Source organism: Entelurus aequoreus, linkage group LG07 (assembly GCF_033978785.1).
Source record: "Entelurus aequoreus isolate RoL-2023_Sb linkage group LG07, RoL_Eaeq_v1.1, whole genome shotgun sequence".
Lineage (NCBI taxonomy): Eukaryota > Metazoa > Chordata > Actinopteri > Syngnathiformes > Syngnathidae > Entelurus > Entelurus aequoreus.
Genome location: NC_084737.1, coordinates 49,123,373 through 49,267,551, shown reverse-complemented (window position 1 = coordinate 49,267,551; position 144,179 = coordinate 49,123,373). Strand labels below are relative to the sequence as shown.

At 40.4% G+C, this 144,179-nt stretch overlaps 8 protein-coding genes across 18 annotated transcripts in view; all 8 read left to right on the top strand.

Moving 5' to 3' along the window:
- The window catches only part of uba1 (ubiquitin-like modifier activating enzyme 1), a 24,391-nt gene extending 23,616 nt beyond the window's left edge, over positions 1–775 (top strand). For all 3 annotated transcript variants that reach the window (XM_062053815.1, XM_062053814.1, XM_062053813.1), the window contains exon 26: positions 1–775. This exon is cut by the window's left edge and continues 253 nt beyond it. The gene's annotated coding sequence lies outside the window, so the exon portion shown is untranslated.
- Positions 776–1,055: 280 nt separating this feature from the next.
- arhgef3l (Rho guanine nucleotide exchange factor (GEF) 3, like) lies at positions 1,056–14,064 on the top strand. Of its 7 annotated transcripts, XM_062053825.1 has the most exons (15): positions 1,056–1,307; positions 1,488–1,536; positions 1,603–1,653; positions 1,981–2,103; positions 4,741–4,848; positions 4,919–5,077; positions 5,309–5,371; positions 9,276–9,372; positions 10,631–10,707; positions 10,805–10,846; positions 10,919–11,062; positions 11,255–11,425; positions 11,653–11,845; positions 13,211–13,881; positions 13,972–14,064. In XM_062053825.1, exons 1-14 carry the CDS (start codon positions 1,270–1,272, stop codon positions 13,459–13,461), a joined length of 1,566 nt encoding a protein of 521 aa, XP_061909809.1. In that variant the 5' UTR covers positions 1,056–1,269; the 3' UTR covers positions 13,462–13,881; positions 13,972–14,064. The 7 variants fall into 7 exon arrangements, with proteins under 7 accessions (XP_061909809.1, XP_061909808.1, XP_061909805.1 ...); XM_062053824.1 differs by having other exon boundaries at positions 1,606–1,653; positions 1,981–2,046; positions 10,805–11,062; XM_062053821.1 differs by having other exon boundaries at positions 1,606–1,653; positions 10,805–11,062.
- A 540-nt stretch (positions 14,065–14,604) lies between these two features.
- On the top strand, positions 14,605–25,126 carry usp21 (ubiquitin specific peptidase 21). Its single transcript, XM_062053826.1, has 10 exons — positions 14,605–14,663; positions 14,732–14,849; positions 14,944–15,047; positions 16,071–16,190; positions 16,293–16,357; positions 16,427–16,614; positions 18,862–18,940; positions 19,010–19,117; positions 21,951–22,065; positions 22,238–25,126. The coding sequence occupies exons 2-10, from the start codon at positions 14,811–14,813 to the stop codon at positions 22,329–22,331; spliced, it is 912 nt and encodes a 303-aa protein (XP_061909810.1). The 5' UTR covers positions 14,605–14,663; positions 14,732–14,810; the 3' UTR covers positions 22,332–25,126.
- A 7,303-nt stretch (positions 25,127–32,429) lies between these two features.
- LOC133653951 (rho-related GTP-binding protein RhoA-C-like) lies at positions 32,430–44,879 on the top strand. Its single transcript, XM_062053812.1, has 5 exons — positions 32,430–32,536; positions 34,597–34,752; positions 42,959–43,079; positions 43,170–43,300; positions 43,379–44,879. Exons 2-5 carry the CDS (start codon positions 34,597–34,599, stop codon positions 43,550–43,552), a joined length of 582 nt encoding a protein of 193 aa, XP_061909796.1. The 5' UTR covers positions 32,430–32,536; the 3' UTR covers positions 43,553–44,879.
- Positions 44,880–44,976: 97 nt separating this feature from the next.
- On the top strand, positions 44,977–63,806 carry rbm10 (RNA binding motif protein 10). 2 transcript variants are annotated; one of them, XM_062053810.1, is made up of 24 exons: positions 44,977–45,284; positions 45,692–45,749; positions 45,820–45,998; positions 46,077–46,183; positions 46,262–46,426; positions 46,520–46,589; positions 47,818–47,891; positions 48,537–48,623; positions 48,696–48,756; positions 48,828–48,992; positions 51,687–51,847; positions 51,932–52,029; positions 52,153–52,240; positions 54,955–55,132; positions 59,234–59,334; positions 59,418–59,499; positions 59,590–59,681; positions 59,775–59,969; positions 60,131–60,277; positions 62,296–62,349; positions 62,470–62,649; positions 62,769–62,813; positions 62,935–62,996; positions 63,120–63,806. In XM_062053810.1, exons 2-24 carry the CDS (start codon positions 45,733–45,735, stop codon positions 63,208–63,210), a joined length of 2,499 nt encoding a protein of 832 aa, XP_061909794.1. In that variant the 5' UTR covers positions 44,977–45,284; positions 45,692–45,732; the 3' UTR covers positions 63,211–63,806. The 2 variants fall into 2 exon arrangements, with proteins under 2 accessions (XP_061909794.1, XP_061909793.1); XM_062053809.1 differs by having other exon boundaries at positions 62,455–62,649; positions 63,120–63,800.
- A 224-nt stretch (positions 63,807–64,030) lies between these two features.
- lrrc23 (leucine rich repeat containing 23) lies at positions 64,031–73,752 on the top strand. Its single transcript, XM_062053811.1, has 8 exons — positions 64,031–64,256; positions 66,697–66,800; positions 66,876–66,996; positions 67,055–67,196; positions 70,904–71,034; positions 71,121–71,257; positions 71,339–71,543; positions 71,641–73,752. Exons 1-8 carry the CDS (start codon positions 64,182–64,184, stop codon positions 71,659–71,661), a joined length of 936 nt encoding a protein of 311 aa, XP_061909795.1. The 5' UTR covers positions 64,031–64,181; the 3' UTR covers positions 71,662–73,752.
- A 1,373-nt stretch (positions 73,753–75,125) lies between these two features.
- Positions 75,126–92,781, top strand: tktb (transketolase b). Of its 2 annotated transcripts, XM_062053808.1 has the most exons (14): positions 75,126–75,364; positions 82,317–82,434; positions 82,531–82,644; positions 82,723–82,820; positions 83,879–84,070; positions 84,247–84,374; positions 84,502–84,698; positions 84,831–84,995; positions 85,232–85,388; positions 85,461–85,591; positions 88,883–88,966; positions 91,843–91,939; positions 92,059–92,178; positions 92,257–92,781. In XM_062053808.1, the coding sequence occupies exons 1-14, from the start codon at positions 75,258–75,260 to the stop codon at positions 92,427–92,429; spliced, it is 1,881 nt and encodes a 626-aa protein (XP_061909792.1). In that variant the 5' UTR covers positions 75,126–75,257; the 3' UTR covers positions 92,430–92,781. The 2 variants fall into 2 exon arrangements, with proteins under 2 accessions (XP_061909792.1, XP_061909791.1); XM_062053807.1 differs by having other exon boundaries at positions 82,531–82,820.
- A 3,106-nt stretch (positions 92,782–95,887) lies between these two features.
- Positions 95,888–123,601, top strand: si:dkey-32e6.6 (extracellular matrix protein 2). The gene is made up of 10 exons (XM_062052103.1): positions 95,888–95,919; positions 97,426–97,565; positions 97,790–98,002; positions 98,080–98,308; positions 106,544–106,659; positions 107,496–107,628; positions 107,709–107,866; positions 109,132–109,271; positions 122,481–122,807; positions 123,255–123,601. The coding sequence occupies exons 1-10, from the start codon at positions 95,889–95,891 to the stop codon at positions 123,466–123,468; spliced, it is 1,701 nt and encodes a 566-aa protein (XP_061908087.1). The 5' UTR covers position 95,888; the 3' UTR covers positions 123,469–123,601.
- The last annotated feature ends 20,578 nt before the right edge of the window (positions 123,602–144,179 follow it).

Below are 144,179 nucleotides of genomic sequence, written 5' to 3'. Positions count from 1 at the left end.
TCAAGCTTATTGTTTGTTGTTTTGTTTTTCAAGGCCTGTGGTTTGTGTTAACCTGTGCCTCTGTACATAGCCTCCATTGAGCTGACTTGCTGATAGCTGTCCGTGAGGAATCCAGTTGTGCTCTTTTCGTCAAACAGAGCTCTTGCAGGAGGCGGGAACCTGAACGTGTACTGGACCTTCTGATATTTTGAAAAACCTCCATGTTCAATTTTAATTCTAAGTCTTAGTGGTGTGTTACTGAACAGCCTATTCAATGTTCATTTTAGGTATCCTCACAAACTTGGGCACACACACTTGTGCTCCAATCCTCGCCTGACACCTCACGTGACTGTTTCCTTTTTACATGCAACATAGAAAATGTTTGAAAATAATAAAGCAACATGTAAGTACACATTTTATCCTGTGACTGTTCAAATTCCCTACTTCTACAAACACCACCAGTTTGAAATGGTTTTGCTGGATGACCAATTGCACCTCAACTGCCCCCCCAGCACTAAAGATAACTTCTGTCTGGTTGAATTGGTTACTGTGATTTTCAGGCTCCTTTACTCAGTTGGCACTCTTGGCTTAATGGAGAAGGCTCTTGCACATGACATCTGTTTTCATGCATTTATGTCTTGTTTTTTGTATTTTATTTTTGAGGCCTCATTCGATGTTCGGCTCTCAACGTGTCTTTACCTTGTAAACTCAATGACACCAGAGTGTAAGAGCAAGGTCATATGTATCTTGATATGGGAGCACTTAGCTTGATAGTTAATAAATGCTAAATCGTGAATGAATTTGTTGTGTTTTTACATTTAAGGAAATAATGCGAATCTGAACAGCAATGTAATGCTTCTGTCTTAATTCTGCTCCTTGCACACTCAAGAACGAGTACCGTACTAACCTTAACATTGGAATCGTGAGATACATTTTCATAATGTGTTGAAGCTGATTTCTGAGTTAAATTCCAACTTAATTCATTCAATAAGGCAAAAATCAAGTTTGCTTTTACAAATCTACTCTCACTTCCTCTTGCGTTCACCAAGTTGTGTTCAGTCATCCGCTCGCTGACTTGTGAGTGAGCTGACCAAGTTTTGCACCCTGTCTGAGAAGAGCACTTACATTTTGAAGTGTGACCTGAAAGGATGTGGTTGAGTGTGAGATAAGGAAGAACCAGATGAGGAAGAAGTTACACGGAGCTCTTCAAAACAGGCACTTTACGAAACGAAAGACGTTAGGTCTAAAAAGTGTGGGGGGATTTGTGATGATGCTTTGACGACAAAGAAGATGGAAGTGGAAGAGACCTGTGAGACAAGGACTTCCTGGTACGATTATTCTTAATATTTGGGGCCGATATTGTAAATGCCTAAAACATGAAAGTTGCTACTATTTAATGTTTAATTTGACAGGCGAATAATGACAATGCTGTACTTACAGGACATTGAAGTCATTTGTCAAAACCAATTTTGAATGTAGCTGTATAAAATTAATAATACGACTTGTAGGTCACAAATAGGAGGAACAAAGTCAACCGACTGCTGTGACCATACTGGAGTAAGTCTGCATCATCTCCTTTAACATCCGATCAAAAACCAAAAAGTCACTATTGTCTCATTTTAGAAGAAGAGAAAACAAGACTCAACACCAGAAGCTGTGATCAGAATCCCTGAGGTGAGTGCATGTCAAACTCCCATCTTGATGTGTTCCTAACTAATGGATGTTTTAGGCAGCTTTTCATTGGTGACCACAAAACTGCGTTTAATGGTCTGCCGAATGCTCAATTCCTATTATAATCTCGTATTTTCTTTGTTATTCCTATGTATTGCTGCTGCTGCCACTTCTGTGTCACAAAGTAAAAGCAGCCATCTTGTGTATTACTACAACACGCATGCTTTCAACACACTTCCTCTTTGAAAGAGTCACAGGAAATGAGAGGTTCAACCTCTCCTTCCACTTTCCTCCGCTCTCATGTCGCCACTGCGTTGTCTTCTCTTTTAGCAGGATGAAGAGGAGGCGGAACATGAAGAAGAGAGTGAAATGCCACCTGAGCACAATGACTTACAGGTGAAGTGTCCATGTCACCCTAACACGATGCATGGATTCAGTGCTTCTCAAACTGTGGTACGTGTACCACTCTGCCGCTAGTGATACGCCAAAGAGTCGTGTAATTAAATATTCAAACACAGTGTTACTAATCAAACTGTGTAATGTTACAGTGACCAAAACTATTAAAATATAAAGTCAATTCCGGGCTAAGGAGCACACCGGTATTTAAGCCACACCCACCAAATTTTGGAATAAATGAATATTTTTACATATTAGCTGGACCGGATCATAAGCCACAGATAAATACCAGTATGAAATATTTTGTAAATGTTCATTTACATACCATATTTGTTTCCAAAGGTGCCTGTCACACGGCAGTAAAACAGATGATCAAACAAAACAGAAGTCACATCTATGTTCACTGCTCGCTGATCCTACCAAGTCAGACCTACACTGTTTCAATGTCCATTTCTCTGATATTATTGTTGATGACTGAAGTGCTGAAATCAACCAAACCTACCCCCCGCCCCAACACCCTCCACATCCCACCCCCCGTATTGTAAATAATGTAAATAATTCAATGTATATATACATTGAATTATCTGATTATTAACTTGTGTGATGACTGTATTATGCTGATAGTATATATTTATACCATGAATTCATTAACGTGGACCCCGACTTAAACAAGTTAAAACGTATTCAGGTGTTACCATTTAGTGATCAATTGTACGGAATATGTACTGTGCAATCTACTAATAAAAGTCTCAATCAATCAATCAATCGCCATAAATCGGAAGCGGAAGCTAGCTCTCTGATCATCCCAACAGAGTCAAAAACTCGAAGCTGACGTTAATCTGGTGAATTTACGACACTGAAGCAATACAAAAAGAATGCCATAGCAAGTTGATAATACTTAATACGTACACACCTGTAAATGTCTTAGCATATTCGCTAATGCTAATGACGCTAGCTTAATTACTTTACGATAGCATGTACAAATATGCATGAAAACAGCCGCACATTGTGAAGCTTTCAAACGGTGCTCGGAGCAATGAATGCAGATCCTTTCGAGCACAAAACAGGAAGTAGTACATTATCAACCCGCAGTGAGCGAATTGCGCCGACAGGGACATGAACACTATTATTAAATACAAAACATTATGGCCGTTAGCGAAGAAAAAATCATTAATTAACCACACCGTTTCATAAACCCCAGAGTTCAAAGCATTGGAACAAATTAGCGGTTTATAGGCCAGAAAATATCCATCAATTTTCTACCGCTTGTCCCTTTCGGGATGGCGGGGGGTGCTGGAGCCTATCTTAGCTGCATTCGGGCAGAAGGCTGGGTACACCCTGGACAAGTCACCACCTCATCGCAGGTCCCAACACAGATAGACAGACAACATTCACACTCACATTCACACACTAGAGACCATTTATTCGTGTAATTAAATATTCAAACACAGAGTTACTAGTGGCCAAAACTATTAAATATATCGTAAATTCCGGGCTAAAGAGCGCACCGGTATTCAAGCCACAACCACCAAATTTTAGAATAAATTAATATTTTTACATATATTAGCTGTACTATAAATGTTTATTACCTTATTTGTTTCCAAAGGTGCCTGTCACACGGCAGTAAAACGGATGATCAAACAAAACAAGTCACATCGCCATAAACCCCCTAGCTGCGGAAGCTAGCTCTTCGATCATCCCAACAGAGTCAATAACTCGACGCTGACGTTAATTTTGTGAATTTACAAAACTGAAACAATACAAAAAGAATGCCATAGTAAGTTACTTACGTACACACTAGGGCTGCAACAACTAATCGATTAAATTGATTAAAATCGATTATTAAAATAGTTGCCGATTAATTTAGTCATCGATTCGTTGGATCTATGCTATGCGCATGCGCAGTTTTTAAAAAAAAAAAATTTTAATTTTTATTTTTAAAATTTTTTTTTTTTTAATAAACCTTTATTTATAAACTGCAACATTTACAAACAGCTGAGAAACAATAATCAAAATAAGTATGGTGTCAGTATGCTGTTTTTTTTTCAATAAAATACTGGATAGGATTGAAATGTAGTTTGTCTCTTATCCGATTATTAATCGATTATCAAATTAATCGTTAGTTGCAGCCCTAGTACACACCTATAAACGTCTTAGCATATTCGCTAATGCTAATGACGCTGGCTTAATTACATTACGATAGCATGTACAAATATGCACGAAATTAGCCGCACAATGTGAAACTTTCAAACGTTGCTCGGAGCGATGAATGCAGATCCTTTCGAGTAGAAACTCTGAATAAATATACTTCCGGCACAAAAAAGGGAGTACATTGTCAACCTGCAATGAGTGAACTGCGCCGACAGAGACATGAAAACTATTATTGAATACAAAACATTATGGCCGTTAGCGAAGAAAATTTCATAAATTAACCACACCGTTTCATAAACCCCAGGGTTCAAAGCATTGGAACAAAGTAGCGGATTATAGGGCAGAAAATATGGTACTTCTTAAATAAAACCTCTGCCTTGTTTTTAATGAATACTTAGACCTACTACGCTGCTGTTTTAATGTTGGTCATTATGGTGGTACTTGGCGAGTCAAGTGTTTTCTGAGGTGGTACTTGATGAAAAAAGTTTGAGAACCACTGCATGGATGTGTCAAAGCTTGACTTTTTATCATTTTCCATTAAAGGAGCCCTGTAACAAACGGGTCAAGCCTGTGGTTAAGTCCAACAGCCTAACAGGGGTCATCACTCCGGTAAAGACGCCTGCCCTCAAACGTATTGGACAGTCAATTTCGGTAACGTTGCACAGACTCAAATCCCACTTCTGTTGACCGCATGCACTCATTTATCGATGTGTCCTTCTAGCGATCTATAAGTTTCCGCACAGATGTGCGACCTTTGCCCACGCCGCCTGTACGTTCTCGCACAAAGGGCTCATCGTTTCCAAGGAGGTGCAACAGCCAGTGCTGGAGTGACACGGTGGAGAGCCACCACCTCACAGCCAAGGAGATCAAACGTCAGGAGGTGAGGAGGGAGGAAGATAAATAAAACTACCGTGAAAGCCAAACACTTTATTGTCCTGGTGTCATTGGGGGAGGATGACCACTATGTACTGCACAGGGATTGAGAAAGAGGATGTGAGCTGGGACTGTTGCTTCAACTTCCTTTATTGAAGAGTCAGCTGCAAGTGCTCACGTTGGCCCATCTGTGCATCACACACGATGCAAGTGTGTCAACATGTGTGTTCTTCTGCAGGTGATCTATGAGCTGACTGAGGGAGAGCGACAACTCATCGAAGACCTCAGTCTGGTGAAGAAGGTAGACAAGCATTAAAACACTGTGCATTCTCCTTTTTGAGCATTTTTCCATTACACTTCCTCACAAAAGTGAGTCGACCTCTCACATTTCAGCAACCATCTTGCCAAATAAATCGATTTCCAAAAGCAATTTGTACTTGAACATGGTTCCTAAATAGAAAAGTTTGTATATTAAAGCAAATTTTCCCAAAAGAAACCATGTAAACATGAATAATGGGTTGCAGCTTCGACAAAAGTTCATATTTTAGTAAGAGTTTGTACACTTTGAATTAGGGCTGCAACAATTAACTAATTTGATTAGAAAAAAGCATGATTTGTATTCTGTTACTTCAATTAATAGTCTAATAAGTTTTAACTAATAACAATTCATAAATAAGCGACATAGTGGGTGCCTTGATTTATGTGACAACAGTTTTTTTATATATTTTTTTATTTTATCCGATTACTCAATTAACCGAACAAACTAATCAATAGATTACTCGATTACTAAAATAATCAATAGCTACAGCCCTACTTTGAATACTATATAAAGCGCTATACCTGGGTTATTCAACTGGCAACAAATCTGGCCCTGGAATGACACCATACCGGTTCGGTAGAAAACTTGTGAAACATTTTTGCTTTACATTCCTAAAAAACACTATAATGTATAGTGCAGAGGTGTCAAACTTGTTTTCATTGAGGGCCACATTGCAGTTATGGCTGCCCACAATGGATACAGAATAATATTTGAATATAAATGTATAAGTCGTCTTATTATCTTAAGTGCTTACACGTTGTATTATTACAAAAAAAAAATTGTACACTGTTGTAAACAATCTGTAGAATTTATGGTAAAAAGATCTGGCACCTCTGTTGCCAGAATTTTACAGTAATATGTGCAATATTGTTTTTTTACAGCATATCTGTATTATACACTAAAATACTGGCAACGAAGCTGCCAGTATTTCAGTTTTTTACCATACAATCTATTGTCATTATCACAGTGTACAATATGATGGATAATATAAGTCAAGTACATATTTAAGTATTTATTTAAATTCAAATACATTTTGTGGACCTTATGATAATATGTGCTGCATTATTACATAATATTAAAGTTAAAAATATTGGCAACTGCATGCAGTACATGTATTATTTTCTGTCAAAATGAAGAGAATGAATACAATTTAGTAAGAAAAGATCAAATACTTAATTGACGCACATTATTTCCAGGCTTTTTTGGGCCACATAAAATGATGTGGAGGGCCAGATGTGGTCCAGGGGCCTTAAATTTGACACTTGTGGTATGGAGGAACTTGGACCATTGTAAACACAGTGGCAGATAGTTGCGTTAATATTTACCCTTGACAGCAAATATAAAATAATGGGATCCAAACCTATGATTTACAAAGCCCGTTTCCATATGAGTTGGGAAATTGTGTTAGATGTAAATATAAACGGAATACAATGATTTGCAAATTCTTTTTAACCCATATTCAATTGAATGCACTACAAAGACAAGATATTTGATGTTCAAACTCATAAACTTTATTTTTTTTTTGCAAATAATAATTAACTTAGAATTTCATGGCTGCAACACGTGCCAAAGTAGTTGGGAAAGGGCATGTTCACCACTGTGTTACATGGCCTTTCCTTTTAACAACACTCAGTAAACGTTTGGGAACTGAGGAGACACATTTTTTAAGCTTCTCAAGTGGAATTCTTTCCCATTCTTGCTTGATGTACAGCTTAAGTTGTTCAAGAGTCCGGGGGTCTCCGTTGTGGTATTTTAGGCTTCATAATGCGCCACACATTTTCAATGGGAGACAGGTCTGGACTACAGGCAGGCCAGTCTAGTACCCGCACTCTTTTACTATGAAGCCACGTTGATGTAACACGTGGCTTGGCATTGTCTTGCTGAAATAAGTAGGGGCGTCCATGGTAACGTTGTTTGGATGGCAACATATGTTGCTCCAAAACCTGTATGTACCTTTCAGCATTAATTGCGCCTACACAGATGTGTGAGTTACCCATGTCTTTGGCACTAATACACCCGCTTACCATCACAGATGCTGGCTTTTCAACTTTGCGCCTATATGGTTTTTTTCCTCTTTGGTCCGGAGGACACGACGTCCACAGTTTCCAAAAACAATTTGAAATGTGGACTCGTCAGACCACAGAACACTTTTCCACTTTGTATCAGTCCATCTTAGATGAGCTCAGGCCCAGCGAAGCCGACGGCGTCTCTGGGTGTTGTTGATAATCTGTTTTCGCCTTGCATAGGAGAGTTTTAACTTGCACTTACAGATGTAGCGACCAACTGTAGTTGCTGACAGTGGGTTTCTGAAGTGTTCCTGAGCCCATGTGGTGATATCCTTACACACTGATGTAGCTTGTTGATGCAGTGCAGCCTGAGGGATCGAAGGTCACGGGCTTAGCTGCTTACGTGCAGTGATTTCTCCAGATTCTCTGAACCCTTTGATGATATTATGGACCGTAGATGGTGAAATCCCTACATTCCTTGCAATAGCTGGTTGAGAAAGGTTTTTCTTAAACTGTTCAACAATTTGCTCACGCATTTGTTGACAAAGTGGTGACCCTCGCCCCCATCCTTGTTTGTGAATGACTGAGCATTTCTTGGAATCTACTTTTATACCCAATCATGGCACCCACCTGTTCCCAATTTGCCTGTTCACCTGTGGGATGTTCCAAATAAGTGTTTGATGAGCATTCCTCAACTTTATCAGTATTTATTGCCACCTTTCCCAACTTCTTTGTCACGTGTTGCTGGCATCAAATTCCAAAGTTAATGATTATTTGCAAAAAAAAAAAATGTTTATCAGTTTGAACATCAAATATGTTGTCTTTGTAGCATATTCAACTGAATATGGGTTGAAAATGATTTGCAAATCATTGTATTCCGTTTATATTTACATCTAACACAATTTCCCAACTCATATGGAAACGGGGTTTGTACATAACTGAAGAGTTCCTCAAGGCAGTTGAATATCCCTGCGCCATGCAGTACTGTACATTAAACAAACATAACATGGGGTCATGAATCAACTTTCTAATGAATAACAAAGCCAAAACAACTAGCTAAACTGACCTAATTTGCAGCTACTCTGTTGACACTGTCACTAGCCTTGTGGTGCACTCACAGTTTGAACATCACAAAACTCCTTAACTTTACCAGCCAGGTTGCGACAATAATTAGGAATAAAAATCCACTTTACCTTGTTGATTTATCTTGCAGCGGAAGGAAGGGGGAGGTGGGGAGAAGGCAGTGTTGACAACGTTGTAGATACTTCCTCAATGTTTCAAACCACACATCACTTGTCCAATGCTTTCTTTGGACTCATATTGAGCTAGCAAAACTAGAAAAAGACTAAAAAAAAACCCAACATTTAAAAAGCAAACAAAGTCTCTAACGACAGCATTGCTCTGCTGACTGAATGAGTACCGGAGAGTATCAATTAGCCCCCAATGATTATGCTGCCGGGCACAAAATGGCCCCAATGACTATGGTGCTAGGCACAAAATAGGTGGAGGAAACGTGTGTACACAGAAACAAAGTTCATACAACAAACCATAGTTTTTTTTGGGTCGCCCTCAATGTACCACAGATCCCCAGTGCCCACGGCACTTTTGCAGGCTGAGAATATAACACCACCACTATGCTTGACTGTAAGCAATCTATACTGCTATACAAGCTGAACACTGACTACTCTGAAGTATGTTAACGTCTCATTACTGTAGTATTGTCTGTTGAGAAGATGTATTGTGACAAAAATGGTTGCTATGTTCATGCAGTCTTTCACATTTGTGAAAGACTGCATCGAAATGGTCTCTGTCTCTCACTCACACATGCACACTAATGCACACACACCGATTTGACCCTTGACCTCTGTGGATGTCACTAGGTGTACTATGAGCCCATGTTGAAGCTGGATATCATGACCGAGACTGAGCTCATGCAGATTTTTGGCACTCTGGACTCTCTGATTCCTCTCCATGAAGGTGATCAATCACTCTTGCTTGCATGCATGTATTATGTACAATAGTCGGCTGCAACTTCTCAACATACTGAAAAGATATAATACATTCATCCATCCATCCATTTTCTACCGCATACAACAAGTATAATAAATATTTCTGACTTTTTAAAGATAGCAATGTATAGTGCATGTGCAGGACCGCCTTAATGCACAGGCTCACGTGGACTCACATCGTAGGGCCCCCACTCGATCAGAAGCCCCCGATTTTGACGGCGGAATGCAATGATTGGTGTTTATAGCTGTCAATCACAGACAGCTCAGCTTCATGTAGCAATTGTGTACTCTCTCTCTCATCTGTGTTTTTTTTACCTACTGCGCCAAGCATGCGCAAACCCAGGTCACCGGTGTGAGAGGCGAGCGTGCTGACTAGTCAGCTAAAAGCACAGGCAATATCCCGGAACACCAGCACTATTCTTGAAGTGAACTGGCTTCTATAACACACATACATGTGCCCGTCACAAAGGAGATGTATTCATGAACACATTTTTTTTCTAAATATATTATATTTTTGCATTTTTACTGTTCTGTTGAGTAAAATCATGATTTTTTTTTCAAACTGTGGGGTTGTTGAGATTTGCGGTGGGCCCCAAAAATTCCTGTGCGGCCCTGTGCATGTGCATCTATTCATGTTAAAATATGCTTATCATTTGTCATGTACTATATGGTGCTGTAAAACTGCACTTAGTCATGTTAAAGTAAAAGTGGGGTTTCTAATAGTTTGTCTACCTTATTTAGCCACATGCGGGAAAAGGACAAAATAGCGCTCAGATTGGCGCAGTGCAATTTGATACTGCAAAATACAAATGTACTGTATTGTTAAATTAATGCTTCTGTGTCTGTGTCAATCTAAACTGCAAACTATTATCTCTGTAAAACTGCCTACATTAGATCATGCAATGTACCTAACATTGTGGCCATGCAACTTCCTGCATCACATTTTGTCTACATGGTTTTGACTTTGTTTTTTCTTCACCACAATATTAGAACCCACGCTGCTTAGTATGATGCAGTGCAAACTCCAACTCAATAATACACCTAGTTAAAAAGAATACTTCTGAAAGTGTGTGTCACACCAAATGAGCATCAATATCTTGGTAAAGGTGCCATTTGGGATAGTGCTTACTTCAAAGTGGGCAGGTGTTCCTGATATTGTGTCTAGCTAGTAAATATTTAATTTTGACTCGTCAATGAGAATTCAGACTGTCTTTGTTCTGTAATAGATTTGCTGAGTCGTCTTGAGCGTCTGAGGGGGTCGGAAAAAACTGTCGGTGCGGTGGCTCCCACTCTAATGAATTGGGTCAGTATCTTGCAGCATCTATCTCTCCAATCCTGCAAATGTATCTTATCTATCTAAGCCTTTTACTTATTTGCATCTAATCTCCTCATCTGAGCAGTTCCCTGGCCTGGAAGCCTACGTCACATACTGCTGCAACCAGGTGGGTGCCAAAGCCTTGCTGGACCAGAAAAAACAGGAAAAGAGAGTGGAGCAGTTCTTGCGCCTGTGCCAGGAGTCCTCGTTTAGCAGGAAATTGGACCTCTGGAACTTCCTGGATCTGCCTCGAAGCCGTTTGGTTAAATATCCGCTTTTGCTGAAAGAGATCCAGAAGTGCACACCTGCAGAGCACCCTGATGAGTTCACATTACCTGATGCAGTGAGTCAATATGTACAGTATATCAACGCATTATGCAACAACATAATGTATGCATGGAAATTGTTGCCATGGATACAATTAATAAGTTTATCATTTGTGGACTTCAACTGATATAACAAATACATTCAGGCTTGTAAAAGTCCATGCATCCATATTTTACCCCTTTTCCCTATTTATTTTATTTACACTTAGTTGGAACTCATCCAAAGCATTGTGGCAGAGGTTAACAAGAAGACAGGGGAGGCTGAGTGTCAGTTCTATAGGCGGGGGCTCAACTACCTTGAAGACTGCCAGAGATTACCAGAGATCCAACAGTCTCGTTTCCTCTACTGTCACGGAGAGCTCAAAAACAATAAGGGTCAGGTAACAACTACACTTTTTGGACTAGTTGCTTTCACTCACATTTCACTGACTGACTCAAGCATTTACGAGGTAAAGTAAACACTGTTTTTGTCTATTCCTGCTAACAAACACACTGTGTGTGTGTGTGTGTGTGTGTGTGTGTGTGTGTGTGTGTGTGTGTGTGTGTGTGTGTGTGTGTGTGTGTGTGTGTGTGTGTGTGTGTGTGTGTGTGTGTGCCTGCGCACCAGCGGTTGCATGTATTCCTGTTTGAGCTTGCTATGGTTTTGACGAGACTGGGAGAGGACCGGGACGGTGGTCACGTGTTCCACATCTACAGGCAACCTCTGCCAAACGCTTCCTTAAACCTGGAGGTGATTCCAGATGGAGAAGCAGGTGGAGGGGGCTCCTTCAGAGGAGCCTTCACGGGGGGAAATGATAAAGGTAAGGCGTGTGCATGTACTTTTCAGCATCCATTTTTTTGACAATATATCTTCTTAAGATACGATACTATAGAAATGAAGCTCTTAGGCATACTTTAGAGTAGTCTGTGTTCAGCTTATACAGCAGCATAGATTGGGGTGGGAATCAATACCAGTACTTAACAATACCAATTTTCGCTACTTTTTTGTGTGTTCAAATATGTTAGTAAATGTTAACTATTTAAAGAAATATATATAAAAAATATTTACCACTGTGAGCAGTGTTGTCCAGTTATCTTGTTTTCTTACACTTCCGTGTCTCATTTGCTAGTAGGCTACTGTCTTACTGCCATAACCACAAAGTAATATTTGCCATCAAGTTGAATGTGCCAGTCTTTTCTTTTTTTGCGCCCTACAGAATATTTAATCTGTAAGTATTGTATTCATTACACACCAGCTGTGTGATTGTATCGTGCATCTTAGTTGTAGTTTTGAGGTTTGGAGGTGTAGAAATCGTCGAACTAGCGCATTTTGAAAAGTGGGTCCTACTGTACTTTTGAGCGCCTTCTTCTTGCTTTGTTGGCATGGAAAAGTTGTCAAATGAAAAGGCAGTTTGGCTGAGTCCGCTCTGAGTGCTTATTTCCAGCCAAGTGCTTGAGCTGGTGCCATTCTGCAACTGAACAAGACATCACGTGCAACAAAGGTATCTAAATATGGCACAGTTTGATTTTAAGTAAATCGGTATCTGGCAGTACTGTACTGACGGACTTTGGTTGGTACCTATAAAAGTATCGAATTTAGTACCTATCACTAGTTGGCGGCATCATAGAAGAGTTTTTTTATTCTGCATAACAGCCACTTCAATCAGCATTTGCAGCTGCGCTCTTAAGTATTCTGTGTGCTAAGTGGTCCGCCAACACGCACCGACTGCACCCAGAGCAGCTTTGATGTGGGGAACCAATTCCATGCAATAATCGTATTTTTTAGTGCATGCCAACATACCAAGTGTGTGTGTGTATTTTGCGCAATGTTGGGTTTAGGGTGGGATGGGGCCCAGAATATGGCGCTACGCCTCTGTGCACAGACACGCAACACAGCAGTTTAGCATGGTGGTGGTAGCGTCATATTCTGCATGAGTGCTGTGGTGTATTGAGGGTAACATCTGTTCAAATGCACTGTGCGTCTGTGGCATTGTGAAACCAAGCATTAAGGAAACTATGTTGCCAGCAACGTGTATTAATTATCATTTAATACAATAACTACCCGTTGCTGACATGAGTCAGAGGTGTAAACAACCCTTGGTGACATTTTGGCACAATATCGTCACGTTTCAAGCCTGATGATGAAACACAACCTGACCCCTCTCTCTCTCCCATGCATTTTCCAGTGAAGAACTGTTTTCGTGTGAGCAGCAGGGGGCGCTCCAAGGCTCACTCATACAGCCTACAAGCCAATGACTCCTTTAGCAAGCAGCAGTGGGTCACCTGTCTTCGCCAGGCCATGGTCCAGTCTCGCGACAGGAGGGCTCAGAGCAGGCAGTCGGTGGCTCCTCCGCACTCCGACCCCGCTGTGTGTCACATAGCCGACCTCAGCCTCAATTCTGATGCTGAGATGGCAGACGTCACCAGCCGCTATTGATGGAGTGTCTGGTATTGACACAAATGGTTGACTTGTTGGGTGCATCCTGAACAATGCTATTGAATGTAAATTTAACATGAGCAAATGTGTTTTTTAAAATAAACTGACACTTTAAAGTTTGTTTTAGTACTCTTAAAAACTACAAAAAGCTGCTCGAATTATGTAGCCAACACAAATGGGAGTAAGGAAAGATTAGGGATGATTATCTTCTCTCTCTCTCTCCTTCCCTCGCTCTTTCTTTCTGGCTCTTTCTTGGACACCAGTGACAGGGCAGGACACAGAGGTAGACTTTCATTTCCAGCCTGCACACACACAGTGAAACAGTAGACATCCCCTCTATGCATTTTTAACAGCTCAGCAGGTGATGGGAACCGTTAGGTCAGGACACTTTGTTCACAGATAAGCTTGGCAAGTGATCAGGTAAGTGTTGTTTTAAGCTCATTTTATAGTTCATACTGTAATAGCATGCTGTTGTGTTTTATTCAGAACATATTTGATTGTCGTCCGTAGCATGTGATGCTTTAAAAGAAACCATTCATTCAAAAGGGGAGCTTATGATCCACGACCACGCTCCCATCACCTTTACCCAGCATGTGACAGAAGGAGCCTGAGAGCTTCATTGGTGGACACGCCAGGATGCCTGGAGCTGGCGGGGTCAACGAGGAGGGTTCCTGCAAGGCCTTGTGTCGAAACCTGGTGTCCCAGAAGGATCTGCAGAGAGAGCCAGCTGACATTTCACAGTCTGTCCTCTACACCTCCCTGATGGGACTGCTGCTGGTGGCTGACAATGAGGTGCACACCACCACACAGCAACACTTGCAGTTGTTAATGCACACTGGCTTGTGTTACTTTCTCACGCTTTTTCATCTAAAGGAGCATGTGTACTGCAACATGTCAACCTGTTCAAGCACTTGTCAGCACTCCTCTGTCTAATAGGATGAATACTTTCAACTGACCTCCTTTTTAGACTTTCTTGTTTTGCTAATGAGATAAGAAGGCTAAATCTGTCCTAGCGCGCACACAAATAGACCGAATGACATGTCGGTGTTAAGGCAAACACATGGGTCAATAATACAACACAATGTGACGCACAGGTGAGACAAACAAGCATGATTGGTTGTTTTGTGTTTGTTTGTTTTTTTAAGAAAGAGCAGCTGGCTTTAGGGAGTGGAAGGACTGGTCTTAGGAATATTGGTAACACAGTAAGTGAAGATATGTTCCTCCAATAAAGTTAGTTATTGTTTGTAAGCATGTGCACTCCCCCTTCTAGTGTTTCCTGAATGCAATAGTCCAGTGTTTGTCCCATACTGGAAGCCTGCGGGACTACTGTCTCCTTAAGTCTTTCAGACATGAAAAGTTTTCCAAAGAGGAGGCAAGGCTTACAGAAGGTAAGTGCCTTTGTCTTCCCAGGACCCATTTTTCCCTCGTTCTTTTTCTTCTTGTTTGCTTATTACTTGTCTCTCAATATCAGCCTTCTCTCAGGTATTGTCTAGCCTTTGGGACGCAAAAGAAGTGGACACGGTTGTAAATCCAAGACAGTTTTACAATATTTTCAAAGATGCCGTGCCTTGCTTCAGTGGCTATAGGTGAGACAATAAAGTAGATCTCCATGTTTTGTTCTACCAAATTCAAACTTCTGTCTTATTTTAAAATGTTGACAGACATTTACCTCAGGCTATTGCTTTTGTTTATACAATTTGCTCAAAATATCAGTCCAATAGGGAGTAAAGATACTTGTTTTGATTTCAATAACGTTCAAATTTAGCATTGTTTTAGCACTTTGTTAGCATTGCAATTTTTTTTAAATAGATCTGAAATTTTTCAGTCGTACCTCAACGTTTGAGTTTAATTGGTTCTGTGACGGAGCTCTGAACTCAAAACACTTGTATCTCAAATCAGTGTCTCCTCTTGAAATGAACTGAAATCCATTTATTTGGTAAAAAAAAAAAACGCACCATTTTAACATGTACAGTTTTATGAAGTAATAATAATGTATTGCCTTTACCTTGGAGAGCAGACTTTTGTGGTATCTCCTTTGTGCTGCTTCTTTGTCAAACACACCTTCATCAGCTTCTCCATATGTTCATGGAAACATTTTGATATTATATTAATGTTCTTGGCTGGCTTTAGACTCATTCTGCATCAGTATGGTGCAGTCTAGCGGTGATTCTCTCAAATTGCTACAAATTGTTTTTTGGTCATGTTTTGGATTTAAAAAAAAAATCAAATTCAATGAATATCATCCACCTCTTCTCAGCACTGTTTTTAACACTCACTGTCTTACTTCCCATAGTTGGAAAAAAAATGTAAGTCGATTTATAGTTATGAACTAATACTAACGACTAAAACCAGATGTTTTGGTCAGAAATTACAGGATTCACTGTGACATTTGCTACGCCAAATAATATGCTTGTAACTCAAATTGTTGCATGTAACTTAAAGCATAACCATTACCTGAGAGACGGCTCTTATCTCAGAACACTTGTATATTGGGGCATTCTTAAGTTGAGGTATCACTATATCTTGGGGATCAAAAACTAAGATTAATTGTATATTTTAAAGGTTTCAAGACCTCTGTTTTGTGTTATTAACATCTCTGTGCTTTGCAGTCAACAGGATGCTCAGGAGTTTCTCAGGTTCCTTTTGGACAAGCTGCATACTGAAATCAACCGCAAGCCCAACATTAGACGAACCCCGAAGGACCCTGATCAAAAATATGCCAGATTTAGGTGTGTGTTTTTGTTTAAAATATATACAACTCAAGGCCTTCTTGTTATACTGTATAATAATAACACATTATTTGCGATTTACCTGCTTACAATTCTCTTAAGGATTTCTGAAGAAGCAGCTGCTACGTGGAAGAAACACTTAGAGAGAGAAGACAGCAGGATAGTCGGTAAGGAGCACATGGTGTATTTCTCCTCTTGACGTAAACACAATCAAACCGCCTTTGCCCTCCTGACAGATCTGTTCTCGGGTCAGTTGCGGAGCTCTCTGCACTGCTCCGTCTGCTCCCACTACTCCAACACGTTTGATGTCTTTTGCGACCTGTCGCTGCCCATCCCCAAGCCGCGCTCTGCTGGAAAGGTGACACTGAAGGAGTGTCTGGACCTCTTTTCTCAAGAGGAGCGACTGGACAAGGAGAATTCACCTGTAAGTTCTTAAATAATTCAAAAGCAATGAATATCAATATTAAATGATTCAATGGTACTGTAATGTGTCATTTACATGAAAATACATTCCTTTGACCTCATGTGGCAATATATCATTAATTACTTTAGTTTTTTAGAAACTTATTATGATTGAAGAGTTTCAACATTGATTCATTTGACACACTGGAAGTGAATGTCTTTGCACGTGCTATGGCTTCATAGGAAGTGGGTTACATAGAATGGCAGAACTTGTACGATCAGTAATATATTATATTTCCTCACTGAAAATAGGAGTGCTTAAACCTTTTGCCTTCAAGGGCCAAAGTGAAAATGTGTCAATGGGCCACAGGCCAAAAACAGCAGTTTTAAGGGTGAAAAATAAATAGCCTAAATGTAAATAGCGTTTATTTAATTAGTGCAAATAACAATTATATATGGCAAGTAGTTAGTCTTGTAGACATGCCATCAATGACTACGTGAGCTCGAGAGGTGTCCCAATACATTCTTTTCCCCTTCCGATACAATACCAATATTCGAGCCTTGAGTATTGGTCGATACCCATATTAAGCCGATTTGATATTAGCAGGAATCATAGTACATACTTGTATTATTTTGTAGTATGAAATGTTAGAAAAGGTTTAAAAGTTCAAGATTAAACTATTTAATATTAAAATCTGGAATGGATTTATGCTGTCTTTCAGTTGAACTGGAGTGGAAATAGTTTTAAAAAATATATATCGTATATATATTTATATATGGACAAGCGGTAGAAGATCAATTGGATATATGAATATATTCATAATTATTAAATAATGAATAATTCATTAAAGGGTCTGTTTGCAACTTGCTTAAAGTTACTGTACAGTTTTCTAAGAAAAAATAAAAACAAATGTACACTACCAGTTAACTTAAGTTACCTTTAGTGGTTTAACAAAACATACTTGTTTTATAATTGTCTGTATTTTTCACAATTACTAAATTTATGTAATAAAACATTTTACCAGGCCAAATAGAATGATTGGTATTTACACACTGTCTCATCAACACACATACAAAAACAGTCCAAAAGAAGCAACAAACAGTCTGCAGTCATGTTGTTTTTATGATAGAATAAACATTCACTGACAGCTAACGCTAGCTATCCAAATCGGTATCATTAGCTAAGAACACTCAACGTTAAATGTTTGTGTTACGTACCTACGTAGTTATGTCATTACATCCTAGGAGCCATAAGAGGGCGGGATATAATCTGTAAAATACATTGGAAAATGAGCGCCCTCTAGGTAGCTATGTGTTGCAAACTGCCCCTTTTAAGTTAAGATCATGACACAGTAAATTGATTGATCTCGAACTGTTTGTTCCTGGATACTTTCTTTTTTTACATTTGACACTTGTTTATTTTGACAAATGTAGTGTTTTAGACTTAAATGTTGTTCAATCAACAACACTTATTATGTATGTCTAGCTTATGTGCTATTTTGCGCTTAGCTGTTGTGTAGCTTCTTGCTACTTGCAGCCGATAGCCTACCATGTTTACTTTTGCTTTGTGTTTATTGGAGGACTTTTAAATGTTAACTGGCTGTCCTGCGTTGAACAATTAAACACGCTGCAGGACTGCTTGTATCAGAGTTTATATCAGAAATTTTACATGCAAGCCGATATAAAACCATTCTTGTTTTTTTTCTGATATCGGACAGATATCCAATATTAATATCGGATCGGGACACCCCTAGTGAGCTTGAAAGAGGTCAGTATGAATATGTATTAAATCTGGGAAGCCACCCTTTGGCAGGCCAAACCAAACGACTCTGTATTTACTTTAAAGTAGTCAGTGTACAGATTGTATAGCAGTACAGAATTGGGGCGCCGGAAGTTGGCTGACTCGTCAGCGGTCCTGCTCTGTCTGCCTGTAATGTATGTCTGCTCTTGAGATTGTGCTGAAAATCTGAATTTCCCCTCAGGGATTAATAAAATATTTCTGATTCTGATTCTGATAGATAGTGAGTCAAATGACTGGACAAGTGAATTCCAAGAAAACTGAGTCTTGTCCACAGTCAAACATGATGATTGTAGTGATATAGTCTGAAGCTCCATGAGTGCTACTGGCTTGGGGGAGCTGTGGTTCATTGGGGAAACCAGAATTCCAACAACCTATCGTTGTTATGAACCACAGTTATTGTAAGCCAGTAGTAAAGTGTGCTTCTTTGCGACTCACATTTGTACATTTGCATCCATTCATGTGTTTTAGATGTGCGAGAGGTGTAACAGGCACACAGAGAGCACTAAGCGTCTGTCCATCCAGAGGTTTCCCCATGTTATTGTGATCCGTATCCTTCATGTCATTCTAAGCTTTGTAAAATTCTTACTTACATAAATAACTTAACACTCTAAATTAGATCTGAATCGTTTCGCTACATCACGGTGGTCCATCAGTAAAAGCACCGTCTGCGTGTCCTTCCCACTCACCCACCTAGATCTCGGGCCTTACGGACCTGTGGATTGCGGTAAGACTTCTTCTAGTGTGTTTTCTTTTATGACTGTGTGGGTCTGCTATCGTGTTACTGTCATTTCATTCAATTTGAGCAAGGAAAATATGTAAAACACCTGATATAGAACCAACTAATTGTTTTTCTTTAAGATACTTGTAATGGGTGGACTGCTTTCTGAGCTGCCACCTTGTCATGGTAGAGGAGTTTGCGTGTCCCAATGATCCTCGGAGCTATATTGTCCGGGCGTTTTTATGCCCCCCGTTAGGGTATCCCAAGACAAACAGGTCCTAGGTGAGGGATCAGACAAAAAGCAGCTTGAGGACCTTTATGAAAAAGAAAAAAACGAGGTTTCAGATTGACTACGCCCCCTTCTGGAGCCAGGCCCAGAGGTGGGGCTCCATGGCGAGCGCCTGGTGGCCGGGCCTATCCCAATGGGGCCCGACCGGGCACAGCCCGAAGAGGCAGCGTGGGTCCCCCCTCCAACGGGCTAACCACTCATAGGAGGGGGTAGTGCGAGCTGGGCAGCAGCCGAAGGCAGGGTACTTGGCAGTCCGATCCTCGGCTACATAAGCTAGCTCTTGGGACGTGGAACGTCACCTCGCTGGGGGGGAAGGAGCCTGAGCTGCTGCGCTAGAAGTTTGACGCACAGCAAGGGCTCTCAAACTAGTTGTCTCAAGAGAGGTTGGTCTCTATTCCACTCTGGCGCTGCACGCAGTGAGAGGCGACGGGCTGGGGTGGCAATTTTTGTTGCCCCCCGGCTCAAAGACTGCACGTTGGAGTTTAACCCGGTAGACGAGAGGGTAGCTTCCCTTAGCCTTCGAGTGGGGGGGACGGGTTCTGACTGTTGTTTGTGCTTATGCACCAAACAGCAGCTCAGAGTACTCGCCCTTTTTGATTCCCTCTAAGGAATGCTGGAGAGTGCTCTCTCAGTTGATTCCCTTGTTCTGCTGGGTGACTTCAACGCTCATATTGGCAAGGACAGTGAAACCTGGAGAGGAATGATTGGGAAGAACGGCCGCCCGGATCTGAACCCGAGCCGTGTTTTGTTGTTGGACTTTTGTGCTTGTCACAGATTGTTCATAACAAACACAATATTCAAACATAAGGCTGTCCATATGTGCACTTGGCACCAGGACACCCTAGGCCGCAGTTCCATGATCGACTTTGTAGTTGTGTCATCAGATCTGCGATCTCATGTTTTGGACACTCGGGTAAAGAGAGGGCAGAGCTTTCTACCGATCAACACCTGGTGGTGAGTTGGCTCCGATGGTGGGGGAGGATGCCAGACACACTTGGCAGGCCCAAACGCATTGTGAGGTTCTGCTGGGAACGTCTAACAAAGTCTCCTGTCAGAGAAAGTTTCAATTCCCACCTCCGGAAGAACTTTGAACATGTCACGAGGGAGGAGTTAGATATTGAGTCCGAGTGGACCATGTTCTGTACCTCTATTGTCGAGGCGGCCGATTGGAGCTGTGGCCGCAAGATGGTGGGTGCCTGTCGTGGCGGTAATCCCAGAATTGATGCCGTCAAGCTGAAGAAAGAGTCCTATCGGGTCCTTTTGGCTCATGGGACTCCCGAGGCAGCAGACAGGTACGACAGGCCAAGCGGTGTGCGGCTTCGGCGGTCGTGGAGGCAAAAACTCGGACATGGGAGGACTTTCGGGGAAGCCATGGAAAACGACTTCCGGACGGCTTCAAAGCGATTCTGGACCACCATCCACCGCCTCAGGAGGGGGAAGCAGTCCACTGTCAACACCGTGTATGGTGAGGATGGTGTGGTGCTGACCTTGACTTCGGATGTTGTGGATCGGTGGAGAGAATACTTCGAATACCTCCTCAATCCCACCTACACGTCCTTCTATGCGGAAGCAGTTCCTGGGGAATGTCAATCAATCATCAATCAATCAAAGTTTACTTATATAGCCCTAAATCACGAGTGTATCAAAGTGCTGCACTAGCCACAACGACATCCTCGGCTCATATCCCACAGATCTGTGGTGGGCGCTCCTATTGCTGGGGCTGAAGTAGCCAAGGTAGTTAAAAAGCTCCTCAGTGGCAAGGCCCGAGGGGTGGATAAGATCCACCCAGAGTTCCTTAAGACTCTGGATACTGTTGGGCCTGTGTCCCTCGGGAAATCTTGTGGGGAGTGCTCAGAGAGTATGGGTTATCGGCCTGTCTGATTGTAGCGGTCTGCTCTCTGTATGATAGTTGTCAGAGCTTGGTCCACATTGCCGGCAGTAAGTCGGACCCATTTTCAGTGAGGGTTGGACTCAGCCAGGGCTGCCCTTTGTCACGATTCTGTTCATAACTCTCTCCCTATCTCTAAGGGGCTCTACCTTAGACATAGGATGAGAAGCTCTGTCATCCGGGAGGAGCTTAAAGGAAAGCCGCTGCTTCTCCACATCCACAGGAGCCAGATGAGGTGGTTCAGGCATCAGGTCAGGATACCACCCGGACGCCTCCCTAGGGATTGTGTTTAAGGCACCTCCGACTGGTAGGAAATCACGCCGAAGACCCAGGACATGTTGGGAAGACTATGTCTCCCGGCTGGCCTGGGAACGCCTCGGGATCCCCCGGATGTAGCGGGACGAAGTGGTTGGTGAGAGGGAAGTCGGGGCTTCTCTGCTTAGGCTGCTGTCCCCACGAGCCGAACTCGGATAAGCTAAAAAAGATGGATGGATGGATGGATGGATGGATGGATGGATGGATGGATGGATAGATGGTTATGGGAGGATTTTTCCAATATAATATTTAACTATCAATAAGTCCCACTGTATTTTGTAAACTTATCTCTTAAATTTTTGACTCAACTGAACTGAAAATAAATGTGTGTGTATATGTCCCCAAAGGTCCAGTTCTGTATGATTTATATGCAATATGTAACCATGTGGGGACTGTAAACATTGGTCACTACACAGCCTGCTGTTCAGATGAGAATGGATGGTGTTACTATAATGACTCTAGGTGAGACTACATTTTAAACTTTATATTTCATTAAATGCACTGCATGTAGCCTATTTGCATAGTTCAAAAATACTGACTTAAAACCTGCTGTACATGTACTTCATGCTTGTGCATCTGATATTTTTTACTTACTTGTGAAACTTTCTGATACTTACTCTCAATCTACCCACAGTGTGACACCAGTTTCTGAGAACCAGCTTCAGACCAATCAAGCTTATGTGTTATTCTACCAACTCAGTAACAACTCTGCTCCTAAAAGGCATTGAGACTTCAGACTGGCTGAGGAAGACAGCCAATCAGATAAACTTTACCTCCAGTGACCATAGAAACAAACACAGTGCAGCCATGCTGGGATTTATGAACTTTTTTTATTCCCATGGAAGTGCAGCACAAATAATGTGCAACACTATCGTGCTCTTTTAAGAGCAAAATGTCCACTATGGAAGAGCTAATAAGGAGAACGGCTCAGGTGCACGGTTTCCTTTATTATCGCCTTGTTCTCGAAATGTTTTGAAGCAAAGCTCTTAAGCTATTTGATTGGCAGGATTCATTGGTGATCTTCCCAACCATCTCATCTCAATATTCTGATGTTGTAAAACAATTATTAAATAGTTCTTGTTTATGTGTTAAATTAATCTTTTTGCCACAGTTTTGTGTATGTGTATGTGTAATACATGTAATGTATTAAGGTATTGCTTTCTCTATTACTGTTATAATATGTCTAAACATTGGTTTATCTTATTTATCCCACTTGGCAACTTGAACATATTATCTGCTGTATTCTGAAGTTCAATGCAAATTATACCTGTAGACAAAATAGTTTTCACTTCTGTCTGAACTTACAGTATAGTGGATTCCATATATTGACACATTTATTATTGTAACAAACTATCTTTATGTGCTGTTAAAAGCATGCATTATCGTCCTGAGGCTTACCAATGCATTTTGGCCTTTTTTTAAAGGGGAACTTCATTTTGGGGGAATTTTGCCTATCATTCACAATCCTTATGTGAGATAATCACATTTATGTTTTTCTTTTATAATGCATTCTAACTCGTAAATAAAAGTCAGCTAACAATGGAGTCAATGGTAGTCGCATTATTCTGTCTATAAAGCGCTCTAAAAAACAGTCAAACACACCCTTCAATGTTTTATATACAGGCTGTATTTATATACTGTGTGTCATGTAGTAACAGGCAAATGTATAATATGTAATATTTACATATTTTGCTCATTTTAAGGATACGGTGGCACATTAATTTCACAGACATGTTATGTTTACTTTTTTCTTCAACAACAACTACTACTAATCATGGCAGACTTCATGAGCCACAACAAACATAATAGAATGATCACTTAGTGTACAATATCTGCTCTCACCAGGATGCCGACTGATGGGATGTTCATATCTTGCTGTTTAGATGAAGAATTAATCATAAACCACACAAAGGGTTGAAAAAAGAATGGTGCCGCAAACGAGCGTCTTTTCATGTCTTTCTTGTTATCTTAGGGTATTAGTTGAATGTCATGGATGACCAACTTCTCGGTTTATGGCTACATCCTTCTACTATCCAGGTGAGTGGTATGATATATCATCTAGAATTAACTTTGACCAACTCAGAAGCAATTATGGTGCAGCTGCACATGCTAGTTAGCTCTCTGTGATCACGGTGCGGCTAAAAATAGTTTGTCTGCGTAAACCCTTATAACAATGTTGCTAATACATGGTTAATATCCAGGCCACGAGATGTTTTGGGGTGTATTTTAGAGTGATTTAGAGGCAAAATGGATTACTCCCATTAACACCATTGCTGGCTACCTAAAATTAGCCAATTATTACAAATTAGAATGCAAAAAACCCAAAACATATGTATTTCTGTCTCTCGTTAAGATTGTGAATGAGAGGTATTCCAAAAAAAGTGATTTTCCCCTTTAAGGGGTTGCTTTACAGCCTTATTTCAAATGCAAAACACATGACAAGAATAAACACGTTGAGAGGACATCCTGGACTTTGCAGTGATATATGATTTCTTAGGGTTTGTCAAATAAAATAGAAGAGCAGTCTTCCCAAAATGGCTGTCATACCAACCAGCATGTTTTATGGGCAGAATGGAAGAGAGTTACCTAAATAAATTGAGGGTGTTTTTAAGTGGAGGGTGTAGTGTTTTCTAAGTTTAATCAATAGTTTGAGGTGGTTTTGGTAACATACTGTAATATCTATAACACTAAAAACATTTTTTGGATTGTCACCTGTGGTGCACATGAGGATCCAAGCAGGCACAAGACATTAAAACAACGTTGAGAACGTGTTGAATTAGGTCCGGACGTTGAGCAACTCAAACCTAACATTGGAACATGCTTTTTGACAATGTTTAATCAATGTTGGGTTCTGACCTTGATTTGACCATTGAATTTTGTTCAATTCCCAACCAATACTTTACAACATTGAAACAACATGCTTTTTGACGACATTAATTCAATGTCAGGTTGTGACGTTGATTTGACCTTTGAAATTTGGTCATTTCCCAACCAACTACATGGATTCAACATTAGACATGAACGTTGTCTCAATTTACAAATACAACTATTTTGCAACATTGTTTAAGTCAGTTTTAAAAAAACATATGTATAATCAACGTTGTATCAATGTCTTGTGCCTGCTGGGGACTACTGTTATTTTGCTTTCTGAACTCACTATGTTCTCTGCTCACTGTACATATCCTACCAAGTCAGACCTACACTGTTTCAATGTCCAATTCTCTGATGATGCAATTGTTGATGACTGAAGTGCTGTTATCAACCAAACTCTCCTCATCCCACCCCCCGGATTGTAAATATTGTACATAATGTAAATAATTCAATGTATATACTCTGATGATTAACTTGTGTGACGACTGTATTATGCTGATAGTATATATGTGTACCATGAATTGATTTACGTGGACCCCGACCTAAACAAGTTGAACAACTTATTCGGGTGTTACCATTTAGTGGTCAATTGTACGGAATATGTACTGTACTGTGCAATCTACTAATAAAAGTTTCAATCAATCAATCAATGTAATACCACTGGAAAAGTGTGGCATGAAATTAAAACATGCCAAAACTCAAATTATTCGGTGGAGTGAATACTTCGAAGACCTCCTCAATCCCACCAACACGTCTTCCTATGAGGAAGCAGTGCCTGGGGAATCTGTGGTGGGCTCTCCTATTTCTGGGGCTAAGGTTGCTGAGGTAGTTAAAAAGCTCCTCGGTGGCAAGGCCCCGGGGGTGGATGAGATCCGCCCGGAGTTCCTTAAGGCTCTGGATGCTGTGGGGCTGTCTTGGTTGACAAGACTCTGCAGCATCGCGTGGACATCGGGGGCGGTACCTCTGGATTGGCAGACCGGGGTGGTGGTTCCTCTCTATAAGAAGGGGAACCGGAGGGTGTGTTCTAACTATCGTGGGATCACACTCCTCAGCCTTCCCGGTAAGGTCTATTCAGGTGTGCTGGAGAGGAGGCTACGCCGGATAGTCAAACCTCGGATTCAGGAGGAACAGTGTGGTTTTCGTCCTAGTCGTGGAACTGTGGACCAGCTCTATACTCTCGGCAGGGTCCTTGAGGGTGCATGGGCGTTTGCCCAACCAGTCTACATGTGTTTTGTGGACTTGGAGAAGGCATTCAACCGTGTCCCTCGGGAAGTCCTGTGGGGAGTGCTCAGAGAGTATGGGGTATCGGACTGTCTGATTGTGGCGGTCCGCTCCCTGTATGATCAGTGCCAGAGTTTGGTCCGCATTGCCGGCAGTTAGTCGGACACGTTTCCAGTGAGGGTTGGACTCCGCCAAGGCTGCCCTTTGTCACCGATTCTGTTCATAACTTTTATGGACAGAATTTCTAGGCGCAGTCAAGGCGTTGAGGGGATCTGGTTTGGTGGCTGCAGGATTAGGTCTCTGCTTTTTGCAGATGATGTGGTCCTGATGGCTTCATCTGGCCAGGATCTTCAGCTCTCACTGGATCGGTTCGCAGCTGAGTGTGAAGCGACTGGGATGAGAATCAGCACCTCCAAGTCCGAGTCCATGGTTCTCGCCCGGAAAAGGGTGGAGTGCCATCTCCGGGTCGCGGAGGAGACCCTGCCCCAAGTGGAGGAGTTCAAGTACCTCGGAGTCTTGTTCACGAGTGAGGGAAGAGTGGATCGTGAGATCGACAGGCGGATCGGTGCGGTGTCTTCAGCAATGCGGACGCTGTATCGATCCGTTGTGGTGAAGAAGGAGCTGAGCCGGAAGGCAAAGCTCTCAATTTAGCGGTCGATCTACGCTCCCATCCTCACCTATGGTCATGAGCTTTTGGTTATGACCGAAAGGACAAGATCCCGGGTACAAGCAGCTGAAATGAGTTTCCTCCGCCGGGTGGCGGGGCTCTCCCTTAGAGATAGAGTGAGAAGCTCTGCCATCCGGGGGGAGCTCAAAGTAAAGCCGCTGCTCCTCCACATCGAGAGGAGCCAGATGAGGTGGTTCGGGCATCTAGTCAGGATGCCACCCGAACGCCTCCCTAGGGAGGTGTTTAGGGCACGTCCGACCGGTAGGAGGCCACGGGGAAGACCCAAGACACGTTGGGAAGACTATGTCTCCCGGCTGGCCTGGAAACGCCTCGGGATCCCCCGGGAAGAGCTGGACGAAGTGGCTGGGGAGAGGGAAGTCTGGATTTCCCTGCTTAGGCTGCTGCCCCCGCGACCCGACCTCGGATAAGCGGAAGAAGATGGATGGATGGATGGATGGACCAACGTTATTGTAACTGTAAAAATGGAATAGGAAAATTATAACCAAGTAGAGCGATACATTGCTTTACATTGTAAATACCTGCAACCAACCAACAACCTCATAGTGAAGTTCGCGGACGACACTACGGTGGTCGGACTCATCTCAAAGGGGGACGAGGCAGCCTACAGAGAGGAGGTCCGGAAGTTGGCAGACTGGTGCTCAGAGAACAACCTTTCTCTGAACACCTGGAAAACTAAGGAGATTGTCGTCGACTTGAGGAAATACAGCACTGACCTAGCCCCACTCTACATTGAGGGAGAGGGTCCACACCTTCCTGTCTCTTGGCGTCCTTATCGCTGACAACATCTCCTGGTCAGATAACACTACTGCCATCACTAAGAAGGCTCAGCAGCAGCTGCACTTCTTGAGGAGTTCTCAAGAAGTACAACCTGGACTCCAACCGGCTGCTGACCTTCCACCGCTCATCCGTTGAGAGCCTGCTGACATAGTGCATCACAGCATGGTACGGCAGCTGCACCGCTGCAGACAGGGAGCGGCTCCAGAGAGTGGTAAAGGCAGCACAGCGGATCATTGGCTGCCGTCTCCCCTCAATGATACATTTATACTCCCAGCTGCCTCAGCAGAGCTACGAACATTATCAAGGACAGCTCCCACCCTGGTTCTGACCTGTTTGACCTGCTGCCCTCAGGAAGGCACTACAGGGTCATCAGGTCTAAGATAAACAGACTCAACAGTTCTTTCCCTAAAGCCATAACCACGCTGAACTCTCATAGGCACTGATTTTATAGTTCAGCACCTCTCTTTGTGCAATTTTTACTTTCCACCAACAATTGGTATGCTTCTGTATATCCATCCATCCATCCATTTCTACCGCTTATTCCCTTCGAGGTCGAGGGGGGCGCTGGAGCCTATCTCAGCTACAATCGGGCGGAAGGCGGGGTACACCCTGGACAAGTCGCCACCTCATCGCAGGGCCAACACAGATAGACAGACAACATTCACACTCACATTCACACGTAGGGCCAATTTAGTGTTGCCAATCAACCAACCCCCAGGTGCATGTCTTTGGAGGTGGGAGGAAGCCGGAGTACCCGGAGGGAACCCACGCAGTCACGGGGAGAACATGTAAACTCCACACAGAAAGATCCCGAGGCCGGGATTGAACTCACGACTACTCAGGACCTTCGTATTGTGAGGTTTGTGACAATGATTCTCACAAACACACTGTGTGTGGCAAAATTATTCTCTGCATTTGACCTATCACCCTTGATCACCCTCTGAGAGGTGAGGGGAGCAGTGGGCAGCAGCGGTGGCCGTGCCCGGGAATCATTTTTGGTGATTTAACCCCCAGTTCCAACCCTTGATGCTGAGTGCCAAGCAGGGAGGTAATGGGTCCCATTCTTATAGTCTTTGGTATGACTCGGCCGGGGTTTTGAACTCGCATGTATACAGTATAATATTTATTCCTGTAAACAACACATTCTGAACATTCATTCTCAGGACTGGACTGTGCACCTTACCTCCTTTTGCACTATCTTTCTTTCTTTTCTTCCTATGTTTTGCATATTTGTAGACTGTCGCACTGATATTGGAGTTGCTTTTAATATCATTGTACCTGTGTATAGTGACAATAAGAGGCATACTATTCTATTAAGTCAATCAATTATCAATCAATCAATGTTTATTTATACAGCCCTAAATCACAAGTGTCTCAAAGGGCTGTACAAGCCACAACGACATCCTCGGTACAGAGCCCACATACGGGCAAGGAAAACTCACCCCAGTGGGACGTCAATGTGAATGACTATGAGAAACCTTGGAGAGGACCGCATATGTGGGTAAACCCCCCCCTAGGGGAGCCTGAAAGCAATGGATGTCGAGTGGGTCTGACATAATATTGTGAAAGTCCAACACATCAGCGAAAGTCCAGTCCATAGTGGGGCCAGCAGGAACCATCCCGAGCGGAGACGGGTCAGCAGCGTAGAGATATCCCCATCCGATGGACAGGCTAGCAGAGTAGAAAAGAAAAGAAACGGCAGATCAACTGGTCTAAAAAGGGAGTCTATTTAAAGGCTAGAGTATACAAATGAGTTTTAAGATGAGACTTAAATGCTTCTACTGAGGTAGCATCTCTAACTTTTACCAAAGGGCATTCCATAGTATTGGAGCCCGAATAGAAAACGCTCTATAGCCCGCAGACTTTTTTTGGGCTCTGGGAATCACTAATAAGCCGGAGTTCTTTGAACGCAGATTTCTTGCCGGGACATATGGTACAATACAATCGGCAAGATAGGCAGGAGCTTGACCGTGTAGTATTTTATACGTAAGTAGTAAAACCTTAAAGTCGCATCTTAGGTGCACAGGAAGCCAGTGCAAGTGAGCCAGTATAGGCGTAATATGATCAAACTTTCTTGTTTTTGTCAAAAGTCTAGCAGCCGCATTTTGTACCATCTGTAATCTTTTAATGCTAGACATAGGGAGGCCCTTAAATAAAACGTTACAGTAATCGAGACGAGATGTAACGAACGCATGGATAATGATCTCAGCATTGCTTGTGGACAAAATGTAACGAATTTTAGCGATATTACAGAGATGAAAGAAGGCCATTTTAGTAACACTCTTAATGTGTGACTCAAACGAGAGAGTTGGGTCGAAGATAATACCCAGATTCTTTACTGAGTCGCCTTGTTTAATTGTTTGGTTGTCAAATGTTAAGGTGGTATTATTAAATAGATGTCGGTGTTGAGCAGGACCGATAATCAGCATTTCCGTTTTCTTAGCGTTGAGTTGCAAAAAGTTAGCGGACATCCATTGTTTAATTTCATTAAGACACGCCTCCAGCTGACTACAATCCGGCGTGTTGGTCAGCTTTAGGGGCATGTAGAGTTGAGTGTCATCAGCATAACAGTGAAAGCTAACACCGTATTTGCGTATGATGTCACCTAGCGGCAGCATGTAAATACTAAAGAGTGCAGGGCGAAGAACCGAACCCTAGGTAACTCCGCACGTTACCTTAACATAGTCCGAGGTCACATTGTTATGGGAGACACACTGCATCCTGTCAGTAAGATAAGAGTTAAACCAAGACAAGGCTAAGTCTGACGTCCCAATACGCGTTTTGATACGCTCTAATAAAATATTATGATCAACAGTATCGAAAGCGGCGCTAAGATCAAGAAGCAGCAACATAGATGACGCATCAGAATCCATCGTTAGCAATAGATCATTAGTCATTTTTGCGAGGGCTGTCTCCGTAGAGTGATTTGCCCTGAAACTGGATTGAAAAGGTTCACAGAGATTGTTAGACGCTACTGTAAGTGTTCATTTAGCTGCTGTGCTACAATTTTTTCGAGGATTTTCGAGATAAACGGAAGGTGGGACACCGGCCGGTAGTTTACCATGAGGTCAGGATCGAGGTTAGGTCTTTTGAGTAGAGGATGAATAACCGCTTTTTTGAAAGCTAGGGGAACAGTGCCAGAGGAAAGTGATAAGTTTATAATATTTAACACTCATGGACCTAATAATACAAAAAGGAATTGGGTCAAGTAAACATGTTGTTTGTTTTGTCCCATTTACACTTTTTAACAATTCCTCCAATGTTATTTCATCAAAGAGAGAGAAACTATTTTGGAGGGTATATACAGTCGTATCTGTGTTAATAGAACCCAGTTGTAGCTGAGATGCATTGTCTTTAATCTATTTTCTAATGACTTCAATTTTCTTATTAAAGAAATTCATAAAGTCATCTGCTGAGTGGGTGGAGCTACTGGGAGGAGTCCCTTGTTGGGTTAGCGATGCTACTGTAATAAACAAAAATTTAGGATCATTTTTGTTGAGGTGGATGAGATTTGAGTAATATTTAGCTTTAGCTGAGGTAAGCATGCGTTTATAAGTTATTAAACCATCACTCCATGCTTGATGGAAAACCTCAAGTTTAGTCACACGCCATTTGCGTTCCAGCTTTCTACATGATAATTTCTGGGCTTTAGTTTCTTCTGTAAACCATGGGGTATGCCTTTTAGGGGCCCTTTTTAGCTTTAGCGGTGCTACACTATCAATGGTGTCGCGCAGGGCGTCGTTAAAGTTGTTAGTGAGGTTATCAATAGAGCCCACATAATTTGGGAATGGTGCCACTACCGAAGGCAGTAGGTCAGTAAGAGTCGTCGTTGTGGCAGCATTAATGTTGCGGCTGCGATAGTAGTTATTATTATTATTATTATTAGTTTGTTGACAATGAGTCAGAACTTCGAATTTTATAAGGTAATGATCGGACATTACTTTAGTGTACGGGAGTATCGTAACTTTAGAGGTGGTGACACCCCTGACAAGCAGTAGATTTATCGTATTACCGTTGCGATGCGTGGGTTCATTTATTATTTGTGTAAGACCACAGCTATCAATTATAGTCTGGAGCGCCACGCATGGAGGGTCCGATGGGGTATTCATATGGATATTAAAGTCCCCCATTATGATTATATTGTTGGCGTGCGTCACTAGATCAGCAACAAACTCAGAGAATTCACTGATGAAGTCCGAATAGGGCCCAGGGGGGCGGTAGATAACAGCCAGGTGGAGAGGCAGCGGTGTGACAAACCTCATAGTGAGCACCTCAAACGAGTTATATTTATTATTTAGGTTAGGTGTAAAATTATAGTTTTCATTGTATATTAGTGCGACACCTCCTCCCCTTTTAAGAGGACGGGCAACATGTGCATTGGTATAGTTAGGAGGAGATGCCTCATTTAGCGCAAAAAATCGTCTGGTTTGAGCCAGGTCTCGGCGAGACCAACGACGTCAAGTTTGTTGTCTCTAATGACCTCATTAACTAATAACGTTTGGGAAGATAATGATCATGATTATGATGATTATGTTTAAAAAGCCCATATTATAGGTAGTGGGCTGTTTTGAGGATTGTTTGTTGAAATTATCCGAAGTAGCAATATTAATAATGTTGCGTTTATTATTCGTAGTGCACTTTAAATAGTTTCGACCATATCTAGGAATTGATACGACGGGAATTTTCAGATTGTTTGCTTGATGCTGCGATAAACTGAACGCATCATAGTTAGCCACCTCAGTACAATGTATGTCTGCCTCTGACACCGTCACAAAAGAAAAAACATGTGAGTTGTTTTATTCTAAGAGAATTGCTACGTGTCTTGTTCCTCATCAAAATAGTACAAATGTTGATGTTATATGGTTTATTTGTTTTAGACATACTTAACAATTTACATTGATACATATCACATGATAACATTACACTGTTCAAAACTCCGGCTTCCTCCCACCTCCAAAGACATGCACCTGGGGATAGGTTGATTGGCGACACTAAATTGGCCCTAGTGTGTGAATGTGAGTGTGAATGTTGTCTGTCTGTCTGTGTTGGCCCTGCGATGAGGAGGCGACTTGTCCAGGGTGTACCCCGCCTTCCGCCCGAATGCAGCTGAGATAGGCTCCAGCGACTCCAAAAGGGACAAGCTGTAGAAAATGGATGGATGTTCAAAATGCCCCAAGTTTTAAAGGTCAAATGTATTCAGCTGGCACTACAGATACCATTGTCTACAGCGAAGCACTTGCATTAGAAATAAACACTGACAAAAAAAGTCAGTTACGTTGCTGTAAGGGGCGTACAGATGCGCATGCGCTGGGGTGGTGGGCGGAGTTTGTCACTCGTTCAGGAAGAGGCCAAAGGCGGACATACAAACATCGAGCGGTAACTCTCTTTTCAGCGACACCTTTGTAACTTTAGGGAGGTTTTGTGTTGACCACTTGAATATAAATCTGATGGAGTGTTTTATATGTGTGTGTTGTTAGAATGTAGACGTTGAATGACAGTTATACCAACCAAGGAAAAACACCATTAGCCTCCCTTGCTAACGTTAGCTGGGCTGGCAGGCCCAGGCTATACAGTACACTTCTAAGATCCCGGTGTCGCAATGAAATGATCGCGGGCTCTACGTTTAGCCCTTTAATGAAGCTATGAGGATTCAATTCAATTAAATCGTTCGTTTGAAACCTACCAGCACGCAGACTCTTGTGTTGAAGTAGTAATTATTAGAGTTGTTAGTCTACGCCTCTACGGTTTTAACAGTAAATAGAGACCCCTCTCTCTCTTACTAACAGTCGTCAACAAAACAGCTGGTTTTTGGTTATAAGTAGGACCATTGCTGAATGTACGGCCTTACTGGAATTGAAACACATTTTGACTTTGAAGCCATAATGTTATTATAGGGCGTTAAGTTTGTCTGGTGCACTAATCATGGTCAAAAGCGCCACATATTATTTTTATCCTTGCCACCTCTACAGTCACTTTCAGTTTCCGTCATGTTTCATCACTGTCTTTTGTGCTCATCGATACCGCTGACACTAGATGTTGATGCTCCATAATCGATTCTCAAAAGTGAAATTGTGCCGGGCCATTTAAATTTTTTTTTTTTTTTTTTTTAAATGCTCAAAACTGATATTGTGTCAACTTTGTATAATTGGTGACTAAGTATGTTATTAATAATTATTAGTTAGAGCATTTCAGCTTTATCTCATTACATACCAACTATTTTTTGCATTTCAGCTTTATCTCATTACATACCAACTATTTTTTGCCTTTTTAAAAAAAAACATTTTTACAGTTGCATTTTCCCATATAAGAATAGAATAATGATATTAATGATACAATTGTGTAAGTGATAATTATTAATGTTTATTGACACATTTAACAATGTTTTTTATGGTTGTAATTTTTCGAAAATAATTCACGTTATTATTTTTATTGTATTTTTTAATTAACTAAACTTTTCTTTATAGTTTAAGTATATTTTATTGCTATTTTGAGAGTTTCTAATATTTTAGATAAGGAGTGTCTTAAACTTTTTCCACCAAGGATGGCAAACTGAAAAGTCGAGTATGCAGGGGCCATTTAGATTTTTTATTTATTTTGAAAAATGCTAAAAACTAATATATATGTTTGAATACAAAAAATTGTGTTTTAGTAGACTAAGTATATTATTATTATTAGTTTAAAATGTTCCGCTTTTTGTCATTACATTCCAATTGTTTGCTCTTTTTTTCATACATTTTTACTTTTTTCTTTTAGATATGTTATTTGAAAATACACAACTATTTTTAAATTTTAACAAACACTTTTAAGTATTTTTGCACAAAGCAACGGTATCGGATCGGTATCGCCGATACCAACCTGAATTTTACTTGGTATCGGATCGGAAAGAAAGTCAGCGGTATTGCACGTCACCATGTAATGAGGTCCAGTAATTGAATTTATGCTTTTACACTAATAATAATATTGACAGTGTCAGGATGGTTTTGAGTATACATTGTTTTCAGGGCTATATAACTAAATTGGGATTTGTCTTGAAATATTTAGTTTATAAAAACAAAATAAAGACACAATGATTTCTATTCAGTTAAGTGATATTTAAATGATCATAATTTAATCATATTTTATAAATATATTTTTCTTATGTGCTTATTCCATTGATTTAAGATTATCGTGTGTGTGGCAAAGTGCTCTACGGATGCAGACACTGGCGGGCAGCACGGGTAAACGGCCTGTTGATCTGCATCTGCATGTACAAACTTTGAAAGACCCCTTATCTATTTGGTCACGACAGTAAACCACTAAAGCAGTACAAACAGCATGTAGGCGCAAAAGAGGATTGAAACTGGGGAAAAAACTACGCACAATTTAAGCAAATTATTGTTTAAGAGAATGGAAAGTATTGCTATGCATCTAAACTTGACTTAAATTGTTGTCTGTAGATGGCTGCAATTAGGAAAAAGTTGGTCATCGTGGGAGATGGTGCATGTGGGAAGACTTGTCTGCTCATCGTCTTCAGTAAGGACCAGTTTCCAGAGGTTTACGTCCCCACTGTGTTCGAGAACTATGTGGCAGACATTGAAGTTGATGGCAAACAGGTGAGACATAAAACACCTGGTTGTGTCTGGTAAAGGTTTTTTGTACAGACTTGTTTCCCTGTGCTGGTTAGAGAATATTGTGTTCCAAGTCATTTAATGTTGCTAGTACATTTCAAATTCAAAGCATGGAGAGCTCCAAATATGGATGTTGTACATGATTTTTCTGCTAATTTTACAGTTTATTTAAATTAATATACTCACTGCTAGGCATGGGCCAGTATGAGATTCTGGTATGATAACTTTTGGCAGAGATAGCATTGTTTTACGGTATGGTATTATAATTAAAGATTTAAAATGTGTTATTTTGAAATATATTTACGGAAAATAGGAGAAAAGTAACTAACAGTCATTTAAACAATTTAATAGAACATGATGATAGTGAAGCATATGATAACGAAAAGTACCGTATTTTTCGGAGTATAAGTCGCTCCGGAGTATACGTCGCCCCGGCTGAAAATGCACAATAAAGACGGAAAAAAACATATATACGTCGCACTGGAGTATAAGTCGCATCTTTGGGGGAAATTTATTTGATAAAATCCAACACCAAGAATAGACATTTGAAAGGCAATTTAAAATAAATAAAGAATAGTGAACAACAGGCTGAATAAGTGTACGCAATATGACGCACAAATAACCAACTGAGAACGTGCCTGGTATGTTAACGTAACATATTATGGCAAGAGTCATTCAAATAACTATAACATATAGAACATGCTATACGTTTACCAAACAATCTGTCGCTCCCGATCGCTAAATCCGATGAAATCTTCCTCCCCGGTGTCGCTCCTGGTATGCGCCCCTTTCTTTCTGCTGCTCGATCGCCGTTCTCTGCTGCATATTTCACTACGTCCGGCTTGTAATCTGCAGTATATGATTTCCTTTTCGGTGCCATTTTAGTTCAGCCCTTCTCAGTTTTTATAAGTGACCGCCAATGTTGATGTGATCCATTTTAATAGCTCCGGCAGTAGCGTATAGCATATAGCAGTTAGCATTCCACGAACCACAATGCACTTCTGCCATGACCCGCCCCCGCCGAATTCTTATTGGTTGGCGTGTGAGTGACGATTGCTGACGTGTGTGTGACGATTGCGGACATTTTCATCAAATAATATTATTTGATATTTTACGGTAATGTGTTAATAATTTCACACATAAGTCACTCCGGAGTATACGTCGCACCCTCGGCCAAACTATGAAAAAAACGTCGACTTATATTCCGAAAAATACGGTAACTGAATTATTTGTAAATGAATAAAGTGCAGTTCTTAATAGAGATGTGATGGTCACGACCAAGTCAAGTCTTTTGAAAAGCTCAGTGAACGATGTGAACTGCTTTGCAATTGCGAGCGTTTTTTTTTCCAATAATTGCCTACGTTGCGTGTGTGTGCCACCTGACTGGAATAGAAAATGAGTCAGAGTCAAAGGAAATTTTGATTTACTTTTCTGTCTCATTGCTCTGATGTGAAGTTGTTTAAGCCTACAGCTACTATTAGGGCTGGGCGATATTTACAGGACTGTCTTAGAAAATTAGAATATTTTGATAAAGTCCTTTATTTTAGATTTTTTTATGTTTTATTGTCTGACTGCAGTCATCTTTCTTCAGTATCCCACTTAGTTTGAACACTGTTTACCGTATTCTTCGGAGTATAAGTCGCTCCGGAGTATAAGTCGCACCGGCCGAAAATGCATAATAAAAAAGGGAAAAAACATATAAAAGTCACACTGGAGTATAAGTCGCATTTTTGGGGGAAATTTATTTGATAAAACCCAACACCAAGAATAGACATTTGAAAGGCAATTTAAAATAAATAAAGAATAGTGAACAACAGGCTGAATAAGTGTACATTATATGAGGCATAAATAACCAACTGAGAACGTGCCTGGTATGTTAAGGTAACATATAATGGGACGGCGTGGCGTAGTGGGTAGAGCAACTGTGCCAGAAACCTGAGGGTTGCAGGTTCGCTCCCCGCCTCTTACCATCCAAAAATCGCTGCCGTTGTGTCCTTGGGCAGGACACTTCACCCTTTGCCCCCGGTGCCGCTCACACCGGTGAAATGAATGATGAATGATAGGTGGTGGTCGGAGGGGCCGTAGGCGCAAATTGCAGCCACGCTTCCGTCAGTCTACCCCAGGGCAGCTGTGGCTACGTGAGTAGCTTACCACCACCAGGTGTGAATGATTGATGGGTTCAGAAAAACATGTAAAGCGACTTTGGGTACTTAGAAAAGCGCTATATAAATCCCAGGTATTATTATTATTATTATTATTATTATTATTTTCTGTAAAGCAATTAAAAAAACAAAAATGTCATACATTCTGGATTCATTACACATCAACTGAAATATTGCAAGCCTTTTATTATTTTAATATTGCTGATTATGGCATACAGCGTAAGAAAACTCAAAAATCCTATCTCAAAAAATTAGAATATTTCCTCAGACCAAGTAAAAAAAAATATTTATAACCGCAAAACAAAATCAAACATTTGAAAATGTCAATTAAGGCACTCAGTACTTGGTTGGGAATCCTTTTGCACGGATTACTGCATCAATGCGGCGTGGCATGGAGGCAATGAGCCTGTGGCATTGCTGAGGTGTTATGGATGCCCAGGATGCTTCAATGGCGGCCTTTAGCTCATTTGCATTATTGGGTCTGGTGTCTTTCAGCTTCTTCTTCACAACACCCCACAAATTCTCTATGGGGTTCAGGTCAGGGGAGTTGGCAGGCCAATCAAGGACAGTAATGCCATGGTCAGTACACCACCGGTGGTTTTGGCACTGTGGGCAGGTGCCAGATCATGCTGGAAAATGAAATCATCATCTCCATAGAGCTTTTCAACAGATGGAAGCATGTAGTGCTCTAAAATCTCTAGAAGCGTCTAACTTGGGCTATGGAAAAGAAGCACTGGACAGTTGCAGAGTGGTCCAGAGTCCTGTTTTCAGACGAAAGCAAGTTTTGTATTTCATTTGGAAGTCAAGGCGCTAGAGTCTGGAGGAAGGCTGGAGGGGAGCAAAATCCAAGTTGCTTGAAATCCAGTGTGTTGGTCCACTGTGTTTCATCAAGTCCAGAGTCAATGCAGCTGTGTACCAAGAGATTTTAGAGCAATACATGCTTCCATCTGCTGAAAAGCTCTATGGAGATGATGATTTCATTTTCCAGCATGATCTGGCACCTGCCCACAGTGCCAAAACCACCAGTAACTGGTGTACTGACCATGGCATTACTGTCCTCGATTGGCCTGCCAACTCCCCTGACCTGAACGCCATAGAGAATTTGTGGGGTATTGTGAAGAAGAAGCTGAAAGACACGAGACCCAATAATGCAAATGAGCTAAATGCCGCTATTGAAGCATCCTGGGCATCCATAACACCTCAGCAATGCCACAGGCTGATTGCCTCCATGCCACGCCGCATTGATGTAGTAATCCGTGCAAAAGGATTCCCAACCAAGTACTGAGTGCATTAATTGACAGTGTTTGATTTTGTTTTGCTGTTATAAATCTTTTTTTTTTACTTGGTCTGAGGAAATATTATAAATTTTTGAGATAGGATTTTTTAGTTTTCTTAAGCTGTAAGCCATAATCAGCAATATTAAAATAATAAAAGGCTTGCAATATTTCAGTTGATGTGTAATGAATCCAGAATGTATGACATTTTTGTTTTTTTAATTGCATTACAGAAAATAAAGAACTTTATCACAATATTCTAATTTTCTGAGACAGTCCTGTATATACATTTATATCGCAATAGACACGCGATATAAACTAAAAAATGTTGTCGATAAAACGTTCAATATATATTTTGTAGGGGTGTGGGGAAAAATAGATTCGAATCACGATTCTCACGTTGTGCGATTCAGAATCGATTCTCATTTTCAAATGTTTTTATTTTTTTTACATTTATTTATTTATTTATTTTTATTTTTATTTTGTTTTATTTTTTTTAAATTAATCAATCCAACAAAACAATACACAGCAATATCATATCCAATTTTAAAACCAAACCCGACCCAGCAACACTCAGAACTGCAATAAAAAGAGCTATTGAGAGGAGACACAAACACGACACAGAACAAACCAAAAGTAGTGAAACAAAAATGAATATTATCAACAACAGTATCAATATTAGTTACAATTTCAACATAGTAGTGATTACAAATCCCTCATTGACATCATTAGACATTTATAAAAAAAAAAAAAAAGAACAATGGCTTACACTTGCATCATATCTCATAAGCTTGACAACACACTGTGTCCAATATTTTCATAAAGATAAAATAAGTCATATTTTTGGTTCATTTACCGGTAATAGTTCAAACAAATTTACATTATTGCAATCAGTTGATAAAACATTGTCCTTTACAATTATAAAAGCTTTTTACAAAAATCTACTACTCTGCTTGCATGTCAGCAGACTGGGGTGGATCCTGCTGAAATCCCATGTATTGAATGAATAGAGAATCGTTTTCAATCGGGAAAAAAAATCGTTTTTGAATCGAGAATCGTGTTGAATTGAAAGGAAAAAAAAATTGATTTTCAATCGAATCTAGACCCCAAGAATCGATATTGAATCGAATCGTGGGACACCCAAAGATTCACAGCCCTAATATTTTGTGTCGAAAGAAACCGGAGTTGCGAAGCGAGGTTGGTTGCATGAACACTCGCTCTCTGTTAACCAAGCAATGCAAGAAGTGATTACTGATCAGTGGGCGTGACACGCATACAGCCAATCAGGTAACAGCATCAATTATCAAATTTGGTTGCTCTGTCTTGTTGTCCTGCAGTTAATTATTTACATGGAGTGAGAAAAGAAACTAAAAATCAGTGCTTCAAAGAAAAAGAGCACAGCCGTAACATCCTGGCACTAAACCGGCAAAAAATAGTTCCTCTCAGATTTCTCTCTGTTAACATTTTCACACTTTGCACTATTTTGTTACACTTTATTTAGCATTTCTTACATATTCCTTTTTAGCACCTTGATTTTAGGAGGTTATTGTTAAGTGTTCAATGTGATTTTGGAATTTTGTTTACATTGATTGTGTTTTCCATAGTTGAGTTGGCTTTTCCTTTCCTTTCTGCCTTGATAGCTGAGGGGATTAAAATAAAGGAAGATTACATTTTAAATAAAAATGTTTATATTTAATGTATTTTTCTTCTGGTCCTTTTTTTCCAATATATCATTAAAAATATCAGTAATTATCAATATCTACCGATATAAATTTCTTACATGGTGATACAGTTTTCCATATCACCCAGGTAGGTTAGTACAAATTCATATTTACATTTTATTCTTACCAATGTGTCTATTTTGTCTGTATAATTAAAGTGTTCCTGTGCTTCAAAGTTTTTTAGGTGAGGGAACATTTTTGAATAGTGACATCACTGTCAAAGCACGGAGATGTGGCACCACCTCATGGAATGTTTACAATGAAAACGCGACACAAATAAAAATAGATTTGTGTAAATTCATATTTTTCTAATTTACATTGTATTTTATAATGGCTACCAGTGTTTGTTTTCTTGATTTAAAAACTGTGAAGAAAAAGAACTACTGTATAATATAACGAGCCAGTGTTTTTAACAGCTTTTTGAAAGAACATCTTTTCAAGATTCTGCTCTTTTCAAAGAGCCATAAATCTAATCTCTAGCTCGTAATGGAGTCTATTGTTGCTAAACCTGCAAGTCAAGTCTCAACAGTATATATAATTTCTCTAAAAAAATAAAATAAACACAATCACTAAGTGGTTTAGGAAGATCATAACAAATAGTTGATTTAAAAAAAAAAAAAAAAGAGAGACTCTTCCAAGGAGTGTTGCACCAAATTTTTGCCGACTGACAATTGTTGACCAAAAATGTCACCAAAGTTGCATTTTCGACTTTTGGCTGAAATACGTTAAAAAAACCCCACTGCTGTTACTAAATGTTGTGATGATATAAGCAGGACGCACGCGCTTGTCCTGAGTGGAGGCAATATGTCTGCGGTAGGCTTTGTCCAGTTACTGGTTTTAAAGTATACCCTGGTATTAAAAAGTAATGGTTTCAAAACTACTCAAATTTCCTTAAAACCGTCCGAACGGTAAAAGTGAAAGTTAGAAATCTTTAATGTGGTGTGTGGCTGATGCGCCAATATCAGATCCCCTACAGCTGCTCTAAGCTCTGTATGCTGTATGACAAATGAAGGAGGCTAGGCCCCTCGGTTTTTTCCTCCGTTTAAAATGACTAAATCGGCTGTTTGGGAATGCTTTACCTGCTGTAAAAATACAGACTGCCAAGGTGGAGAAAGTTGGTCCAATATGCTAAATGTGTTTGTGGACAAGTTAGCATGTGTGTCACTAATGCTAGATGTAACAGGTAGTTAGTTCGTGTGAAGGCAGATTTAAAGGGGTCCTATTATGCAAAACCAACTTTTCTTACCTACTAGTACCTCCTGTTGTGTATTTGGGATCTGCTTAAGTCCTGAACATTTGAAATCAAATTGTGGAGGCATTGCGGAAATATTTATAAAATAATCTTGCATTCCTTCCTACTTCCGCCAAGCGAGCTGTTTGGAATTTGCTCCTTTTGTGACGTTTTTGCCTTGTGTGACGTCTGCGGATTATCCATGTATGGTAAAAATGTACCCAGAGTGCTAAGTGCGTCTGCGCTGTAGTCAATAAGGTCTTTTTTTGTCCTCTATCCTCTTGTTGTGGAGCATACTGGGTCGTGCATGCACATGCATCCTCCCCTGTTGCCATTTCTAATACAAAGTAGTGTATAGTTCTCACTTATATCTGTCAGTAGACTCGACATGGAATCGTTAAAACTACAACAAAGTGGGCGGGAAGAAGACGCAGTCGAAGCGAAGGCACGCAAATAAGACGCCCACAAATCGGCTCATTCTAAAGACACGGCAGCTTAAATACGGTTTGTAAAACATGATGTATGGAACATGTGGACCAAATAACCACCATTACGTATTACATAGACCACAAGGAAGTGTGTTAAATGTCGAAACTACCAAACTCTGGACATGTAACTACACGGTTAATGCTTTCCAGCTTGGCGAAGCTTAGCAATGCTGTTGCTAACGACGCCATTGAAGCTAACTTAGCTACGGAACCTCGACAGAGCTATGCTAAAAACATTAGCTCTGCACCTACGCCAGCTCTCATCTGCTCATCACGACCCGTGCTCACCTGCGTTCCAGCGATCGACGGTACGACGAAGGACTTCACCCGATCACCGATGCGGTCGGCGGCCCGGAGACGGAGGAAGTCAAGGTGAGGTCGTTCGGCTAGCGCGTCTGCTGTCCATCTCAAAGTCCTCCTGGTTGTATTGCTGTAGTCTGCCGCTAATACACCGATCCCACCTACAACTTTCTTCTTTGTGGTCTCCAATGTTCATTAAACAAATTGCAAAAGATTCACCAACACAGATGTCCAGAATACTGTGGAATTTTGAGATGAAAACAGAGCTTTTTGTATTGGATTCAATGGGCTCCGAATACTTCCGCTTCAACAGTTGACGTCACGCGCAAACGTCATCATATCGAAACGTTTTCAGCCGGAAGTTTTCCGGGAAATTTAAAATTGCACTTTATAAGTTAACCCGGCCGTATTGGCATGTGTTGCAATGTTAAGATTTCATCATTGATGTATAAACTATCAGACTGTGTGGTCGGTAGTAGTGGGTTGCAGTAGGCCTTTAAACTTTACCTTGAGTTTAGCATATAGCAATGGTTGATGCACGATCATGCACTATAATGTTGCCTTTTCTTGCTGCCACTGTCCACACTCTGCAAGCACATTTAGCATGTTGGTCAATCTTTATTCTATAAGCCGCGGCTGTCAGGCTGTACTTTTTACGGTATGTGAAGCATTCCCCGACAGCCAATTTAGTCATTTGTAACGGAGGGAAAAGTTCAGCAGACTTGCCTCAATCATCCATCATACAGTCTGCAGATCTGTGCGCATTGAGAGGTGCCGTGATGAAAAATGTTAGTGGTTTTGAAACCATCACTTTTTCATACAGCAGTATATCTTTTAAAACCGGTAACCGGCCCATGCCTACTCACTGCATTTAGTTTTGTTGCATCCACAAGTTTTCTACCAGAATATAGAATTAGTTTATCTTTGCTCTTTCCATGACATTGATTATATGTTTCTGCTTCATATTTTTTAAGATACTAAAAGTACACCCTTCAATACTCTCCCTCTTTTTCAGGTAGAACTTGCACTTTGGGATACAGCGGGTCAGGAAGACTATGACAGACTGAGGCCTCTCTCCTATCCTGACACAGATGTTATTCTCATGTGTTTCTCAGTAGACAGCCCCGACAGTTTAGGTACATTTTCAGCAACATTCACACCATGAGTCAGTTTGATTGCAACATTAAGGCAGCTTATGGTGTTAATGACTGCTCAATTCAATGCAGAGAACATTCCAGAAAAGTGGACGCCTGAAGTGAAACACTTCTGTCCAAATGTTCCAATCATCCTGGTGGGTAATAAAAAAGATCTGCGTAACGATGAGCACACCAGACGGGAGCTTGCCAAAATGAAACAGGTTAGGCATTTATTTACAGTATTATGGGTTTTTTTTAATGGTCAATATTTAGACCCGTTTTGTTGAAATGTTTTACAGGAGCCAGTAAGATATGACGATGGCAAAGAAATGTCAAGCCGCATCAATGCCCAAGGCTACCAGGAATGCTCTGCCAAAACCAAAGATGGTGTACGGGAAGTCTTTGAAATGGCAACTCGAGCAGCGTTGCAGGCCAAAAAACGTAGCAAGAAGTCTTCCTGCCTTCTGCTATAGGCTGTGGGAGAACAGGAAGCTGCCCTCCAGACCATATGGAGAGTTTGCATAGAGAATTTGATGTTGAGAGTTGGGAAGGGGCCAAAAAATGTATGGACACTCAATTTGTGATCACCCATTGCACATCAGCAAACTCAAACAGATCGGACACCATTTAAAAGGCTTTGAAACGTTGACCCCAAGTCTGTTTATACCATTTAACTTGGGTCCAATAAGAACTTTGTAACGGTCAGATGGGGAGGTGGTATATTTAAATAATTTGGTGGTTCAAAAATGTTCTAAAATGGGAATGGAGACAGAGAAAGGTCCATAGGATATGGAGACAACTCACAGGTAAATAAGTGATAAATACAATATTATAATCTTCTGAATTAAGATATCTAAGGGTTTTTCTAATTACACAGTATCGCCTACATGTAGTGCCTTTAGAGCAGTAATTGGACTGAGTAAGATGAGAAGAATGAGTTCATAACTTCGATGAGGTGTCGTTTGTAGTGTCCTTTTTTTAACACTGCCTCTATTTTTGGCTTGTCTCCATCAAGCTTTTGTTCTGACTCAGGCACTATGCAGGGAGATGCCTCAATCAAATTGTATGAGATATTTTCCCATACTGATAACTATAGAGTGTATGAGTGCAGCCACATGGTGCTTTGTTTTCGCCAGTGCAGGTCTGCATGCAGTGAATGTGTGTACATTCTATGGGTGTCTATTAACATTTGTGTCTTATGTACAGTGTGCATGTAAAGCCGTTCTGTGACACTGACCTAAACCCTTTAAATCCATGCCAAAGTTACAACCCTGATAGCCATATTGTTTGGCTTAGACTGGTATTGGACTTAACAGCCGCTCAGTGATACAAAAACCTCCACTTTATGGAAGACCATATAGGTAGAGGCACAATCAGGTTAATTATCCTGTGACCTTTAGGACCTTGTATGATTGTTTAAATCAGTTGTTAAATTAATGAGTGGTGTAGTTGATCAATTTGAACATTATTTCTAGTAGACAGTAGGTTTGTTACTATACAGTTCATAATGTACTGTATGTCTCACAAGGCCTTGTAAGGCCATTTTAATGTGCATTACATGTCTGCCTTTGACTTATCTTTTCAGCATTCTTAATCATTGTATTATAACTTTATAATGTGGAGTATACTTTTATTTGTTTGAACTCTTAATTATGCTATTACATGATTAACTGATTCATGTAACCATTATGTCATGTAATTCATTGGAGGCTCGGATGCCGGATGTTTTTTTTCTTTGTCCTTGGGATTTCTGGGTTTGTTTGTCTCCCCCCTCCCTCAAATAAAGCTGGTGTTACGGTATTCTATTGACGCAGACATGTTGATTAATTCACTTTGCCAATTTGTTTGAATTGGGAACTTAACAGACATGTTTGCATCTGAAACTATCCACCCATCCATTTTCTACCGCTTGTCCCTTTTGGGATCGCGGGGGGTGCTGGAGCCTATGAACATGGAAATACCAGCAACTCTTCTGAGTCGTATGCTTGTGCGTCGGTGATGGGCAGGCAGCTCAGCCTCTTTCATTCGTCCAATCATCGTCGACTTCAAGTGAGCTGCGGTCCTATCAGACCAGCGCTTTTGCACTGCACCCGCCCACTGGAATGTTACCCTACCGAGGCCATTTTATTGTGTTTGCTGGAAATAAACACATTTATTCTGTTTTGGCGACAGTGCTTGAACTTTTGTCGGCTGCATCAAAAGCTGGTAAGTGTTCCCGTCATCATATATGTCTGTTGTAATGTCAGCTACGACGATTGACAGCCGCTGTGAATAACTTGCTAGCATTGCTCAGGCGAGCTAGCTTGTAGGCTAACGTGACCGCCACACGTCATTGTTAAAGACGCTTTTGGATGTGTTTATGGGTCTTTTGTGTTCTTCATAGTGATACAAGTGTGCACCCTTATAATTTCACATTATGTATCGTGTAATATTATTGGACGTAGTTAAGCAGAGGACGTGGTTAAAAGTTCCCCAAGTGTTGAGTACCTAATTGCAGTATAAAAGGACGCGGTAAGTCACCTGAGTGCGCACCTTAGGTAAACTGCTCTTTCACCTCAATGTCTGTTATACACCTTTGATGAATTGGTTGAAAACTGGTTTCGTACCTTCAGGTTATTTATGCTGGGACTTAGAATAGCGTCGGTGGATCAGTATGGACCCTGAGGGAAGGTGAGTTATGTTTTGAGAGCTCCTCAGATCTGTCATACGAGTGTTTCAAAGCATCATCTGTCTTCAACAGAGGTGGGCGAGGCGATCGCATGGGTCGATATTACAACAGCCATTATGACCACCACTTTCGGGACATGGACTACCGGGGTTATGGCCAAGACGAGGAGGATGCAGAAGCAGAATATCATACCAGAATTGATGAGGGCAGACCCTATATTCACAATGAAGCATCTCTAGATATCCTACCAGGTCAGCCAGGATCCCCAGAAGGAATGAGAGAGGGGAAACATATTTAAGGCTTTGCTGACAACCCTTACCTACATTTAGGAAGTAGAGAAGGCAACTGGGGTTGTGGTGGTACCCGTTTACAGATGGATCACAACATCCGGCACCAAGAGGAGCACAGATTCTCCTATGTAACAGGGATGAGAAAGGTAAGCCAATACTAGAGTTGCGACTTTTAACAGCCTACTTTTTTTTGTCTTACATGTTGTCAATCTTCATATATGCAGGCGTTTGCAGTTAAGCCAGAGGAGCACGGTTGTAGCTCTGACCTGAATCTGTCTCAAGAGGAGTTGGAGCAAAGGGACCAGGATTACCGTGCTGATTTGGACTGTCAGAAGCCCAGCAACATAATAATGCTTCGCTTGCTCCCACCTAATGCCACCGCGAATGAGGTTTGTGAATGCCGTATGTTGCCTTTTTTTTTTTCTGCTCCATTCGGATGTTACGCACAGTAGTGTTGGTGGTTAATAGAAATATGTCCACAGATCAGGGCAATACTTCAGGAGCAGCGAATCCAACCTAAGGAGGTTCGACTCATGAGGAATAAATCATCAGGTGAGAACTTGTCTATTGCCCCTTTTTGATTTTCACACTCATCCTATGCCATTCATTAAATCCTAATTAATTATTTTAGTATTAAGTATTAATTTGCCTATTCTTCCTTCACTCTTTTATAGCAGTAAAAATATGTTTACTTACCAAACACTTCATTAGACGACCTTCCTAATTTATCCAAATCAAAAGATTTGTCTTACATTTTGTATTTATGAAGACAATAATGATGCCATATCTCAGTTGTTTGGTGGATGATTGTGGGTGGAATAATAATCATTCACATTAGTAAGAAATTAAGATAACTGAAAGGTGGCAAGAGACGCTCTGGTAATCTTAGGGTGTCCATTGGACAGCAAAGTGAACGGCTACTGCAGAAGGAACGTAATCAATGTACTGTAGTTTGTTCTAAAGCAATCATGAAGTGCATATTCTAACTTTTTTTTGGGGGGGTCATGTCTTCATTATCACATTGTGAATGCATACAAGACATTAAAACATCCAGACACAGCAGAGGACTGTATCACCGTTTTCTAAAAGTAAAGCTTACAAAGAGCAATAAGTTGTACTTTTTATCTATATGACTTATTTTCCTTCTTCACTCATCTCTCAAACATTAATTTGCCCTATTTGTGTGACTGAGCACATCAACAAAGCTCACAAACTTTCTTGATCACCCAATAATAAAGTAGCTGATGGTCAGTGTGACCGTTGTGCTAAACTGTTATCTGACTCAGCCACACTCACAGGCATCCACACTGCTCTTTTCCTCATTTATTTGTTTTTTGGATAAATTACATGCAATTAATCACTTAATGTATTACACTAGCTTGACCACTAAAAATCTGCATTACTTAACCTCTCAGTATGTGGATGTTGTCAGTTAATAAACTATCAAATGACAACTCTATCAACATGTTGCCAGATAACTGCACTGTTTCTTGCGTTGGATGTGGGTCAGCCTTAAATTGAGGAGTGAGTAGGAGTTTCTCTCTTTCTCCCTCCTTTTCTTGACCGCACTGAGAAACCTTGCATCTTCCTTACTGTGCAGTCTTAAAACTGTCTCTCCTTGCTGTCAAGCTTCTTCATTCCAAGGGAGAGCGGTTATTTATTTTTTATGAGTGCTGATACAGGGTCTCTCTCTCCTCTGTACATAAAGCACTAACCCCTCACTGCGTTGTTGTTATGTTGTTGTTGTTATTCGGTAACCATGGCGCTGGGCGGTGTCCAGGTCAGAGCCGAGGATTCGCCTTCGTCGAGTTTAATCTCATACAGGAGGCCACCGGCTGGATGGAGACCAACCAGGTCACTCTCCCTAACACACATTACACACACACATATACCTATATGAAATGGGCAAGACAAATGTACTGTCACATCACTACTGCTTCATATGAAAATATAGCATGCTATTTGATCAAGAAGAATATTTTTTGCAACCGGTAGGTTGTAATTACATATCTTAACACTTTACTGTTACAAAAATCTAAAAGTGGGTGAGTTACACTTGCAACACTACTTTTGAGTACTATGTTCTTACTTTCTCTCCTAAATTTAAAATAATATATGTGGAATGGGATTGTATCTATACCAAAATACTTCTTCATCTTGATCACCTACCAATATTACATGGTCAAGACATACCTTTTCTGTAAAAGAAGAAGATGGTGTAAGGGAGAGGTGATGTCTACATTACTGTGAGGAGATTTCCCCTTTAAGGGGGGGGCACAGTGAAATAAAATACACAAGACATCAACTCAAAATCTTTCCTAAAGCTGAAGGTTCCTATTCTTGTTTGTCCTCTGTCTTTCAGACTCAATCCAAGTTTCTTTCTCTCTCTCGTCCCCCAAATTCAATCTCATTTCGGAGATGAGGTCTTACTCTGTGTGTGGCCTAATAATCGCTTATAGTCATCCACTTTTCCCCTCCCCCTCCCTACTTATTTTTTAGGGTTTGCTGTTCATTTTGGGACATCGAGTGTCAATGCACTACAGCAACCCTAAACCACGCGGCAATGAGGACTGGCTTTGCAACAAGGTTGTGCTTGGATACAATAGTACACGTTTGTGTCTGATTTTTCTGTTAACAATAAGTCCTGTATTATTTCAGTGTGGTGTACAAAACTTTAAGAGGAGAGAAAGGTGCTTTAAGTGCAGTGCACCCAAATCAGGTAAAGAGGAACATGTCTGTGTTGTTTCCCTGTGCAAAATAGCACATGCTAATTTATGTATTCTTTCACAGAAGCTGAGCTGAAGTTGCCACAGTCGCAAAAAGATTTTGCTCATAGTCTTAAGAAAGAGGAAGCCCAAGGCTTGCTGCCCCTTCCAGCACCATTTGACTGCTCTGGTCTTTCTGTCCACCCTGGCCAAGTTACACAGCATGCTGATGGTGCACTTGCCAATGACAGTAAGTTATATGGCTTACACCAAAGACACCTGTTTAAAATCAAGTTGTGTTTTGTACTTAATGATATCAGTAGACAGCCAAGAGAAGCAGACCAGCGATCTCATCTATTAAACTGTGGAATTATTACTAAAAGTCTACATACAGCAGAAACCCCAAATCTGCATGTGTACAAAAATGCTCAGACTTCTAAAACCCTGCACACTTTATAGATGTGACCTGGCAGAGACATGTCATGCCCTCGCCACGCCTCAAATGCACCATATAAGGTCATTGCTAAGTGACTTACATATGCATTGTGCATATTTGAGGACCCTTGTTTTGCGTTGTTCTCTCATTATACAATAAAGAAGAATCAATATTTCACGGAGATGAGTGTGGATGCACAAAAACATCTTATTTGAAGGACACAGTCAGAGCATAATAGATCAAATAAACATAAAGATATTACTTAGTATATGGCAATGATGTAGCTTAAATGTTGCTCCCCAGGGACATTTACAACCTCCTTTTTGCATGTCTGCAAACAGTTTGTGAACAGCAGAGGGTTAGGAGGCTGGCCAACAGCCTGTACAGGAAGGCCTACAAACAAAAGTTTGAACAAAACCAAATTCAAGTTGTTTGGAAACCGTGAAGTACAAATACATGTAAAACTGTCAATTGATAACAGAAATGGAAAGTACCTATGGAAGTACATTTTTGGGTGTGGTATTGGCTCACAAGCTGTGCTGGAAAGCTCACATCAAATTTCTAATTAGTATAATAATGAAAATATTGTAATCCTCAGAAAAATAAAACACATCTTAAACCATAAAACCTTGCACACTCTATATATTGTACACTATTATTGCCATATTTTAATTACTGTGTGTAAGTCGAGGGTAACACAAAGGCACGTTACAAAAGTTATCCACATTACAAAAAAGATAATTGAGAATAATAAACAATGTTGGCTATCGAGAACACACAAATGTACACTTTATAAAGTCGCAAATAATGACATTTATGGATCTGTAATTTATAAAGCAAGAAATAATCTACTGCCACTAAATATCCAAAACATTTTCAAAACAGGGAAAATATAATTTGAGGAGTAAAATTAATCCAAGACAGCCATGTGTTAATTGAACTCTTAAAAGTACATTCATATCAGTTTGTGGGGTGACTCTGTGGAATCCGTTGGATTAGGAAATCAAACCAAGCAATGACAACATTCAATTTAAAAAGAAATACAAAAAAAGATTCTTCATTTACAACAAAGAGGAGGAAACATAAAATATCTTAGGAATATATTTTATACGTAGAAACTACATTTCATGGTTGTTTTATTTGTATTTTGAATATTCATGAATGTAATTTTTATATATATATATATATATATATATATATATATATATATATATATATTACTGTATATATACTGTGTATATATATGATAATTATATACTATGATACAATATACCGTATATCATAATATATACTAAATACATTTTGTTAAATAAGGTCGTCATGAATCCTGTTGTTGATAAAAAATCTGACTATTATATCTGAGTGATAGGGTAGGACATTATAGGCTTTTGCTTCTTCCTACTCCTTTTCATACATACACCATGTTATTTTCTGTATTTTATTTACCTTGTTGAAATTGTATAGATGGGGAGTATTTTTGTTGTAGAGATCGAAATAAAAGATAAAGAAAAGAAAGTCTATCAATTTGTGACTACACAAATGACCCAAGAAGACTGCAAAACTGAGCGTTCAGAGGCATCCAAAGTTGCGTGCAAGCTCATGCCCAAATGCATGAACCTTTGATTTGATGCTTTGGCATTGTTTACCACGAGTATCTAACATTATAACAATATTAATAAGTAAGAAAAAAGGAAAATCATTGTAGGTCTCCTTTTAACATGATGACAATATTACCAATATTTAAATTATCATTAGAAAGTAGTTGTAGGTCTAAGTTTGTGAATTACAAGAAAACAAAGTGGAGCACTGCAGCACTGGAGGACATGCATGTATTTTGTCTGTGTCATAACTTGTCACCTTAAACCATATAATTGATTTGATAACTTGATTATTCAAATTATTAATGATCAAAGCAGGATGCCATACATAGTCGTACGTAATTGTTTCCTTTCTGCAACCATAACGATGAATCAATTTACACTCCTTAATCATATGTTGACGAGCACATATAATATAGGCTATTAGATTTAATTAACAAATGATATCAGTCAGTGTAAAGCAAAATAGTAAGACTTTCTACAAATGTTTTTTTTTAAATATGACAGGATAATTAATGCAATGATTGATTAAACATCTAAAATAAAACAGTTAATCAATAAATGCAAGACACCAGTGTTTTTATTTTTGATAAACTTCCATTGGATAGGATCAAAATGTATATTTCACATCACCACTTAACATCTGTGTTTCCTGCCTGCATGTCTCCAAAAAGTGTGTTTGCCAGGTACAAAGTTAGCGGACTGGTGCGCACATTCTCACGTCAATTTGTGTTTTTATAAATCATGTATTTGGCTTGGAAAACAACGTATGTACTTTTTTTACTCTGTTTTGTGCATTGGGAAGGTTTATTGATGTGGTGCCTGATATTAGCTAGTTTTTTATCTGAAAATGTAACAAATGTATGTATTTGTACAATGACTAAAATAATATTTTCCTCCTCATCACCAGCTCTAATACTGAGAAATCTTGGACCCCACACGTCAGTGGAAGCCATTCTCTCTTCTTTATCGTCATTTGCCACGCTGTCGCCCTCCAACATTCGCCTCATCAAGGACAAGCAAACACATCTCAACAGGGGCTTTGCTTTTCTGCAGCTGGCCACAATTGTGGTAAGAAACATCATAGGTAGAAATGAACCTGTCACCCATTCGGCTGGACATGCTGTTACTCACTTCACTGTAATTTGTCCTTAGGAGGCTTCCCAGCTGCTCCAGATCTTGCAGGCCCTTCAACCGCCTCTCTCTATTGATGGGAAGGTTACTGTGGTGGAGTTTGCTAAAGGTTCTAAACGGTAGGGCCTGTGGTGCTTGCAATACAAGCAATGTGGCAAATATGTTTAAGTAAATCATTCTCTTACAGAAAGATCGTTATTTATTTTTTCCATCATAATTGTGTCTTCCCCCACTCTTCTCAGAGATGTCTTTTTGACAGATGGCAATAAAGTGAGTGCTGCCACAGTGGCTAGCACAGCGATTGCTGCAGCACAATGGGCTGTCACACAGGTAATTTAAAGCAGACCTGACAGCATTGCAACATACATTTCAGACAATGTACACACAAATGCAGGCATTTTTTAAAATACATTTTCTTTGGCTTTGTTAACACATACTGTGGTTCATGAAAACATACTTTTTCAAAAACTCTGCTTGCAGTAAAGACAATACTCATTACTTACTATATAAAAGGAACCTGTACTTTTTTTGAATTTTTTCCTATCATCCACAAGAACACACATATATTTCCTATTTCTGTGCCTTTTAGATAATGAAAACCTGCTGGCACAAGGTGGCTTATAATGCAGGTAGTGGAAATTAATATTTTCCGCCTATAAAGCCCTCAAAAAAACATCAAACGTTTTATATATCCATGTAGTAACAGGCCCATACATGATACGTGTAATATAATATTTTTGGAATTACCGTAACTTCTTTCATGCATAGCAATAAAAGCTCATTTCGTCAACAACAGCATAATGAACATGTTCTGTGTTTGCTACCACTCATTATGGCAGACTTTGAGAGCTGTTGTCGACAATTACTTTGGACCAAAAATTATCCAGATATGGGAAAACATTAAGCCATTCTGATAGCGTTATCATGTAGCACTAGTGTAAAGCATGTCATCAACAAAATAAAAGCATAACAAAACAGTCTCTTTGAATTTCCACTCTCCTTGGAATGCTGACTGATGGTCTGGTTGTATCTTTCAGCACAAGACATGTGATTTTCTTTGAGCTGGTAAATTCAGAATAGTCCTCAGGGAAGAAATGCTTCAAGCAAACAAGCATCTTGCTGAGTTTTTCTAGCAATGCTGTTGGTTCTATGAGCTAGTATCCACTGCTTCAGTCGGTCCTGATTTTTAATGTGTGCCGTGTGAAGTTAAAACAATTACCAACTGCTCTGCTTATTGCCACCACCTTCAACTATACATGTGCGAGGCATGATTTATATAACTTAGCTTTAACTTTTCCAAACCCAAAGGTGATGCGGCATCTCCACTAGCAAGGTTCATTTTCAGTAGTGGCCTGTGGTGCTGTGAGCAAGACGCTGTGTCATTATGCCAGAAAAGTAGTTCCTCTGTGTTTGCTCTTACAATAACAATGTTGTTATACCTTAATTATTATGTAGGTCAGGGCATGTAAATGGAGTCTAGTTGGTGGTTTTTGGATTTTTATTAAGAGGACTTTATAGGCAAAATAGGTGAAACCCTATTACCTGCTTTTCACTAACTAGAACGCACAGAAATGGGAAAGACTTGTGTTTTTATCTCACTTAAGAATTGGACAAAATTATGGATGATGGGCAAAATTCCAAAGAATTTCAGTTTTTCTTCAAAGGGGAACTGCACTTTTTAATAATTATTTTGCCTATTGTTCAATCATTATGAGAGACAAGAACGCATATTTATAATTTGTTTGCATACCAAAGATCATAGAATTCTCTTAAAATGGGGGTGTTACCTTTGAAGCCCTCTAATAATATCGTAAAACCTCCATAATGTTATATATACATGCGGTAGGTATGTATATAATGTAGTAAGACAAGTTCATAACAATATGTATTGTACAATATTTACCGTATTTTGGTCATTTTAAGCATTACCGGAACTCATTTTCCTGGGCGCATTGATTTCACTGCTCTGAGCAGTGGACTTCCTACATCCGTCAACATAGGCGAGTGTTCCTACTTCTGGGAACAAACTTGTGTTAACTATCTTTTGGAAAAGTGAGGATTTACAACTTTATATTTTTGAAGCTGAATATACAGATGATGAACTGATGGTTATAGATGCTGAGTAAGCACAAAGCGAGGCTGAAACATTGCAGCAGACGGAAGCTGAGAGAGTTGGGGCTGTCATGACTCAGTGGCGTAAATGTAAAGCCTGCTAAGCTACATTATGCCGACAGAAGTTTGCTTCTGCTGCACTGTGTGGAAAACAATGTTTTTCATCGATGGACGCTTCTTGTATCTGGCAAGGAGGACACTGCTCAAAGAAACTGCATCACAAAGAAGGACTAACTGTTTGTGCTAACAAACCCTGCAGTGGTATAATCTTTTTCCACCTACTGTACCCAAAATTAACTGGAAAAAATGTCCCGGGCCTGCTGGACCAAACAGACAACTGTCCATCGAGTGAGAAATACATGCAGTACATCATGCTTGATAGTACAACTACTGTACATACTCTGTTGAGCTAGCTGTGTACAAAGAACACATGAAATGTAGGCCAATACTTTGCAGATACTGTAATATGAGTGTTCATATTTTTCAATCAGTACAGATTGGTGTCCTGTTGCATTGTGTTGTGTATTACAAACTCAAAAGCCATTCAGCTGCTGAAAGCCAGCTTACTTCTTACTAATGCTGTAGCACTGTGAGTGTCTCTGTGAGCAAGGCGATGTGCTACTACGCTTAACAGTTTCTCCGTGTTCGCTCTTCCAATAACAATTGTTATTATACAAGTTACTGAACATAAATGAAGTATTGTCATTTAGAGGCAGAATTAAATGCTCCCATTAGCTGCATTGCTAGCTGCATCTTACACACGTTTTTTATTTTTTGAATGAAAAAAACGTGTTCTTGTCTCTCATACAAATTATGAACAATAGGCAAATAAAAAATAAAAAAGTTCAGTTCCCCTAAAAAGTATCTAAAAGCTGTTGGATTTACATCACATTGTATTGTCATCTGTTTGTGCTTGTGTTTCTTGTTCTCAGGCTGCACAAAATGGTTCAGGTGGAGGCCAGAGCACAGAATATACTGAGCTGTATCCCCAGCGAGCAGCTGTAAAATACAGTCAGGGCAGAAATGATTACTCTGTGCCAAATGGTCTATCTACATTGGCCTGTCCAGGAACACCAATAATGGGGGGTTCTGCAGGACAAACTACTCCAGGTTGATATCACATGTTGAGAAATGTTCCATGTGGTCTGTGATTGTGTTCATTTGACTTTAATCAATCAATCAATCAATCAATGTTTATTTATATAGCCCTAAATCACAAGTGTCTCAAAGGCCTGTACAAGCCACAACGACATCCTCGGTACAGAGCCCACATACGGGCAAGGAAAACTCACCCCAGTGGGACGTCAATGTGAATGACTATGAGAAACCTTGGAGAGGACCGCATATGTGGGTAACTCCCCCCTCTAGGGGAGACCGAAAGCAATGGATGTCGAGTGGGTCTGACATAATATTGTGAAAGTCCAACACATCAGCGAAAGTCCAGTCCATAGTGGGGCCAGCAGGAACCATCCCGAGTGGAGACGGGTCAGCAGCGTAGAGATGTCCCCATCTGATGGACAGGCTAGCGGTCCACCCCGGGTTGGGAGCAGAGTAGAAAAGAAAAGAAACGGCAGATCAACTGGTCTAAAAAGGGAGTCTATTTAAAGGCTAGAGTATACAAATTAGTTTTAAGATGAGACTTAAATGCTTCTACTGAGGTAGCATCTCTAACTTTTACCGGGAGGGCATTCCATAGTATTGGAGCCCGAATAGAAAACTCTCTATAGCCCGCTGACTTTTTTTGGGCTCTGGGAATCACTTATAAGCCGGAGTTCTTTGAACGCAGATTTCTTGCCGGGACATATGGTACAATACAATCGTCAAGATAGGCAGGAGCTTGACCGTGTAGTATTTTATACGTAAGTAGTAAAACCTTAAAGTCGCATCTTAGGTGCACAGGAAGCCAGTGCAAGTGAGCCAGTATAGGCGTAATATGATCAAACTTTCTTGTTTTTGTCAAAAGTCTAGCAGCCGCATTTTGTACCATCTGTAATCTTTTAATGCTAGACATAGGGAGGCCCGAAAACAAAACGTTACAGTAATCGAGACGAGATGTAACGAACGCATGGATAATGATCTCAGCATCGCTTGTGGACAAAATGGAACGAATTTTAGCGATATTACGGAGATGAAAGAAGGCCGTTTTAGTAACACTCTTAATGTGTGACTCAAACGAGAGAGTTGGGTCGAAGATAATACCCAGATTCTTTACCGAGTCGCCTTGTTTAATTGTTTGGTTGTCAAATGTTAAGGTGGTATTATTAAATAGATGTCGGTGCTGAGCAGGACCGATAATCAGCATTTCCGTTTTCTTAGCGTTGAGTTGCAAAAAGTTAGCGGACATCCATTGTTTAATTTCATTAAGACACGCCTCCAGCTGACTACAATCCGGCGTGTTGGTCAGCTTTAGGGGCATGTAGAGTTGGGTGTCATCAGCATAACAGTGAAAGCTAACACCGTATTTGCGTATGATATCACCTAGCGACAGCATGTAAATACTAAAGAGTGCAGGGCCAAGAACCGAACCCTGGGGAACTCCGCACGTTACCTTAACATAGTCCGAGGTCACATTGTTATGGGAGACACACTGCATCCTGTCAGTAAGATAAGAGTTAAACCAAGACAAGGCTAAGTCTGTCATCCCAATACGCGTTTTGATACGCTCTAATAAAATATTATGATCAACAGTATCGAAAGCGGCGCTAAGATCAAGAAGCAGCAACATAGATGACGCATCAGAATCCATCGTTAGCAATAGATCATTAGTCATTTTTGCGAGGGCTGTCTCCGTAGAGTGATTTGCCCTGAAACCGGACTGAAAAGGTTCACAGAGATTGTTAGACGCTAAGTGTTCATTTAGCTGCTGTGCTACAATTTTTTCGAGGATTTTCGAGATAAACGGAAGGTGGGATACCGGCCGGTAGTTTACCAGGAGATCAGGATCGAGGTTAGGTCTTTTGAGTAGAGGATGAATAACCGCTTTTTTGAATGCTAGGGGAACGGTGCCAGAGGAAAGTGATAAGTTTATAATATTTAACACTGATGGACCTAATAATACAAAAAGCTCCTTGATAAGTTTCCCGGGAATTGGGTCAAGTAAACATGTTGTTTGTTTTGTCCCATTTACACATTTTGACAATTCCTCCAATGTTATTTCATCAAAGAGAGAGAAACTATTTTGGAGGGCGGTATCCGTTGTATATACAGTCGTATTTTTGTTAATAGAACCCAGTTGTAGCTGAGATGCATTGTCTTTAATCTCTTTTCTAATGACTTCAATTTTCTTATTAAAGAAATTCATAAAGTCATCTGCTGTGTGGGTGGAGCTACTGGGAGGAGTCCCTTGTTGGGTTAGCGATGCTACTGTACTAAACAGAAATGTAGGATCATTTTTGTTGAGGTGGATGAGATTTGAGTAATATTTAGCTTTAGCTGAGGTAAGCATGCGTTTATAAGTTATTGAACTATCACACCATGCTTGATGGAAAACCTCAAGTTTAGTCGCACGCCATTTGCGTTCCAGCTTTCTACATGATAATTTCTGGGCTTTAGTTTCTTCTGTAAACCATGGGGTACGCCTTTTAGGGGCCCTTTTTAGCTTTAGCGGTGCTACACTATCAATGGTGTCGCGCAGAGCGTCATTAAAGTTGTTAGTGAGGTTATCAATAGAGCCCACATAATTTGGGAATGGTGCCATTACCGAAGGCAGTAGGTCAGTAAGAGTCGTCGTTGTGGCAGCATTAATGTTGCGGCTGCTATAGTAGTTATTATTATTATTATTAGTTTGTTGACAATGAGTCAGAACTTCGAATTTTATAAGGTAATGATCGGACATTACTTTAGTGTACGGAAGTATCGTAACTTTAGAGGTGGTGACACCCCTGACAAGCACCAGATCAATCGTATTACCGTTGCGATGCGTGGGTTCATTTATTATTTGTGTAAGACCACAGCTATCAATTATAGTCTGGAGCGCCACGCATGGAGGGTCCGATGGGGTATTCATATGGATATTAAAGTCCCCCATTATGATTATATTGTCGGCGTGCGTCACTAGATCAGCAACAAACTCTGAGAATTCACTGATGAAGTCCGAATAGGGCCCAGGGGGGCGGTAGATAACAGCCAGGTGGAGTGGCAGCGGTGTGACAAACCTCAAAGTGAGCACCTCAAACGAGTTATATTTATTATTTAGGTTAGGTGTAAGATTATAGATTTCATTGTATATTAGTGCAACACCCCCTCCCCTTTTAAGAGGTCGGGCAACATGTGTATTGGTATAGTTAGGAGGAGATGCCTCATTTAGCGCAAAAAAATCGTCTGGTTTGAGCCAGGTCTCGGCGAGACCAACGACGTCAAGTTTGTTGTCTCTAATGACTTCATTAACTAATAACGTTTTGGAAGATAATGATCTTATGTTTAAAAAGCCCATATTATAGGTGGTGGGCTGTTTTGAGGATTGTTTGTTGAAATTAACCGAAGTAGCAATATTAATAATGTTGCGTTTATTATGCGTATTGCACTTTAAATAGTTTCGACCATATCTAGGAATTGATACGACGGGGATATTCAGATTGTTTGCTTGATGTTGCGATAAACTGAACGCATCATAGTTAGCTACCTCAGTACAATGTATGTCTGCCTCTGACACGGTCACAAAAGAAAAAACATTATGTGAGTTGTGTTTTATTCTAAGAGAATTGCTATGTGTGCAGGGATTATCCAGCCTGACGCCGGCTAGTTCTAGTTTAAATGGCTTCTTACCCGGAGACTCCACGCTTCTTTGGTTAGCTTTTCTCTTTGTTGTTAGCCCCGCTCGGCAACCCCGCTTCTGCTTCCGCTCGCACCGCTTACGTCGTCTCCATTGGCGGTCACCGCTAGCACTTGACTCCGCTGCTACAAAGGCCGCTCGATGTAGTCCGCGAAGTATTCCCATGCTAGCGAGGAGGTCCACCGTACATACATCTTTCAGTCTATAACGACCCGATCCATCCACATCCGGAATTGTCTGTCGGTCGTATGTGATCACAGAGTGTTCACGCTTTGAGCCAGCCATGAAATTGACAGAAATGACGGGTGTTTTTTGCCAAATCGCTCTACACTCCCAAGAGCGTTAGCATAGCCGCAGCATAGCCATAGCCATGCGCCGCCATTTTTTCAATGACTTTAACATATTCTTTAAATGTGTGTTTGCATAAACCGCAATTGCAGTTATTCCATCATTGACACCTGGTGTAGCTCTTGTGCAGCAGCGTCCTCTAAATGCTCCAGCTGCTGTCGTCAAAACCGCTTCTGCCAAAACAGTCAGCCAGGTATCATTTGCTTATCTGTCGTTGTCTATGGTATTGCATTGCTTCAGCTTTGTCATTACAGTATGTGATTTGTGTATTTCTAGGTTGAAATAGTTGGAAAACCAATACCAGCTGGCTGCAGCCAGCCTGCAACACCAGGCACTGAACATGAGCTCCAGCAATATCGTAAGGCTTCTGCGCAAGTCTGAACTAGATATAGTAAGCTTTCTGTTTGTCTGCAAGCATGTTGACGTATCCCAATTTATTGTACTGTAGCTTTACCAGATGTGTCTACATACCAATATGATGAAAGTTCTGGCTACTATTACGACCCACTGACGGGACTCTATTATGATCCAAACTCACAGGTACAGACTGGTAAATACAAATATATCTGAGACAGAAGTTAATACCGTGCTTTTTTAGGCCTATTAATAGCTGTTTATGCCTCATTTTTGCAGTACTATTACAACCCCCACACTCAGCATTTCATGTACTGGGAGGGAGAGAAGCACACATACGTTCCTGCACCTTCTGGCCAGTCGAACACAGAAGGTGCTCCCACTGGTGATTGTGCAGTCCCAATAGACTCCACGTTGGCTAACCATGGGAGCAAGGAGAAAAAAGATAAACCCAAGAGTAAAACTGCTCAACAGGTACCTTATTGCCTAATTACTATTACAATTAAAATGATTGCTGCCTTTGCCTTTTTTGGTTTTCACTTTGATGTCAATACATTGTCTGAACAATACACATGATTAATGGCACACAAAAGGTTTGATGGCACGCAACCACTGTGTTGGTCTTGTGTTAATAGATTGCCAAAGATATGGAGCGATGGGCCAAGACTCTCAATAGACACAAGGAGAACATGCGTTCTGTGTCCTCTTCCCCTGCAGCTGGATCCACAGATCGCAGAGAATCTGCCAGTGCTGATGCAGGCTATGCTGTTCTGGAGAAAAAGGTGTGACATAGTTACATGTACAGTAACTCCCATGCTTAATCACAACCTTTAAAATTGGGGTCATAGCTGAGTAAAGCTAATGAAGCATATAGTAGATTTATTGAATATGAGCAAGGAATTAGAGATGTGACGCTTGCAAACGAGTCGGGGCTTTTGAACGGCTCGTTCAAGTAAACGATGAGAACCGATTGTTGAAATTTGTTCACTTGAGAGCCGTTGTTAATGCAAATTGCCCACGCTGCCCTCTCAGAATCAGAAACAAAAGCTTTATTGGCTTTAATTATTGAAGGAGTAATGACATCACCAAGTTAGTCGTCTCAGAAGGCTCTATTCATGTGAAAGCTGTCATGCGCAAGTACTCACGAGCAGGTAGTTAACTTAAGGGAGGAGTTTAATAAGCACATGAAATTACTGGAGCCTTTTAGCCGCTGTATTCGGAATTACAAAGAGATATTAGCAACTAGAAGAAAACAAAATGAACAAAAGTCCAAGGAAACGTAGCATTTGAATACTCTTCCGTGAGGGGAGGGGTGATGACAAGCAAGGTAAAACGTTGACGTCACTGTCCCAGAATGGGGAAATGCACCATCTTGTGGAATGTTTGCAATGGAAACAAAAGCCAAATTAGATTATTGTCAATATCTCAAATTAATTCTCACCAATTGCTTGTATTCCGACACGTGACTTTCTCCCGGATGTGAAAACCAGTGGTGGTTAATGAAGCTAAGATGGTTGTTGTACAGTAAGCAGCGGAGTACAAAATAAGCTTAAATCTTTGAGCAAAAAATCGAAGTATGAAAAGTAATGACTCCCTATATTGTATCAAAAAAAGATTTGTCGAGTCATATTAAGGATTATACGTCGGGTGCGTTCTCAGACATATCAAACAGTTGTGCTCCAGCTGCCATTCTACACGACAAAACAAATGAAAACCTGGAAAAGCATGGAGGTCTACAACTCCCTCGGTCCTTGAGCAGCATTGTCCTATATGGCCAATCCACCAAGCTGCACGTCCCTCTCAGCGGCCTCTTGGTGCAGTTTAAACTCACCCGCACCAGAGAGGTGTTAATGTACAGGGACTCCGCAGATGTCAAGGTGGCCTCGGCGGGAATTGCTGTTAAGACCGGGCGGCAGGAAGTGGCAGGCACAAGAAGCCGTTAGCAGAGTGGAGGCAGGACTAAGGCACAAGACTTTGGTGGGTACCGTAGCAATGGGAACGGCAGGCCTTGGTAGCTGTCCTAAGCCACGATACATTCCGGCCCGTGGCAAGGAGAAGCATCAACTGGTCCAAGACGAGATCCGAGCAGAGGTGGAAGAAGAATGTTGCAGCAAGATGTTCAGCATGTCCTAGCAAGGGGCGTGGGCAAGGTGGGAGCATGCGGAACCTCGCAAACGTACTTGGGCAGAGCTCTTGAAAGCTGAACCTCTGTGTACGATGTTCTCCCAAGCCCAGTCAACCTCCACACCTGGTGCCGAGCAGACACTCCGGAGTGCAATCTGTGCCAGAGGAGGGGCTCCTTGGAGCACATCCTGAGCTGTTGCCCAAAGGCTCAAGGGAAGGGGCGGTATGGCTGGCGCCACGACCAAGTTTTGAAATCTTTGGCAGATTCCATCTGCAGAGCAATACACAACAGCCAGTTCCAGATGGCCTCGAAGCAGTCGATTGCCTTCATCAAAGCAGGGCAAAAGGTTCATCAGGGGGGCTCCTCTCCACTGCTTCTGACTGGCAGCTCCGAGTTGACCTGGGAAGGCAACTCAAGTTCCCGGCCAACATCGCTACCACTTCACGCCGCCCAGACATGGTGTTAACATCGGAGTCAACCAAGCAAGTGGTGCTACTAGAGCTGACTGTCCCCTGGGAGGACCGGATTGGCGAAACCAATGAGCACACATACATACAGAGGGATATACTGTGTAAAATACATTGGAAAGTTGGCACCCTCTAGTCATCTGTGTAAATGTTGCAAACAGCCCCTTTAACTACTTTTCTTAAATGAAAGTTTTTTCTTGTCCGACAGGGGGCGCTTTTGGAAAGGCCTCAAATGTTTCTGGACCAGCTCAGACAAACCGAAGTAAGATTAGATTTTGTATAGAAGACCGCAAATATAATTTAATATTTTATGCATGTAATATCGCATAGCATACCTCCATGTGTGACTGAGACTTTTTTTACGTAGTCTTCCCCTCCTCAGCCCTTGGGTCTTGTCCCAGCCTACAGTGGAGAAAGTGATAGTGAAGAAGAAGGAGTCGAGAAAGATGAGAAGGAAGGGAGACTGACAGACTGGGTGAAAATGGCCTGTCTGCTTTGTAGAAGACAGTTTCCGAGCAAAGAGGCCCTTATTCGGCACCAGCAGCTCTCTGAACTACATAAGGTTTGTTTAATTTTACGCCACAACGAGACCTAACTAAACCAATTGCAAGTATAAAATTGGGTGTCTTTAAGTCACATGCATCATTTAAACTTACTGCTTTTTATCTTTTTTATCTGCAGCAAAATATGGAGCATAGAAGAATGCAGGAAGCTGCCGACAAAGAGGTTAGTTGAACAATATCAAGAGACAACATTGTTTCTACTAATATATCAGAGAGGGAGAGCGTGAGTGAGCAAGAGTGAAAAAGATTGATTGATTTTGATTTTGTATTCTCACTTTTTTTAGTCACAGAGACATACAGATGGACTGGAACCTCCTGACTTCAAGAAGAGGAGGTTAAACTCAATGTAAGCAGATTGCAGGTTATCATTAGGCTCTTTTTGCAAATATTTTTTCCATGAACCTTTTCTTTTTTTGATGGGACCACGACTGTATGCAACTGCGTTTAAATCTTCTCCTTTTCTCTTTAGTGATGCAATCACAGGATCGAGTCTCGGTGCTAGAATGCTTCAAGGTGGTGTGAAAAGGGAGCTTTTGTTGCGCAAAATGCAAATGGAGTAGACTGTGGTCCTGCCATCTTGGACCTTGCGTTCCAGGCAGGACAAAGGACTATCCACTTCTCTATTAATATCCCATGTGAATAAAACCTTTAGTTTAACTACACCAGCCCTTGCAGCAGCTGGGGTGAGGGTCATGGTTTTGCACAGAATGCACCTTTTTGCTTTCTTCCTGAATGATGCCATTCTTAAGTTCTTGCTTTAGAGCTTGTGTTTGACAAACAAGCTTTATTAATGGAATTTAGTGTTGTGTCAAGAAATGTATGTATAGATTTCCACTTCATTTAAACACATTTTCTAACAGTCTATGCACCATGAACTTTTTTTTAATGTAATGCTTTACACTTTGTCATTCAGTGAATGACCGCAAGTGTACTGTGTACAATGCTAACTGTGTACATTCTTGAATGAGCTCTTCTTTTTTTCCTCACTATAGAGATTAAAACTCTTGTATGTGGATGAAAAGTGTGTAATTTTACAGGTATGAATTTGAAGTGTTAGGCATATCTACTTCTCGACAAGCTTGTATTTTCTCCCTATGTTCTGTAAATGGCTATTAATAGAATTCAATAGTTAACTGTGAAGATGACAGACATGAAAAAATTGTTGAATTCAATTTGTGATCATGCCCAAATTTAACTTTGATCATAAACTGTGTGAAGAGACATGAAAGAATTGGGAACTCGTCCTTAATATTATAGAATACTGTATTGTCCAAATTGGCCCACGATCATTAACTGTGAAGATGACAGACATGGGAAAATTGTGAATTAGTTAATTGTTGTATTTAGCAAAGTTGACTAAAAATTGTAACGCACTATATAAGCATACTGCGGGCGTCTGTTTCCATGGAAACGATCAACACTACCTATACTGTCTTGGAGACGGGGGAGTCGCATTGATAGACAAAAAAAATAGTTTATCTAGACAACATTTTCTTTCTTGCTCAAACAATTCTGCAGATGACTGACCAAAATGGACGAGGACGACGGGTCGGATGTGGAAAACGGGGAGGAAACTCAGGAAGACGAGGACGACGAAGCAACAGAGGTAAAACACGTTTAATCAATAAATCACCTGCTTTGTGTCTTCTTTACACTACTGATTACATATTACACAGACTAAAATGAATCTGCAATGTCGGGACAGCTCAGTTTATGTCGCTGCAAAGCATTTTAGAGTTGCCTTTATAAAAAAGCTGAGGGCAAAGTATTCCACAGACAGTTACGAACAAAGTGTGTTTAATGGCCGGGTTTTATAGCGAGGGAAACGTATTTGTATCGTATTACAAAAGCCTATATTTCTGCTAAAACATTAAAGTTTTTGTTTTTGTTTTTTTACAATTACATATATCAACATAATTTTAGAATATCCCCGTACAAGTAATGCATCTATAGAATTTGGAGTTTCTGTGGAAGTATTATTGTGGCAAGATTTGTCAAATATGTGAAGCTGGAACCCTTTATTGGCTGTCGCTTTACATGTGACTTTTGCGACACTTTTGGGGTTGTCGAGTCATCCTTGCCTATCCTTACACTCCCACGGGGCAGCCCCTTGCAGCCACCAACATGATGCTAAGAACCAGGGCCGTCGTACAGGGGGGGAAGGAGTTCATGACAATTTTAAAGGCCCACACAAAGCCTCCGTGACAAAATGATTATTCATACACTGCATTAATATGTATTTATATGAATGAATTTGAATTAAAACAAAGACACAAGTCATACAGTATTATCATTTTAATCATTTCAATAACCCCTTTGCCCCCTCTGAAAAAATGGTTTGGTCCACACCGGCGCGCGCCTGCGCAATTGCGCACTGTTCCCTTGTCAGCAAACGAAAAATCTATGCAGCGACCAAAATCCAATTTAAACTATAGGCAAAATAAACACGTTAACAAATGATTCTGTAACATTTTTAAACAAGTGATCACAAAATATAAAAACAATGACGTCAGCCGAGACGTTACAAGGAGGAGAAGGAAGTGCAGTACATCATTACTGGCTCAGAACGGTCAAAGGTATATATATGCGTGTCCAAGTTAAAGAAAACGAAAAGATGTCTTCTTCTAATGGATTTATTACAATCTTTGCAAGCTGGGTAATGTTTGCTGTGTTCTGGAACAACATGGCACACAAACAACGATCAGCAAGGCAGCCAATTACATTCAGATATGCCATGAGAATGTAAATATAAATTAAATACACAGAGGATATAAGTAAAGGAAATTAAATGAGCTCATATACCTACAAACGAGGCATAATGATGCAATATGTACATACAGCTAGCCTAAATTGCATGTTAGTATCGATTAGCTTGCAGTCATGGATTGACCAAATGTGCCTGATAAGGATTCCAGCTAATCAATAAAATTAACAAGGCTAACCTTTGTGCATTCACGCATAGCATAAAACGTTTGGTGGACAAAATAAGACAAACAAGGAGTGGCAGAAAACACGTCATTCTGTGGCAGCATTGGAGAAAGTTGTAAACAAACCACGATGAGTTCTAGGATCGCTGAAATTTGTAGGACAAAACGGTGCTTGCCAAATACTCTCATGAGTGAAGCATGTATAACATAAACAGTGGGATTTCTAACAATTAGGAAGGTTTGTGTCATGTTTGTTCTCCTACAGAAAATATATTAAAAATAGTTTTTCTTCTTCTTTTTCCATTTTCACACATCTCTGAGAGGGGTCCAGGGAGCGCTAAAGAGCCGCATGCGGCTTTAAGTGGTTAATCGTGAAAAAGGAAACAAACTGGGTGTAATACACCAGGTACCGTCAAGAACCCTGAAAAACAAGAACATCGAAGGTGGCAATTAATGGGGTAGAGAGGCCCACGATACTCTTTCAGAGGGCCCAGAATTCCTAGCAACTTGGTTTATTTTGTCAGAGTTACAGGAGCGATCTGCTGTTTTTCAGGACCTTCTGGAAAAATGTGTGTCTCACAAGTTATTTGAACTGAATTCACAGGCTACCAGTTGAATAGCCCAAATGATGAAAAAGAGAGGACCTAAAATGGAACCTTGAGGAACACCACTAGTATAACTAAAGAAGATGAACAAATGACTACTGACTGCATCTAAAGTAAACAAGCTACAGCAACACCTTATTTACATAAATCACATTACGGAAAAAACATTAAACTGCCAAAAAAAAGAGGACTTAAAGGGGTGCCTGAGGAACGCTTTAGTTAATTAAATCACAAGTTTGGACTCCAGTGTTCTATGTTTGCTAGCTAGGTTAAAACGTCAATGCAAGAATTTGCAAATGCGTTTACAGTGTTCCAAGTTCCTCTATACTACAGGAGCACTCTAGTGTTTTAGGAGTTTGCTGCAAAAGCGTTTGTCTCCCAAGTTTTGAACTGAACCTGAGGCCCGGTATAGTGCCAGATTTGGCCCCAGGGCAACCAGTTGAATAGCCCTCATATAGCAAAACCCTGGAAATTTGCGAAAGCTACAAAACTATAACCTCCATGTGTTCCTCAGGTTCGCCCCTTGGATCAAGATATTATCATCCCCGGTCTCTCTTTGCTGTGCCGAACAGGGAATGGACTGAGACATGCATTCATTAAAGTGGTCCTTAAGGACAAGTAAGTATGAGAGCAAAATTATAAATAACAGCACATTTGTGTTAAAACTTTTTTTTATGTGATTGAACCCAACAGAAGACTAAGTGACATCGCTGCTATCAGCAATTATGTTCATCTACGTTTCCTGGACGTGTCCAACAACCGCATTTCTGACCTTTCACCTCTGTTATCTCTCACCCAGCTTCTTTGGCTCAAGGCAAGGAAAGGCTTTTATTTCTTTATTTGACCTTCACCTAACAAGGACTACTCTGTAGGTCGACAAGAATATTGTAACATGCTTCCAAGGACAAGCCTTTGCACAGATGGTCTACCTGCAGTGGCTGAGTATGGCTGCAAACCGTCTCACCGATATGGATGGTCTTGTTGGACCGGCTTTGGAGAGTCTTATCCTTTCAGGTTGTCCTAATGTTTTCATCTTAATATGTGTCGTAAATAGTGCTGTCAAACATTGCATTTATCTTATTAGATTAGTCACACTTTTGAATTTAGACTAATCTTGATTAATCACAGGGTATTACTCACTTGCATCATTTAAATTAACTGAAAAAAACAAAACTTCAATATTTTGACACAAATGCAATTTTATGGTCACAAAATTGTCAAAATGTCATCCAGGAACATTTTCTAAAATGTTTTACGTGAATAAACGTTATTTATTTGACTAGAAGTTGGTAACACGTGTAGGTTAAGTCCACTAAGGATTTAGTTTGGTGTGAAATTTGCTAGCGATCACAGCAGTCAGTCACCTCACGCATCTTTGCCCTGCACTGACCTGATCACTGACCAAATACCAACCCGTGCCGCCTTTTACCTAACCATCAGCAACTAATGTAAAGGAGCATGTACAGTCAAAATAGATGGTGTGATTAATCTGTGTACATGCATGAGTAATGCATAATTTTAGTGATTAATCACAGGACTTAACTCGTTATATTTGAGAGCCCATTAGCATCAAGTGTGTGATTTTGTTGCCTTAAAGGCCTACTGAAACCCACTACTACCGACCACGCAGTCTGATAGTTTATATACCAATGATGAAATCTTAACATTGCAACACATGCCAATACGGCAGGTTTAAATTAGTAAAGTGCAATTTTAAATTTCCCGCGAAATATTCTGCTGAAAACATCTCGGTATGATGACGTTTGCGCGTGACGTCACGGATTGTGCGGACATATTGGGACACCATTGTGGCCAGCTATTAAGTCGTCTGTTTTCATCGCAAAATTCCACAGTATTCTGGACATCTGTGTTGGTGAATCTTTTGCAATATGTTTAATGAACAATGAAGACAGCAAAGAAGAAAGCTTTAGGTGGGATCGGTGTATTAGCGGCTGGCTGCAGCAACACAACCAGGAGGACTTTGAGTTGGATAGCAGACGCGCTACCGTGAGTACGCAGCTTTGGCTTCCAAACATTTGATTGCTTGCCCGTACGTGCGTGCCGCTATGTGCATGTCCCGTACGTAACTTTGGGGAAATATATGTGCTGTATGAACTTTACGGAGGTGAACGGTACTTTGGGCTGTGGGATTGAGTGTGTTGTGCGGGTGTTTGATTTGTATTGGTGGGTTGTATGGACGGGAGGGGGGAGGTGTTTGTTATGCGGATTAATTTGTGGCATATTAAATATAAGCCTGGTTGTGTTGTGGCTAATAGAGTATATATATGTCTTGTGTTTATTTACTGTTTTAGTCATTCCCAGCTGAATATCAGGTCCCACCCGCCTCTCACAGCATCTTCCCTATCTGAATCGCTTCCACTGCCCTCTAATCCTTCACTCTCACTTTTGTCATCCACAAATCTTTCATCCTCGCTCAAATTAATGGGGTAATCGTCACTTTCTCGGTCCGAACCGCTCTCGCTGCTGCTGGCCATGATTGTAAACAATGTGCAGATGTGAGGCGCTCCACAACCTGTGACGTCACGCTACTTCCGGTACAGGCAGGGCTTTTTTTTTATCAGCGACCAAAAGTTGCGAACTTTATCATCGATGTTCTCTACTAAATCCTTTCAGAAAAAATATGGCAATATCGCGAAATGATCAAGTATGACACATAGAATGGACCTGCTATCCCCGTTTAAATAAGAAAATTTCATTCCAGTAGGCCTTTAATCATGTATTGACTTTTATTCTTTCATACTGTACTGAACGTATGATACACTACATCAGTGTTTCTCAACCATAAGGCCCATTTTTGTTTGACAATATCAAACAAATAGAAGAAGTCTGGAACCGAAGACAAAAGTTTCCTGACTAGAGTGGTGAAGCTGTATTTTCATTTGCACTTAAATTTCATTGACAGTTTATTTAACAAACATTTTCATTATTAATTTATTTTATTTATTTCAGCACTACTTAATTATATGTGAATGTATTTTTTATCGGTTATTAATGAGTCCTCTCTTATGCAGTTTATTTGGCTGGTACTTATTTTTCTAACCAGCCTGACCTAAGCCTACAAGTGGTAGAAAATGGATGGATGGATGGAATAAATAAAAACCAGTGTTGGGACTAACGTTGTTAGTTTCGGCGGTAACTTGTAATCTAACGCGTTATTTTTTTATATTCAGTAACTCAGTTACCGTTACTACATGATACATTACTGCGTTATTTTACGTTATTTTTTATGTAGTATCGGCTAGAAACTGAAGATCTGAGTGTGTTTTGTGGCAGCGCTGCGGTGGAAAAGAAAAGACGTACGTGCTTTGTGTGGGTGGGGGCGGGGGGGGACTCCCATACCGTAGTTGAGGAGCGCAGGGGAGACGTTCCTTCGGGGCTAACAACCTTCATTTTACCCGGAAGTGGTCTTTACAGCTGAGGGTGAATGACGAGGCCGGCGGTTTGTTGCAACTTTGTGACTTTATTGGACGCAGCCATCCACCAAGCTAGAGAGAGCACCTGCAAGCACTCACTGTCGCCGCTCGCTCACCTCTCTCGCCCACTCACTCACTGACGTCCCTCACCCACATGCTGTCATATCTTAAAGGGCCACACACACACACACACACACACACACACACACACGCACACACGTAAACGCTACTATCATAACAACTAAAAAGACATCAAGGCGAAGCCAAGAGTCGATTTTTTTAACAAGGAGAAATTCTCAATACTTTTCTTTTGTCGAGCACAAAGAAAATAACATTTTAGTTAAATGTAAGTTGTGTCTTGGATCAAATATCCTATCTACTTCAAGTTCAAGTTAAAGTGCCATTATGTTGCAGCTATTTAAAATAGTTTTGTCAATTTGTTCTGGCCAGAAACAAATTGGCCTTTGAAACATATTTTGTCTTTGTGTGTTGTATGTAGACCACATTGCTTAGCAGAGTTCAGTGATGTAAATGCATGTCAAGTTGATCAACACATTGTATTATTCTCCAGTGCAATAACAGTACTGAAATGAAGGCTAAAGGGCATTAATGGGAGCTTTTAAAAAAGAAAAGAAAAAAAGAAGTAACTAAATAGTTACTTTTCAAAGTAACGCATTACTTTTTGGTGTAAGTAACTGAGTTAGTAACTGAGTTACTTTTGAAATGAAGTAACTAGTAACTACAACTCATTACTGGTTTTCAGTAACTAACCCAACACTGATAAAAACACATGGTTTCATGTTATTTGACAAAGTTGGTAAACTTCAAGTAGGTTAGATATCATTATTGAATACGATCAAGAGTAAGAATACTAATTCACTGTTAATATTTGAGTGGTGTAAAAGTTGGGCCCCGAGGTCAAAAAGGTTAAGAACCCCTACACTACATCATATTATGTATACAAGGGGTGTCTAACTCGTTATCAATAAAGGCCACATCGCAGTTATGGCTGCCCTCAGAGGGAACATACTGTATATATTTGATTATAATATTCTTAGATTATTTTATTTTTTTAATTACAATTTGTTGGATAATAACTTTTTTTTAATCGTTAGTCGGGCAAAATGGAAAGAATTAATACATTTGGCAAGAAAGATAAAGTACTTTATTGACAATTTATTATTTCCATATAACATTCTGTGAGTTTGAACCCGGTGCTGTTTATGATTTAGTTGTTCATGTCTATTTTTAAAGCTTTTAATGTGGTATTTTAAACTTCTCCCACAGACAACCGTATACAGACGTTACATGGTCTTGAAAGTAACCATTTTTCCAAACTGGTCACTTTGGAGCTGAGGGGAAACCGTTTAAGTACAACTGAGGGCATCAACCTTCCCAACCTGCAGCGATTATATCTGGTGATGAATCTTTTTATGATGAAAAAGATGACTGTTATTTTGGGACGTTGGTGTTAAATCTGAAGAAGTTATTTCTCCGCATTCAGGCCCAAAATTCTATTAAACATCTTGAGGGCTTGGATAAGTTAGAGAGCCTCACCACCCTTCACCTCCGTAAAAACAAACTAACCAACGTAGAAGGGCTCAGCTCCAACATGAAATGTCTCCAGTACATCAACATCAGGTAGACAGCGACTTTTCAGTAAGAACGATCGGCATTCTTAACTGCAGTGGCAACAACAACATTCCTCTATCTCTTCTTCAGAAGCAATGATATCTTAGATGAGACCTGCCTGAGTTCCCTTGGCCATGTGTCAAAAACCCTGCGGGTTGTGGTCCTCTCTGAAAATCCACTGGACGGCAACACAGACTACCGGCCGTACATCCTGACTCTCATCCCAAAACTGGAGCGTCTTGACAAAGAGCCTATCTCCCTTGAGGAGCGGGCTGAAGTCTGGAAGACAGTCAATGTAAATACACGTTACAAACGGAAGTTGCCACTATTGCAATTTTAGGGATTGTTTGCTCCTGTTATTGCTTGTTCTAATGGAATGTTTGTCATTTCAGGAACTCAAAGAGGAAGACTAAGTCAAACTTTTGCAGTCAATGATCTTCCTGGAAAAGATGGGCTTAGGGTGGCCAATCCAATCCAATCTACTTTATTTATCTAGCACATTTAAACAAGAAAAATGTTTCCAAAGTGCTGCACAAAAATATTAAAAACAATATTCAAATGTTATCCTTAGCTCCACCAATGACTGAATAAAGACAAAATAAATAAATATAAAACCAATATAAAAAAATATAAAAATAAATATGATAAAACATGATTTTAAAGGGTAAAACCAATTAAAACAATAAATACAAATTACAATTTTAAAACACATAGGACCACACAAGTCACATAGTGTTAAAAGCCAGAGAATTAAAAGTGGGTCTTAAGACGAGACTTAAAACTTGCATGTATCATATGTTATTGTTGTGTTTCTCTGTCTATTAAGTTTGAAATGCTTCAATTCATTTAGTCATGACATACAAAGGAGTACAATGGAAGATAGGAGCTGCTCTACACAAAAAGTTCCCTGTGTAATGATGAAAAGGCACATTTTGCAAACACTTCCCTGCTGACTGCCATTCAGCTGCAGATTTAAAGGGACAGTGACTTTGGATGGACTTTGTTTCGCCATACATTGACCCAGATCAATCACACCAGTGAGAGATGCAATTTAATTTTCCACACGTCGGCATTGAGCCGTTGCTAAAACGTGAAAATCCACTTCTCATCTTACTACACTGTCTTAAAAGAAATAGGTGCAGCTTTGGTTGTGGGTAATTTTGCAACATTGCACCCACACAGGTTCTTTTGAGAGGAAGAAAGGGCAAATGCCGTTGCAACATGGGGAACTATTTGTACACATCATTGTTTGCACTGTTCTTGACCTTTTAACATACAAAAAACAAACCTTCATTTAAACGACAGTGCTTCATCATAAAATTTGAATAAGTGGCAACTTTTTCTTGCTATCTTACTGAGAGATCCACTGATGCATTATTGTCCTCCGGAGACAAGTGTTTCACAGGCTTATTTTAAATGCAAATAGTGTTGTGCAGAGGACATCCTCGGCTTTCTTTGGGTTTGTCTAGTGAAATATACTGTAAGTCTTCCCAAAATGGCTGCAATAACAAGCAGCATGTCAGGTAATGTTAGGTAACTTGTCCAGGTAAAAAGGTAGAAATTGAGTGTTTTTTTTTATTAAAGCACAAGTTGGTTAATCTATATAGTTAGTTTTTTATTGACTGGTTGTACTGAAAACTAAGATTTTCCGGCGTCCTCTGTGGTAGACATACAGTATTGCTTACTACCTTTTCATGTAATATAATGAAAATGATTGATGCAACAAAAGGTATAATGATTATTTTACTACATTTAAAATACATTATTGTGGTCTACGTAACATGTAATTGTGGTTATTTGGTCGAAATGTTGCGTAGATTATGTTTTACAGACCATCTGAAAACCGCTTTCTGACCGTCTCTTCAGGAAGCGCTGTTTTGTGGGTGGTCTTATTTACGTGCCTCCACTTCGACTGCGGCTTCTCACCGTCAGCCATGTTGTAGTTTTTAACGCTTCCATATGGAGTCTGCTGACAGGTGTAAGTTAGAACTATACAATACTTTGTATTGGAAATGGCAACAGCGGGGGATGCACGTGCATGTACTAGGCAGTCTGCAATAGAGGACACGTACAAAGTTCTTCAGGTAAATCTCTACCATGTATGGAGACATATCTGCTGACGTCAACAATGGGAAAAACGTCACAAATTGGGCAATTTCCAAACAGCTAATTTGGCTGAAGATTGTTTTATAAATATGCATCCATAGTTTGATTTCAAATTTTCGGGACTTCTGCAGATCCCATCCTACCATGAATTGATTAACGTGGAACCCGACTTAAACAAGTTGAAAAACGTATTCAGATGTTACCATTTAGTGGTCAATTGTACGGAATATGTACTGTACTGTGCAAACTACTAATAAAAGTTTCAATCAATCAATCCATCCATTTTCTACCGCTTGTCCCGTTCAGGGTCGCGGGGGGTGCTGGAGCCTATCTCAGCTGTATTCGGGCGGTAGGCGGGGTACACCCTGGACAAGTCGCCACCTCATTGCAGGGCCAACACAGATAGACAGACAACATTCACACACTAGGGCCAATTTAGTGTTGCCAATCAACCTATCCACAGGTGCATGTCATTGGAGGTGAGAGGAAGTCGGAGTACCCGGAGGGAAACCACACAGTCATGGGGAGAACATGCAAACTCCACACAGAAAGATCCCAAGCCCAGGATTGAACCCAGGACCTTTGTATTGTGAGGCACACGCACTAACCCCTGTCAACATCATCGGCGGTCACTCGAAGCGAGTATGACGATCCTCCTGGTAGGGGGTATCCCTTTATGGAGGATGCCTGTGCGTGACCTTGTTTACGTGGGGAGACTGGTGCACAGACAGTCACCACACGATCCTTGGCAAATCCGGGTCAGGGTCCAGTGGCATGGAGTCCAAGACGACTGGGGACCCTTTTCTGCTGCAGCCTCCATCCGCCATCCCAGCCGTTGTGACGCTCCATAGGGTTAGCAATCATCCTCCGCCTGTTCCACCGTTGAGGACTTGGGTTGTTATTTCCCCATAACTGGGCCCACATGGATGTGGGGGTGCCTTCTTCCGCCATCGCAGCCGTTGTGGTAGTTCTTACATCTACCGTCTTCCGCCTGCTCCGTCGTTGAGGTCTTCACCGTATGGCTAGGGGGCAGTCATGTACTAGGCCTTTGCCAAGGGCCACCTGGGGTAACAGTAGTATACGGGTTAATCTCCTAGTGCCCCAAGACCCCATAGAGTAGCCTCCACTGCCGGATGCACTTGAATGTCATGCCCAGGACAATAACCCCTGTACCACCGTGCAGCAGATCCCAAATACACAAAAATATGTACCAATAGGTCCACTTTAAAATGCACAAAAAAAAACGTCCATCCATCCATTTCCTACCGCTTGTCCCTCGCGGGGGTGCTGGAGCCTATCCCAACTGCATTGGGGCGGAAGGCGGGGTACACCCTGGACAAGTCACCATCTCATCGCAGGGCCAACCCAGATACGCATTCACATTTAGCATATGCAAAAGGAGTGTAAAATATGTTTTTGACAAAATGCCATAACAAATGAAAGTGCCACATTTGAAAGATTTGAATTTATAACTTATGGGCAAATAAAGATGTAAACAGATTAACATACATAATGTCTGTTTAATATTCTTCTTCTCATCATCAGTAGCGAAGATGACAGATGAAGTATTCAGTTAGCATTAGATACATTAATACCGTTTTTTTGGTAATGGAAAAATTGGTGGCATTTTGGAATCGCCCAAAGACAAAAAAAAAGGCAACATGTGATTTTCGGAAGTGACTTCCGCTGTATGACGCAGTCTTCCTCCAATGAGAGTGCGAGGTGGGCGTGGCTTAAGGGTCATTATATACTCCTCCCCCCTTCACCTCTTCCTCCTCCTCCTCTTGGCTCGGGCGGCAGTGTGACTCAGCACCGAGCAACAACCGGGAAGTAACAAGGATAAATAAAGAACCCAGCGACATATTTAGGCGACGCTCGCTCAGAAGCAACCCCGCAGTGAACCATGGCTAGCTACCACAAACCCGACGAGAAGACCCTGCAGGGGCTGAAGGATATCGCCAACAAGCTGAGAATTCACTCTATCAATGCAACATGCGCCTCCAACTCCGGGTAAAGTTCGAAACTGTGCTCGCATAATTGTCGTGAAACGTCACTTCGCAGTAAGATATGTAACATGTAGCAGTTAAATATGTAACTTGTAGCAGTAAGATATGTAACATGTAGCAGTTAAATATGTAACTTGTAGCAGTAAGATATGTAACATGTAGCAGTTAAATATGTAACTTGTAGCAGTAAGATATGTGTAACCGAGGGTTACACATATCTTAAGCCCATAAAAATAGGTTACATATGTAACATTTAGCAGTAAGATATGTAACATGTAGCAGTAAGATATGTATCATGTAGCAGTTAAATATGTAACATGTAGCGGGCTAATGTTGTCACGCGTGACGGGCAGGCCTTGTAGCACGTGCTACAGTCCCTAAATAAATGTACACCGTGGCCACCTGCTGTGATTATCTACTAATCCCAGCGACTCGAGTCCTAGGTTAGTTCAGCGGGAATGTACATTGGATTTATGAGAAAGTGGCGACTCTGCGCGTACAATCTTGACAATAGTTCATCCGACGGGAATTCTAAGGAATCTCATTGACGCCAAGTTGTTGGCTAACACGCACCACGTGATGCCATGAATTGATTAACGTGGACCCCGACTTAAACGAGTTGAAAAACGTATTCGGGTGTTAGCATTTAGTGGTCAATTGTATGAATATGTACTGTATGTACAATCTACTAATAAAAGTTACAATCTTATCAATCAATGCATCATGTGGTCTGCAGACTCACTGGCTGAAAGGGCGGGCTGCATGCAATTTAGAATAGAATACAATGGAGTGTATTGTCATATTTGCATATAATGAGATTAAGGACTCTAATTTAAGGTGCGGTAGTGGGAACAAATATGGGATACAAATAAATTACACAAGTAATAAAGATAAAACTAAGAAATAGACTACTATCCAATAAAAATAAGCAATCCTGTACAATATACAAAATACTGTACAATATACAGAACAAGACAAGAGTACCGGAGTGATAACAATCAGTGTCGGATGTATTGCACTCGAAGGGTAATATTGCACAGTAGGGTATTAGGGTAGGATATTGTATAGGGGTGAATTTATTATAAATTAGAGTTGCTCAAAGTTAAATGTTTTAGAGCCAAAAATATAACAAGAACATCACCAGCTATTTTGTTACCATTAGTGGTTAAACAGAACATATGTACTTTTTAAAAGTGTGTTATTTGTAACACTAATAAAGTGACGAGCTGTCAGGGGAGGCAAGTGAGGCAGTGCATCACCTTGCCACCGGGGGTGGGGGGTGGGTAAAAGGCTTCAAAAACGTAGTAATAAATAAGTTTAAATATTTCTCTTTTGGTCACACTTTGTGTGAATTTGGTGTGGTTCCTGTTTATTATGATACTTTTCATGGTCAAAATCGCTGATGTGGCAGACGAGAAGTGAGGCAGACACAGGTGGTGCCTCCCCGGCTACACACATTGTATTGAGCGTGCGAGGGCGCGTGCTTGTTGCCACAGGGAAGAGGCAGGCCAAGGTAGGGGCGATATACTGTCAACTTGCAGTACTCTGACTTGCCACACTGGGAGAAGTGGGGGCGCTCACAGCAAAAAAACTTTTTAAAAACTTTATAGCAATCAGAGTAAGCCAGTAGCTGAGATAGGCTCCAGCACCCCCCGCGACTCCGAAGGGAATATGCGGTAGAAAATGGATGGATGGATGAAGCCAGTGTTTGTGGGTGTTTTTTGTCAGATGCAAAAATATTGTTTTATTGCTTGGAATGAAATTTAATTAAATTAATGTATCTGCCAATATGGAGGATTATATACTGTATCCAAGATTAAATACTTCTCTAAACTGGACTTTAAGACAAAATGAATGTGATCATACAAAGTAGGTTTTCATGAAGGATAGCTATTGCTGCTTCAGATACAAATACAGAAAGGTAAGATACACTCACAATACTTGATTTATTTTGTTAAAAGCAAATGGGACCCAAAAGTATTTAATAACTTTATCAAATACTTTTTGGACCCATTTATCATATCATAATATCATTATAACGTTTTTATGAAAGCTAATAACTCCTTTCTTTTTCCTGTTATTCTATAGTGCAACCTCAATTAACAATGATACCAAAGACTATAAAAATGGGACCCGTTACCTCCCTGCTTGACACTCAGCATCAAGAGTTGGAATTGGGGGTTAAATCACCAAAAAAAGATTCCTGAGCGCGGCCACCACTGCTGCTCACTGCTCCCCTCACCTACCAGGGGATGATCAAGGGTGATGGGTCAAATTTCAGAGAATAATTTCGCCACACCTAGTGTGTGTGACAATCATTGGTACTTTAACTTAACATATTAATTTTAAGTTAAAAAAAAGAAGAAAAAAACCCTCAAAGTATCTGTCTCACCCGGTGTATAGTTCACCGCACGTCACTGAACTAATTACATTGTGGCGCTGATGAGCAATTGTCAAGGAAGCAGTTTTTTGATGAGCGAATCACTCGAGGCTCAAACGGAAAAGCTCGGAGATAAAAGCTATCAACTGAGCTGGGCACAAGGAACTGGGGGGCATTGTTGAAGTCTCGTCCCCAAATACGGATACAATATTGAACACAAGTGGCTCAGGCCACAGGTATATTCGTGAAGCGCGTGCACACACACAAGCAGTTAAAGACAAGCAACGAACAATTTTCAGTCATACTGTTGTAGGAATGCTATAACATGCGTTCAATGAGAGCTAACATTGGTAGCTAAACTTTATTAAATCCCTATTGGCTGAATGCACACATGCACGTGTTATGTAAGTGCAATTAGGTCATTCAGGGCTAAAAGCCTGAAGAGGGCAGAATAAAATGCTTGCAACACATTGGAAAGTTAATACTCTTTTTAGGCACAAAGGTTGCAAACGGCACCGTTGAAAGCTTCAACTGAATGCTATATGCAGCACAAATGTTTTTCTTTTTTAATACAAATTTACTTTAGTCAACATTAAATAGGGATGCAACACATTTCATATCAGTTCTTTTGGACCAAAATAACTGTGATTAGCATTATTGTGGCATTGTTGGATGTGCTCAAAAATTGTTTTTGTGTATTTAATTATAAAGGCAACAAGTGATGGCTGCTGGTTAGCGCCTTGCATGGCAGCTCCCGCCATCAGTGTGTGAATGTGTGTGTGAATGGGTGAATGTGGAAATAGTGTCAAAGCGCTTTGAGTACCTTGAAGGTAGAAAAGCGCTATACAAGTATAACCCATTTATCATTTATTTAAGTGTTGCACGTCCGATTTTATGTTACATCACATGGGTTCACTTCCTGTTCGCCTCTTGTCTCGTATTCCTCGGAGTATAGATTGATCACTCTGTTTGAAGAGAGCATAGCCTGTAGGTTCAATGTGCACAAGTGAATTACTTTCGTTGCTCATACAGCAATGTGTTTATACAAGTTTAGATTGGGGCATGTAGTTTCTTAGTGGAGAAAGATGTTATTTGTCTTGTATTTGTGTTAGCATTTTAATTAGCCAGCCATTAGCGTGCTAACTTGTTTCTCAACTGACACTTGCCCACTCAGCCAATTTCTCTGCCTGAAAGAGCGCCACTGTCCTCATAATATTTGCACTTTGCACATTTTGTAGACCGCTGCACGCGAGTATATCTTGGCTGTATTAAAGTACAGTACAGGCCAAAGGTTTGGACACACCTTCTCATTTCAATGCGTTTTCTTTATTTTCATGACAATTTACATTGTAGATTGTTACTGAAGGCATCAAAACTATGGCACCTGTGAAGTGAAAATCCTTTCAGGTGACCCCTTGAAGCTCATCGGGAGGATGCCAAAAGTGTGCAAAGCAGTGATCAGAGTAAAGGGTGGCTATTTTGAAGAAACTAGAATATAAAACATGTTTTCAGTTATTTCACCTTTTTTTGTTAAGTACATAACTCCACATGTGTTCAAATATAGTTTTGTGGCCTTCAGTGACAATCTACAATGTAAATACTGTATTTTTCGGAGTATAAGTCGCTCCGGAGTATAAGTCGCACTGGCCGAAAATGCATAATACAGAAGGAAAAAAACATAAGTCGCACTGGAGTATAAGTCGCATTTTTTTGGGAAGTTTATTTGATAAGGGAATAAGCGGTAGAAAATGGATGGATGGATGGAAAACCCAACACCAAGAATAGACATTTGAAAGGCAATTTAAAATAAAGAATAGTGAACAACAGGCTGAATAAGTGTACGCTATATGATGCATAAATAACCGACTGAGAACGTGCCTGGTATGTTAACGTAACATATTATGCTAAGAGTCATTCAAATAACTATAACATATAGAACATACGTTTACCAAACAATCTATCACTCCTAATCACTAATTCCCATGAAATCTTGTACGTCTAGTGTCTTACGTGAATGAGCTAAATTATTTTTTATTTTATTGTAATGTGTTAACAATTTCACACACAAGTCGCTCCTGATTATAAGTCGCACCCCCGGCCAAACTATGTAAAAAAAATTGTGACTTATAGTCCGAAAAATACGGTAGTCATGAAAATAAAGAAAACGCATTGAATGAGAAGGTGTCCAAACTTTTGGCCTGTACTGTATGTCCACATGGCAAACATGCTGTCTCCGCTCCAGACAATTTTATACGTCTTACTTATGCCATCGCAACATCTTGTTTCAGTGATCAGTCTTTTGGTGGCCGAATTTTCGGTGCGTCTCTAATCAATAGTGCCTAAACTACAGATTTATATATTTATCAATTCATGTAATGTTTTCATGTAAAAGACCCTTATTTTTTAGGTGTGGTGGCTGTAATTTTGTCATGGTTTCACACCACAATCAAATTAAATGTAGAGGAATCCCTGAATAATCTACTTTCAAACATATTTGGGTTTGTGTCCAACGCCCACGTTTGCTGACATCGTCCTTGGTGGCTTATTGTAGTCTCATCGTCGTCCACCCAATTCTAAGTTGACAAACCTTGTACTGCTGTCACTGGGGAAGTTCCTTCAGCCATTTTACACTGTCACCATAAAACTTTTACAGATACTGTATAGTAATACTGCAATGCAAAAGGTGTTTGTTCTTAGCACATGGACTGCATTGGCTGCAGCGCACAGAAACTTGCGGTTTCCTTTATTGGACGAGGGAATAAAAAAACCTCAGCCTCTTGCGGATGTAGTAATTAAAACGTCAATTTAATGTCAGATAATTGTGCAACCCTACTTTGAGGCATTACACTTGGGAGGCCCAAAACACTACTCAACATTGGCTACTCTTGCAAAACGCAATGCAACGCAACACAATACCTTTTTTTTTTTTTTTTTGACATTTCACTTTGCACCAATCTAAAGAAGAAATACACTGTTCAACGGTTTGTTTTTTAAATAGATTGTCCACTGGAGTCTGTATCAAGAATGCAATGATAATACTACTCGTAGTAAATTGCAGATTAGTTTGTTTTGCTGAAACATTGTTCCAATTCTTTCACTCATATTGTACAAGTGTAGCTAATACTAGTAGTTGTGTCATTGCATCTTGATTCTGGTATTTTTAGATGTGCTGCTTCTTCTTCCTTCAAGAAAATGTCACTCAAACAGGTTTTGTAGGCAGTACAGTATTTCCTGGTCGTCAAACAATGGCTAATGACTGTTTTAGGGCCTTATGGTTTCCAGGGTTGCGTAATTACGGAAGATATCACGGTAAAGGCCAATCAAAATGGAATCTAGTAATAAACGCAAAATGTCACGGAAATTGAGAAAGTAATGTTTGTCTAGGGAACATGTGCACCTCCCCCTTGAAAGCATATGTATTTAAAGCACTTATTGGTATGTTATGACACATTATTATGCTTTGACTTAAAATACTGGGCTAAATTGTCTAATAAATGGTCTGTATTTATATAGCGCTTTACTCTACCTGGAATGATACCCAAAGCACTTTACATTATACGTCACATTCGCCCATTGACACACACAGATGATGTATAATGTATTGTATCAATAAGTATGATTTTTGCACTAAAATACCAGACTTTTTATGTTGGTAAAAGTGTAAATGAAAATACTAGCATATAAAAAAATTATAAAACTGATTTCATAGGGCCCTACTCAATGTACTTTTTTGTGTACTGTTTTTAAAGACTAAATAGCTTTTGACTGATGGCAATTTTAGCTGGAAGTTACAACTGAATTCGATAAAAGGATTAATAAAACAAACTATTTTATACAGGATTGTTTAATGTAGCTGATACTTGCATTTTCCTCATTATTTCTCTTAACCCTAGCAGAGAGAGTATAATATACAGTTACATGTTAAAACTGACTGTAATTAAATAAACTATACAGAAGGCTTTTCATTGACATGTTTTTTTTGCTCTGACCTTTTAACATTTTTGTTTTTGAGTTGAATTTCCCTTATTTCCCAGCAGGTTATCCATCAGAAAATGGACAGTGGGTAAACCGAATTCTGTTTTTGAGAGGAGAGTAACCATGTTTAAGACAACTTGGCATGTTGCAAGAATGGTTGAAATAATGCTGTTTGAAATTGAACCCACATGGGGAAGCTGAAATGCTGTTGAGTACAGAGGGATTTCTAAATTATTACAATAATCTGACCACCATTTCAGCAACTAACCGTTTCACAAGTTTGTTGGCAAGCATGTGATCTCCTTTGAAATACTGACATTTTAAAACCATTAGAATTTTATTCAACAATCTAGTAACTTAAATAATAAATGCCGCTTTAAAATATCAAAGGCTGTTCTCAAATATCAAAGTATGTTCTCAATGTTTTAATCCATATATTTTTCTGTGTATTTTACTGTAACTAAAACTGTAACTTAAAAGTGTTTCAGTAATTTGTTCCTCTTCAAAAAGCATCCCTTAGCGACACATGCATGTTTTGAGTGTGACATAAAAGCCTTACCTTATGTATGCAATACAATGTATTGTCTATCTTTCTTCCCAGCCACCCTACATCATGTTGCAGTGCGGCTGAGCTCATGTCTGTCCTCTTCTTCCACACCATGCGCTATAAAGCTGACGACCCTCGCAACCAGTGCAATGACCGCTTTGTGCTGTCAAAGGTTTAGATACGTGTATTATTTTTAGCTCAAAAGATAACACTTTGTCAGTATACTGCATTAGAACTGCCGTAAGAACCTCTGCTTTCTTCTTTCAAGGGTCACGCTGCACCGATCCTGTATGCTGCCTGGGCAGAAGCTGGGTTTGTGAAAGAGTCAAATCTGCTTAACCTGCGCAAGATTGACTGCGACTTGGAAGGACACCCCACTCCAGTAAGACCAAAGCCCCAAGCTTTATTTGCTCTACATCTTTTAAGGTTAGCCCTGACTTTTATTCTTTGTATCCACCAGAAACTGGCATTTGTTGATGTGGCAACAGGATCTCTTGGTCAGGGTCTGAGTGCTGCCTGTGGCATGGCCTACACCGGCAAGTACTTTGACAAATCCAGGTGAATTAAATCAATATTTAGCCATACATTCTGAAATAAATCAATCTAGGATTACAGTGCAGCTGTTTTATATAAAGATATATCAGTCGTTCATGTTGTTGGCCGACTAATGTACTAAATAAATAAATGATAAATGGGTTATACTTGTATAGCGCTTTTCTACCTTTAAGGTACTCAAAGCGCTCTGACAGTATTTCCACATTCACCCATTCACACACACATTCACACACTGATGGCGGGAGCTGCCATGCAAGGCGCTAACCAGCAGCCATCAGGAGCAAGGGTGAAGTGTCTTGCCCAAGGACACAACGGACGTGACTAGGATGGTAGAAGGTGGGGATTGAACCCCAGTAACCAGCAACCCTCCGATTGCTGGCACGGCCACTCTACCAACTTCGCCACACCGTCCCGTACTATAAGCAATGCAAGTTTTACTGTTTCTTTGTTAATGATCTGCTTTATTTTAAACTTTTGCTTAATGTGGTCATTAGATCAGCCTGTGACAGCACTAACTTAAATTGCTCTTACGCTACTGCTCTTTCATCTGCCTTATTACGCACTTTAACCACAATGGTTACTTTATTACTGGTCTGTCTTAAGCTAAGGTCATCAAGCAACACATTTTTGCTACATTTGGGACTTTTTGTTTGTACAGTTTGTTGTCTGATTTTAGTGTTACCTAATTCTTATGTAGATTTGTTTAATGGACCCTTTCTTGTACATACTATCAATCTGCGGGGAATACAGGTGGAAAGTAGCCCTTGGCTACAATATAGCATATATACATTTCAATGTGCATTGTTCAATGTAACAATGAAATTGAAATTGTTCACGTCTTATGCAGACTGCAATAAAATAATAGAACAATGCTCGAAGTAACCCATTTTATCGCTTGATTTGAAAAAAAATGCTATTGGTCAGTTAATTTCAATCAGAATTTGATGGTACATTTATAGGTAGTTGCTTCTGCAGGTTGTGATCCCTCAGTTATCTTGCATTAACATTTATAAATGTAGATTTAAGAAGACTATAAGATTTATTTGTCATGTTCATTTCAGTTACCGCGTATACTGTATGATGGGAGATGGAGAGTGTTCCGAAGGCTCTGTGTGGGAAGCCATGGCGTTTGCTTCCCACTATCAGCTGGATAACCTGGTGGCAATCATGGATGTCAATCGGCTTGGTCAGAGTGAGCCAGCGCCCATCCAGCATGACATGGACACTTATCGCAAGCGCTGTGAAGCCTTTGGGTTAGTTACAACCTATGACATTTGGGATTCAGATAGGGTTAGGCCTTTTTAAATTCCCCTTGTGCACATTGTTTTACCACATTGTTGTAAATTTTAAGTAATGTGTCAAATAAGCTGTATTTTATTTAATATTTGTTTTGAAGGTTTAAATACTGTTTAACTCTTTATTTTATTAGATGGAATACACATGTTGTGGATGGGCATGACGTGGAGGAACTGTGCAAGGCATTCTGGCATGCTCAGCAGGTTAAGGGAAAGCCCACTTGCATTGTTGCCAAAACATTCAAGGGCAAAGGTCTCCCAGGTAGTCTAGGTTTTCATGTATAACAATTCCAATAACTTTTAAAAAATGTATTATTACTATTAATTATGTTAGTACTATACTATTTATTTCTATTAAAGTCACAAGACTATTTATCATTTTGCCCCAGGTATTGAGGATCTTGAGAACTGGCATGGAAAGCCCATTCCGAAAGACAAGGTAGATGGACTTTTGAATGGCCTTCGGGAGAAAATCCAAGTCCCAAACAAGACTTTGTCTCCTGAGCTGCCTAATTTTGACACGGCACCTGCCGACCTAAGCCCAATCTCCCTGCCCTCCCCTCCAGCATACAAAAAGGGTGAAAAGGTACATTTTCCATTGATTTTTTTATGTTTTGTTGAATTGCATTTTGTGATAAAGGCAACAAGCTCTGAGCAGTGTTGAAGCCTAATGGTCCCAGCCATTTTGGCTAAACTGTTTGTTTCATATCCTTTTCAGATGGCAACAAGGCGAGCTTATGGTGTGGCGCTGGCAAAGCTGGGCCAGGCAAGCCAGAGAGTGGTTGCCCTTGACGGGGACACCAAAAACTCCACATTCTCTGAGACCTTCAAAAAAGCTTTCCCCAAGCGCTACATTGAATGCTTTATTGCTGAACAGAACTTGGTACACATTTAATTATTTTGTGGAATAGCTTGTGTACTATGTTTCGCTGATGAAAAATAGGGAAACAATTGGTAGTATTTGTATCAAATGGTCAGTTAAAAAGATGGATAAACCTTGTTCATCAAACATAATTTTATCCAAATTAGTCTAATCTGTTGACATTCATTCAAAATCCAGAGAATTCCATCCCTTTTTGTGATCATTAATTGAAAAAAAAATCTTTCTTTATGCTACAGGTGGGAGTGGCTATTGGGTGTGCCACCCGTGACCGAACTGTGGCATTTGTCAGTACTTTTGCTGCCTTTATGTCCAGAGCCTATGACCAGATCCGAATGGGAGCCATTTCTCAGTCAAATGTCAACTTGGTAGGGTCACACTGTGGAGTCTCTATCGGTAAGGTTTTTGACTCAGCACCTCTTCTTTATGACTACCTGGATTGATGATGATGGATTATTGCCTTTCTAGGTGAGGATGGACCTTCGCAGATGGCGCTTGAGGATTTGGCCATGTTCCGTGCCATCCCCACTTGTACCGTGTTTTACCCCAGTGATGCAGTGGCCACAGAGAGAGCGGTCGAGTTTGCAGCAAACACAAAGGTTGTTGTCTATGGATGTTCTCATTGATCAAGCTCATTATCCCAGGGCATTCAATCGATAAACCGGGCTGTTTGGATGAGAGGCGAAATGTCTTCTAAGATAAACCAAGTAGGCTTCATCAGTTCATGCTCTTAGACTTGGATTGGTCAGATGTAGTCTAGCGGCTGGTGCCAAACTCCAAATATTTACTCTCTAATACCAGGAGGGTGTGCCTGGGAAAGGATGGTTTCATCCTATCGTAGTGAGAAAAACTGTTGATGCAAACAAGCACTCCTACTGTCGAAGTGGAATTTCCTCTAGTTAGCATTGAGGTATTGTGTGGCAGAACGATTGATGTGGAGCGACCACTAACCGCCCAAAATAGTCGAAATCACCCACGTTGGCATACCATTTAGTTGTAAACAAATGGCACAAAGAGGCATCTGTGACCAGAATGTTTCTAACTCAGGTTATTTTTTGGAGGCTAAATTGCAGGTTCCTTTAGGAGAGGGAGATAGGTGGTGTCGCAGACCACCACCTCTGTTCGGGCATGGTTTGTCAACCTTGATGGATATTTTGTGGGTGTGGGGTTTCCGGTCTTTAGGATTCATTATTCTGTCTCAGGGTGTCGCGGGGTTTAAAGGCCTACTGAAACCCACTACTACCGACCACGCAGTCTGATAGTTTATATATCAATGATGAAATCTTAACATTATAACACATGCCAATACGGCCGGGTTAACTTATAAAGTGACATTTTAAATTTGCCGCTAAACTTCCGTTTCGAAACGCCTCTGAGGATGACGTATGCGCGTGACGTAGACCGGCGAACACGGGTATGCCTTCCACATTGAAGCCAATACGAAAAAGCTCTGTTTTCATTTCATAATTCCACAGTATTCTGGACATCTGTGTTCGTGAATCTGTTGCAATCATGTTCATTGCATTATGGAGAAGGAAGCTGAGCAAGCAAAGAAGAAAGTTGTCGGTGCGAAATGGACGTATTTTTCGAACGTAGTCAGCAACAACAGTACACAGCCGGCGCTTCTTTGTTTACATTCCCGAAAGATGCAGTCGAGATGGAAGAACTCGGATAACAGAGACTCTAACCAGGAGGACTTTTGACTTCGATACACAGACGCCTGTAGAGAACTGGGACAACACAGACTCTTACCAGGATTACTTTGATTTGGATGACAAAGACGCAGACGTGCTACTGTGAGTATGCAGCTTTGGCTTCTAAACATTTGATAGCTTGACCGTATGTGCGCGTCATGTACGTAACTTTTTAAAAATATATAAGCTTTATGAACCTTGGGTTAGGTGAACGGTCTTTTGGGCTGAGTGATTGTGTGTGTTGATCAGGTGTTTGAATTGTATTGGCGTGTTCTATGGAGCTAGCAGAGGAGCTAGGAGCTAGCGTAACAAACACGCAGGTGTTTTTATGCAGGATTAATTTGTGGCATATTAAATATAAGCCTGGTTGTGTTGTGGCTAATAGAGTGTATATATATGTCTTGTGTTTATTTACTGTTGTAGTCATTCCCAGCTGAATATCAGGTCACCCCCGGCTCTCACAGCATCTTCCCTATCTGAATAGCTTCAACTCCCCACTAGTCCTTCACTTGCACTTTACTCATCCACAAATCTTTCATCCTCGCTCAAATTAATGGGGAAGTTGTCGCTTTCTCGGTCCGAATCTCTCTCACTTCATGCGGCCATCATTGTAAACAATAGGGAACTTTGCGTATATGTTCAACTGACTACGTCACGCTACTTCCGGTAGGGGCAAGCCTTTTTTTTATCAGATACCAAAAGTTGCAATCTTTATCGTCGTTGTTCTATACTAAATCCTTTCAGCAAAAATATGGCAATATCGCGAAATGATCAAGTATGACACATAGAATAGATCTGCTATCCCCGTTTAAATTAAAAAAAATCATTTCAGTAGGCCTTTAAGTGTACTGGGATGTTGTGGTGTTTAAAAATTATTCTGAGTTTCTCACATAGACCTGATACGAATATGGAATGACAATATTTTTGCGTCTGTCACCCTTTCCCTCCTCAACCAATCTGTTCTTGTTTCTTCTGGAATTGGATGCACTTTTCAGAAACGACCAACTGGTGTAACCACAGGGTTTGATGGCTTCCCTTAAATGCTTATGCTCTTTCTCTTTGGCCTGTGGGCTAGTAGGAACATTATCATCTCTGTGTTGTAGGGTTTTAATAACACCCAGTTTGTGAACCAGTGGATGGTGTGAGTCAAAAAGTAGGTATTGATCAGTATGTGTGGGTTTTCAGTAAACCCTGACACGAAGGTGTTCTCTCTAATGTGGATGTCACAGTCCAGAAAAAGGCAACCCATGTCATCCACATATCTGTACCAATTACTTGTTGCTGTTCCCTTAAAAGAGCTCAGAGCTCTCTTTTCCATGTCCTCCATATAAAGGTTTGCCACTATTTGGGATACAGGTGATCCTGTTGCACAACTGTGTTTTTGTAAGTAAATTGTTCCTATGAGTTGAAAGTATGTAGTATTAAGGCAAAGTTCCAGCAAAAGGCAAATCTTTTCTGGGTTTAGTGTGGATCTATCCTGTAAAGTGTAACCACAGTTGCCTCACAGTTTCTACTGCCTCCTGGGTTCGAATACAGGTGAACAGGGAGGTGATGTCCAATGAAACTATAGTTTCATTGTTATCCAGTTTTAGGTTTCTGATTTTTGCTACAAAGTCAATGGAATTTTGGACATGTGGTGTTTTGCCAACCAAAGGTGCTTAGATGCTGGCCACATACTTGGCAATATTGTATGTCAGAGTTAATGCTGCTGTCCATGGGTCTGAGAGGAGCCCATCCTTGTGTATTTTTGGAAGGCCATATACAGTATACTAGTATAATCCGTAATACAATGCCTGGTTGACGGCTTCTGACTTTTGTAGTGTTTGTAAGTACTAACTGATTTTCCTTTTGTACCCACTTGTTTGGTCCCTTTTGAGTAATTTATACGTGTTAGAATCTTTGAGAAGTGTAAGCATCGCAACGGTTTTTCTCACTACGATAGGGCTAAACCATCCTTGCACACCCTCCTGGTATTGGAGTATAAATATTTGGGGTTTTGGCACCAGCCGCTAGACTAGCTATGACTGGTCTAAGACCAGATCTGACCAAACAAAGTCTATGAGCATGAACTGATGAAGCCTACTTGGAAGAGAGGAGAAATTTATTCTAAGATGAACCAAACAGTCCAGTTGCGATGGTGGTTGTTCTTTCCATGCAGTGGTAAATCATTATTTTGTGATTTTTTTTTTTCCTCAGGGTATCTGCTTCATTCGAACCAGCAGACCAGACACTGCAGTCATCTACTCGCCGGAAGAAAAGTTTGAAATTGGTGTTGCCAAGGTAATTAATTCATTTATCCTTGCTGTCCAATGACAACAGTCGCACTACTCCCACAAAGTTATGGATATTTAGCATTTAGGGAAAATTTCATGAACTGAATATGCATTAACTTTTTACAGGTGAACCTAAATTTGACATCTGAACTTTGAATGCACATGTCAAATGTTTTGTCTATTTTGATCAACTAACAAGGGACTAAACGACAACATTTCTAATGGTGAGCGTGTGTGAGATCCATGAATTGAACACATTTTCTTGCTTCAATTAGTACTCGGACGGCTTTCTTCATCATGCTGTTCACATTTTTACATGAGACATGTCAGAGTGAAGTAGCCACTAACCTTAGTATGTGTTCTCTGCAGTTTGCTACAGAGAGACTGCATAAATGCCTTTCTGTGTGAACAAAGTCAATTGTTGTGAATTACTTTCATTAGGCTCCTATTTGGAGAATGCCAAGCTGTACAAAAAGCACAAACATTGTAGAGTTGGACATGTACGTTCAAAGGTTTAGAGGTCAAATTTAAGTTATGTAAAGCGTACAGTTCATTTTAGGTTAATTCAGAAATTCCACTCAGAAGCTGAGTTTTTTTTTTTTAAATAAATTAATAAATGAAACATTTTGGAGTATTTTTTTCACAAATGTATTGTTTAGGGATGATACTCGAAACCGGTTTTCCCGGTTGTTTGATAAGAAAAGAACCTTTCACAGCGTGGCAACATGCAACACTTTTCGGGGCTACCGCGCATGCTCGTAACTCCCGTTGCATGCTGGGTAGTGTAGTTATATTCTCCAGCTCATAACATTTTTCCCCCATAAAGAAATAATGTTAACTCAAAGTGTATTTCTTTTTTTAGCTTTAACTTTTCATTTATTAGCATTGTAACCACATTTGCAAATAACTTTTCTCTTCATAGAATGTTCTTTCAATAAAGAAATAAAGTGCAAAAATGTCAAAGCATCATAACAAACAGTTATGTCAAATAGCAGCAGAAGTGCACTTTTTGGAGAGCTGTATTATTTTCAGTTTTGTGCCCAAGGGACTGTTATTTAACACTATATTATTATTTATACACCTATAGTGATCACAGAGACAGGTTGTTTTTGTGTTACTGTATATATTTGTTTCTCTGAAAAATCCCACTTAATATACTTTGGGTAACAACAGACAATATTTATTTTATTTTAGGTGGGTAACAGTCAATATTTATTTATTTATTAGATTTTATTTTTTTATTATATAATAAAAGTGAGCTTTTGTTAAACCAAATATTGTGTTTTTTTTCCATATACAACAACCTATCTGGACTCGATAAGAGAATCGATAAGGAATCGGTTCGATAAGAGGATTCGATAATAGGCTCGAACTCGATAATTCCTTATCAAACATCATCCCTAGTATTGTTTCAAAACAGGTTTGTCACAACACGGTTTTCACGGGTCATTAATGGATTTTGCAAAAATTAAGGTCTTAAATGGCATTAAAAAGCATTAAGTTTGATGTCCAGAGGTATTTAAAAATGTAATGCCATTGTAAGCCTAATTAAATGATACATAAAAATCAACTTGATAACTTTGCCGGTTTCGATAAACTGTAATGTCTGTTTTTTTTCCTTTATCTCTGGCTTTCAAAAGGATACTCTCTGTGTAATGCTCAACACCAGAACACATTTATTTGACAGGATAAAATAAACCGTGTTAAGCCTCTTGGTAGTCATCCACTATCTTTGTTTCGGCACGAGCAGGCGGGACGGCTAACTTACACACACAAAATACATGGGCTCGCTAGTCGCAACTCACCAGTGAGAAGCACCAAGTAACAAAACGTTAGGAGGAAAAAGATGACTATAAAACCAAATGTCTGTGTGATTATTTTATCTTCAAATTGAATGAGCTACATAGTCCATCAACACGGACAAAATAGCGAGTATGCCATGATGGCATTGGCAACAAATAAAACCAAACCACCTGACCTAGATTTTTGGGTAGAATAAAATTACACTTAAGATGTGCAATTTGTGCTAGCAGAGATTAAGTCTGTTTTAGTTTAGTTTGTCTATGGTAATTAAATTATTGACCTTACAATTACTACGGGGAAAAAAACATGCGTTTGAAAGGGTTACTTGAATTATTATACAGTATTAGTGCTTACTTTAGCAACAGTTATTGTACACTTTTAATTATTCAACATTATCATTACCAAATGCTTACAATTATGCTTATACAGACAACTGAATGTTTGACTATATAGATCTGCAGTAGGACATGGGCATTACATTAAAACTGATAGCTGTAGAAAGCCTGCACTGATCTTTTTGATAGCCTTTGCGTACACCTTTTTTTTTTTTTTTAAATGTTAATTTTCAAGTGGTAATACACATTACTGAACTTCTAACAATGTGTTGTAATGGGGAAAACTGTTCACCATACCAAAGCAATACATTTACAATGAAATTATTGTAACTAATTGTTTATAGTCAAACTGACCTGCCTACACCAATCAGATGCACTTCATTGAACATATTTATTTACTTTGGTCAATGATCTACCTAAAAATTGCCATTTTATATTCAAAGCTTGTTGCTGTTTCTCCTTAGTGCATTGTCATGGCTCATCTCCAATACAATGTGAATGGAGAACATGTGATCCTAAACTGAAAATGTATTTGAAGCATCATTTGGCAGCTAAACCATTCTAAAACATGTTTGGCCAAAAACATTTAACATGACATGCATGAAACTGATCTAATCATGTTGGTCATAATCAATATGAGTGAATTTGCAAAGTTGTCATTGGACAGTAACGATAAATGGTTGGTCTATGCAGATCAAATGTGTACTTGGAGTGATGTTTAATGGGGATTAAACATGTCCACCAGGTTGTCCGCCAGTCTGACAGTGATGTTGTGACAGTGATTGGAGCTGGTGTTACGCTGCATGAGGCGCTTTCTGCTGCAGACATGCTGGCAAGGGAAGGTAAATCCATACTGCCCTCTTGTGTACAAAACTGATTCCTGCATGTGAAAAGTGGATTGTGGACATTGCAACTTTTTTTTACAGCGGCTTGGATCATTTCAATTGTATCTTTTGTTTAGGGAAAAATATAAGAGTCATTGACCCGTTCACCATCAAGCCTCTTGATGCTGCCACCATTTTGGCGAGTGCTCGAGCCACGGGAGGACAAATCATCACAGTAGAGGACCACTACAAGGAGGGTAGGTTATGTTCTGCACTGCAAATGTTCCTTGTTTAAAAGAGTGCTGTGAGTTTCATGGGCTCTGTCCTTTGCTTAGGTGGTCTTGGCGAAGCAGTGTTGTCTGCAGTAGGCAGCGAGCCAGGCATTGTCGTGACTCGGCTGGCAGTCACAAGCGTCCCTCGGAGTGGGAAACCACAGGAACTTTTGGACCTCTTTGGCATCAGTGCTAAGGAAATAGCCAAAACTGTGCGTCAAACATTTGCCAACTAAGAATAATACATAAATGTTCTCAATGTTCTCCTTTCTATCCAACTTGCCTGACAGTGTGCTAACTCCTAGTGTCAGTTTAAGACTAGATTTAATTATGTGCTGTCATATTCATTTGCTGATGGAAAATGCAGTAAGATGACACTTCATACTTCATTCTACTCATTCCATAACATTCTGTTGTTGCATTCCATCTTTTTGTCTTCACATTGTGTTAAATGGTTCACGCTTTTACTTGGCTGACAAATCCTTTCTGAAGTAGTCGTGGCGTTTTGAAGAGAATTGAGTGTTTGAACATAGAAAACCAGTATTGTTCGGTTTGATGCTGATGTGCTGAATTAAACAATTAATCCCATTTTCTATTCATTTTTGCTCCAAGTGTTTTGATAGTTGGTAGATCAGCAACAATGGTCCATTTGGATCAGTTGTAAATAGTCTCACTGTGTAGTGGACAACCAAGATCAATATCAGATGCAGATTGTAGAACGTACCATAAGTTATTAATTAGATCAGATTTTTGAAGGAAATTTTCCCAAAGTGAATATTAGATGGCCATCTAACCGTTCATTATCTAGTAATCTGGATGGTTAAAGCTACGGAATCCATGTTTAACTCCAATGATTGTTAAAAACATTTACAACCTAGAATACATGGCGACGGTTTGGTTATTGTACAAGTAATTGATGTCAGCAGAAAATAGCTCAATGTGGGTGCATTTTGATGAAACTTTCAGGAAATGGGGATAAGGCACAAGTTATTAGATTTTGAAGTTAATCTGGATCATTTCTACTGTTCCCTTTTAGTTTAAGTCGAAAGACTCAACTTCTCCGTGAACATGCTAGCGCCCCACCCACAGAGACAAAGGAGAGTAGATAAGTGGATTCACTCCATTTAATTTAGCTAGAGAACAAATGCTCATAAGTGCTGACATCTAAGCAAAGAGGGAGCCTGTTTGGAAGCGAAAGGTAAACAAAACACAAGGTAATTTAATTTATTCTTTGATTCACTTAGGCTTTGTTTGCAACATAACTCAAAAGGTTATGAGTGAATTTTGATTAAACTTTTAAGAGACTTCAGAAATGGGAAAGCAATATTTTGTGTTTTGTGTTGAGGTTTCAAATTTTTTTTTTAAACAAATTTCTACGATTGGGAGATAGAGCCTGGTGGAGAACTAACTAGAGTGCTTCTTTAGTTAAATTATATCATTTGACTATGTGTTAAAGTGCCCCCCTCCTTATTGCAAATATTAAGATAACGTTGCCATTCGTTTGTGCAGCAAAATTTTAGTTTGTGCCGTTGTTTTTTTAAGCTATTCTTAAAAAAACTAGTGATGTCATCTAGCCCCCTACCTTGTCCAAATCTCCCCTAACTTGTCCCAAATGTTTTATGCTACAAAGTTTATTTTTGTATAACTATTTAAGTTTTTGTTGGAAGTTTTATTCATAATGAGGGACCCCAAAATTGTCAACGTTTGAGATTCAAAATTGTTTTGTTTTTATGTTAACATTTCATAGTTTTTAATGTGTTATTCACAATCAGCCCCCCAACTTTGTCAGAATCTCCCTAAACTCCCATTCAGAACTTTCCTCCAGAAGGTCTTATCTTTGTCCATGTGATGTCAGATGAAACAAAAATTGAGCTGTTTGGAGGAGAAAAGGTAAGTCCTTTAATCCCAGGAACACCATGCCTACCGTCAAGCATGGTGGTGATAGTATTATGCTCTGGGCCTGTTTTGCTGCCAATGGAACGGGTGCTTTACAAAGAGTAAATGGGACAATGAAAAAGGAGGATTACCTCCAAATTCTTCAGGACAACCTCAAAAATCATCAGCCCGGAGGTTGGGTCTTGGGCGCAGTTGGGTGTTCCAACGGGACAATGACCCCAAACAAACGTCAAAAGTGGTAAAGGAATGGCTAAATCAGGCTAGAATTAAGTTTTAGAATGGCCTTCCCAAAGTCCTGACTTAAATGTGTGGACATTGCTGAAGAAACAAATCCATGTCAGAAAACCAACACATTTAGCTGAACTGCACCAGTTTTGTCAAGAGGAGTGGTCAAAAATTCAAGCAGAAGCTTGTGGATGGCTACCAAAAGTGCCTTATTGCAGTGAAACTTGCCAAGGGACATGTAACCAAATATTAACATTGCTGTATGTATACTTTTGACCCAGCAGATTTGGTCACATTTTCAGTAGACCCATAAAAAATTCGTAAAAGAACCAAACTTCATGAATGTTTTTTGTGACCAACAAGTAGGTGCTCCAAACACTCCATCACAAAAAAAAAACCAAGAGTTGTATAAATAATTGGAAACGCAAGACAGCTATGACATGTTATTTACAAGTGTGCGTAAACTTTTGACCACGACTGTATACATGTATACTATTTTATTCTTAAATCATTTACAGGATCTACAGTATATTGAATATTTACACAGAATTGTCTTGACTTCCCAACTATTGCAGTAAAACATGATTCTATTTATTTTGGAACGACCAACCAGGACTACAATGTTTCAGTGTTTGGTGACAAGTTGTACTGCGCCATTTGTCGACTGTCTGGAACAACCCAACTCACGCACACGACGCAGGGTCAATGCACATTTCCAGACGAACGTACAGAAGAATAGCACTGTGCAGCCACCTTTTGACGGATTTTTGGGGAGTGAGAAGGGTTCCTGGACCAACACAGTGTGAATGTGGGCAAGTATCAACCCACAGTGAAAACATCCCCCAGTGGGCGACACCTGCTTTAAGTGCTGGGGTGACGCAGGACTGTGTAAAAGTGCACACAGTGAACATATGTACTGAACATAAAGATGGGCTCATTGATCATTTCCGCATAGGTGTGTTTGTTTTCATACATAGATGCTAGCGGAGCCTCGCCAAAAAAGCTTGACTCTGACATGAACGTAAAAAGAAGAAAAAAAAGGGCACCTCTTCTGGGAAAAGACCCAACACAACTTGCATGCCAACATTCTGTCGAAAAGATGGTCCAACTGTAAAAGCAAATCTTGTAATGGAGGAATAATTCCAAATATACAATTCCCATTTGTCTGTCTGCCTATATGAGTGTTTGGCAGACAGTTATGAAAGACCGGAGACAAGGAGGAGCAGGGTGTGTCAGTGTCATGCATGGTGGAACCAGGGCCTCTATTAATAATGTGAGACTTTTTTTTTTTTTCCCACCTCCAACATACTCCTTCCCATCTTGCACATTCAGCAGCCACAGAGTTGGGAAGGCTGCTGCAGGCTGACCTGTTGCAGAGACTCCTCATCCCTTCACCTGGGTCACGTTTTGTTTTCATCACCCTGCAACCCAAACCAGAGGAATAGAGAGAAGTTGCAGCAATGCAGAGGTCGTCGTGGTTAGTGCTCATGTGGCTTTTATCTGGCATAGATGCTGGGTCACTCGCGTTAGAAGAAGCATCAACTAGCCATCACTTTGGAGTGGAATCCAGGAAAATGCCAAGTGTTTCCCAATCTTCATCAACAGGTAAGCTCTGCTTATTGTATACAACAGACCTGGGCAAATTAGGGCCCGGGGGCCGCATGTGGCCCGTTAAGCTTTTCAATCTGGCTCACCGGACATTCCCAAATATTATTTTTTTATTTTTAAGATGGAAACTGTAGGTGCCATTATGATGTGCAGTGATGTTTTCAAATGACCATAAGTCTTGAACTAAACAAAGTATTTCAATAGTTGGAATCTGCCCTTTCGCCTGATATACTAGTTACTATGGTAATGTACGTCACAGCAGCTCAGACGAGGTACTAAGCAGTGTGGGTGGGGAGCGTTTCCACAGAGTGTTTCCACAGCGGCCAGCCTGAAATGCGTGTGTCAGGGACCGATGCGGAAGGAGATTTTTTACAACAAAGTTCTAAAATTTAGTGATATATCAGATATATCAGATTGTAGGTGGGGTTTTTTAACCCTTCGTGTTCATATTTCTCTGTTAGTTGCAATTTTGTTGCGTTTTGCTTGATTGTAAAATATGTTGCTCGAGAGGGGGTGTGACGTTCATAGGTTGTCAATATTCAAAGTTTTATCGGTCATAGTTAATATTGTAAATCCCACATTCTTTATTTTCATGTACATTCTGGGTGTCTCATTCAGTAAAAATTGTAAAATTCCATTACGTTTTTTAAGGCGGCCTTTCATAACGTTTTTAGCATCCATCCATTCTCTTGCGCTTATCTGAGGTCGGGTCGCGGGGGCAGCAGCCTAAGCAGAGAAGCCCAGCCACTTCATCCAGCTCCTCCCGGGGGATCCCAAGGTGTTCCCAAGCCAGCAGGGAGACATAGTCTTCCCAACGTGTCCTGGGTCTTCCCTGTGGCCTCCTGCCGGTCGGACGTGCCCTAAACACCTCCCTAGGGAGGCGTTCGGGTGGCATCCTGACCAGATGCCCGAACCACCTCATCTGGCTCCTCTCCATGTGGAGGAGCAGCGGCTTTACTTTGAGTTCCGCCCGGATGGCAAAGCTTCTCACCTTATTTCTAAGGGAGAGCCCCGCCACCTAGAAAACTCATGTCGGCCGCTTGTACCCGTGATCTTGTCTTTTCGGTCATAACCCACAGCTCATGATCATCGATCCATCACAACGGATCGATACAGCGTCCGCATTACTGAAGACGCAGCACCGATCCGCCTGTCAATCTCACGATCCACTCTTCCGTCACTTGTGAACAAGACTCCGAGGTACTTCAACTCGTCCACATGGGGCAAGATCTCCTCCCCCAACTTGGAGATGGCACTCCACACTTTCCGGGGTGAGAACCATGGACTCGGACTTGGAGGTGCTGATTCAGCATTCAATCAGACATTAATGTGAGGTTTTGTATCAGTGTTCCTAAAAATCAGATATACCGGCCCCCGGACACATTTTTTAAAAAAAATTTGGCCCCCCGAGTCAAATAATTTCCCAGACCTGGTATAGAGTAGTGCTTGATATTATACGATGTAATCGTTTATGGTCTTTTTTTTCTTCTTTTTTTTTTAAAGGTGTGGATGATATTGTACAAATGCAATCCGAAGAGCAGCTGCCGGACCTCGGAAAGCTGACAGCAGATAGAGAAAAAAGAGGAGCCTCATGGTGGAAGAGGAAGCATGCAGCCACAGTGGACTCTTTTGCATATAGAATAGTAAGATACTCACTCGAACCTCTGTGCAAAATGTTGCAACATGCATAAAAATGCTCATTGATTCTGTCAGATATTTATTTAACAATGCAGTTGCATTTGTGAGCATTTTATTTTTGTTTATTATTGTTGGTGTCGTTTGAAGCGGTATTAAACTGGGCAATATCTTTCTATAAGATATTTATGATGATAATAATGATTATTTTGATTTTTTTCCCCCATCCCAGGCAGGTATAGGGCGACCCCTGGCGGGCTGGAGGATGAACAACAAAGCTGAGGATGCGAGCAGCGCTTTAATGGTCGTGTTGAAGGAACTTCATTCTGAGAAGAGGAAGCTGAGGAGTCAAGGGGAAGCCCAGAAGGAAGAGGAGGAAGATGACGACGATGATGACGACGACGACGACGACGACGACGACGAGGAGGAGGAAGAAGATGAGGAGGTTTAAACTTCTTACTGCTCGCAGCTGAGTTTGATGTTTATTGATGAAAGTTACTGAATTAAATGTTTTTGTGTCAGGAGGAAGAGGAAGACGAGGAGGAAGGAGCAGAAGAAGAGGAAGAGGAAGAGGAAGGAGCAGAAGAAGAGGAAGAGGAACCAACTGAAGCTCCCAGCAACCAAACAGAAACAAGCGTCAGTCCCCTGGCTCAGTGTCAGACTGACAGCAATGAAATAAGCTGCAGGGATGTCGGCATGACTCACCTGCCAATCATCCACAACCTGGAGGCCACTAAGCTGGACATTGCAGGTGTGTAGGCACTACTTTAAAATCCTTTTAGATCATCCAGTTAATATCATGTACATTGTACAGTTCTGCTTGTTTCAGTAGAAACAAAAAAACTTGAGGTTTTCCATCAAGCATGGAGTGATAGTTTAATAACTTATAAACGCATGCTTACCTCAGCTAAAGCTAAATACTACTCAAATCTCATCCGCCTCAACAAAAACGATCCTAAATTTCTGTTTAGTACAGTAGCATCGCTAACCCAACAAGGGACTCCTCCCAGTAGCTCCACCCACTCGGCAGATGATTTTATGAATTTCTTTAATAAGAAAATTGAACTCATTAGAAAAGAGATTAAAGACAACGCATCCCAGCTACAACTGGGTTCTATTAACACAAATACGACTGTATATACGACGGACACTGCCCTCCAAAATAGTCTCTCTATTTTTGATGAAATAACATTAGAGGAATTATTACAGCGTGTAAGTGGGATAAAACAAACAACATGTTTACTTGACCCACTTCCTGGGAAACTTATCAAGGAACTGTTTGTATTATTAGGTCCATCAGTGTTAAATATTATAAACTTATCACTTTCCTCCGGCACTGTTCCCCTAGCATTCAAAAAAGCGGTTATTCATCCTCTGCTCAAAAGACCTAACCTCGATCCTGACCTCATGGTAAACTACCGACCGGTCTCCCACCTTCCGTTTATTTTCAAAATTCTCGAAAAAATTGTTGCACAGCAGCTAAATGAACACTTAGTGACTAACAATCTCTGTGAACCTTTTCAATCCGGTTTCAGGGCAAATCACTCTACGGAGACAGCCCTCGCAAAAATGACTAATGATCTATTGCTAACGATGGATTCTGATGCGTCATCTATGTTGCTGCTTCTTGATCTTAGCGCCGCTTTTGATACCGTCGATCATAATATTTTATTAGAGCGTATCAAAACACGTATTGGTATGTCAGACTTAGCCTTGTCTTGGTTTAACTCTTATCTTACTGACAGGATGCAGTGCGTCTCCCATAACAATGTGACCTCGGACTATGTCAAGGTAACGTGCGCAGTTCCCCAGGGTTCGGTTCTTGGCCCTGCACTCTTTAGTATTTACATGCTGCCGCTAGGTGACATCATACGCAAGTACGGTGTTAGCTTTCACTGTTATGCTGATGACACTCAACTCTACATGCCCCTAAAACTGACCAACACGCCGGACTGTAGTCAGCTGGAGGCGTGTCTTAATGAAATTAAACAATGGATGTCCGCTAACTTTTTGCAACTCAACGCTAAGAAAACGGAAATGCTTATTATCGGTCCTGCTAGACACCAACATCTATTTAATAATACCACCTTAACATTTGACAACCAAACAATTAAACAAGGCGACTCGGTAAAGAATCTGGGTATTATCTTCGACCCAACTCTCTCGTTTGAGTCGCACATTAAGAGTGTTACTAAAACGGCCTTCTTTCATCTCCGTAATATCGCTAAAATTCGTTCCATCTTGTCCACTAGCGACGCTGAGATCATTATTCATGCGTTCGTTACGTCTCGTCTCGATTACTGTAACGTATTATTTTCGTGTCTCCCTATGTCTAGCATTAAAAGATTACAGATGGTACAAAATGCGGCTGCAAGGCTTTTGACAAAAACAAGAAAGTTTGATCATATTACGCCTATACTGGCTCACTTGCACTGGCTTCCTGTGCACTTAAGATGCGACTTTAAGGTTTTACTACTTACGTATAAAATACTACACGGTTTAGCTCCAGCCTATCTCGCCGATTGTATTGTACCATATGTCCCGACAAGAAATCTGCGTTCAAAGAACTCCGGCTTATTAGTGATTCCCAGAGCCAAGAAAAAGTCTGCGGGCTATAGAGCGTTTTCTATTCGGGCTCCAGTACTCTGGAATGCCCTCCCGGTAACAGTTAGAGATGCTACCTCAGTAGAAGCATTTAAGTCCCATCTTAAAACTCATTTGTATAATCTAGCCTTTAAATAGACCCCCCTTTTTTAGACCAGTTGATCTGCCGTTTCTTTTCTTCTCTCCTCTTCTCCCCTGTCCCTTGCGAGGGGGAGTTGCATAGGTCCGGTGGCCATGGATGAAGTGCTGGCTGTCCAGAGTCGGGACCCCGGGTGGACCACTAGCCTGTGCATCGGTTGGGGACATCTCTGCGCTGCTGACCCGTCTCCGCTCGGGATGGTTTCCTGTTGGCCCCGCTGTGGACTGGACTCCCGCTGATGTGTTGGATCCACTGTGGACTGGACTTTCACAATGTTATGTCAGACCCACTCGACATCCATTGCTTTCGGTCTCCCCTAGAGGGGGGTGGGTTACCCACATATGCGGTCCTCTCCAAGGTTTCTCATAGTCATTCACCGACGTCCCACTGGGGTGAGTTTTTCCTTGCCCGTATGTGGGCTCTGTACCGAGGATGTCGTTGTGGCTTGTACAGCCCTTTGAGACACTTGTGATTTAGGGCTATATAAATAAACATTGATTGATTGATTGATTGAGTAGCATTCGGGCCAATGATTACCGTATTTTTCGGAGTATAAGTCGCTCCGGAGTATAAGTCGCACCGGCCGAAAATGCATAATAAAGAAGGAAAATAACATATATAAGTCGCACTGGAGTATAAGTCGCATTTTTTGGGGAAATGTATTTGATAAAACCCAACACCAAGAATAGACATTTGAAAGGCAATTTAAAATAAATAAAGAATAGTGAACAACAGGCTGAATAAGTGTACGTTATATGACGCATAAATAACCAACTGACAACGTGCCTGGTATGTTAACGTAACATATTATGGTAAGAGTCATTCAAATAACTATAACATATAGAACATGCTATACGTTTACCAAACAATCTGTCTCTCCTAATTGCGAAATCCCATGAAATCTTATAAGTCTAGTCCAGGGGTCAGCAACCTTTACCACTCAAAGAGCCATTTTGGCAAGTTTCACAAATTAAAGAAAATAATGGGAGCCACAAAAATGTTTTTTAAATTTAAAATGAAAAACACCGCATACAAAGCTTAAATGCTTTGTGCTATGTTAACCAGAGGTCTCAGACACAGGCACCGGCATGCCCTTTAATGTGGAGATTTAATGTTAGTGCGGCCCGCGAGTTTTGAATGAATGGCGCTTGATAGCGTCATACTTGCCAACCCTTTCATAATTTCCGGGAGACTCCCGACTATCAGGGCGTGATGGCACTGCTTTTGGAGTACTCTACAGCCTGCCCAAACAGTGTACCTGCTCAACCACATGCACAATTCAGTTTCAGCTTGCTCTGTAAGTGATAGCAAGGCGTACTAGTTCAGCAGCCACACATCTTACACTGACGGTAGCCTTATAAAACAACTTTAACACTGGTGCGTTACAAATATGCGCCACACTTTGAACCCACACCAAAAAAGAATGACAAACACATTTCTGGAGAACATCTGCACTGTAACACAACATCAACACAACACAACCAATACCCAGAATCCCATGCAGCCCTAACTCTTCCGCTCAACCAACGCACGGAGGGGGGGGGGGTTGATGTGTGGGGGGATTTGGTGGTAGCGGGGGTGTATAATCTAGACCGGAAGAGTTAGGGCTGCATGGGATTCTGGGTATTGGTTGTGTTGTGTTTATGTTGTGTTACGGTGGGATGTTCTCCAGAAATGTGTTTATCATTCTTTTTTGGTGTGGGTTCACAGTGTGGCGCATATTTGTAACGTAACAGTGTTAAAGTTGTTTGATACGGCTACCGTCAGTGTAAGCTGTGTGGCTGATGACTAAGTATGCTTTGCTGTGGCCGGGCTGGCACGCTGTTTGTAAATGCTATAGAGAACAATTACTACAGTGCAATTAGGGCACACCCTTAATTTAGTAATTAGAGTGAAAATAGGATTATATTTTCCCTGGGAGTTATCTAGGAGAGGCACTGAGATCCATAAATCTCCTGCGAAAATCAGGGGGGTCGGCAAGTATGCAGCTGAGCCGCATCAGAGTGGTCAAAGAGCTGCATGCGGCTCCAGAGCCGCGGGTTGCAGACCCCTGGTCTAGTCTGTTACGTGAATGAGCTAAATAATATTATTTGATATTTTACGGTAATGTGTTAATAATTTCACACATAAGTCGCTCCTGAGTATAAGTCGCACCCCCGGCCAAACTACGAAAAAAACTGTGACTTATATTCCGAAAAATACGGTACATTGTGATATCTTAACAGTGGTTCGGATTTTATCACCAAGTACCACCTCAGAAAACACTTGGCTCTCCAAGTACTACCTCAGAAAACACTTGGCTCTCCAAGTACCACCGTAATGACCACCATTAAAATACAGTAGCGTAGTAGGCCTAAGTATTCATTAAAAAACAAGTCTCTGAGGTTTTATTTAACACATATTTCATATTTTGTAACATTACACACAGTTTGAACAGTAACACTGTTTTTGAATATAGAAAAAGTAAATACCGTTTCTTTAGTAAAAATTTTTTTTTGCCGTACAACTCAATGCGGCCCACGTACCACTTGTGGTACATGTACTCCAGTTTGAGAATCTCTGTCCTAACATATCTCAGAGGCATCAAGCTTAAAGACAGATATGTTCTACACCAGACTATAGCTCATTTCCATCTGCAGTCCCTGGTTACCTAAATTGAAGAGATACAAAAACATTTGGAGACACATGCTTTAAGACAAGTCTATGACTCATCAAAATGAAAAGTCATGACTTGTTTCTGGCAAACTCACTGATTATTTACTCATGGCGAAGTTAATTTCCCAGCACATAAGCAAATATTGTCAACAATATGTCAACACCTCCTTATCTAAACATGAGTGAGTACAGCTCACAGTAAAAATTTCCAAACTGGGATATTTACCAAAATTGTTTTGGGGGCCACATTTACAGAAGGATATACGGGGACAGCGTGGTGGAGTTGTGAGAGTGGCCGTGCCAGCAACCTGAGGGTTCCTAGTTTGATCCCCACCTTCTACCAACCTCGTCATGTCCGTTGTGTCCTTGATCAAGACACTTCACCCTTGCTCCTGATGGGTCGTGGTTAGCGCCTTGCATGGCAGCTCCCGCCATCAGTGTTTGAATGTGTGTGTGAATGGGTGAATGTGGAAATATTGTCAAAGCGCTTTGAGTACCTTGAAGGTAGAAAAGCGCTATACAAGTATAACCCATTTACCATTTACCATATAGACCGGTGGGGGGCGGACTTCTGTAAATTCCAAAACAGTGTCCTCTACAGTGGACATTTGTTTTTGGTCTATTTGTTTTGTCATTTCCGGGATCACACTGCTTTTCTTAAAAATCTGCTGCAAAAATGTGAGACTCTCACAAGTTGTTAGAACTAAACTCGCAGGCCACCATTTGAACAGCACTAATGATGAAAAAGAGAGGACCTCAAATGGAACCTTGAGGGACACCACCAGTGTAACTAAAGAAGTTGAACAAATGACTACTGACTGCATCTGAAGGAAACAAGCTACAGCAACATCTTACTTATATAAATCACATTACAAAAACAAATGTGTTACTGCCAAAAGGGAGACTGCCTAAAAGGGTGCCTTGAGGAACGCCTCAGTTGTGTAAATCTAATGTTTGGACCCCAGTGTTCTTTATTTGCTAGCAAAGTTCAAATGTCAAGCAAGGATCTGCAAATGTGTTTACAGTGTTCCAAGTTCCTCTATACCAGTGGTTCGCAAACTTTTTTCACCAAGTACCACCTCAGAAAAATCTTGGCTCTCCAACTACCACCACAGTGACCAACATTAAAGTACAGTAGCGTAGTAGGTCTAAGTATTCCTTAAAAAGGAGGAAGAGGTTTTGTTTAACACGTATATTTGCTATTTTTGGCCACTGTAACATTACACATGATTAGAACAGTAGCACTATGTTTGAATATAGGAAAATAAAGATGGAGATGGAGCCTGAATACCAGTAGTGGTACACGTACCACAGTTTGAGAATCACTGCTCTATACAACAGGAGAGCACTACTTTTAATTAGGAATTTTCTGCAAAAATGTTTCTCTCCAAAGTTTTGAACTGAATGGTGTCATTTATGGGTCGGATTTGGTCCCAGGCCCATTTTAGGCAAACCCGCTGTAAGGGTAATATGACTTAAGTCAAAGTAAGAAGTAATCATCCAAATAATTACTTGAGTAAGTAACTATTCAGTGAAAAAACTACTCAGGTACTGAATAACTGGTGAGTAACTTCTGACTTATTTTATGTCTAATGCGGTCATGTGACTGTCAGGCTCTGATTGACGAAACCGAGTCACGTTGTAGTGGCCTTTGGAAGAAGTATCTCCAACGAGGCAAAAGTACACATCTGCAAGCAATTGCCAATAGATTATGAATAAATAAAATCGGAAAGAAACTCAATATAACGGAGTAAAATGATGTTGCATTAAAAACTACTCTGTCCAAATGATCTAAAAAGGTACTTAAGTGAATGTAATGGAGTCAATATAGGGCGTCACTCATCAACTCTGGTTGTCAGCTATTTACGCAACAATGCCTTTGTCTACTTTTTTGAGTGGATAGTATACTGCTATACAAGCTGTACATTGACTACTCCGAAATATTGTACCAGTTGCATTTCTATAATACTGTCTGTTGAGAAAGTACAACAAATGGTAAATGGGTTGTACTTGTATAGCGCTTTTCTACCTTTTTTTTAAGAAACTCAAAGCGCTTTGACACTATTTCCACATTCACCCATTCACACACACATTCACACACTGATGGCGGGAGCTGCCATGCACGGCGCTAACCAGGCCCATCAGGAGCAAGGGTGAAGTGTCTTGCTCACGGACACAACGGACGTGACTAGGATGGTAGAAGGTGGGGATTGAACCAGCAACCCTCAGATTGCTGGCACGGCCACTCTCCCAACTTCGCCACGCCGTCCCAAAATTGTTGCTGAAATGTGAGTGGTGAAGTCACTCTTGTGAGATACTGTTTAATATGAATAAATATGTCAACCTTTCATTGCAAGTGACTGAACATTAACAGAGACACTTCTATATAACGTACTGGACTGAAGTATGATGACACACACATTTTAGTGAATAGATTAGAGATTACTTGTGAATATGAGCTATTTATACACGTTTAGTATACAGTACATGGACTTTTTTACCACCTGTTCTTGGAATATACGACACAAACATTTATATCATCATAATTTGTTGGCTGATTGAATGGAAGCAATGTGTAGTTCTAAAGCTCCTAAGTGCTGGCCTTATTGGGAAAACAAAAAAACAAAACAAAACAAAACTTACATTTTATGTACTTACACTGTAATACATGTTCATTGTGAATTCACAGAAAAGTACTGGCTTATACTTGCATTAATTTCTGTATTTGTGAAGTACAGCAAATAGTTGTCATTTTGTTGTAATGAACTATAAAATTACAATTGTGAAGTTAAAGCATTTAGTTGTAACTTTATTCAAATTGACTGTAAAATCACAGCTGTGCAGTTACAGTAAATTGCTGTAAAGATATTTCACAGCAACATTTACAGTATTTTACTGTGAAATATATTTCACTGTGAAAGATATTTCACAGTAACATTTACAGTAATTTACTGTGAAATATATTTACAGCAATTTACTGTAACTGCACAGTTGTGATTTTACGGTCAATTTTAATAAAGTTACAACTAAATGCTTTAACTTCACAATTGTAATTTTATCGTTTCTTTACAATAAAATGACAACTATTTGCTGTACTTATCAAGTATATTTTCATATTTAATTAGTCTGTCGGTTAGCAGCATACCGCCACTTACGGTACAAGAATGTGCAACGTAGTCTACGGAACCCCTTAAGAGACAAATCTGTTTGAATTTACAATGAAATATAAGGATGTCATATTTTTTTACAGTCATTTGTTGTAATGTTACAGTATATTTTGAGTATTTTTACAGTAAAAATATTGTTAAATGCTGTGAAATCCTGGTAGATTTTTACATTTTACCATTACAACAATCTTTGAAACTTGGTCCATTAAGGCAGGACTAGATGAGTTTGAGAGCTGTGACCTCAACCCTACTGAACACTTTTGGGATATACTTTGTAGTATCCATCCATCCATTTTCTACCGCTTATTCCCTTCGGGGTCGCGGGGGGTGCTGGTGCCTATCTCAGTATGTAATGCAATAATAGTACATGTGTCCTCATAATGTAACGGCACCTAATCTCCTGTAATTTTCTTTGAAAAAGGGAACAACATCCGAATAATTGCTCCAGAAGGTTTCTCCGGCCTGTCAAAGCTGAAAACATTGGACCTCAGCAAAAACCAACTGATTGATGAGTCATTCAGCCAAAAGCAACTGTATGTGAGTACTGTGTCTAGTACCTACACCTTTCCACTGAGTGTAAATACTGCACTCTGTACACTGTAACACTAATGTATATTTACCTTGGGACTAAAACGTTGTCTTGCAGCACCAATTAAATTGGAACTAGCGCCACAGGTAGGCAAGGAGGAGAAATAAACTAAATGCTGCTCTTTGTGACAACGTCAGCGGCTTAGGATCGGAACCCGTTAAATACCGATCGCTTTTATAAGTCAAATTCAAAAAGGCCCCTGCATCTTATTAAAATCAAAGACGGCCTTAATCCTGTATCATTATAGTAATTTAAGAGTGCTGGGAATCACATTAACTCATCTTTTCTAAGAATAACGTCGGGTCTAACCTCAAAATGACCACAGGCCAAACACACACAAAGATCCTGACCACACTCAAGCCGCCTACTGCACGCCAACCAATCATCATCCCCCACCATCAAAGCGCTCTCGCCGTATTGGCTGCATGGAAAACAGCTGCAGCCAATGACGTAGAGGAAAGTCAAATATTTTTAGTCCCACCCCCACCCACTCGGCTCACATGCCAGTAATGACAGAGGACTGATGGACACTGCAAAGGTTCCAGTCCACAGCTTTGAGATCAACCACAGCAGCTTTCACTAAAGAGCCACATTGATAGGCTGCACCAAAAATACAACATGGTAGATGATACAGAAGAGCCGTACAGATTTATTTTGGCATTCTTCAGCTTTGAACTCTGTAATTCCATTTTCTGGATGAAAATGATGGATTTTTTAGAACAAGCCTTCATTTTGTCTGTCCTTTGGCCTTATTTCCCTGCTCTTTTTGATGTGTGATCTTTAGAACTTGACCTCACTGAAGAAGCTGAACTTAGATGGCAACCAGCTCACAAAGGTACCGCCGCTGCCGCCGTCTCTTGAAGAGCTGAGCCTGAACAACAACAGGCTCGGCGCCCTCTCCCTTCATAGTTTCACAGGTACGGGGTGCAATGTGTCTCTGTGCAACAATGCCACTTTTATGCAAGTTCCAGTCATTATAGCTTTGCTGCCTCTTAAGGTTTGACCAACCTGTTGAGCCTGGCGCTGGAAGACAACAGTCTGCACGAAGGCACTGTGTCACGCCAAGCATTCAAACCGCTCAAGAGGCTTCACCACCTCAAGCTAGAGAACAACCGCTTCCGCTCGCTTCCCCACGGCCTTCCCCTCTCTCTGCAGGTGCACTGATAGCACTTTGCTATACATTAGGGCAGTGTTTTTCAACCCCTGTTCCGCGGCGTGAGATCCAGTCTGGTGTGCCGTGGAAGATTATGTAATTTCACCTAATTGGGTTAAAAATATTTTTTGCAAACCAGTAATTATAATCCGCAAATGTGCCGTTGTTGAGTGTGTGTGCTGTCTAGAGCTCGGCAGAGTAACCATGTAATACTCTTCCAAATCAGTAGGTGGCAGCAGGTAGCTAATGGCTTTGTAGATGTTGGTAACATGGTTTGTTGTGATCACAATATGCGGGAGGCAGCGTGCAGGTAAAAAGGTATCTAACACCTTTTTTTCTCTTTCTGTCCCCTCCTGCTCCGGCCCGGCTGCACCAAATGATAATATAAATACATTTAATAAAGTCAAAATACAAATAAGGCAACAAGAGAAGTATCCGACACTTGTCTTTTGTAGAGTAAATCTGAACAGCCAATATGGGCATCTACATCTACTATATGATTTGCCTCAGAAGCTGGGCAGGACATTATTAAAATAAAATAAATAAATAAAATAAAATAAAAAAGTATCTAACACATAAACCAAAAATAAACAAAAGGCGAGTGCCGCTAAGAAAAGGCATTGAAGATTAGGGATGGCTATGCAAAACGAAAGTAAAACTGAACTGGCTGCAAAGTAAACTAAAACAGAATGCTGGACGACAGCAAAGACTTACAGCGTGTGGAGCAGACGGCGTCCACAAAATACATCCGTACATGACAGGACAATCAACAATGTCCCCACAAAGAAGGATAGCGTCCGCACAACTTAGTCTAGCAGGTGCGGGGAATAGCGTTCAAGGAAGACATGAAACTGCTACAGGAAAATACCAACAAAAGAGGAAAAGCCACCAAAATAGGAGTGCAAGACAAGAACTAAAACACTACACACAGGAAAACGCCAAAAAACTCAAAATAAGTCACGGCGTGATGTGACAGGTCGTGACAGTACACCTACTTAGAGACAAGAGCTATAGTGATGCATGGTTGGTTATGGTTTAAAGTCATATCCAACAATTGCGAGAACGACTTTTTATTGTCAATACCGGCTGCTGAGTTTCATTTTTTGATGTTTTCTGCTGGTGGTGTGCCTCAGAATTTTTTCAATGAAAAAGATGTGCCGTGGCTCAGAAAAGGTTGAAAAACACTGCAGTAGGGAATCCATATCTCAAAACATCACGCATGTTGTACATTATGCATATGTGCCCTTTTCGCTCCCTTATTAAATAGACATTAGAGATGGATAGGAATCTGATAGAGGAGGTGACAGGGGAGCCACTGAGGGGCTGCACTCGTTTGACGGAGCTGGACCTGAGTCACAACCTCCTGCACAATGAAGGCCTCAGCCAACGTGCCTGGAACCGCCTCAGGTAGGTCCAGTCATACACCTATACGCACTGCAAACTGTTTGCCAATTGCCAAGATTTGAAAATGTTTTTCTAGAAATATCCCTAGTTTTAAGAGCTATTTACTTACTTTTAGTGACACAAATTAAATTTCAAAGCTCAAAGCGCTTTACATAGTGAAACCCATTATCTACATTTAAACCAGTATAGGGGGCACTTGGAGCAGGTGGGTAAAGTGTCTTGCCCAAGGACAAAACGGCAGTGACTAGGATGGTGAAAGCAGGAATTGAACCAGGAACCCTCAAGTTGCTGGCACGGCGGATCTACTAAGCGAGCCCACTAATCTTAATTTTAGCATTAATATTATTTGTTTTTCTCTATTCTAGTTTAAACATTTTAAAATTGAGTAAATACATTTTCAAATCAGATATTTTGTTTTTCCCCATAATAGAAAATCGTGTTTAAATATTCTGCAACATCTCGAGGAGGCTTGATTTAAGAATTGCAAGTTTAATAATGCTTGTCTTCAAAAATAAATACTTACACTATATTGCCAAAAGTATTTGGCCACCTGCCTTGACTCACATATGAACTTGCAGTGCCATCCCATGGAATTGTCCAAAATGTGTTGGTATCCTGGAGCATTTAAAGTTCCTTTCACTGGAACTAAGGGGCCAAGCCCAACTCCTGAAAAACAACCCCACACCATAATTCCTCCTCCACCGAATTTCACACTCGGCACAATGCAGTCTGAAATGTAGCGTTCTCCTGGCAACCTCCAAACCCAGACTCGTCCATCAGATTTCCAGATGGAAAAGCGTGACTCATCACTCCAGAGAAGGCGTCGCCACTGCTCTAGAGTCCAGTGGCGACGTGCTTTACACCACTGCATCCCACGCTTTGCATTGGACTTGGTAATTTATGGCTTAGATGCAGCTGCTCGGCCATGAAAACCCATTCCATGAAGCGCTCTGCGTACTGTACGTGGGCTAGTTGGAAGGTCACATGAAGTTTGTAGCAACTGACTGTGCAGAAAGTCAGCAACCTCTTTGCACTATGCGCTTCAGCATCCGCTGACCCCTTTCTGTCAGTTTACGTGGCCTACCACTTCGTGGCTGAGTTGCTGTTGTTCCTAAACTCTTCTATTGTCTAATAATAAAGCCGGCAGTTGACTTTGGAATATTTAGGAGCGAGGAAATTTCTCGACTGGATTTGTTGCACAGGTGGCATCCTATGACAGTTCCACGCTGAAAATCACTGAGCTCCTGAGCGCGGCCCATTCTTTCACAAATCTTTGTAGAAACAGTCTCCATGCCTAAGTGCTTGATTGTATACACCTGTGGCCGGGCCAAGTGATTAGGACACCTGATTCTCATCATTTGGATGGGTGGCCAAATACTTTTGGCAATATACTGTATTTCTATCTTAAAGGTCCTGCTAATTTCTAAATATACAAATCTTAATTTAGGATGTTTTATCAAGTAAAATTATTTGTCCATACAACTAGTTAATCTAACTAGTTTTAGTATTTTATTCCTAAAATCCAGTCTTTTTATCTTATATTTTGACAGCTCCTTTTTACACAGCAGTCTTCAAACTGCAGTTCAATTCTCAGCCACGAGGCGGTGTCTCTCGATAAATATGATTATCATACTGTACTGATTTTGATTTATGCTAAGCTGATAGCTTGTGGCAGTTAAACTCCCATCCAAAGAAACATTCAATGGCAGATCATTTGTTATTCCGGGAATACATTATTAGGTCTTAACACTGGCAATAAAATACACATTGCTTTTTACAGTAGCTCCTTTACAATTTCATCAGTGTCTGACTATATGGTTTGTGTGTTTTTTGATGCTCAGGGACTGTTATTTATTTTCCATGTACTTTTTATTTTCCCCTCTTGCACACACACACACACACACACACACACACACACACACACACACACACACACACACACACACACACACACACACACACACACACACACACACACACACACACACACACACACACACACACACACACACACACACACACACACACACACACACACACACACACACACACATATGCACAAGCTAAATGTTGACTGGCTTGACTTTGTGTGTGTGTGTATATGAGCATCCTGAATGTGTTAATATGTCAGCAAGGTGTGTGAGACGTGTGTATTATAGTTAATTCCTGTGGGTTTTTCCACTGCTCCCTGGGATTATTCTAAAACCACAACGGGAGCTTCCGGGAGAGCTGAGGAAAGTGCAAATGTGAGAAAAACGACAGTCAAACACATTTTGGGAGTCAACGGATGATTTGTAAAATTGCTGCATCAAGATCCAAATATAGTACAAATCCAACACCTTTTTCATAAAGACACACAAAGTAGAGGTGAAAATGGCATATTTGCAATGAAGCTGCAGCAGAGACCAATGAAGCTTTGTTGGAAGGTTTCCCGTTTTATAGTTTAGACAACAGAGCTTTAGTTGAACTCCTGTGCAATGATTTCAGGAGGGCAAAGCTGGAATTCCAATAATCTTTTCTTTATAATTAATCTCTTGTCAGTGCATGTTTGCATAGAGAATGATACACTATATTGCCAAAAGTATTTGGCCACCTGCCTTGATTCACATATGAACTTGAAGTGCCATCCCATTCCTAACCCATAGGGTTCAATATGATGTTGGTCCACCTTTTGCAGCTATTACAGCTTCAACTCTTCTGGGAAGGCTGTCCACAAGGTTGCAGAGTGTTTTTATAGGAATTTACGACCATTCTTCCAAAAGCTCATTGGTGAGGTCACGCACTGATGTTGGTCGAGAAGGCCTGGCTCTCAGTCTCCGTTCTAAATCATCCCAAAGGTGTTCTATCGGGTTCAGGTCAGGACTCTGTGCAGGCCAGTCAAGATTATCCACACCAGACTCTGTCATCCATGTCTTTATGGACCTTGCTTTGTGCACTGGTGCACAGTCATGTTGGAAGAGGAAGGGGCCCGCTCCAAACTGTTACCACAAGGTTGGGAGCATGGAATTGTCCAAAATATTTTGGTATCCTAGAGCAGGGGTCAGCAACCCGCGGCTCCGGAGCCGCATGCGGCTCTTTGACCACTCTGATGCGGCTCAGCTGCATACTTGCCGACCCCCCTGATTTTCCCAGAAGACTTATGGATCTCAGTGCCTCTCCTAGATAACTCCCAGGGAAAATAAAATCCTATTTTCACTCTCATTACTAAATTAAGGGTGTGCCCTAATTGCACTGTAGTAATTGTTCTCTATAGCATTTACAAACAGCGTGCCAGCCCGGCCACATGTTGTATGTAGCTTTTACTTGCACACATAGGTGACAGCAAAGCATACTTAGTCATCAGCCACACAGCTTACACTGACGGTAGCCGTATCAAACAACTTTAACACTGTTACGTTACAAATATGCACCACACTGTGAACCCACACCAAAAAAGAATGAAAAACACATTTCTGGAGAACATCCCACCGTAACACAACATAAACACAACACAACCAATACCCAGAATCCCATGCAGCCCTAACTCTTCCGGTCTAGATTATACACCCCCGCTACCACCAAATCCCCCCACACATCAACCCCCCCCCCCATCCGTGCGTTGGTTGAGCGGAAGAGTTAGGGCTGCATGGGATTCTGGGTATTCTGTTTGGGCAGGCTGTAGAGTGCGCCAAAAGCAGTGCCATCACGCCCTGATAGTCGGGAGTCTCCCGGAAATAATGAGAGGGTTGGCAAGTATGACGCTATCAAGCGCCATTCATTCAAAACTCGCGGGCCGCACTAACATTAAATCTCCACATTAAAGTGCATGCCGGTGCCTGTGTCTGAGACCTCAATCCGGCGTGTTGGTCAGCTTTAGGGGCATGTAGAGTTGAGTGTCATCAGCATAACAGTGAAAGCTAACACCGTACTTGCGTATGATGTCACCCAGCGGCAGCATGTAAATACTAAAGAGTGCAGGGCCAAGGACCGAACCCTGGGGAACTCTGCACGTTACCTTGACATAGTCCGAGGTCACATTGTTATGGGAGACGCACTGCATCCTGTCAGTAAGATAAGAGTTAAACCAAGACAAGGCTAAGTCTGACATACCAATACGTGTTTTGATACGCTCTAATAAAATATTATGATCGACGGTATCGAAAGCGGCGCTAAGATCAAGAAGCAGCAACATAGATGACGCATCAGAATCCATCGTTAGCAATAGATCATTAGTCATTTTTGCGAGGGCTGTCTCCGTAGAGTGATTTGCCCTGAAACCGGATTGAAAAGGTTCACAGAGATTGTTAGTCACTAAGTGTTCATTTAGCTGCTGTGCAACAATTTTTTCGAGAATTTTGGAAATAAACGGAAGGTGGGAGACCGGTCGGTAGTTTACCATGAGGTCAGGATCGAAGTTAGGTCTTTTGAGCAGAGGATGAATAACTGCTTTTTTGAATGCTAGGGGAACAGTGCCGGAGGAAAGTGATAAGTTTATAATATTTAACACTGATGAACCTAATAATAGAAACAGTTCCTTGATAAGTTTCCCAGGAAGTGGGTCAAGTAAACATGTTGTTTGTTTTATCCCACTTACACGCTGTAATAATTCCTCTAATGTTATTTCATCAAAAATAGAGAGACTATTTTGGAGGGCAGTGTCCGTCATATATACAGTCGTATTTGTGTTAATAGAACCCAGTTGTAGCTGGGATGCGTTGTTTTTAATCTCCTTTCTAATGAGTTCAATTTTCTTATTAAAGAAATTCATAAAATCATCTGCCGAGTGGGTGGAGCTACTGGGAGGAGTCCCTTGTTGGGTTAGCGATGCTACTTTACTAAACAGAAATTTAGGATCGTTTTTGTTGAGGCGGATGAGATTTGAGTAGTATTTAGCTTTAGCTAAGGTAAGCATGCGTTTATAAGTTATTAAACTATCACTCCATGCTTGATGGAAAACCTCAAGTTTAGTCGCGCGCCATTTGCGTTCCAGTTTTCTACATGATAATTTATGAGCTCTAATTTCTTCTGTAAACCATGGGGTGCGCCTTTTAGGGGCCCTTTTTTGCTTTAGCGGTGCTATACTATCAATAATTTCGCGCAAGGCATCGTCAAAGTTGTTAGTGAGGTTATCAATAGAGCTGACATAATTTGGGAATGGTGCCATTACCGAAGGCAGTAGGTCAGCAAGAGTCATCGTTGTGGCAGCATTAATGTTGCGGCCGTTATAGCAGTTATTATTATTATTAGCTTGTTGACAATGAGTCAAAACTTCAAATTTTATAAGGTAATGATCGGACATTACTTTAGTATATGGAAGTATCATAACTTTGGAGGTGGTGACACCCCTGACAAGCACTAGATCTATTGTATTACCGTTGCGATGCGTGGGTTCATGTATTATTTGTGTAAGACCACAGCTATCAATTATGGTTTGGAGCGCCACGCACTGAGGGTCCGATGGGGTATTCATATGGATATTAAAGTCCCCCATTATGATTATATTGTCGGCGTGCGTCACTAGATCAGCAACGAACTCTGAGAATTCACTGATAAAGTCCGAATAGGGCCCAGGGGGGCGGTAGATAACAGCCAGGTCGAGAGGTAGCGGTGTGACAGACCTCATAGTAAGCACCTCAAACGATTTATATTTATTATTTAGGTTAGGGGTAAGGTTGAAATTTTCATTGTATATTAGTGCGACACCCCCTCCCCTTTTAAGAGGACGGGCAACATGCGCATTCGTATAGTTAGGAGGAGATGCCTAATTGAGCGCAAAAAATTTGTCTGGTTTGAGCCAGGTTTCGCTAAGACCAATGACGTTAAGATTGTTGTCTCTAATGACCTCATTAACTAATAACGCCTTGGGAGACAATGATCTTATGTTTAAAAAGCCCATATCATAGGTATTGGGCTGTTTTGACGAGTTTTTGTTAAGATTATCCGTAGTGGCAATATTAACAATGTTACGTTTATTATGCGTAGTGCACTTTAAATAGTTTCGACCATATCTAGGAATTGATATGACGGGAATTTTCAGATTGTTTGCTTGGTGCTGCAATAGACTGGACATATCATAATTTGCCACCTCAGTAGAATGCATGTCCACCTCTGACACAGACACAACAGAAAAAACATTATGTGAATTGTGTATTATTCTAAGAGAATTGCTATGCGTACATGGATTATCCAGCCTGGCTATGGCTAGTTCTAACTTAACTGACTCCTCACCCGGACTAACAGACATTGTAATTGCCTGTGACCGGGCTTGCTCTAGTGTAGTCAGTCAAGTGAGACTTAAATAGTAGTCTATGTTTCTAGACAGGATGATGGCGCCTTCCTGGTTAGGGTGAAGGCCGTCTCTCATCAGCAAGCCTGGTTTATGCACTTAAACCTCTTTCTTGTTTAAAAGCTACATAATAATAACTTTGTTCATGCACATATTAAATATTAAGGTGTTCTGATGTATTCATTAAATCAGTGTATTCTTGTTTACCAACAAGGGATTCTAAGTAATATTTTGATATTGACAGATCCTAATTAGGCATAAATTACTATATTACCAAGTATGAAAAGTGTCCATATCAAAATATTACTTTGAATAACTTTTGGCAACAACTAACTTGGTGTTTGGGGTATTTTATCACATAAACAGTACAGTATGTACTTTGTTATTATATGTATGATGGGTAATCTAATAATGTATGCACAGATGAGATGTGTCAATATCCAAATATTACTTTGAATCACTTTTTGGCAACCAAAAGTACTTTGATTTAATGAATACATCCAAACACTTTATTCATATTTATTATGTGCATTAACAAAGAACAGTTAACATTGTATGTAGCTTCTAAACAAGAAAGAGGTTTTAGCACATTAACATCGGGTCTACAACAGTTCTTTACGATCTCATTATTACCATGAAAATGGCCAACTCTTTTTTAATTTATCGGACATGATAAAGGCTTGAATAATTTTATCCTTACAATAACCACGGATATAAAATGTTTGACTTACATGTAATAAGCAGTTGTGGACAGATGAAGGCCAGGCAGCGCAGCTTTACAAAGCGGTACGCGCTCCCGCGGCGGGAATACATTTTTGGCAGGGAATACGTTTATGGCACAACAACAGTAGCAGCAAATAATAGATTTGACTTACAGTTGTGTCGATGTCACAATTGATGACTTGCCAGTTGATGGCATCATAGCAGCAAAATGAAATGTGTCCTGTTCACTTTCTCCCAGGTGTACACATATTACCATGTGTAACATGTTAAAGCCTCACATTTTAGTTTTGGCGGTGACTTCCTCATCTCAGAAGGAAAAACATCTGATTGGCTCTCCTTCGTAACTAACCCCACCCCTCTGTTAGTGTGATATATTCTGAACTTGTACAACCCATCAACATGATGAAATCAAATATGATTTAATTTCGTTTCTGTCAACATTTTCGTCTCATATTTAAACTTTAACTAACATGTCAGTTAATTGTGCCACCGTCTTAGTCAACATGCTTTTGTTTTGATTACTTATCATCTTATTTTTACCTGCTCCGATGTAAAAAAAACAAAACCCGGCACAGGGTTCTTAAATGGAAAAGTTTGTATAGTGAAGCAGAGTTGTCAATAAGAAACAAAGTAAATGTGAATAATGGTTTCCAACCTCAACAAAAGTCCACATTTTAGTAAAAATGGGTACACTTTGAATACAATATAAAGTACTATACTGATATTAAAGGCCTACTGAAATTATTTTTTAAAATTTAAACGGGGATAGCAGATCCATTCTATGTGTCATACTTGATCATTTCGCGATATTGCCATATTTTTGCTGAAAGGATTTTTGTAGAGAACATCGAAGATAAAGTTTGCACCTTTTGGTCGCTGATAAAAAAAAGCCTTGCCTGTACCGGAAGTAGCGTGACGTCACAGGTTGAAAGGCTCCTCACATTTCCCCATTGTTTACACTAGCAGCGAGAGCGATTTTGACCGAGAAAGCGACGATTACCCCATTAATTTGAGCCAGGATGAAAGTTTCGTGGATGAGGTACGTGAGAGTGAAGGACTAAAGTGCAGTGCAGGACGCATCTTTTTTCGCTCTGACCGTAACTTAGGTACAAGCTGGCTCATTGGATTCCACACTCTCTCCTTTTTCTATTGTGGATCACGGATTTGTATTTTAAACCACCACGGATACTATATCCTCTTGAAAATGAGAGTCGAGAATGCGAAATGGACATTCACAGTGGCTTTTATCTCCACGACAATACATCGGTGAAGCACTTTAGCTACGGAGCTAACGTGATAGCATCGGGCTTAACTGCAGAGAGAAACAAAAGAAATAAACCCCTGACTGGAAGGATAGACAGAAAATCAACAATACTATTAAACTATGGACATGTAACTACACGGTTAATGCTTTCCAGCCTGGCGAAGCTTAACAATGCTGTTGCTAACGACGCCATTGAAGCTAACTTAGCAACGGGACCTCACAGAGCTATGATAAAAACATTAGCTATCCACCTACGCCAGCCAGCCCTCATCTGCTCATCAACACCCGTGCTCACCTACGTTCCAGCGATCGACGGCGCGACGAAGGACTTCACCCGATCATCAATGCGGTCGGTGGCTAGCGTCGGATAGCGCGTTTTCTATCCAAGTCAAAGTCCTCCTGGTTGTGTTGCTGTAGCCAGCCGCTAATACACTGATCCCACTTAAAGCTTTCTTCTTTGCAGTCTTCATTGTTCATTAAACAAATTGCAAAAGATTCACCAACACAGATGTCCAGAATACTGTGGAATTTTGCGATGAAAACCGAGCTTTTTGTATTGGATACAATGTGTCCGAATACTTCCGTTTCAACGATTGACGTCACGCGCATACGTCATCATACATAGACGTTTTCAACCGGAAGTTTAGCGGGAAATTTAAAATTGCACTTTATAAGTTAACCCGGCCGTATTGGCATGTGTTGCCATGTTAAGATTTCATCATTGATATATAAACTATCAGACTGCGTGGTCGGTAGTAGAGGGTTTCAGTAGGCCTTTAAACAAACATAGCAATGGGGTGATGGATCAACTTTCTATTTAATAACAAAGCCACAACAACAACAACAGCTGAACTGTTCTCCTCGCATTCAGCTGCCCTGCAGACACGCACACACATTGTCACTAGCCCTGTGGTGCAACGGCCAGGTTGCTACAATAATTAGGAATAAAAAATGTAGTCCACTTTACCTTTTGTTTAATTTTCTTGGTGTTCAGCTGAAGAAAATTGGAGGGGGAGGCAGCGCCGCCAACGCTGTGGATACTTCCTGAATATTTTTAACCACACGATTGTCTAATACTTTCTCTGGACTCATATCAAACCTAGAAATTAATGCTGTAAAAAAGCTACAAAATATAAAAAGCACACAAAGTAGTTTTTGTGGATGAAATATCCGAACACAAAAAACAAGGTTCGTACACCAAAGCATATTTCTTTTTGGCCTGTGGTTTATAAATCGAAAAGTTTGTATACAGGTGAAACTAAAAAAAATGCAAATATCGTGCAAAGGTTTGTTTATTCAAGCAATAAGATTTACAAGATTAAACTAACAAACGATAAAGACTCATAACATGCAACTCAAGATATTTCAAGTATTCTTTTGATATAATTTTGCTGATTATGGTTTACAGCCTATGGAAATGCCGAATTGAAAATATCTGAAAATGTTGGGATTTCAAAAACTATAAACAGTAAAAATCAGAACAAACAAAGACTTGACATGTCTCACTTTGCATGTAATGAGTTTATATAACATATTTGCATACATGTTTCACATTTGAAGTTGAATTGCTGAAATGAATGGACTTTTGCACAATATTCAGAATATTTATCCTGTTGAAATCCTGACTGTGGGAAAATTCTGCTCCAAAATTGAGTTGCTCTTGTGGCACTAATGCTGGTCGTGCTCTCACAGAAGTGTAAGTTACCTCTGCCAAAAGCGCTGACACACCCATGGCAGACCCTGGCTCCAGGACTTGTGAATGAGGACTGTCTGGATGAGTGTGTTTGGCTTTGATACTTGCCACAAAGTATCAATTTCTTCAAAAATAGCACCCAAACATTAGTTTGTGTGACCTGGTCCTAGCTGTTCTTTTGCTGTTTGCTGTCTCTGTTGTGTTTGTCATGGTTCTTGTATGCTGTGTGACCAGAAGCTACAGAAGCAGATACCACAGTAGCACTCTAATAACAGTCTCTATATCCCCACGCTCTGCCGTCAATGAAAATGATTCAGAGCGCCACATGTTTACTGTTCCTTGCGGAAACCGTGATGCATCTTTTCAAATGATGGGTACAGAGTTTGGACAGTACATATACAGTAGAACACTGCAGTCTTCCAGCCCAATTTCAATTCACTGCCTATATCTGATTTAATGAAGCATGTAGCACATTTTCAGCAAGTAAACCAGCAGCTATCCTTTGGTCAATAGCAAAACCTAAAATAATTATCCCCTTAAATCAAGTCCCCATACAGTCAACTCTCAAGAGGGCTTGGTCAGTTCTCAAGCTGGCAGAATGAGCTCATACATTCTGGAAACGTGAGCGCACGGTGAAGTATACAATTTCATCTGGTCTTCCCTATACACTAAATGGGCATGCTCCATAAAAGTCATCTGGAGGCCACTTTGGCACAAGGATTTTATTGGAATAAATAAGTCATCTCAATCAAACACTTGACTGTGCACATGGGTGTGTGCATACAGTACGGTATGTGTGTGAGTAGGCATGGACTGCAGTTGTTAAAGGACTGAGTGCTCCTCTCTGCTCAATAATAGCATGTGGCCCTCCGAGCTTCCTAGCAAAGACTTTGAATACAAATCAGTAGCGTGAAACTACAGTAGTATGAACGGGTACTGAGAAATGGACAGGCCACTATAGTAACATTTATCATGTTGAACTCACGCACAGTTACGTTCATAATCAATTTACTGTGACGAATAGATGCATCTACATGACGATGGTGCAGTATGACAGGGCTATTCAACTAGCAACCCGGGTTGCCAAATTCCCAGGCATAACACTAGACCGGCCCATTAATTCAGTTCAAAACTTTGGGGAAACTTTAAAATGTTTGCACATAATTACGTATTATAAAAACACAAAGGGGCTCCTGTTGTATTGAAGAACTTGGACCAGTGTAAACACATCCTTGCTCTGACCTTTTAACCTCCTAAAGGCCAGCTTCCACTGCAGTGGACACTTGTATTTGGATTAAAAGGGATCCATTTTTTCAGAAATTTGTAAATCTGACACATTTTTTTTAAAACTATAAACAAATGTCCACTACAGAGAATGGCTCTCAAAATAAAAATAGAGAAGTTCGGCCCCCTTAGTCCTAAGCATTCTGGAAATGTGGCCCCTATAACAATTTAATTTAATAACCCTGCAGTATGGTAAGGGTATAATTCGGGACATGTACTGAATTCTCTACTTTTATAGGCACTGGCTGAATTCCGTACTACCGGATTTGACTGCACTGTGCGGTCATTAGTTACCTCCCTACTAGTTCACTACCGGGTACTTATTCACGTAAAATCAAACCTTGTTGCTCGTGACATCAAGTCTGGTTGCAGACTGGGCTCAAACACTTGGCAGGCAAACAAGCCCTTAGAGCGGACTGAGCCAAACTGCCTCTATGTAATGTTACAATTTTCTATGCCAACAAAGCAAGTATGCCTGATAGAAAATGCTCGAACGTACAGCAAAGCTCCACTTTACCATAATGTGCTAGTGCTCAATGCTCTTACTGATTAGCATTAGTGATTTTACAGGTACCAGGATACCGATTTAAATGTGACAAGCACCCATCCCTAGGTGTAATGTCATGCAGCTATCGCTGTAAGACATACACACAATGGTAAAAATGAGATCTTAATCAGGTTCCTAAATCTGACCTGCGCTGAATGATATTAAAAATACGAGAAGTGTTACTCTTGCTCACTCATTTTAAATGTTCCCTCACTACAAATATGGGTGTGTGCATACTGGAGCATTTATATCAAGTTGAATTGAGGGGAGTTCATAACCTTTTTTACCTGCCCAGAAGCCTTCATTTGACTGCACTGTGCGGTCATTAGTTACCTCCCTGCTAGTTTCAGCGTTTTCTATTTGTAGCACAAATCAGGAACTATGCAGAGATTGGTGTACTAACAACAACAGCTCTTGTGGAAGGGGTGTCCAAACTTTTTCCATTGAGGGCCGCACACGGAAAAATTAAAGCATGCGGGGGCCATTTTGATATTTTTCATTTTCAAATCATAACAAAATATATAAATATAAAGGGTCTCAGTCATTAAAATGTTAAAAATAAGTCACATTATTATTATTTTTATTTATTTAACGCTTACAGTAAATCTCTATATCAACTTCAGGTTGATATAACGTTAAAAAAAAAGGTTTTATGCCTTTTCTGTCAAAGACAACTTTGTTTTTTATAGTAAAACTGAAATATGCAGTATTTTCCCCACCGCCCAAAACATTCAGAAAGCAATGTTTGATGTAAAGTAATTGGAGCCCTAAAAAGATCAATAATGCAGGACACCATTGATTTTAATTTATTATCATTTTTGATTAATCACAGTGAAAAGATCAATAAAATTCCATTAAATATATTTGGGATCCAAAAGGTCCCCCACTCATAAAGTGATAAATTTTTATTAGAGATGTCCGATAATATCTGTCCATTTTATTATTTTGTTTGTTTTATGCTCTTATGTCAAAGAAAACATTGTTTTTATATGGCAGCCACACAATATTTGCAATATTTTCCACATAAAACATTTTAAAGTGAAATATTTGAAGTAATTGGAGCCTTGAATAGATCAATAATTGATTATAACATTGAATTTTTTTTTAAACATTTTTTTTTTTTGAGCAATAGCAAAAAAAGCAAAATAAAGAAAGACAAAAGAAAAACAAACAGCCTGCATGGCAGCTTTGTGTCAACATTGCAACTGTTCCTCGTTAGATTTCACCTCATTCCACTTTTTTTAATGTTAATTTTTAATTTTTGCAATAGTATTTCCAGAATATGTGGCGGGCCGCTAAACAATTAACTGAGGGCTGCAAATGGCCCCCGGGCCGCACTTTGGACACCCCTGTCTTAGGGGAACACCACACTGAAATGCAGCACTGGTGCTGAGTATTCAAGGTCTTCATTTTCAATATATTTCCTTGTTTTGTAGAAGCCTTGAAGCCTTGGACCTGTCTTCCAACCACCTGACATCGGTGCCATTGAATCTTCCTCGTCCTCTCCAAAAACTCTACCTTCAACACAACAACATAAGCCACATCCCTGCCCTCATCTTTCGCCACATGCGGCCCGGCCTACGCTCACTTGATCTGTCCCACAATGCATTGAGGAATGAGGGTATCGAGCGAGGGTCTTTTGTCGGAACGTACCGCTCGTTGGTTGAACTCCTGATGGACAATAACATTCTTGGAGAGGTCCCTCGCTGGGTACGGCAGTTTAAGAACCTGCAGAGGCTGAGACTGGACAACAATCATATCAGGTACAATTCCAGAAGTATGTTCTGTTGGACTAATTATTGAGTCAACATACAGTGGTACTTCAGTTTTTGTTAGTATTCTGTTGCAAAAGGTCCGACGAAGACCATATGGTACAAACATGTGTGCAATTTTTACGATAATAAATCATGTAAATCAAGTCAATACTTTATATACACTCAAAACTATCGTAATTTAATATTAACATTTAATGGACAATACTTCTAATTTTACATGCAGAAAACAAAGCGAAATACAAAGCTAAATTCTCTCACTCACAACTTTATTTGGCCCAATTGTGAGTTATTTCGCATTTTTTCTCAGTCACCAACGCCAAATCATACAAAAAGAGGGTGTACAACGGTACAAAAATCAAGGTACCACTGCATGTGACAGGAAGGTCAATATTTTATGCAAAAGTACGTTACAATTTTGCATGTTTCATGTTCTAGGCTGGTGAGGCAGTGGGAAGTGTGTCACCCAAGAAATTCTGGCTCCACTTTGTCTTCCGTCCACTTGGAAAATAACCTGCTGGTGGTGGAGAAGATACCCCCCAATGCCTTCAAGTGTCTCACGGATGCACAGGGACTAGTCCTCCATCCTCAGCAGGGTTCAACAACTACACTTGAACATGAGCTCAACACAAGTTGGCAAGAATTAGTATGACAAGTTACAGTAATAACCCGCTCAACAGTGCAGCAACTCACTCGAAAAACATTATCTGGACAATATTTAATTGTGAAAATGTCCAGATATTTTCAAAACTGTTAGGATATGATATCAACATGTTCATACTTTGATTCATATGAAAATATACTGTCATAAAATATAATATGAGGTACTGAATTAAAGGTCATGCTCAGATACAAGTATATAATTCAATATATTAACTTTCTGGAGCATACATAATTTAATAGCAGTAAAATAACGCCAAGATGATAAAGTCCTCAGGGTGTTAAGACTGTATAAAAAAATGTGGGACCCATATTTGTTTTCTAAATTTTGCTCAAATCTATCAATCAACTTCAGTCCTAACTACAATAGCTAATATGCCTTTGTACTTTAACATTTACTCTCTGGAAGTATAATCATTTTATGCACATTTTTCAAAATAAAAAACTCAGACATAATTACATCAAATTGGCATTCAAAAGTAAAAAAAGTAACAAAAAACAAAACATGGCATGTTTGTTATTCTTGTTTAGGGCTGAAGTTGATTAAGACATTTGAGCAAAAAAAGTAAAAAAAACAAACAATTAAACAACTTTTTATCACACCCTTAACTCCCTGAGACTTTTTTGTCCTGGTGCTACTTAACTGTGTTACAATTATTTGATGTATGGAAGAATTTGTACCAAAAATAATAAAATTGAACATCAAAAAACCCTTTCAGGAAAAAATAACATCCCATTCGGAGTAACACTACCAAAGTTATGATAAAAAATAGAGCAAAAATGTACCTGAAAGGACGAACAATATACTTTATGTTAAATTACCTAATGTATTTGCAGTCTTTATATACATTTTCTTCTTCAGCCTTTTCTTTCGTTAAATTTGAAACTCCGCTTCTTCTTACTCCTTCTTGAACATGTTCAATTGTGCAAATGTAACGTTTTAATGTATAGCTATTTTGTTTCATATGTTCATTATTATAACAACTAATAATCAAGTATTGATAAAATAATACTTTTGAAAATACAGACCTTGTAGTGTGAATTCTGACATAATTCAGTATGAGAACTTAGAAAGGTCAGAGGTTCAATATCAGCAACTTGTATGAGAAAATGGGAACCACTGTGAACCTCAGTCGGCCTTTAGGTAGAAAAATACTTATAAATAAATGGGTTATACTTGTATAGCGCTTTTCTACCTTCAAGGTACTCAAAGCGCTTTGACAGTATTTCCACATTTACCCATTCACACACACATTCACACACTGATGGCGGGAGCTGCCATGCAAGGCGCTAACCAGCAGCCATCAGAGGCAAAGGGTGAAGTGTCTTGCCCAAGGACACAACGGACGTGACTAGGAAGGTAGAAGGTGGGAATTGAACCCCAGTAACCAGCAACACTCCGATTGCTGGCACAGCCACTCTACCATCCATCCATCCATCCATCCATCCATCCATTTTCTACCGCTTGTCCCTCTCTGGGTCGCGGGAGGGCTGGAGCCTGTCCCACTCGTGAGACAATGATCAGTTTTCACATATGAGCCTTCCAAAACAAGGAACACATGAAAGTATGATTAAAATTTTGGGAAGAGGTTCTGTTCTCCTGGCATCAGAATAACACATCATAATAACAACTTACACACGCTTAAATGATCTCTCTGTCTTTTTGTGTGTCTTTTGTCCTCTTTTACTGTCCTTTACAGCAGTACAACACTACATTTACTCAGTTACATTTACCGAAGTAACTTTTTGGATAAATTATACTTATCACATTAGTTTTAATTACGGCTGTCAAGTGATTATTTTTTGTAAATCAGATTAATCACACTCTAAACCTGTGAATAATCATGATTAACCAATTATCAAATAATTATCATTTGATTGCATTAACAAAATTCACTTGGGAAAATACCCCAATATTTGGGTACAAATGCAATTTGATAGTCAGAATGTCATACAGGAATGTTTTTTTTAAATGTTTTACTGGACTGCAAGTCATTGATTTGCTCAAAACTTGGTGAAAATAAGTATAATAAAAATTAAGTGCACATTTTGAAAGTCTTTGCAGTTTGCAACAATCTTGCAAACAAGGTACAGTTAGTAATTGACAATGTAGTGAACACACTCATAAACAACTTAACATCGTGCACCATTTACTCTTCTTTAGTTTAAGAAGTTGTTGAAAGAAAAAAGGTAAACAAACAACGACAATGCTGATTTTTTTTTATTGTTGGTACAATTCAACCCCAGATCATTGTGATTTCTTACAGATGTCCAACGTTCTCCAGGAAGCAAAATACATTCACATTCAGTCTGTAGTTGCAAGTTGATGCTCTTGTTTGTGTAGTACAGTTGGTTCGGTTCTTGGCCCTGCACGCTTCAGCATCTACATGCTGCCGCTAGGTGACATCATACGCAAATACGGTGTTAGCTTTCACTGTTATGCTGATGACACCCAACTCTACATGCCCCTAAAGCTGACCAACACGCCGGATTGTTGTCAGCTGGAGGCGTGTCTTAATGAAATTAAACAATGGATGTCCGCTAACTTTTTGCAACTCAACGCCAAGAAAACGGAAATGCTGATTATCGGTCCTGCTAGACACCGACACCTATTTAATAATACCACCTTAACTAGGCTGACCATATTCTGAAATCCCAAAAAGAGGACACATATATGCGTGCCAAGGCGGGCAGCACGCCAAGATGAAGACTAGATGAACATTTGCCAATGATACTCGAACTTTCTTTATAAATAATATATTTTTTTAAATAAAGCATTTTTTCTCCTCTGTTGACAGCAGTGTTGGCGCTAGGAATTTTCAAAATGGGGTACCAGGGACCCCATCAAGTCATAAAAATAGGGTCCCACAGTAAATTTTTGGGGTCCCACTTTTTTGTAAGCGTTTTGAAAACAAATGACAAATGTATGCATTATCCTGTTATATCGCACATTCTATATTGTGTTTTGTAAAAAGGTTGTCATAAACGTTACTTAATTCATTAAAAAAGATAATACAAAAGAAAACAAATGTGTATACATATGTAAATGTATTCAGTTATAAACATTCATTCACTTTCTTCTTTCCTTCATGGATCTAAACTTTACTGCTTCTGGTAGTTTTTTCTATGTTTTTATTTAATAAGTTGTAGGTGTATTTATTTCAATATAGTGTAAAAAGTGTTTTGCTTCGGTCATGAAATGATGATAATGGTGTGCCAGGGCATACATACTTTTTATATTTAACGCTTAAATCTCTGGAGTCTACATCAACTTCAGATCTGTTCCTCATTTCAAAATGTTTTAGTTTTTTTTATGTTTTTTGTTGTTGTTTGTTTGTTTTCCGCCCTTTTTTGTCAAACAAAACTATGTTTTTTATGGCAAACACACAAAATATGCAAAATCTTCCACCAAAAATATTTTTTAAAGTGGAATATTTGATGTGAAGTCATCGGAACCTTTCATAGGTCAATAATTCATAATAACATTGATTTTGATTCAATATTATGTTTTGAGCAATGACAGTTTGAAAGAAAAAAGAAACATCTTTGTTTTATTAGTCAACATTGCAACTTTTTCTAACTTATATTTCACCTTTAAGCTTTTTTATTTCACTTTTGTTATGTTTTTGTTTATTTTAATAGTATTTTTAGAATGTGCCGTGGGCCTTTAAAATATTAGCTGTGGGCCACAAATGGTAATTTAAAAAAAACACAAAAAGTGCGTTAACGCCAACACTGCTTGACAGTATAACAAAATAAGTCACAATTATATTCTGTAACATTCACAGTTTTGGAAAAAAAAGTGCAGAGGTAGAAATATTCAAAATAACCTCTTGTATATAATCTAAACATAAATAATGCCTCAAAACAAGTTGATTAAATTTAAACAAAAAACAGCAGACGAGCTCTCGCCCTGCACAGCTGTTTTGTGCTTTGTAGTGTCGATATGGGCTTGTAGATCTTTGGCCCCTTTGTTTGCCACAGATACATACGTTGCTGCTTTGCCTTCCATGTGTCACGGCCAGGACGAAAACATCGAAAACTTTTCCTGCAAATCATCCGTGAAGTTGCATTTATGTTTCGGCATTTCTTGTTCTCATGTCTCTCTCCACTCACTAGCTCTCTCGCTCTGTGTTTCTGCCCCTCCCTCACGAATGTTGCTACGTGCGCACACCTTCAGTTTTGTTTTTTTTAACCCCTTCTTAACTTAACCCTGGACGTACATTGAAAATACACGCAACCCTAATTCAAAATGCCGGACATTTGAGGCATTTAAGAAACCCTGGACACCCCCGCAAAAGAGGACATGTCCGGGGAAAAGAGGACGTATGGTCAGCCTACCTTAACATTTGACAACCAAACAATTACACAAGGCGACTCGGTAAAGAATCTGGGTATTATCTTCGACCCAACTCTCTCGTTTGAGTCACACATTAAGAGTGTTACTAAAACGGCCTTCTTTCATCTCAGTAATATCGCTAAAATTCGTTCCATTTTGTCCACTAGCGACGCTGAGATCATTATTCATGCGTTCGTTACGTCTCGTCTTGATTACTGTAACGTATTATTTTCGGGTCTCCCTATGTCAGCATAAAAAGATTACAGTTGGTACAAAATGCGGCTGCTAGACTTTTGACAAGAACAAGAAAGTCTGATCATATTACGCCTATACTGACTCATCTGCACTGGCTTCCTGTGCACTTAAGATGCGACTTTAAGGTTTTACTACTTATGTATAAAATACTACACGGTTTATCTCTATCCTATCTTGCTGATTGTATTGTACCATATGTCCTGGCCAGAAATCTGCGTTCACAGAACTCCGGCTTATTAGTGATTCCCAGAGCCAAAAATAAGTCTGCGGGCTATAGAGCGTTTTCTATTCGGGCTCCAGTACTCTGGAATGCCCTCCCGGTAACAGTTAGAGATGCTACCTCAGTAGAAGCATTTAAGTCCCATCTTAAAACTCATTTGTATACTCTAACCTTTAAATAGACCCCCCTTTTAGACCAGTTGATCTGCCGTTTCTTTTCTGCTCTGCCCCCCTTTTCTTCGTGGAGGGGGCGGGGGGCACAGATTTGGTGACCACAGATGACGTGCTAGCTGTCCAAAGTAGGGACCCAGGGTGGACCACTCATCTGTGCATCAGTTGGGGATATCTCTGCGCTGCTGACTTGTCTCCACTCAAGATTATCTCCTGCTGGCCCCACTATGGACTGGACTCTCACAATATTATGCTAGATCCACTCGACGTCCATTGCACCGGTCGCCAGCGGCACTCATGGCTGCGGTCCCCCCAAGGTTTCTCATTGTATCCCATTGGGTTGAGTTTTTTCTTGCCCTGATGTGGGATCTGAGCCGAGGATGTCGTTGTGGCTTGTGCAGCCCTTTGAGACACTTGTGATTTAGAGCTATATAAGTAAACATTGATTGATTGATTCATCCTTTCTGTAATAGTGTCTCTCCAAGGTATTGTACAACAGATCAGCTGTGGTGATATGAACGACATCTTCTTGCAGGACTCGGTCTTCACAGATGTTGGATGTCCGACATGCGATGGCATTGTTTAACTTAACTGTGCTACTTTTGTTGACAACATTGAACCCGTAAACTTTGCCAGTGTAGCGTTGTCCTCTGCTTGTTGTGGATGTATCAGCGCAGCAGCACCAGCTGACCATCAGCAGCTGTCACTGCTTGCGGTGACTGCTGCTTGCTTTCACCTCACCATCTCCAAGTCACAAAAAAAAGTCTCCAATATCACCAGGAAAAGTCTTTAGATTTTTGGCTAGTAGCTGTTTACAAAAGAAGTCGCCAAGAGGATTGGCGCCATTCTGGAGTACGTAACTCGCTTTAAGATGGTATTTTAAACTTGATGATAAAACCGTTTGTCACTGCAATACCAACAAGTTACCTTAGTTTTATCCAAAATTATGTTTTGAAGCAAAGATGAGCGTCTCATCTTGATCACAGGCCGTGTAACAAATGCGTGCATTTTCCGGGAAGTGATTCATTATCATTCATATTTGATAACACAATAATTTAGTTTTATTAATCACATGCGTTAACACATTAATGTTGACAGCCCTAGTTAGAATATATGTATATATATATATATATATATATATATATATATATATATATATATATATATATATATATATATATATATATATATATATATATATATATATATATTCAGAATTCAAAATATCGAAATGGTCCCCGCACGCTTACTTTTTTCAGTGTGCGGCCCTCAATGGAAAAAGTTTGGACACCCCTGATTTATACCATGCGCTGTCATCTGTGTCAGTAAAAATTTTCACATTTCAGCCTACAAGAATTCCACTGCGTTGCGGTAAGATGTAGATGTTTTTTTATGTTTTATATCAAATAATACAATTATATTGTTGTTTAAACAATGAGTCTTATATTGGTATTTTTGGCAGTCCACTTATGCTGACAAGCACATGTAGGACGGAGCTGCTCCGCAACCGCCTCCTTTCTCACAGCCGTGTGTGTAACTGTCAGTTTGCACATACCTATCAGAGGTGCTAAAATAAGATGCAAAATAGCGCTCGAAGTTGAGTTTTATTCTTGATAAATCACATTGCTTGTGCAGAATAATTATATTTTCCTCTTCTCCTCCCAGTATTGTGGGCGATCTTATGATCAGTAAATATTCTGCATATTCATGAAGACAGACACGCTAAATGGATTGCTCTTCTTATTCTGCTCACTAAAGAGACAAAATATTCTGCACACACGTTCAGTAGATAAGCTTTGTGTGTGACATCAAGTTTGCACGTGTTTTAGTACACACAAACCTTTAATAGATCAGGCCCACAGTGTGCTGTATATATATATATACTCATTTGTTTATTAGTTTTAGTAATTCACAATTGACTGCAATGGCAAGCATTTTACCTGCTCAAAGTACAGTGTTATAAAAAAACTGAACTTGAAATTTTTTTTAGCAGTATAGTTTTATAATTGTCTCAAAATGACTCAACACACATGTATTCATGTCTAAAAGCTGCTGGCAACACAACAAGTGAGTCCCAAGATACATTTATGTCTTGCCTACAGTCAACCGCTGTGTTGGTGGCATCACCAACTCCATGATGTCAACATGGAGGAGTGGAAGAGGATCCCAGTAAAACTTGTAGGTGGCGAATTCTGTACCCAAGATTCCATACTGTACAGGGACTACTTAAGTTGTATGCAAGAATATATAATAAGATAGTTAGAATATAATGGGAGTACCCACTAGTGTGAGATCCATCCATTTTCTACCGCGTGTCCATTTTGGGGTGGCTGGGGGTGCTGGAGCCTATCCCAGCTGCATTCGGGCGGAAGGCGGGGTACACCCTGGACAAGTTACCACCTCATCGCAGGGCCAACACAGATAGACAGACAACATTCACACTCACATTCACACACTAGGGCCAATTTAGTGTTGCCAATCAACCTATCCCCAGGTGCATGTCTTTGGAGGTGGGAGGAAGCCAGAGGGAACCCATGCAGTCACGGGAAGAACATTTAAACTCCACACAAGAAAGTTCCCGATCCGGGGATTGAACTCAGGACCTTCGTATTGTGAGGCACATGCACTAACCCCTGTTCCACCGTGCTTGTGTGAGATGCTGTACGATTTTAGTGTGTCAGTCTGACTTACCGTTTGTGATCCAAACAGATTATACAAAATTTATTTGGGGCACAAATAATTGCATTTTATAGATTCTAGCTAAAAAATTGCAATTCAGTTCAGTAATGGTTTTGTATAGTGCTTTGTCAGTGATGTTTTTGACATTGCCGTTAGAAGGTGAAAAATATGTATTCATTTTTTTCTTTTAAATTTATGAAAAAACGCTTGTGTAGTGTTCGGGTCTTTGGGACCCGTTTTCATTTTTTATTAAAAGAAAAATGATACAATTAATTAATTTTTCAAACTGAGACTCACTGACTTTGGCTCATTTTCTGTGAAGAATATATATCAGAATACATATTTAATGACCACACACCATACACCCCCCCTACACATTTCTATTACATATAAGATGTCCGGGTCCACTGGACCCAGGGTTAATAGAAGTGTGGAAATTGATGTTATGTGTACCACACGCGCCCACACACACACGTTCATATTGTTGTTACTCAGCCAGCGTTTGTGGGTCTGATGGACCTGTTGCATTTTGTGGCTTTTAATGCCTCACAATCAAACACTTTTATGTTAAAATACTGAACAGATGTTTATTGGGATAGGGTAAATTCAACACTTTTAATTTAAAATACTGAACAGATGTTTATTGGGATAAGGTAAACATCTGTTCGGTATTTTAACATAAAAGTGTTTGATTGTGAGGCAGTAAAAGCCACAAAATGCAACGGGTCCATCAGACCCACAAACTCTGGCTGAGTAACAACAATATGAACATTACACAAGGGTTAAGGAGATAATATTGTAGGTTTTGTGCCTGTGGCCTTGTTTTTGACATAAAATGTCACTTTGTGAATACTGACCCTGTTGTACAGAATGATTTAGCTGACTAAACAAGGACAAACTCATTAAGGATCGTGAGCTCGTGCAGTGGGTAGCTTTCTTTTTTTGCTACTGGAACATGTTTTACTCCAAATGGAGCCTTATTAACACTGGAACTAAAGCGCATGTACCCTGCCAACAATAATGTTTCTCATTTATTGATCTTTTGTGGTATATCAGATTTTTCTGATATTAATCTGAGTCTGGGAAGCAAATTCTTGCTTGGGTTTCCTCTGATAAACACAGGAAGCTGCACGCACAAGTTAAACATATGCTGAATGTTGCACTGATAAGCACCATGCTGCTCTTTCTTCAACATATTAATTTGTGGTTCATGATGAGATATGAAACATCTGTTGGATGGGATGTGGGTTTAACAGCAGTGTCACACACATGATGATGAATGGCACTGGAGACGAGAGGCAAGCCTGTCAAACACAAAAAAATACCCAAATGTGACAAGCCGTAAAAGGGAAGGTTGACGGATTTAAGACGAGAGCTCAGCGCAGAAGGGACGGGAATGAGCTTTAATGCACCCTGGTCTCTTTTTGTGAAGTGGCACAGCATACTGCAGCATAAATGAAAGTGTGCACTTTTGGAGACAGTGATATGCTGTTGGCAAAAAGACTGTACAATTATAGAGAATGGAGGATTGCCACATACAGAAGACTGCAAAGAGAAATCTAACATGTGATTACTCACCCAGGCAGAGAAAGAAACGTATGAATGTATAAAAACAGGTCTGCAACATATTCAGGGCATTTATTTATAATCTATTCTCCTTTTTTTGCATCAACAGGAGGCCTTCTCTAATTTACAGTATATATATAGCATAACATTATTTTTCTAGGGTAAACCGCCCTTCAGAGCAGGCTTTCACAGGGAAATGCAGTGGCAGTGGTGGTTAGAGAAGCCAAAGAGTTGTACTCAAGTAAGAGTGCTGTTACTTAAGAATAAAATGACTCAAGTAAAAGTAAAAAGTAGTGATCTACTTGAGTAAGTAAGTATTTTGCGAAAAAATTACTCAAGTAATTTCAGATTTATTTTGTAGCTATTTTTTAATGGTACTTGCTCTACAACTGTAGTTGTTATTTGCATGTGTGAGACAGAGACACTTATAGCACAGACCTGGGCATTGTACGGCCCGCGGGCCGCATCCGGCCCTTTGCGCATCCCTGTCCGGCCCGCGTGAGGCCAATCATAAATTACAAAATAAATTTAAAAAAGTATCTATGTCGAGTGTGCAATACAACAGTGCTGCTTTTGTTTTGAAAAGCGTTATTTGTATTACTTCCGTGTGGACGTATGCGCGTGTGCGATTGTGAGTGAATTGAACGGCGCAATTACAAATTACAAAATAAAGTTTAAAAAACATCTATGTCGTGCGCGCAATACAACTGTGCTGCTTTTATTTTGAAATGTGTTATTTATGCCGTATGTCCGGAGGGAACCTGTGAGGGAAGGTGCATAGAGACAAGTGATGAGACGCTAAAAAAAGAAAAGTTGATGAGGAATGGCGTGTTTCCAACAAGAGATGGACTGCCAAGTATTTCTTTACATAAATTAATGGTAAAGCCGTGTGCTTAATGTGTGGTACACAGGTTGCTGTGTTTAAATATCATTTTAATCGCCACTACACGAAGAAACACGAGGGAAAATACCGGAATGTGTCTGATGAAGCGCGCGCAAGGGAGGCTGATGCGTTGATGGTAAAACTGCAAAGCCAACAAGGACTTTGTGCCATATTTCACACCCCCAGAGATGCAGCCGTCAGGACAAGTTTCGTCATTTCTCACAAAAGCGCCAGAAAAAGTAAGGCGTTTTCTGACGGAGAGTTTATTAAGGAGTGCTTATTGGACTTTGTTGCGCTGATATTGCCCGGAGACAGGACTGTTTTTCGCTAACTTTGGATGAGAGCTCTGATGCAGTCAATTAAAGAGACAACCACAGGTAATGACTTGTTCACAGAGGTAAATGCGTGTTGGGACACGCTGGCAGGTGTGACAATCCAATCCACTTTATTTATATAGCACATTTAAACAACAAAATGTTTCCAAAGTGCTGCACAACAATATTACAAACAATATTCAAATATTATCCTTAGCTCCACCAATGACTGAATAAAAAGAAAAAAACAATTACATATAAAACCAATATAAAAAACAATATAGAATAGATATGATTAAAAACTATTTTTAACAACAGATGGTTGTCCAAATCTGATGGGGAAAAATGTTGGATAATGCAGGATAAAGTGACCTTAAAAAGCAATCTGCTTTTGTATAAAGTTAAGTTAGGTTAAATGAAATTATTATTATTATTATTAATTATTATCATCATTATTATTTATCTTATGGTATATCAAAAATAATATTGAGCAAAATTTAATTGAAATATTGTCGTGTGGCCCTCCAGCAGTGCTCGGGTTGCTTATGCGGCCCCCGGTGAAAATTAATTGCCCACCCCTGCTATAGCAGCATGTACTACAAATGATGCACTTTTTACAGTCGCTTACAACATTATGATAGTGCTAATGTTGACATATTAGTATTATAAATGTATTTGTTACGTGGGACAATGCACATTAATTAACATATAACATGAAACCGTGCTAGATTGTAGCCAAAGGCTAATTTCCATCCGTAGTCCCTGGCAGTTTGATGGTATTATACAGCAAGGTCCATACAAATCATGTACATAAAAGTTAGACAGCACCAACATATGACAAAAACAGTACAATAAAATACACAAACTCAGATATTATAATCAAAATAAAATAGAATGGAGACCCACATAAATCAATAGGTTGCTGCATGACCTCTTGATACCACTCGAAGAAACCATGACAAACCGTGCAAGCCCCCTTCCCCTAATGCACCTCAAAGTTACTTCTGACAAACTGTGGCCAGGCTTGTGATGATAATTCCCACTTTGGGCTCTTTGGTTTCAGGCCCTGTCACATAGGGCCTGATTTACTGAAGGTTTGCGTGTACTTGAAGATGTGCAAAGCTGATCTACTAAACGTTTGCAAAGTGGATTGTGTCAGGTAAGTGAGCAGAATAAGGCCTGCAATCCATTTTGCGTCTATGTCTTCATTAATATGCAACATGTATGCAGGTCATCAAAACGCCCACAATACCTAAAAATGCAAACATAAATATTTAGCACGCCCAATGTGATTTATCAACACTTATCACTGTTTTGGAGCTCTATTTTGCGTTTTATTTAGCACGTGTGAAAAAGACACGCAAACTGACACAGACGCACACATGGCTGCAGGGTCAGTGCTCCCGCTGCAAAGACAGACAATGGACAAAAAAAATCCTCTGTCCTATGTGTGTGTGTCAACATATTTGGACGCTCAGAAATAAAAAATATTAGACATATCGTCTATTCGGCAACATCCTTTTATAATTTTATTGCTGCTGGATTAATTAAATGATGCATTTTGATGCGTTTTGGCATCTGCTGGCGTTTTTAACTTAGGAAATCTATTACTATAATATATCTCCTAGATTAAAAGACATCTTTTATTTTGCATTTCCTTGCGTTTGAGTCATTCCAGCTGCATGGACGCATTGGTGATGCGATCCACAGCCTCGTGCACAGAATGAAGTGTCACTGTGCGTATGTTTCTGTTGTCTAGATTGCGATTTAGAAAACGTGTTACGGGGGATAGATGTGTGCTGCTGGTTCAACACATTGCACAAAGTTAGGAGCATGATAACATGATTGTGCAGAAAAGTGTTTCCGTGGTAAAAGCTCATATGCACGCAACATCCTCACTTAAAAAGGGCGGCCTGCACCACTTTTCAATTGCCCATGCAGTCTTAGCAGATCACAACATGCTCACTCATAGGACACGCTATCTTTTTCTTTCACGCGCTGTCGAGCTCGTGATATATGGATCCTAGTAAATCGGGCCTTTTGTGTTGTAACTTGCCTGTGTATAAATAGTGCTAAATAATATAATGTTTTGATTTGATTTTATGATTAAATAAGCTTTGCTTCTTTCTTTTTTGTGCAAATGTAACCATGAGATGTTCCTTAATAAAACTTGTTTTGCATGTAAGCCACAAATAAACCTTTCTCTTCAATAAAAGTGTTGCTCTGTATTAGTTACAAAATGCTGTACACCTGTGCTTCACAAATATTTTCTGTCATGACCCCCCTGGGGGCCAAAATGTTTTTCACAATTCCCCTGAATTGAATTATAATTGAGCATTTGATAATTTTTAATTATTTATCTGTACAACACTGCTTGGGCTACATCTTTTACATATACGGCTGATGACTGCATTTTCCCATTTCATTCCTGTCACAACCTTTTCCATTGCTTTGCCTCTTTAATTCTGTGCACATGTGTTCTTGTGTACTTACCGGTACTACTTCTATTGGTTAGTAGTAGTAAGTACGCATGTGTTCCTGTGTAATCACTACTTCTGCAGCGTCCGAGCTGTAGAAATACTCTTTTAAATGACAAAAAAAACTGAACTGATTATGTTTTGGAGCGAGTATCTTCTGTTTTATTTTTCTCTGGAGTTCCCGCCACAACAACACAACACTGTTGCCTTCTAATTAACGTCAGTCCTCTAATGTCCACATTTCAACGCATACCAAAGAAAAATGAATGAAAAAACACAACACAATAACACATATACATCTGTAAACTCTCCATAAAGCATGTGAGGCATATAACCACTCTTAAAACATAATTTTTTTTCGTTGTTGCAAAAAAGTGCAATCATGATGCAGATTGTATAAAAAATACAAAAAACATGCATAAAACTGTCAAACAAAAAACACATAGTCTTCCAAATAAACAGGAGGTTTTAATGGCCTACCACCCGTGACATAGCCGGCATGACAACAGTCCGTGCAGGGGAGTCCAACTAAACATAACCAAAACTCGGTTCCAAAACACTGCTCGAGTCCTCCCCAGAAAGAAACATGCCTAACGAGCTACTGGGTGTAGCAACCATGTCCTGCCATGTAGTGGGCGGGGAAGGAGAAATAGGTCTCCTCTCTGGGCCTGCCAAGGGAAACGCTACAGGTAAAGTGTATAGCTGCAATCGGTCATAGTGAATGATCTGCAATGGGGGGTCCTCCCTAAACAGGCTACTAATCTGATGAGTGACCCCCTATCTCACCATCCCTATCCAATAGTCGCCGCACAACATAAGTGTGGAGCCCGTTTACGGCGGCTCTCCATGGGGTCATTCAACCAGACAAGTTCCCCAACTTCATACGGGTTGTACCTTACCTTGGCGTCATAAAAAGTATTTTGCTTCCTGCTGGCCACAATGTTGTTGTCCTGAGCCTGGCCAAAAACTGTGCCCTAACGCCAGAGGAGAGAGCTAACAGAGTCCTCTGAGGACCGAGCCTCCGAGCCGCTTTGCACTAGAGGCCCCAGCACCACCTCAACCGGTGTCCATGCCTCCCTGCCGTGAGTGAGGACGTAAAGTGTGATCCCGGTGCTGCAATGCACGCTGGTATTATAAGCAAAGGCTACTTGTAGCAAGAAACAGTCCCACTCCCCCTCATGTGACAGGAGCGTTTTGGCCAACTGATCAATAAGAGTCCTATTAAACCTCTCGACCATACCATCTGACTTTGGATTGTAGGGTGTTGTATGATATTTTTTCACCCCCCAAATCCTGCATAGATGCTTCACCACGTCTGACTCAAACTGTCTCCCCATATCAGTATGCAACTTCTCCATCACCTCATTTTCCAGATTGTAGTTCTGAAAGAAGCATTCAGCTAAGGTGACGGACCTCTTATCACAGATGGCATTTTGGTTGACGAACTTAGTGAAATAGTCCTCATCAACTAAAACCTACCGGCTACCCTTCGAAGTGACTGGTAACGCAAGTATGTCGGCTGCAATACGCTGGAAATACCACTCCCCATGTAAAGTCCTCATAGGGCCAAGATGTGAACAGTGGACTTCCTCCTTTGACAGGCATAACAATGGTCACGCCAGTTTCTAATGTCAGTATGCATAGTGGGCCAATAACAAGCAATTCGGCCACGTGCCAAGACCTGATCTTTGGCAAGGTAAGCCGTCAAAGAAGTACCATGCAATTGAGCCAGGACTTTTGACACCATTACAGCCGGAACCACGACCTGTGCCGGACAGCCACACAATCCTACACAAAAGTCCATCGACAATAGAAAGTTGGTGGAACTCATGCCACAGTCTTTAAACCTCGCATTCTTCAACCCTCATCGGAACTTTTGCGAGACAGATTAACCATCAAGGTCTGGTCCATACAAGAAGGTATACAAGGCATACAAGAAGGTCAGAAGGTAACTGGCACCCTAGGCTGAAACTAGGGTCCACCGCAGGGGCCGTGGTGGGGGTCTCTACCGCACACACCGTGCTGGGGGCGCCATCTATGAGTATCCGTGTGTATGAAAGTCGGGAATCCCCGTCCACCAACTCTGCATTGGGGACGGGCCTGCGCGAAAGAGCATCCGCATTAGTGTGTTAGGTGTCACCGCCTGCTGCCACCTTGTGGTTTGTATGTTCAGTTTTCCTTTGTAGGCGCAGTAGACCTGGCTCTTACATTTTTTCTTACCCCTAGAGTTCCTGTGTTCCCCTTGTGGGCGGAGTTGTGAGATGTGCACAGCTGTGTCCAATCTTCCCGACACTACTTAAGCAGTACCTTGACAGCTGGATGGCACTCGGCAATTCCACTCCTCGACTCTCCATGTCAGAAGACTCTTATGCTTCCCAAGTTTTTGATGCTTACATTCTTGCCATCCAGCTTCGTGTTGTGTGGTAGTTTGCACATCTTGCAACTCCAACCCAAGTTTAGTCATTTTTGTATATTAGCTTTTGTTCTTTTTTCCACGGTGCTCATTTTGTTTTCTCTTTTTCACACCGTCACTTTTTGTTATTTCCTGTTTGGATCATTGTTGTGAGTATGTTTTCCTTAAGTAAAAGAACTGTTTTACTCACCGTCCATCTGCATCCTTGGGTTCCTTTGTCCTGCATTTAATTGCATTGTGACATTAAGGCCCACTTTTGTGCACAATCACCAAGTCATATGGGTCAAGTTCAAGAGCCCAACGGCTGAGACACGCGGCAGCAATTAACCCAGATAAAGGCCCATGAAATCGCCTACGACTCCCAATCGTATGTAGACCACCGACGTTCAACTGCCGTGAGGGAACAACTAGAATACGCCACAACTCTCTCCAGACCATCAGCATCCTGCGCCAACACTGCATTGACAGCCACAAGTGAAGCATCTGTATAAAGAATGAAACAATAGTGGAAGTCTGGAAGTCTCATAATTGGTTCAGCACAGAGAGTGTACCGCAGGAACTTAAATGCCTCTTGACAAATAAACCCTGTGGTTTTCACCAGTTGGTTGTTTGTGAAATCCAATTCCAGAAGAAGCAAGAACAGAGTTGTTGAGGAAGAAAAGGGTGACAGACACAAAAATATTGTCATTCCATATGTATCAGGTCTATCTGAGAACATTTTTAACCAGCACAACACAACATCCCAGTACACTTTAAACCAGACAACACCCTGAGACTGGTGCATTAAAAAGACCGGACGCCCCAGACCCACAAAAACAATCTGGTGTATGCTATCCAGTGTAATGATGAATGCACTGATTCATATATTGGGGAAACATAACAACCACTAAGTCGACGCATGGCACAGCATAGACGGGATAACTGTTCAGGCCAAGACTCAACTGTCTACCTGCACCCAAGAAACAGCACTCCTTTGATAACAAACATGTACATATTCTGGACGAGGAGGATGGATGGTAAGAAAGAGAAGTGAGGGAAGTCATCTATGTCAAGGTTGAAAAACCATCCCTGAACAGAGGAGGTGGTCTGCGACACCACTTGTGTCCCACATACAACACTATCCCTTCAACCATTCCTAAAAGGCTCTGCAATTTAGCCGCCAACAAATAACAGGAGTTATAAAGATTCTGGTCACTGTATGCCATTTGTGCCATTTGTTTACAACTGAATGGAATGCTTACGTGGGGGATTCCGACTATTTTGGACAGGTAGTAGTCGATCCACAGCGATCGTTCTGCCACACAATACCTCAATGGTAACGAGTGGAAATTACACTTCAATCACTGTTGTTGGTTTTGACAGTAGGACTGCTTGTTTGCATCAAAAGAGTTGTTTTTTCTCACTACGATAGGGCAAATCCATCCTTGCCCAGGCCCACCCTCCTGGTTTTTGAGTATAAACATTTGGGGTTATGGCACCAGCCGCGAGACTAGATCAGACCAATCTAAGTCTATGAGCACGAACTGATGAAGCGTACTTGTATGAGAAGAGAAACGTCTTGCAAGACAAACCAAGCAGTCCAGTTGCGATCGATTGAATGTCCTAAGATTACAATGACCTGGACGAATGAAAACATTCATAGACATTCCTTGCGGTCGTATTCATCTTGGTGCCTAATCTTCGGAGACCAGCCCCTCGTGCCCTTGTCCAGTCGGAGGCTCCTGGCGTTGGACCCGCAGCCGTACTTGCCACAGGCACAGCCACAGGAGGGATGTTGCTTCCTGTGATGCCCAGAACTGTGCTGACACGCCCAAGGAAAAGAGAAGTGAAGACTGCTGCACTTGGCTTCACCTGTGCGTGCTCTTAAATCCTTCACTTCTGTCTGCAAGTTGTCCGTTTTTGTAGTGAGCCGATACAAGGCAGGCACAAGCTTTTCAGTAACATGTGCATTATAATTCACAACATGCTGCGGGATGGAGTAGGGCATTACGGGTGTGCCTGGTGCGTTCACAATGGCCCCAAAAGATCAATGCTTCTGTCATGTCTGCAGCCCCCTTCCCATAACACTTTGCTTGGAGAGCTGGGTCAAAGCCAGCCAGAAAGCGCCTAAAAGTCTTACCATCTCTGGCTGTTTGTCATATTTTGGAAAAAACCTCCGCATAGTCATCCAAACGTATGTCCGGCTAGCGGGGCCGTGCTGAGATGCACTGAGAGAAACTGCCTTTGTTCAAAAGCCTCCTTCAACATCTCCTTCACACGCTCATAATCACCGGTGTATTTACTACTCACTACTTTTACTGGGTAGTAGTAGTAAACATACATGTGTTCCTGTGTACTCACTACTCCTACTGGGTAGTGGTAAAGTAAGTACGCATGTGTTCCTGTGTATTTACTACTTTTACCGGCTAATACTTGTAAGTACACATGTGTTCCTGTGTACTCACTACTCCTACTGGGTAGTAGTAGAATGTACACATGTGTTCCTGTGTATTTACTACTTTTACCGGTTAATACTTGTAAGTACACATATGTTCCTGTGTACTTACTGCTACTACTACGTAGTAGTAGAATGTACACATGGGTTCCTGTGCATTTACTACTATTAGTGGGTAGTACCATAGACGCCGATCCCGTGGGTGCTCCGGGGCCCGAGCACCAACGGACAATGCTGAGCACCCACGTGGGATTGATGGCAAATTCTTTCTCACCACCAAGCAAAAACCGTGCATGCTGAGGCCCCTTCTACACTAAGAGAGGAGAGAGGTTATCCAGGATAAATCCCACCTAACCTTATCCTTGTCCACACACACACAATGGTTGTTTAAGACCCCTCCTCCCTCCGTCAGCCAGCGCAACGCGACCTACTACGCATGCGCGGAAAATGCACACGTCACTGTCACCTTCAGTGTTGCTTTGTGTGCAAGTTCTTAAATTTAACTTATCTGAACAATATCCAGTGTTGTTGTATTTCAATTAACTGGAATCCAGTGTGCTGCGGGGCCCTATTGTAGTGAATCACACCTGAGCCACCATAAATTAATCAGATCTTTATTGGACACGAAAGTACACAATGTGATAAAAAACATTTGACAACAATCAAACTAGGGATCTAGATATCTGATCAGGACACTCCTCACTCTTTTGCCTTCACCTCCATTGTCCATTAGTTTTTGGTGACTTTATATACTCTGGACCTAGACGTTGAGTCTGCGACATACATGGCGGACAATAACTGATACAGTCTGCTTTGCCAGTCCAAAAGCATTCGCCCTTTTTCCGTAGTCTTCCCTCGACGGCCATGCAATACAAAACACACGCTACCTTTTTTATCACACCCACGGGAGCCCGCATTTTTGTTGACTCTCCTTCGACAAATGGACAGAGTTTTTCGGTAAGTAGAATCACAGCTGACCTCGACATTCGAAAGTTCTCTTGCCGTCTGAGAAGTGTTGTTGTCGCTTTCTCTTAAGGTATTCATGTGTGATGTCTACAAGCGTCTGTACAGGCAGAAGGAGAAACACGGGCATGTCTGGATGACTCGCCTTCATATTTCCAGTGGTTAGCTGCGAGTTACGAAACAGCTTATTATGAAGCTAGCTGTGGCGCGTTCTTTCTGACGGCACTTCCGGTGTGGAGCGCGGTCTTCCTGGCGTCACTTCCTCTCCAAACTCAGTTTGTAAACGATCAATGAGTACATACAAAGCTAAGAGCTGGAGATTCAAGAAATACACGGCGCACTTAGCCGTGTAAAAAATTGTCCGAGGAGGGGAACCTTAAACGATAGTTTTGTGTGGCTGAAACGGGGCTTAGGCTAAATAATTATTCGTTTAAGGGGTTATCCGTCTTAGTGTAGACATAGCCTCAGAAAAGTAGCGTCAGATTTACCGCCCGTCCGAGCACCCACTGGCAGAAATGTATATCGGCGCCTATGGGTAGTACAGGGAGCCTGTTGATTTATTTGAACACCCCTGCCACCTAGCTGTAGGCTTGTGTATTGTTCGAACACGAATACTAGAGTTAGACAAAAATAATGAACATTTCCCCTGCTGCTCACCAAAGAAAACAAAGACAAAAAAGTTTCCTGTATAGTTGCCCCTGAAGTAATTTAGAGCTAACAAGTGGACGCACTGTGCACTAATGTGTGGATACCCAAAGGAGAGAGAGAAAAAAAAGTTTAATTTGGATGCCAAGCCCTCGAGCAGCAAACCAACACTATAATCAACTAAGCCACAGCAAGAGAGAGAGGGATAAAAACAAGAAGCACAGCAAAAGCTTGAATCTACAAACTGAGAGTGAGAGGAAGCCAAAAAAAAAAAAAAAAATTATCTGCAAAGGCCTCAATCTAAACTCTATCTCCCTGCCAAGGCCCCACAGGACATCAGGCTGATTGACAACAACGGATAGTCCACTGTTAAAAGGACAGGAAGTTACTATCTAAATAGATGGCGAGAGTAAATAACATGATGTGACATTCAAAAGCCGCGAACAATGGCGCTCAAGGACGGCATGTAGTGAGCTGAAAATGTTTGTGTGGCTGCCGTTGAAAGAAGTGGGAAAAGCTCTCAGATGGTGCGGCTCGCCAAACACACTGCCTCGTTCTGCAGGGCGCGGGCAACCTGCAAAAAGCCAATGAGTGAGAGTGTTCATCCTGTCAGAACAAAATCTTAGAGAAAACAGTGGGATAGTGTTTTACAACCTGCACTTTCTTGCACAAATATATAAAAAAAATATATCTACGGTCCTCATGGAGCCTTGATGTGACACCATGTGCCCTCAATGGATTACAGTACTGTTACACAACTGTCTACTGCTAAGGATGGGAAAGATAACACATCTCAAGAGCAATGAGAGGCTCTCAATAGCCAGAAAAAAGTTTACATTTTAATCATTTTTATAGAATCTTCTAAATCCAAAATGGCTAAAGTCAGCAATGAGCACAACAAATTGCATCATAATCTGATTTCATCAATCATGCATATGTCTAGTAATCTTAAATGTGATTCATTTTTGTGTATGGAATTCGAAAGAGTAAGATCTTATTACCATTGATTACATTCTTGTATTTTAGTATGTGGATTGACTCTCTCATTTTAAAGGTATCTGATCTGTTTATAAGCTAATGTGTAAAAAAAACTGAGGATAAACACACCAGTATAAACATAACTTCCCTACTTCTCTCAGTAATATACAATTTGACACATCCATTTTTTATGTAATTATAATAGTTTTGTGGTTGTAATTTACCTGACATTTCAAATTTTTCAACAACCAACAAGAAGTAAACATTTATTATTGATTTGATAGGCCTGGCCGTCAGTTAGAATTGAGCAATAAACAATAATAAGCATGTTAAAATTATGTAAATACTGTAAGACTTCTAATGATAA

What these genes read in the sequence shown, in the direction of transcription:
- arhgef3l (XM_062053819.1), top strand. Translation starts at nt 1,270, where the DNA reads ATGGAAGTGGAAGAGACCTGTGAGACAAGGACTTCCTG. An exon ending in TCTGATTCCTCTCCATGAAG is followed by an intron (nt 9,373 to 10,630) that starts GTGATCAATCAC and finishes GTTCTGTAATAG; the next exon opens with ATTTGCTGAGTCGTCTTGAG. An exon ending in AGTTCACATTACCTGATGCA is followed by an intron (nt 11,063 to 11,254) that starts GTGAGTCAATAT and finishes ATTTACACTTAG; the next exon opens with TTGGAACTCATCCAAAGCAT.
- usp21 (XM_062053826.1), top strand. Translation starts at nt 14,811, where the DNA reads ATGAAAAGTTTTCCAAAGAGGAGGCAAGGCTTACAGAAG. An exon ending in CAAAAATATGCCAGATTTAG is followed by an intron (nt 16,191 to 16,292) that starts GTGTGTGTTTTT and finishes AATTCTCTTAAG; the next exon opens with GATTTCTGAAGAAGCAGCTG. An exon ending in TGTTACTATAATGACTCTAG is followed by an intron (nt 22,066 to 22,237) that starts GTGAGACTACAT and finishes ATCTACCCACAG; the next exon opens with TGTGACACCAGTTTCTGAGA.
- LOC133653951 (XM_062053812.1), top strand. Translation starts at nt 34,597, where the DNA reads ATGGCTGCAATTAGGAAAAAGTTGGTCATCGTGGGAGATGGTGCATGT. An exon ending in AGACAGCCCCGACAGTTTAG is followed by an intron (nt 43,080 to 43,169) that starts GTACATTTTCAG and finishes AATTCAATGCAG; the next exon opens with AGAACATTCCAGAAAAGTGG. An exon ending in AGCTTGCCAAAATGAAACAG is followed by an intron (nt 43,301 to 43,378) that starts GTTAGGCATTTA and finishes AATGTTTTACAG; the next exon opens with GAGCCAGTAAGATATGACGA.
- rbm10 (XM_062053809.1), top strand. An exon ending in ATGTAACAGGGATGAGAAAG is followed by an intron (nt 46,184 to 46,261) that starts GTAAGCCAATAC and finishes TCATATATGCAG; the next exon opens with GCGTTTGCAGTTAAGCCAGA. An exon ending in TGCAGGACAAACTACTCCAG is followed by an intron (nt 55,133 to 59,233) that starts GTTGATATCACA and finishes CCGCAATTGCAG; the next exon opens with TTATTCCATCATTGACACCT.
- lrrc23 (XM_062053811.1), top strand. Translation starts at nt 64,182, where the DNA reads ATGGACGAGGACGACGGGTCGGATGTGGAAAACGGGGAGGAAACTCAG. An exon ending in CCCAGCTTCTTTGGCTCAAG is followed by an intron (nt 66,997 to 67,054) that starts GCAAGGAAAGGC and finishes ACTACTCTGTAG; the next exon opens with GTCGACAAGAATATTGTAAC. An exon ending in AAGTCTGGAAGACAGTCAAT is followed by an intron (nt 71,544 to 71,640) that starts GTAAATACACGT and finishes TTGTCATTTCAG; the next exon opens with GAACTCAAAGAGGAAGACTA.
- tktb (XM_062053807.1), top strand. Translation starts at nt 75,258, where the DNA reads ATGGCTAGCTACCACAAACCCGACGAGAAGACCCTGCAGGGGCTGAAG. An exon ending in AAGCGCTGTGAAGCCTTTGG is followed by an intron (nt 84,071 to 84,246) that starts GTTAGTTACAAC and finishes TTATTTTATTAG; the next exon opens with ATGGAATACACATGTTGTGG. An exon ending in AGAGGACCACTACAAGGAGG is followed by an intron (nt 92,179 to 92,256) that starts GTAGGTTATGTT and finishes TCCTTTGCTTAG; the next exon opens with GTGGTCTTGGCGAAGCAGTG.
- si:dkey-32e6.6 (XM_062052103.1), top strand. Translation starts at nt 95,889, where the DNA reads ATGCCAAGTGTTTCCCAATCTTCATCAACAG. An exon ending in AGGAGGAAGAAGATGAGGAG is followed by an intron (nt 98,003 to 98,079) that starts GTTTAAACTTCT and finishes TTTTTGTGTCAG; the next exon opens with GAGGAAGAGGAAGACGAGGA. An exon ending in CGTGCCTGGAACCGCCTCAG is followed by an intron (nt 109,272 to 122,480) that starts GTAGGTCCAGTC and finishes CTTGTTTTGTAG; the next exon opens with AAGCCTTGAAGCCTTGGACC.